This window comes from Xenopus laevis, chromosome 4L (genome assembly GCF_017654675.1).
Source record: "Xenopus laevis strain J_2021 chromosome 4L, Xenopus_laevis_v10.1, whole genome shotgun sequence".
Lineage (NCBI taxonomy): Eukaryota > Metazoa > Chordata > Amphibia > Anura > Pipidae > Xenopus > Xenopus laevis.
The window spans coordinates 127981055-128125233 of NC_054377.1; the positions used below are offsets into that span (position 1 = coordinate 127981055).

Sequence of the window (144179 nt, forward strand, 5' to 3'; positions counted from 1 at the left end):
TGCCTATTGTAAGCAGGTCCAGATTGAGAATTAAAATAGGCCCTGGCATTTCAGGTACACAGAGGGCCAAACAGCCCACATAGAGGCCCAAACAGCAGCCACCAGCCCACTAAATACTAACTTTCTATGGCACCTTATAGCAGCCCCTCTGGCATTTGCCAGAACCCACAGATTGCCAGTCCGGGCCTGATTGTAAGTGCCAGTTGTACCAGATCCTGTAGGATAAAATGGCACCATGTGCAAAAACATGAAAGGGTGTCGCTGGGCAGTTAGAATAAGACTATAAAAGTATACGTTTAATTTACACTCATACTACATACATCACCAATATATCATCACATTCTGTCTGAAAATATGTTGCTATTACAGGTAGGGTTGCCACCTGGCCAGTAAAAATGTTGCACGATTGCAATGTTAAGTATAGGGAAAAACCATAAAAACATATGATGGCCGGCATTTTTTTCTAGAAAAGGTGGCAACCCTAGTTACAGGGGGTCTTTTTTCGGATAAGACAGCACCGAGACAAGGCATTTTTTCTTAAAAAGCCTTTATTTAGGGGGCATTTTCTCAGACAGAAATAAAGCACAGCAACGTTTCAGGCTTACAATAGCCATTCCTCTTTCCTCAGCCCTAGTTACATGTGTAAATGTGCCTATTGCCTGATTTAAACTGGAGTGAATAAAGACTATTATTTTACTTTATTTTGTAGTATGAGCTGCCTGCTGTCCAATTTTGAGTATTTAATTTTGAATTTCTGCAGCAGAAGAAGCTCATTGGTTGTATAATGGGGCACACAAGGGAAAAACCCCCAAAGGCAGGTCATGGCACACACAATGGGAGAGCAGCACTTCTGGATATGTGGATTTAGTCAGGATTTAGCAACTTTGACGTGTGAGGGTATTTACCTCATAGAGGAGGTAGTTAGCAAGAATGCCTCCAAAAAAGGACTCATTACTCATGTTCTGTGTAACATTTGCTTTATTCTAATAGAGTACTCAAGATTTAATAAAGGAAAAGCCGCTGGAAAGCAACAGGCTACCGCTGGTTTGTCTCTCAGCTGCGAGACACTCCTAGCGTGTAATGACATCAGTGACTTGCGTGTTTAGGGCATATACAGTATTTCCCAATACCACTATCGTTACACGATTGGTCAGTCGAAAGGGCGGGCTATACAGCTAACCAATGGCGTGGCAGATCCATGAGAGGCCTTGGCTAGGCAGCAGCCGGAAGCGCTCACTCTGCCAGGTGACATTGTAGTGATAGCTACTGGAAGATCAAGAAGCAGGGCTGACTGTTGCCATTCACGTTCGTTCGCGCTACAGGTGAGTGGACTTGACAGATATCGCTCACTTACACACGTGCCTGTGCCTCAATATTAAAGCACATGTGTTCTGTATGCATACATACGAGATGTACGAGCAGCTCTGCTTTGAATGCTGGGAATTGTAGTCCTGCAACAATCCTGTTGAAAGTTTTTCTTCTCTAGCCTATGGACTTTTGGTTTGAATTCATGTCATTCTATTATGAGAGCAGCTTGATGCTTTTCTAATACACAGATGGGGGAGTGGGTATTTATTGCAGGGATAGCCCAGGAGCATCAGTCCTGTGGCCAATGATAACTCTTACTATGGTGTAAAAACGTCTTCATTTTTCTATAAATGCTCTCAGTTAGGATTTAGTATATGCGGATGGGATCTGTTATCCAGAAACTCATCGTTGGGAAAGCTACTAAGTATCAGAATACCATTTCCCAAAGAGCCCTGTTTAAGCAAATAATTCTTATTTTTTTGACGGATTCCTTTTCCTCTGCTATAATAAAACAGCACCATGTCCCCGGTGATACTAAGCTGTATTAACCCACGTTGGTGGCAAAACAGTCCTATTGGTGTGTTTTTTTTTTTTTTTTTAGTAGCCTTATAAACTTTTGATCTAAATTAGGGACTGATCCCATGTCTAGAAAACCTCAGGTCCCAGGCAGATAATGGATCTAAGAATACATTGTAATGACTCTTGTACTTTAAACTCAACAAGTGATGACAGTTTCTACTATAATAACACCGTCTGTTTTCTTTTTTTTTTTTCTTTTTTTATTGCCTTCTTTGCAGATTAGAAAACTCCCCGTCCAGAATGGATACCATCGTGCGCCGCTGTCCCTTTCTTGCCCGTGTTTCCCAGACTTTTCTGCAGAAAGCGGGCAAATCTTTAGTCACCTATGCTCAGAACTGCCCCGTGATGATGGGCACCAAGCCTTCGTCATGTGCTCAGCTGAGCACCTCGGCTGTTCATCAGCAAGAGACAAAGGAGACGTCTGATTCCAAGAGTAAGTAAATTAGTGACGAGCAGGAATTACTCAGTTCATTTACTTCGCCCTTTGCCGATGTCCCTTTTAAAGGGCAACTACAGCCCCAAGAAAAAATTTTGTGTGTGTTCAGTAAGTGCTCAGGGCTGGTGTAGCTACTATATATATATCAACTATTATACACTGTATTGCTTAAGCAGCTGGGTACTCAAATCCCACCATCCTCAGCAGGTTGGTAGTGTCAAACTGTATATATGTATATTTTGCTTTAGATAATGCCACTTGTACATGCAGCACTATACACTGCAACAATACATTCATAGAGTAGATGGAGTTTAATGCAAATCAAAATAAATAAGTACAAGTGTGTGTGTGTATGTATGTGTATATATATATATATATATATATATATATATATATATATATATATATATATATATATATATATTTGCATGAAGAATTGCAACACTCACAGGATTTGTTTTATATGCAAGCAATAAGTATTTATTACACTCAATCTTTCGATCTGCCACAGGGATCTATATATATATATATATATATGCACTAGTACAGTTATTTTCATGATAAAGTACTGCATGTTCAAGAGACAGGGTGAAGGAAGTCCCTGCCCTTTAGAGCTTACAATCTAAGTAGGAGATGTCTCTTGTTACTCCTTTTCGGTTCTCCTAGAAGCATATTCATTATTTACTGCCCTAAAGCCAGTATTCAATATATATTGCAAATGCCCTGAAGAGGTATGACAATGAGAATTGAATTCCAGGATTAGGTGCATGAATTAGAAACCAGGGAAATGTTCTGTTTTTTTAACCCACTTTCACTGTGTTATCATGAACTTAATATGTTGCCGTCGTCCTTATCAATCGTACTGGGGATGCCAGTCCCTTTGTACACAACTTTCTTTCATTCCTAAGTTATACATTCTCTATCTTCACAACTTGACCTCTCACATTTAGGAATGAGTCCTCTAGGGGAGACAGTTTTCAGGCCTAAGGTACAGATAATAATCATTAGCACACTCAACAAGAGAAACATTTAAAATGTGATGTAAATGGGCCAGAGCCAGGTTTCTATAAAAGGGTGGTTCAACTTTTAGTGTCTTATAGAATGGCTAATTCTAAGTAACTTTTCAATTGGTTGTCATAATTAATTTTTTATAATTTTTTTTATTTATTTACCTACCTGACTCTTTCCAGTTTTTAAATGTGGGGTCACTGACCTCCATCTAAAATGAATGCTCTGTAAGGATACAAATTTATAGTTATTGCTACTTTTTATTACTCATCTTTGTATTCAGGCCCTCTCTTATTCAAATCAATTCATGGTTGCTAGGGTAATTTGGACCCTAGCATCCAGATTTCTGAAATTGCAAACTGGAGAGCTGCTGAATTAAAAGGTAAATAACTCAAGAAACAACAAATAATTACAAATGAAAGCCAATTGCAAATTGTATCAGACTATCACTCTCTACATCATACTAAAAGTTAATTTAAAGGTGAACAACCCCTTTTAAGGTCTTGCATTTTGTGTTTGGTTCTAAAGTAGGATTTGCTGGACTTGTTCTGGCTTCTCCCAGGTATAGGATCCATTATCCGGAAACCCATTATCCAGAAAGCTCCGAATTACGGGATGGCTTTCTACCATAGATTCTATTATGATCAAATCATTAATTTTTTTTAAAAAAATTATTCCTTTTTCTCTATAATAGTAAAACAGTACCTTGTACTTTATCCACTTCTGTTGGGTTTATTTAAATTTAATTTTTAGCAGGCTTAGGGTATGGAGATCCGAATTACGGAAAGATCCTTATCCGGAATAGCCCAGCTCTCAGGCATTCTTGATAACTGGTCCCATATCTGTATTATGTCTGATTCAAGCCTTAACAACTTCATTTTGTTTTATTCAGAATTATATGCTTATAATTGTATAATGAATGATCTGGGAAGACTCGTTCTATGAGGCGTCTGCCTCTGTTTGATTTAGTTGCAACTTGGCAGCTTTTGTGTTAGTTTTAATAGGGCGCTATCGTTTCAGATTTAAATGTGAGATTCAGAAGGGAATGTACTGTAATGTAAAATATAATCCCTTGTTTTGTCTGTGTCAGGGAAGAGTAACAAGTACTGCCAAAAATCAGGATGACTATAAACGAGTAGAAAGGGTGGAGGATCCAGTGGCCTATAAAGTTATGTTTCATACAGTTTGGAGCCAGAATTTTACACACAAGTACAGGGCCCAACTGGAAAATTGAGGTTTCTTATATTGGCCTACCAAATATATAAATTATGTTTTGTGATTATTCATTCCATACGTAAGGCAACACAACATATAAAACTATTCTTTTATTTTACTCAGTGCTCCCAGAGTTATTGGTCCTAACAACATTGGTCGGTTAATTATCCCATTGACATGTATGTCCCCCACCGTAGATATTTTTAAGTGTTTTTGCCTGTGAATAAGTGTAGGTTGTGCACGAATCACTACACTAAGGGGCAGATTTATCAAGGGTCGAATTTCGAATAAAAAAAAAAAAAACGCAGAAATTCGAATAAAAAAAGACCAACTGAAATCTATTACGAATCGAAGTAACAGCGCATTCAATCGAATTTGATTCAAAGTTTTTTCTGATAGTCCACCAATTGACTCCAAATAGGTTCTAGGATGTCCCCCATAGGCTAAAACAGCAATTCAGCAGGTTTTAAATGGTGAAATGGTCGAAGTCGAATTTTTAAACTTTAAAGTACATGATAAATTTCGAATTTTCAAATTTTTATTCAAATTAAATCTGGACTACTCCCTAGTCGAAGTACACAACAAAAATAGCTCTAAATTTTCACTTCGACCCTTGATAAATCTGCCCCTAAGAGTCCCGTTTAGTAACATTTTTAGTCATTTTAGTGGATTTTAGAGTTTTTAAATCTCCCTAAAATCATGATGCTTTAAATGGCTCATGGTGGTTAGGGGCTCTGCATCATGGGACTGGCATAGAGCAGTCCTGTGTGACTGATCAGCCCATGGGATTGTGTAATAGATTGTAAGCTCTTCAGGCCAGCGACCCCATTTAAACTGTGTACTGAAATGTCTAGCACTTAAATATTCTGAGGAGCATAAGTACTGTACAGGTAGAGCTAATGGCCCCCCACCGTCCCCATTAGAGCAGTACATTCTATTTTTTGGGTGCAGCAGTACCCTCAGCAGCTCATCGTGACCGTTCAGATTCTGAATTGGAAACCACATCTCTGTGAGATGAGACAGAGGTTTCCAGCACTGTTATCACAAAGTCATTTGCATTTAAAGGGAATGTCACCCTCAAAAGTACATTTTTGCCTAATAAAATAAATCATAATTCTAAACAACGTTGCAATACACAGTCATTAAATTTTTTCTATGGTTTTTAAGTTATTTGTATATGTATTTGCTATTGAAAGCAGAGTTGGTCCCTTTCTATTCTCAGCCCTGGAGGCTTAGACTGTTGATACAAGGCAGCTGATGAACAGACCTGTCTGTGCTGGGGAACCAAGACTTTTGCAACATTGTTTAAAAAGAAACAGAAGTTAAACAAATGCTACTTCCAATAGCAACTGTTTTTATAACTGTATATTGGAAAGCTGCTTAGAATTATGTTGTTTTGCATTAGGCATATTTTTATTTTGGGGGTTGACTTGCCCTTTAAACATGATTTCTGGCAAAGAACACGCAGTCTACTTTTATTTCTCCCATTCAAAACATCTTTTGTCTTGTCATGTGCCTTACGGGTACTGGCTGCTTCTCTAACATTTCCTCTTGAGATGCTTTTGTGAATAACATATAAACGACATTCCATAACTAAATAAGTTTTATTAGGTCTCCCATTTAACCCGACACAGCTGAGTATTTCTTGTCACGTACTGTGAGAGAGGTGAAGGGAGTTTTTCCAATTGTGCCTGTGACTCTTGTGAAACTAGAGCAAAGGGAAAAATCCCAGGAGTGATTGTGCTCAGCAAGGTGTGTCTGGTATCAACATAATCCTCATTTACAGTCCGAATAGCATGAAAATCTCTCTTTCCATTCCAAATGACCCTTATTCACTGTATACTGCACTGCATGAGTTTTGCAACAATGTAGTCATTTGGGTTTCTTAAAATTAAAAAAAAAAAAACCCTTCTTTTTGATATAATCTAAAACCTTTAAACTGTCACTTTATTACACACTCACATTTGTTTGTGAAAATGAACGACATGCGTCATCAATTAACCCATTGCTGATGCCTTTATTTCTGCCATTATTTTTACGCCGGCTCAAAAAGGGAAAGGTATACTATATACCAGTTAGAACTCCATCAAATGTGAAAAATATGCCCCTATAAATTTACTTAGTATTGGGATATTCACTTATCTGTAGTTTCCCAATGCAATTAATACACATGAACAATTTTACATGTATAAGAATGAATATTTGCACAACATGACAGCATATTTGTACTCGATTTATGACCCTCGTAGTACAGGTATGGGACCTGTTATCTAGAATGCTCGGTACCTGGGGTTTTCCGGGTTATAGATCTTTCTGTAATTTGGATCTTCATACCTTCAGTCTACTAGAAAATCATGTTCTACTTCCAATAAGGATTCATTATTTATTAGTTTGGCTCAAGTACAAGTTACTGTTTTATTATAACAGAGAAAAAGGAAATCATTTTTAAAAATCTGGATTATTTGATTATAATTGAGTCTATGGGAGATGTTCATTCCGTAATACTGAACTTTCTGGATAGAGGGTTTCCAGATAAGGGATCCCATACCTGTAGTAAAAGTTAGTGGCAGATTTATTAAAGGAAATTGAAAGCTACGTAGGCATTTTATTGCCAGTAGATTAGCTGCAATAGTGTAAGATAGAATCCTCTATTTATTCTGTAGAATGTTTTACCATACCTGCGAAAAAAAGCTCTACAAACTCTCTGTTTGTTTAGGATAGCAGCTGCAGTATTAGCTTAGTGTGACATCACATCCTGCCTGAGTCTCTCCCTGCTCACTTATAGCTCTGGGCCTAGATTACAGCAGAGAAGTGAGGGGGGAAGAGGAGCAAACTGAGCATGCTCACGCCCAGGGCAAGGAGGTTTAAGATGAAGGCAGGAAGTCTGATACAGAAGCCCATGTGTACACAATAGAAGGAAAGAAATGCAGTGTTTCATTTGACAGAGGACTCAGAGTAGCATTACTTTGAGGGTTTACTGGTATATTTAGGTGGACCTTTCTGCTAAGGCTTAATTCGTTTTAACCTTTCCTTCTCCTTTAAGGATTGAGTTGTTTTGTCCATGACAATTTGAGTTTTTGAGTTGTGTTTTTTGGTCAAAACTCACATTTTCAGGTTAAAAAAAAACCCCTAAATTTTTCCAGATTTATTACACCCTGACCCTGGAAATAGTTTTAATACACCTTCTAAAACCTGCCCTAGAAGTCAATGGCAGAGGTCCCTTGAGCCATTTGTAGATGTTAACAGCCTTCATGATCGAGTTTTTTTCAGAGGGTTTTGGACAAAAACACAAATGATTCGAGCGAATCGAGGTTTTTTCTCTGAAAATTTGAGTTTTCGCGTGTCGCAACTGGAACTCACAGAATCAAGTTTTTTCCATTCGAGTTTTTTCTAAAATAAGATACTATTCGAGTTGTGAGTTCATTCAAGGTATAAAAAAACATCTTAACATTAGACCTTTGATCAATAACCCTCTTCATATCTAATTTCTATATTTAAATTCCTCCAGGACCACTCAACGGGACCGAGGCTCAGGGAGGCGTTACTGGATCCCAAGTGCCAGCGGATCACCCAGACGTGGCTAGTGGGCAGAGTGCATCAAAATGCCCTTTTCTGGCGGCCCAGATGACTCAAGAATACAGCGGCGTCATACGCAAGGCCAGCGCTGAAACGCAGGAGGATGTAAAGAAGATGCAAACCATGAGAAAAGGTAAGTTGCCCTGATTTCATGCTCTTGTTATCCCTGAGAATATTTAATATAATGGCGGTCAGAATCTCTGCCTCGGATTACTTTCGACATCTTTCATAAGACATAATGTATTAACGATGTTCTAAGTTTCTAAGCTGGTAACTAATTGTACATCTCGTTAATACTTGTAGTAAGTGCAGTGACATACTACAGGATCAGTGCTCTATACACATACTATGAGGCATCAGGCAGGCCATGGCTACAACAGAGTAGCTCTATTGGCTAGTATCTCTGTCCTGTCATAAGACTTTGCTGTTCCCTTATTGACTAGTGAGTGTTGTTGAGGAAAATGCTTCTTGAAATATTCTGCAACAAGTGTTAATCCATACTTATTTGGCTGCAGTATAGCTGAAGTCATAGGGCTACAATACAGTATTCATTTAAATGGATACTGTTATGGGAAAAAATGTTTTGTTTTGTTTTCAAAATGCATCAGTTAATAGTGCTGCTCCAGCAGAATTCTGCACTGAAATCCATTTTACAAACCGCAAATAAATTTTTTTATATTTAATTTTGAAATCTGACATGGAGCTAGACATATTGACCGTTTCCCAGCTGCCCCCAGTCATGTGACTTGTGCTCTGATAAACTTCAGTCACTCTTTACTGCAGAACTGAAAGTTGGAGTGATATAACCCCCTCCCCCCCCCAGAAGCCTGGTAAGGGAACCATATAGCAGCTCCCTAACATAAGATAACAGCTGCCTGGTAGATCTAAGAACAGCACTCAATAGTAAAACCCAGGTCCCACTGAGACACATTCAGTTACATTGAGAAGGAGAAACAACAGCCTGTCAGAAAGCAGTTCCATCCTGGCTCTTTCTGAAAGCACATGACCAGACAAAATGACCTGAGATGTCGCCTACACACCAGTATTACAACTAACAAAAATACACTTGTTGGGTTAGGAATTAAAATTTATATGGTAGTGAATTATTTTCAGTGTAATATAGAAATAAAAACGACATCATAAAAATCACGAAAATCTTCCTCCTGAAAAATGGTGTATTTGAGCTTGTCTGCACTGTATACTTGTGTTCATAAGGACAGACTTTAGGTAAGAAGAGGAAGAAGCCAGTGGGAAAGTTGCATATCAGGTTATACCCAATGTCATAATTAAAGCTTGGGGTTAATTAGGATAATTGTTGCAGAAAAGCTTATTGCCACACAGGCTTATCAGATTGCATTTTCCTAACTTCCCTATAGCACAACCACAGCCCTGCATGGAGAAATAAACATGAGATGGCTATATATGGAAATTTCAGTGTTTTCAAATAATTTTACACAGCATTTCAGATGCCTACAAGGATGTAAATCCGCTGGAAATCAAGAAATATAACCATTTTTGCAAGTGTTGCTCTATATATTATCTTTATTGATGTATATGATCTAATATCTTAATATTACAGTACAAAGATAACAGATGTTATTTCCTTTCTCACATATGCATGCTAGATTTGCATGGGCTGCTCACCAAAGATTCTGGAGCAGCAAAAACTACCCTGGAGAAATTGCAAGAGAGCATGCTTCATCAGAGACCTGCTGTAGTTTCCCACCTTCTCCAAGATAATATGCCCAAGGGTAAGTGTTTGTATAGCCACTGAAAGGGGCGTCACATGAAATAATGCTAACTCTTTAAAGGAGAAACCACCAGGCTATATACAAATACACCTGCATGTTTGTCAAGGTCAATGAAGAAGTCGATCTTAGCCTGATATGGCCACCCATGTTCTGGGCCTAATTGGGCTTTGATGGTTTGGTCCCTAAGCCAATGATTGGAAAGACCTAGGTAGATGCACTGGGAGAGGTCTGCATCAGCATGCTGGTGTGGTCCTGCTACAACTGAATTTTCTTACCCACCCAATACATATCTGGGTGCTCTTTGGCCATATAAACATTGAGCATGGGCTTTGGGAGGCCACCATATGTGGACCAGTAAGCTGCCAACTTGGTCCAGAGGGGCCAGTTTGGCAGCTTTTATTAGCTTGTGTGAGGCCACAAACCCTGTGTTTTCTCCAGGTGTATCAGTAGTGATTCTCTCAAACCTTACCTAACCTTCCAAAGCATCTCACAAGAGAATTCCAGCTTGCTAGTGATGTGCGGGCCGGCCCAATACCTGCGGGTCGGGCAGGTTGGGGCCGACCTCGCACTCTTCTTTGCGGGTGGTGGGCGTCAAATGCTTCCGGCTTCTTCTTTTATAGAAGCTGCTCCTGCCTGTCACGCCCCTTTTGTGACGTCATTGGCGGGGCGGGTGGGGTATGTCTATAAAAGGAACCCGGATGGCGGACGGGAACAGGTCGGGGAAATCCCGACCCACGCATCACTACAGCTTGCACCTTACCTAAAGAAGAGAAGTGTCAAATTTCACCTTGAGAAAATCCGCTAATGTTATTGATCTGTAGTGATTTTTTTTTCCTTCCAACAGCTTTACCAAATTCATAATTTTTTTGGCTCCTGCTGAATCTGAACCCCCAGTTTTACATATTCTTAGTTGAGAAAAAGTACCAAAAAAATGGTTGTGAACAAAAGATATGTCCCGCTCTGTTGTCCTAAACATTTTAGTACAATAAATATTTTAAAAGAAAAACTGTGGGATAACGTGTGATATAGTAACTGAGCACTTAGTCCACATGACTTTAAAAGCTCAGATCCAGTTGGCTGAACACTTAGGGGCTGATTTATAAAAGTGTGAAATTAGAGCCCATCACAGAAAGACCCGATCCACTTCTAACAAGAGGGTAAAACTTATGTTTCTATTTCGAATTTCGAATATACTCAAAATTCGATTGGGAGGTTATTTTGTAAATAAAATTGAATATCTAAAACTCGAACAATCTAAAAAACTAAAAACTCAAATTGAATTAGAGTAAACTCGAATCGAATGTCAGTAAAGCTATTAATATCTGTAAATGGGTCACTGGACCTCTCCCATTGACTTATACATGAATTCGGCAGGTTTTAGGTGGCGAATAGTGTAATTCAAATTGTTCCAAGGGTCAAGGTTTGATAAATCTCGGTATTCAAATTAAAATTCAAATCCAGTCTGGATTATTCCCAATTCAAATTTGAGAGTTTTGACCAAATAACAAATTTAGGGGGGAAATGCCCCTAACTTTTTACTTACCCCTCAAGGATCAAATATTCAAGGATCGCAGTTCACGGCAGCCATCTTCCGGGTCTTCGGTAATCTTAGATGGGAAGTGGCACATAGTTGGAGCAATTTCCCGGTTTGCGACAACTGTGCATGCGCCAAAATGGACGGAAATTGCTGAAGTGCCGCAAGAAGACACGAAGACCCGTAAAATGGCTGCCGTGCACTCCAATCCCTGAATCTCCACCGATGGGTAAGTAAAAAGTTAGGGGCATTTCCCCTGGGGGACAGCTAGGGAGTAGGGAGGGGGGTTTATGTAGGGTAGGGTTTTTTTTAGTTAAGGGTTGAATTCTCCTTTAAAGTCACATGACGGGGCAACTGAATGGAACATATTTTTTGGTATTTTTCCTAACTCAAATGTAAATCGACAGAATCCAAACAAAAAATCACATTGATGATTCTGTGCACATAATCCAGTTCCTGTCTTCATGTATCATGTTGCTAAGGAGCTAGCTCCTTCCATCTGGAGAAATAAGAATCTAACAAGAGGGGAAAACTTATGTTTCTAAACATAAACATTCTTTCTGCTGCTGAACCCAATGGCTGGAACATTCCAGTAATACCAAATCCTAGTGCCTGCGCAAGAGTCTCTTATCTGTTAATAAATAATGTGAGATTTGGGCAAAAGTGTATTTGGCAGGACACTGTGTAGGTCACTGTGCATCTTTGGCTTGTGTTCACTTCTATGTCATCAGAGTGCAATAAATATTTGATGAACCTTCTTGATTAACCCTTCCCTCCCCCCACCTCCAGCTGTACAGACTTTCAAGTACGACACGTTTTTCGAAAAGAAAATCGAAGAGAAGAAAAACGACCATACATACAGAGTCTTCAAAACTGTCAACCGGCGCGCGGAAGTGTTCCCCATGGCCGACGATTATTCAGACACTTTAATAAGCAAGAAAACCGTCTCAGTCTGGTGCAGCAATGATTACCTGGGAATGAGTCGCCATCCAAAGGTGGCGGGAGCAGTGATGTAAGTATTTAGGGACCGGTTATAACAGGTGAATAGAGTCCTGCCATGAAACCTCTCTGTACAGCACACAGCATTATATCTCTCTCTGAGCTGAGGTGGATTTTAAAGGGGTGGTTAATCTTTAAGTTAACGTTTAGTTTGTTGTAGAATGGCCAGTTCTAAGCAACTTTTCAATTGGTCTTCATTATTTATTGTTTATAGTTTTTGAATGATTTGCCTTCTTCTTCTGACTCTTTCCAGCTTTGAAATGGGGGTCACTGACCCCATCTAAAAAACAAATGCTCTGCAAGGCTACACACGTATTGTTATTGCTACTTTTTATTTCCTCATCTTTATATTCAGGCCTCTCCTATTCATATTCCAGTCTCTTATTAAAATCAATGCATGGTTGCTAGGGTAATGTGGACCCAAGTAACCAGATTGCTGAAACTGCAAACTGGAGAGCTGCTGAATAAAAAGCTAAATAACTCAAAAACCACAAATAATAAAAAATGAAAACCAATGGCAAATTGTCTCAGAATACGACTCCCTACATCAAAAGTAACTTTTAAGTTAATTTAAAGATGAACAACCCCTTTAAGGGTAAATAAAAACGGGTGCTGTACGATGTTGATTTATTCTGCTTTCTTTTCCCGCATGGCTTGGTTAGTTTAAAACGAAAAAATTCAAACTGCTCACGCACACCCAGTAGAATACTAACCCTGGTGCTCGGGGAAAAGGGCTTCGGCAAACCCACAACAATATGAAGAAAAGAATTCACCGGCACACAGGTATTGCTGGCAGGGTGAAAGCCCTTGCTTTAAAGTTTAATAGTGCGACATGCAACGTTTCGGGGACAACCCCTTTATCAAGCATGCATGCTTGATAAAGGGGTTGTCCCCGAAACGTTGCATGTCGCACTATTAAACTTTAAAGCAAGGGCTTTCACCCTGCCAGCAATACCTGTGTGCCGGTGAATTCTTTTCTTCATTTAGTTTAAAACGAATACACGGCTGATCACAGGAATGCAGGCCCAATATATATCCTAACAAGTTAATAATCATCCATGCCTGAATTCAATGTGTTTTTTACAGCCAAGGTCACATAGTCCCGGTATCTGAATTCTCATGGTTGCTGTGTAATTCAGGGTCATTTGTTTTCAGGTCATTGCCTCTTCTCACAGAGACACTCGTGCTCCTGAGTATATTTCTCGGTATATCTGTGTATCATTAATCCCTTATCTTCTGCCATCACGCGGGACATTTCTTTAGGGGTTTTAAGTAGAATCAATCCCTTCATTAAGCATATTTTTATGCCTTCTTATTTTTAATCTGCCCTCTTGTCCTGACTCTGGCTCTTCTGTTGCATTGTGCTTTGTAAGAAGGGCCAAAGCTTAGCACCCACAGGTAATGGAAGGCAAAGACTGTGTTTTAGACCAATGCGGGGCAGATTCAGGACCCTTTCCTGTGTATGTGTTTGTGCATTGACAGCAATGGAATCAATCCGTTACTGTTCACTCAACAGGATTACTTCAGCGCACTGCCCAGTTTTTTTTAAATGCAATGGTGCTTCTTTCCTCTTAAGGTGGCCATACACGGGCCGATAAAAGCTGCCGACAGACTGAGTCGGCAGCTTATTGGCCCGTGTATGGGGGCCCCCGACGGGCTTCCCTGATCGAGATCTGGCCGAAAGTCGGCCAGATGTCGATCGGATGGGGTTAAAAAATCTGTTCGTTGATGCGGTCCCGCGATCCGACCGCCCATTTGCGAACGCTAGGATCCGATCGTGGGGCCCTCAAGGTGGGCATATCGGAGGGAAATCTGCTCGTTTGGCGACATCGCCAAACGAGCGGATCTATCCATGTATGGCCACCTTTAGACTTCACCGCACTTAATAAAGGGCGTTTGAGGCCTGAAACATGTTGTGTGTTTTGTAGCTGCTAATAAACTACATTGTTGCAGATCTTCTGCCTTGGATTGCTCTCCTCACTTTACTAGTTATATGCAATCCGTTACTGTACAGGGTGGGTTTCAACCAGCAAAAGCACTGATGCCTCTTAGGGCAGAGACACACAGTCAGATACGGGGCGACAAATCTCCTCTTCTTCAGGGTGACTAATCTCCTCGAACTGCCTTCCCACCGGCTAGAATGTAAATCACCTGCGAGATGGCATTCTGAGTGCTTCATTTTCTGAAGTTGCCTCACGAGGAAACTTCGGTCGACGTCGAAAAACAAATCGCTCCGAGTGCCGCGGAGGGCTGTGACGTCGGGCGGGTCTATGATGCGGTGATCGCTGATTGCCTGGTCACCACGTCAATTATAGGAAACCGTGCACGGTTTTCCTCATTTGGAAAATCAGGCAGGCAGTTTTGACCCGGGCAGCCCTTCAAAAAACCGGGCTGTCCGGGTCAAAACTGGGCAGATGGCAACCCTAATAGCAGCAATGATCCAGGACTTCAAACTCATCCCAGGGGGTCACCATCTTGGAAAGTGTCTGCGACACTCACATGCTCAGTGGGCTCTGAGCAGCTGTTGAGAAGCTGAGTTTAGGGTTTGTCGCAAAAAATTAGATTGGCCTGTAATATAAGCTGATGTTACAGGGATGATTATTAGATTCTGATGCTAATTGAACTAGTTTCTGTGCTGCCATGTAGTAATTATCTGTATTAATTACTAATCAGCCTTATATTGTGACATTTCTATTCTATGTGTACTGTATATTGTGAGTGGGTCCCTAAGCTCAGTAAGTGACAGCAGCACAGAGCATGTGCAATGAATCAGCAGAAAAGAAGATGGGGAGCTACTGGGGTATCTTTGGAGAGACAAATCTTTACTGCTAAAGGACTGTGGTTGCCTTGGGCTGGTACAGAAGCCCAAAACATAATGTACAACATTTCTAGCCTACTTCTTGTGAGGCCTTAGTTCTCCTTTAAGACTAAAACTGAAAAAACACTCCACTATTTTAAAAAATATGATACCAAAAGGGTTACGGGCAATGGCTACGATAAAGGTACAGTGATATAACTACGGTTATACAATGACCCAGATCTAGTTCTTTCTTGAGACGCTTGTACAACACACAGACAATAAGAATACAGGCAGTAATCCTACCCACGATCACCTTTCGTAACAGGCCTTTGCTTCATAACCGTTTGCAATGTTTTTGTTGCAACACATTCTCATATTTCATTTCTCCTGAAACACAATCCGGTTTCCTTCGGGTGAATCTCGCAACTGGGAGAAATTCAGCTGCAGTTCTTATTTTACAGAAGCTCATTCTGCAGCCGTGCAACACAGGGGGGGTCTGAAGGCTGCTCTAGTTTCACCAGCTGGGTGTGGAGTCATGGTGAGCAATCATCCAAGAGCTCTAAGTTATATGAAAAGAAATGGATCAGGAACATAAGGGTTTCACAAATAAAGCTTTACTCTTTCCCAGACGGCCTAGTTTCTGGTGACCTCGTTTCAGTTGCCGTCTATTCACTTTTTTCCCCCCAAACACATGAGCCTTGAGCTAAGATAATGCAAATAAAAAGCCTCGATCAGACCAGAAAGCCTTCTGTAAGAGGATTATAATTGTTTTACCTGCTAAAACCCTTTGCAAGCCAATTAGCAAGATGCTGTTTAATTAACCTTTTACTTGCCTTCCAATGAAGGGAACAACACATTGAGAGATGCCTTGCCCATGCCCCCATAGTGTAACATTAATGCTGCAATGCTTAACCCTTCTCATTAACTCTGTAAATATTATGTTTCAAAGTAAAACTTATATCCTTTGAAAAGGTTGTTTTAACACATTTCCAGGATTGTATGTACTTTTTTCCCAGTCCCATGAAAAACGTAAAGGGGGTATACTACTGTGTATATATAAATATATATATTTTTTCCCTTTAAATAGATGCCCTAAAACCTTTTTATAAATGGGGCCATTATTTGGTGAAAAGTTTTTCTATAACAATAGAATAGAATGGTGCAAAAAAGCCAATATAAGCCCTACCACAAAATGTTGGGGTTCAATAATAAGAACAATATTAATGAAGGGGAGAGGATATACTCACAGTTCACAACAGTCTATGGGTGCATGTGTATGGAGCAACAACAAGAGTTGTGAGTTGCCTCACAAGGAAAAAGTTAGCCAAAAAGTTAAAAGTTCAAAAGAATGTATTAGGACATTACAAAATGAGGGCCTAGCGTGTTTCGTGCCTGTTGGGGCACTTACTCACAGCCTATGAGTAAGTGCCCCAACAGACACCAAAACACGTTAGGCCCTCATTTTGTAGTGTCCTAATAAATGATTTTGAACTACTTTTTGGCTGACTTTTTGGAGGAAACTCACAACTCTTAACAAGTTTTTGTATCTCAACTGGTTTGGTATTACATTTAATTTGTTATAAAGAAGAGAACACTAACACTACTTTCCTTTTTTGCAGGGAAACCCTAAAACAGCACGGGGCGGGGGCTGGCGGCACCAGGAATATCTCTGGAACCAGTAAATTTCATGTTGATTTAGAGCATGAGCTGGCAGACCTTCATGGCAAAGATGCCGCCTTATTGTTTTCTTCCTGCTTTGTAGCCAATGACGCCACACTTTTCACTCTGGCCAAAATGTTGCCTGGTAAGGAATGTAATTCCAGATCATTACAATAGTGCAGGGATGTTATGTTCGGTACAAGGGCCTGAGAAAGAGCTGTAGAAGATGTTGCAGATCTTCTACCCTGGATTGCTCTCTTCACTTTTCTATTTATTTGTCTGTAGAAGAAAAGGCAATGGGTGTAATTCAGGAGCAACATGTGAAATTCACTTAATACAGCATTCAAAACAACAGAATATTTTTATACATGTTGAATGGCTGAGTTATATTGTCATTGTTTGAGGCAGGGCAGCCAATAGCAACAGCAGAAATAGACGAGTCAGAGAAGAGAAAAAATTGAAGAGGAACAAATCAGTAGTTGATGAATACGGGAAAATCGCAAGAGGAAGTTGCAGTAATAGCAGTTATAATTAATTAGGGATGTATTTTCTATTTTGTTTTACCTGGTGCTTCCCAGATTTCAATAATGATTGCAGCCCCACCTAGGATGCTGGGTGGATACTCTGTAATAGCTGGAGAGCCACGGATGGGAAACTCCTGGTTTTACTGGATTCCAGTCTGCTAGCATAGCAACAATACCCTTCAACACCCCTTTATAATGTGCAATTATCTGGCAACCTGGGCAGCATTGTCTGTGGTTCACTACACATTTCACAGGGGATTATATCTTCTATGAACCACATCATATTCTTTGTAACTCACTCCTGCTAAAGCATTGCCCATCTAACAATACATGCCTGCAGCAGCTGTTACACACAACACACTATGAATCAGCTGCTGATGACAACCTTTAGGGGTAAAACAAAGACTTCTAGTTTACTCTTTATCATCATTATGGCTCACATGTTTTGTAAATATAGCATTAAAAACACCATGGATTGCATAGATAAAATGAATTGTAGTGTAAAAATAAAAACTGGGTAAATAGGCTGTGCAAAATAAAAAATATTTTCAATATAGTTAGTTATCTAGCCAAAAATGTAACGTATAAAGGCTGGAGTGACTGGATGTCTAACATAATAGCCAGAACACTACTTCCTGCTTTTCAGCTCTCTTGGTTTCCACTGCCATAACTGTTGAATCTGAGCTGAATGCTGAGGATCAGTTGCAACAGTTATGTCCCATGTGACCCCCCCTTCAAGTCGCTGACTAACTCAGAGTTAGAGAGCTGAAAAGTAGGAAGTTGTATTCTGTTCTTTTATGTTAGACATCCAGTCACTCCAGGGCAGAGACACACGTGGAAATTCAGGGGATTACTCGCCCGGGAGCAAATCTTAGGGCGACTAATCTCCCTGAACTGCCTTCCCACTGGCTAGAGTCTAAATCACTGGAGGGATGGCACTCTTTTCCGAAGTCGCCTCAGGAGGAAACTTCGGACGACTTCGGAAAACAAATCGCTCTGTCACATTCTGCCGGTGATTTAGGTTCTAGCCAGCGGGAAGGCAGTTCGGGGAGATTAGTCGCCCGAAGAAGAGCCGATTTGTGGTTGGCTGGGTAATTTCCCGAATCTCCACGTGTGTCTCTGCCCTAAGAAGACAAACCTTGCTGAAATCCTTACTACATATACATCACGTAGGCTTGGTTTGTATTACTAAAAGCTAAAAGAATTACTAAAGCTCTGGGTGGTTCCCAGAATTCAGACCTCGCATGTTAATATAGTATGCAATTATGCAGCAATTCAATATTTCGGAACACATCACCTTAGTATACAATTCGCCTTCCGTGGGAGCACGTTCTAGGATGCTCAGGGTGGATAATTTGGCTATGAGATCATGTAAAGTTAGCTTGGCACCGAATCATGCCACATCATTTTAGCAGGCCAATCCTGCATTTTGGTGTAAAAAGGAGCAGAGAGTAAATAAGGTGTAGCTAATGTCGTGGTGCATCAGGACACTGAAAAAAAGTTTTTGCTAGTTTGTTTTTGTGCTAGTTCCAAATGTGATTTCTCTGTAACATTGTGTAATGCTGTTAGGCTAAATCACATCTGAGGCTACAGTAACTTTTGCTGAGCGAATGACTTGTTCTGTGAGACACTGGGAAAGAATGTAGGAGCAGGAGAGACGATATGTACATAAAAATAATATTAAAACCTGCATCTGGTTTTCTTTCTAACTCAGGATGTGAGATCTACTCTGACGCTGGTAACCACGCCTCCATGATCCAAGGCATCCGAAACAGCCGAGTGCCCAAATATGTATTCCGTCACAACGATGTCGGCCATCTTCGTGAGCTCCTCAAGAACTCTGACCCGTCCACCCCTAAGATTGTGGCTTTTGAAACTGTCCATTCCATGGATGGTAAGCTGCTAGTGTGTGTGTGTGTGGGGGGGGGGGGGGGGGTGTGATAACAGGCCCAGAGTTTGCTCCAGGTCTAGTCAACCAGTCAGTCAGCCAGTTTGTTTACTAGTCTGCTGTCCAAAAGCAAACTGATCTGATTGTCTGATTGGGCACTGTGGTTACTAGACCTTGAACAACTGTGCACGCTATTACCTTTCCCCATTAAAAAGTGCTTACTTATGTATATGTATATGTTTTTGTTCCATGCATTTAGAGTAGTAATGTCCAATTATCATCCTGTTAGCTGTTGTTGGATTATGTCCCTCAACTTGCATACTGGGAGATGTAGTCACCTGCAGCTTTAGGACCATATGTAAGACTGTCTTTAGCAGTGATGGGGCTTAAAGGAGAACTAAAGCTTAACTAAAAAAGTAGTATAGAAATGTTGTACATTATGTTTTGTGCTTCTGTACCAGCCCAAGGCAGCAACAGCCCTTTAGCAGTAAAGATCTGTGTCTCCAAAGATGCCCCAGTAGTTCCCCATCTTCTTTTCTGCTGATTCACTGCACATGCTCTGTGCTGCTGTCACTTACTGAGCTTAGGGATCCACTCACAATATACAGTACACATAGAATAGAAATGTCACAATATAAGGCTGATTAGTAATTAATACAGATAATTACTACATGACAGAACAGAACCAGTGCAATTAGCATCGGAATTTAATAATCAGCCCCTTGTATTACAGTCCAACCTAATTTTCTGCTTGATAATTTGCGACGACCCCTAAGCTTAGCTTCTCAACAGCTGCTCAGAGCCCACTGAGCATGTGAGTGTCACAGACACTTTCCAAGATGGTTTGAAATCCTGGATCATTGCTGCTTGTGAGAAGCTGAAACTTTAGGCTGGTGCAATCAGTTTAGTATACAGTATAACATATGGCATTTTTAGCCATATTCATTTTTAGGATTTAGTTTTCCTTTAAGTCAAAATGCTGGCCGCATTATTTGTATTTCAGCCTGGTGGAAAGCAGGTTAATGGTCTTTATCTTGTAGCATCAGTGTTACTGTAACAGCTTTATAAATACAGAAGCTCACTTTTTTTTATTTCATATTAAAGGGCCTCTGCACAGGTTCCTCTCCCTAATCACACTAAACAGAAGGAGGCATAAACTCTGCTAGTAAGCATAGGCTCCATTCACAGTGATCACACCCCAACAGCACCAAGCAGCATTGCTGCCAGAAATGCACAGCTAAGCTGTAAGTTGGTTGCACCACCACTTCTCTGGAGGCAGTTATGTCCAGAAGCATGTGCATGGGATGCCCAGAACAAGGAGAATTGAGTTTGTGGATTTTTTTATATATTTAAAGGAGAAAAATAGATGCTGAAAGAAGAGCATTGAACAAAAGACTAATCCACAATCAAGTATCTTGGTTAGGTGCCTTTTATTCTTTAACCTGGAGTTTAATTCTATTTCCCAGCAGATCTAGGTCACTCTGTTCTGAAGCAATTACAGTAAAGTGCTTGTCCTGTGAAGCACAATTGGTCGTTGTTTGTTAAGGTTTCTCTTATTCTGTTCCACAGGCGCTGTCTGTCCTTTGGAGGAAATGTGCGATGTGGCTCATGAATACGGAGCCATAACGTTTGTTGATGAAGTGCATGCTGTGGGATTGTATGGAGCTCGGGGAGGAGGTATTGGAGATCGGGATGGAGTAATGAACAAAATGGACATTGTCTCAGGAACACTCGGTATGTGGATTTTTTGTAATATTCCTCTCTCTTCCTTTTGTATGATTACTGTCTCTAAAGGGATATTAAGGGGCAGATTTTTCAAGGGTCAAATTGAAAAATAAAATTTTCTTTATGGTCAGAACTGTCAAATTCGACTAGGGAGTTATACAAATTAGATCCAAGTTTTTTTTTTTTTTTAAATTTTAATTAGATTTTTGAGATTTGTCGTACTCTGGCCCTTTAAGAATTCGAATTTTGCTATTCGCCACCCAAAACCTGCCAAATTACTGTTTAAGTCAATGGGCGCTGCAGGGATCAATTTGGAGATGTTTGCAGCCTTCCTGACATTCTATTTTTTTTTTTTTTTTTTTTTTCAGCGAAAAAAACCTGAATCAAGTTTTTAAAATCTTAATCGAATTTGATTCAAATTCAATTCGAGTTTTCGGGTTAGTTCCATTCATCCAAGTTTAAAAAATTAGATTTTTTTTTTTAAAAAAAATTAGATTGGTCGAATTTCGAATTTATGGGAGTTTAGGGGAAAAACTCACATGAATTCGAAAATTCAACCCTTGATAAATGTTCCACTAAATGTTGCCCCAAAGTTCTAGGACTTCTATGTAAGCTCTTTCCCTGGTACACTGGATTGTTTAGTTTTACTGATATGAATGTTCCTGAGGTTTAATATCAAACTTACATGATGTTTCTTTTATTTTTATACCCCTTAAAGGCAAAGCATTTGGCTGTGTTGGCGGATACATCGCTAGTACAAGTGCCCTGATAGACACTGTTCGATCCTACGCTGCCGGCTTTATTTTCACCACCTCTTTACCCCCCATGCTTCTATCTGGAGCAATAGCATCCGTGAAAGTCCTGAAGAGTGAAGAAGGTCAAGCTCTCCGTCGCCAGCACCAGCGGAATGTTAAGCTCATGAGACAAATGCTGATGGACTCGGGGCTCCCAGTGGTCCATTGTCCCAGTCATATTATCCCCATCAGGGTAAGGTTATAATCATAATAGCAGTGCAGTTGGCTTGTGTGTTATAAGGAAATATTTTCTAACATATTAACACTGACAGTTGCAACCAGAAATAGGGTTCATTTTTTTAGTTTATAGTATTGGTGACTCCAGTTAAATGAAAATGATTTTACGGAGATTTAACGCTCAATAAAGAAGTAGGATAAATGCATTTGAACGTCTATACTAGCATAAAGCATCTATGGCCATTTACCACTGAAAGTCAAGATCCGACCCAGTTGCTCCCCGTCGTTTTTTCTGCTGATTCGCTGCACATGCTCTGGGCTGCTGTCAATTACATTACATGGCAGCACAGAAACCAGTGCAGTTTGTATCAGAATGTAATAAGCAGCCTTGTAGTTTTGGCTAAGACAGACAAACCTCCTTTTCTGCTTGTTGATTTCCAACAAACCTTAAAGGGGAACAAGCACGAAAATAAAAATGTAATATCCGCTTCATCTCACTGAAATAATACACTTTCTAAATACAATCAATTAAAAATTCTGTACCGTTTAATAAATAATCAAGTTACTCTTCAGTATCCCTCCATGCTGAGGTCTAGGTCAGGTTTTGATTGACAGGTAGGTCTAATGCGTCTTTTAGGGGGACTCCCTTTTCTAGCAGAGTAACTCAAATAACCAACTGTAGCACAAGCAAAAGGTAACAAAACAACAGACTCTGGCAAACCCTCTGCACACAGAGAAACAGGATTTCCATCAGAGCTGTTTATTTTTAGAGTGAGCACTTAGGTTAAGGGTGCAACTTCCCCCCAAAGGATGTATTAGACCTAAAACTGACTTCACCTACTGCGTGAAGACAGAATAAAGAGAGGCAGGTTGCTTCGAGGGGAAGAGTGAAGAGTAACTTGATTATTTTATAAATGATACATAATATATAATTGATTATATTTAAAAAGTTTCTTATTTCAGCAAGATGAAGCTTATATTACATTTTCATTTTCGCGATAGTTCCCCTTTAAGCTTAGCTTCTTAACAACTACACAGAGCATGTGCAATTATTATTGTTACTGGGCTGCAGCTAAAGCCCAGGAATGGTTGGGTAAGTTTAACATTTCTAGCCATATTCATTTTTAGACTTTAGTTCTCCTTTAACTACTCATCAGTTACCTTGCTCCCTATTCCTTATCTACTTGGTATAGGACCCTGCCCCATAACATCATTCATCAGTTTCCTCTTGCTGACTTGAACAACCATGCAAAAACCAAGACATGTTTAGTTAGATTTGTTTTTTTTTGTTCTTTTCCAGGTTTCTAATGCTGCTAAAAATACTGAGATTTGCGATAAATTGATGAGAGATTATAACATCTACGTGCAAGCTATTAACTACCCCACTGTTCCACGCGGAGAGGAACTTCTGAGGATTGCACCCACACCGCACCACAATCCTCAGATGATGAGTTATTTCTTGGGTAGGTGTTCTTCAGCAGTGCTTAGCTACATATACCCTCCTTTTTTAAAGGAATTGTTTAATGTAAAAATAAAAACCAGTTGAATAGATAGGCTGTGCAAAATAAAAAATGTTTCTAAATTAGTTAGTTAGCCAAAAATGTAATGTACAAACGGAGTGACTGGATGTCTAATATAATAGCCAGAACACTACTTCCTGCTTTTCAGCTCTCTTGGTTTCCACTTGTTGGTTACCAGACCATAACCAATCAGTTACTTGAGGGGGGGGCACAGGTGTCATAACTGTTGCTTTTGAATCTGAGCTGAATGCTGGGGATCAATGGCAAACTCACTAAACCGTTATGTGCCATGTGGCCCCCCTTATAGTCACTGACTAACTCAGAGTTAGAGAGCTGAAAAGCAGGAAGTAGTGTTCTGTTCTGTTACATGTCGAGTCACTCCACCCTTTAATCATTACATTTTTGGCTAACTAACTATATTAGAAACATTTTTTATTTTGCACAGCCTATCTATTTACCCAGTTTTTATTTTTATACTGAACTGTTCATTTAAAAGTTATTCCTTAGTTGTTATTTTCATTGTTACAGATATCAGGTGGCACAGATTTATTGCAGCCTATGTCTTATATCAGCGCATGGCCAGTCCAAAAAAAAAAAAAGCGAAAACACATATGTAATGAATTCATTGAAGCAATATATTTCAGATTAGATATAGTAAATGTGTGTACATGGCATAATAAGGTGGTCCTCTGCCTTCCCCAAGCCCCCAGTAAATAACTTATGTGCTTTGTTCAAGTAGAGCAACCTTGTTGGATATGACAGGCATGGTGGGTGGAGCAGAGTCCTACTTAGTTATATAGTTACATAGTTACATTGTTAAATCTGGTTGAAAAAAGACAAAGTCCATCAAGTCCACCCCTCCAAATGAAAACCCAGCATCCATACACACACCCCTCCCTACTTTCACATAAATTGTATATACCCATATCTATACTAACTATAGTGTTAGTATCACAATAGCCTTTGATATTATGTCCTGATTGGCTGGAGGACTAAAATTAAAGGGGTTGTTCACCTTTGAATTAACTTTTAGTATGATGTAGAGATATTCTGAGACAATTTGCAATTGGTTTTTATTTTTTATTATTTGCGCTTTTTGAGTTAGTTAGCTTTTTATTCAGCAGCTCTCCAGTTTGCAATTTCAGAAATCTGGTTGCTAGGGTCCAAATTACCCTAGCCACCATGCATTGATTTGAATAAGGGAGTGGAATATAAATAGGAGAGGCCTGAATAGAAAGATGAGTTACAAAAAGTAGTAATAACAATAAATGTGTAGCTTTACAAAGCCGTTGTTTTTAGATGGGGTCAGTGGCCCCCCTCATTTGAAAGCTGGGAAGAGTCCAAAGAAGAAGGCAAATAATTCAAAAACTATTAAAAAATGAAAACCAAAGTTGTTTAGAATTGGCTTTCTATAACATACTAAAAGTTCACTTAAAGGTGACATACCCTAGCCTTTTAAGACTTTTCCCTAGCCGAATGTCGCCTGCAAGATCATTTTGGTGATGGAATCTGTTTAGCTTGCTGGGGCTGGAGGAAGGCAGTGGGGCACATTTGCAAGAAGCAATCAGGGCAGGTTTATATAGGCCTGGGAATGTTTGAAATAGACACACAGGGCTGCCATCAGGGGGGAGAGTTATACCGGGCCCGGAGGGTAAGGGGGGCCCGGCCACGCCACAGTTACTTGATTAGCTGGCCCCCCTGCTTTCTGAGAGCTGCCGACTTTGGAAGGGAGGACGGGAGTACAGGGGGAGGCAGCTTCTGTCCATTCCTTTCCCTTATTGGTCACAGAGTTTAAGTCCCGGTTGAATTGGATACTGTAGCTGATGTTTGAACTTACCTTCCAGCTCATCCAATCGCCATGTTGCCCTATACACGTGCGTTTTGCCCTGCTTTCCCCTGCCCTTCATTTTCCTGCATTCCACAGTGCAAGATGAAACACAGCCTAGTCATCCAAGCACCGAGCACAGCTGCAATGAATCCTGGCATGTTCCCCTGTTGTTCAGTGCTTGGATGAGCCTCTTGTCAGTACAGGCCCATAAGAAAGACTTGACTGTGTTTTGTGCAGCTTACCCCTGTGGTGGAACACTGGAAAATTAAGCACAGGGGAACTGAGGGCAAAATGCACTTGTGTAAGGGCCCTGGAACAATGCAAGTCTAGCAATATGTAACTGCACCACAGTGCCATCTACTGGTGAATTGCAAACATTTACCATGCTCACAGGGTTTCTATGCAGAATTGCTCAGAATCCAAAATGATTACATCAAATACAAAAACATATATAGGTAATGGATGATATAGTGCCAAAAGAATGGACGGCACTCCATTTGAGGAGGAAACAAGTTTTGTTGCAGGCTCATACAGGGATCAAAAGGCTTTTGATCCCTGCATGAGCCTGCAATAAAACTTGTTTCCTCCTCGAATGAAGTGCCGTCCATTCTTTTGGCATTAAATGAACTTTGGCGGTGGGGACGCACCTTACGAGGAGAGATTGGAGCAGCCAGAGGGAGGGTAAGCTTGGAGCGGTCTTTTTGGTGCGATAGAGGAGTTGGTAATGGATGATACCCTTAATTAAAAACTTCCAATTTATCCACTTGATTAAAACCGAGGTCTGATTTGATCAGTATAACTTAGTAAACTATTTCAATAGGAGAAAGGAAAGAACCCCTCTTCTATACAATATAATATTGATATAATTAATCAGAAGCACTAATTGATTGAGCTCTAAGTAGAAATTAAATGAATTGACTCAATAGCACAGGCACTTTAATTGAAGGTTGATTATTGACTGGTGGTATTTTACAGTTGACAATTTATTTGTCTTAGCTCCGGTGGTTGTTATTTTTGGAAGTATAAAGATAATTGAATCTGGAAGACCATTTGTAGTATTTGATAGAATAGGGGTTCTTTCCTTTCTCCTATTGAAATTGTTTATCAAATACTTCTCTGACACTTCCATAGTTATTAGTTTCACCATTGATCAAAGGCTTGAAAAATCCATTACAGTCCCATAATGTGCAATCTTCTGGAGAAGAATCAGTAGAATAAAAACAAATATTTAAAATCCAGAACAAAACATCTATTTACCAGGAAATAGGATTGTGGTCATAGGACTGTTTTCAGCCAGCAAATCCATTTCTCCTCATTTACTAATAACAGCTTAATTCTGTCTCCACCCTGACAGAAGTTTGCAACAACATCTGCAACTTGAAATTTCAGTTATTGCACAGCATGGTTCTTCTCGAGGAAGTGACCAGAAACTGGTTGATCTACCTTTCTAGTATTGATAGGATTCTGTCTCTTACACTTGGAGAAGTCTCTTTTATGCATGGACACTTAAAGGACATGTACAGCCTACATTTTCCTACCTTGTATATAAGTTGGGCATATGTTCCCCCACCCAAGCCACATGATTAGTACTGCATATACCCCCTCCATTTGCCAACGCCATCACATTTTCCTAAAACAAGTAGCAGCTTTCACCCGGCGGCCATTTTCCCTCTGTCACATCATCAGTAACATTGACATCTGCAAACAGGACATATATGCTGTAAACTTCATGAAATGCAGAATGCAGGTTTACACAGGCACAACATACTCAGATAAAAAGTTCTGCTGGGATTGAGCACTGTCATGGTTAAGCTGAGCTCAGGAGAGGTGGTTAGGAGAAAAAATAGGATCAGACAGCTAGAGTTTCTATGGGAACCAGCAATGCTATCTCTTCATTGGCTGTTAGACTGGATGGCATGTTTAGTGATCTGAGTTGAGAAGAACTGAGCATGCCCATTAGCCAATAGCCAAAGTAAATTCCTGAGGGAGGGGGCAGAGTGGGTTAGAGGAGGAGGATGAATTCTAAGTGATTAAGGGGATGCTACAGCCTTACTGAAAACCTTTTAAAGGGGTTGTTCACCTTTGAGATAACTTTTAGTATGATGTAGAGAGTGATATGCTGAGATAATTTGCCATTTGATTTAATTTTTTATTATTGAAGGTTTTTGAGTTATTTGGCTTTTTATTCAGCATCTCTTCGATGCATTTTAAGCAATCTGGTAACTAGGGTCCAAATTACCCTAACAACCAAGCATTGATTTGAATAAGGGACTAGAATAGGAATAGGAGAGTTCTGAATAAAAGTATCAGTAATAAAATGTAGCAATTACAATACATTTGTAGCCTTACAGAGCATTCGCTTTTTAGAAGGAGTCATTGGGGCTCATTTATCAACAATGGGCAAATTTGCCCTTGGGCAGTTACCTATAGCAACCAATCAGTGATTAGCTTTTTGAAGCAAGCTGCAAGTAGGACAATGAATGCAGCTATCTGATTGGTTGCTATGGGTTACTGCCCATGGGCAAATTTGCCCAGTGTTGATAAATGACCCTCAGTGACTCCCATTTGAAAGCTGCAGAGAGTCTGAAGGCAAAGGCAAATAAATATAAAACTATAAAAAATAAATAATGAGAACCAATTGAAATGTTGCTTAGAATTGGTTGTTCTATAAGATAATAAAAATTACCTTAAAGGTGAACCACCCCAACAAGAGTGGCAGTTATTTAAAGATTTCAAAGAGGCTGTTCACTGATTCAATCATATACACATCCTATTGTATAAATTACTTATGTATTAGAACATGTAAAATAGCAGTCGATTTTTATTGGGATACACTTACTAGGGTGATGTATCACATGACAATTGGAGAAGTAGTTTCATCCCAGAGAGGGAAAAGTCCCATTTTTTTCTGGGATGCAACAGCCCTGGTATACCATAATGTCTCATGATTATCTCTGCTACTTCTGCTATATTTGTCTCCAAATATTAATAGAGATATGTTAGTTAAATTGTTTGCTTCTGAAAATGAAGAGTGACCATAGTGACATTATTTTGCTGTTCTGTAATACAGACAAGCTGCTGATCACCTGGAAGAGTGCGAATCTGGAGCTGAAACCCCATTCTACGGCCGAGTGTAACTTCTGCAGGCAGCCTTTGCACTTTGAGGTGATGAGCGAACGAGAGAAATCCTATTTCACCGGCTTGAGTAAACTGATATCCGCAAGAGCTTGACACTTCACCCGTCCTTATAACGAAAGAAATTCTACATTTATATAGAGATAGAGATGTAATAATGTATTGTGCCCAAACAAGTATACACTTTTATGTCACACTGGATATCTTGTCCAATAACTGTAATTGTGTTTTACATTATAAATATTGTATTAGAGGGAAATTATCTTTGGTTAATGAATTAAAAAGATTTGTCTTGCAAACCATGAAAACTCTGCTGTCATTCTTCTCTCGTCTTGGTTTCAGACTGGTGTAAATGCAGTGAACAACTGGAAACATAAGTTAAGGCCCCCATACACGGGCTGATACAAGGTGACAACAAACCGAGTTGGCAGCTTATTGGCCCATGTGTGGGGCCCTCCGACGGGCTTCCCCCGATTGATATCTGTCAGAAAGTCAGCCAGATGTCGATCGGGCAGGGTATAAAATCCTGTCGGATTGCGGCCGCATCTGTTCGTTAATGTGGTCCCGCGATCTGACCACCCATGTTGCCTCCATTCTGATCCGATCATTGGGCCCTAGGACCCACGATTGATCAGTCCAATATAGCCCTCCTCAATGTGGGCATATCGGGGAGAGATCCTTTGTATGGCCACCTTAACTCATCATCATTTATAGTGCCAACAAGATAAGCAGTGCTTTATAACAACAGGGAATACATGGTGGATAACAAACAAGGGTTACAGAGTACAAAAGGATTAGAGGGCCCTACAAATTAGAGTTTACAAAGTAAAGGTTAGGGTACAATTGAGACATTAGGATTTTAGAAACAATTTGTGATTTTTGATACAGCAATGATTGATTAATTAAGGTTCATTGAATAAGCCTCTTTAAACAGATGGGACTTTAAGGAGCGCTTGAAAGTTTGGAAAGAAGGAAAAAGTCTGACAGCTGGAGGCAGAGAGTTCCAGAGAAAAGCAGAAGCCCGAGAGAAGTCTTGTAGACAAGAATGGGCAGAAGTGATGAGAGGAGAAGCGAGGCGAAGATCAGAAGCAGAACGAATGTTGCGTAAAGTAGTGTATTTGGAGATCAGAAATAAAATATAGGGAGGGGCTTCATTATTAAGGGCCTTGAAAGTGAGTGTTTAGTAATTTGAAATTGATTCTAGATGAAATTGTGAGCCAGTGAAGGGACGTGCATATGGGAGCAGCTGATGTTGAGCGGCGAGATAGATGAATGAGTCTAGCGGCTGCATTTAGAACAGATTGGAGTTGTGAAAGGTGACCTGCTAGGAGTAGGTTGCAGTAATCCAGGCGGGAGATGATGAGAGACTGAATCAGTGGTTTCATTGATTCTGAACGGAGATATGGTCGTATTCGGGCAATGTTGCGCAGTTAAATGCGACAAGATTTTGCAAGTGCTTGAATGTGTGGTGTGAAAGACAGATGTGAGTCTAGGATAACTCCTAGGCAGCGTGCCTGTGTGGTGGAATGAAAGGTGGTGTTGTTTACTGTGAGTGATATCTGAGGGACAGGGGAAGATCTTGGAGGAAATATAATGAGTTCTGTTTTTGAAAGGTTCAGTTTCAGGTGGCGCTGTGACATCCAGGAGGAGACAGCAGAGAGACAGTCTGTGACTTGGGAAAGGACAGAATTAGAAAGATTGGGAGTAGACAAGTAGAGTTGGGTGTCATCAGCATAAAGGTGGTACTGAAGTCCAAACGACTGAATAAGTTTTCCTAGCGAAGTTGTATAGAGCGAGAACAGCAGAGGGCCTAGAACAGAGCCTTGAGGAACTCCAACAGAGAGAGGGAACATAGTAGAAGTAGAGTTACAGAAGGCAACTTTAAAGGAACGGTCAGACAGATAAGATGTAAACCATGAAAGAGCAGTGTCACGAATGCCAGCTGAGTGTAGAATGTCTAGGAAGAGTGTGTGGTCAACTGTGTCAAACTCATACATTTTTGGTATTTGTCTGCTGGCTAGACAATCCCAGGCGATATTTGTGCCACGGTCATTCAGTCCATTGATCAAACATGTAATTCCACACAAAATTGGAGTGCTCACCTCAGACACTTTTCCTTTCGGATCAGGTGCTTCTAGCAGTATTCGATCACGCCTGCCACGGATCCAAACTGATTATAGAAATCCAATATACTGCAGCACACTGTAATTTGTGTAAATATAAAGATGTGCTTTATTGGCTCAAATACAAGCAGACATGTGGCAACGTTTTCGGGCCTACACAGGAATCTGCAATTTTTGCATATACCGAGGCAGATGCGATTCGCATTCTCGGATTGGAACAGAGTGATAACTCCTTCCTAACTGAACCTACTGGGAACAACATAGCACGAGAGTTGGAGAAAGAAAACAAGAGACTAACTGGTCTTAATCTCCATTCTATCACACTTAAAGAATATTACAAGGCACAACGGATACCACGTGGCCTAAGGGTTAATTTACGACCGACTATATTCTCTGAGAACACTGACTTCATTAAAAGGTATGAACAAATAGTCAATAAGTGCTCCTTAGATATACTGCTATTGAATATTGAATATATACAGCAAGCCATTCCTGGGGTGCAACAGCGCATTACTTCACTAGAACAACAACTAAAAGACGCGACACGACCAGATGAGGCAGGAGAAATCCTTACCAGTATAAGAGATACAACAGCAAAGCATCGTAGAGCAGTGGAGGAGCGCAAAAGATTCAAGTTCCAGAGAGATACGGAGGACTACCGAACCGGCAATATCTACCAGTGGAACCAGGCGGGAGTGAGTGCTGGAACGCATCGCAGTGGAACGCATCGCAACATACGCTGGGACACATCACGTGAGCGTGAGCGACAAGGAGATCTGCAGACACGCTGGTTACCGACGAAGAAAGCACCCCGCCAACGGTCACCGGATAATCGCACGGAGGGAAGCACTTCAGAAGGTTCGGGTTCTTTTTTAGATTACAGTCCCCCGGATACATCCAGCCGAAGACGCGCAGAGGCCACAGGAGGAACCGATCGCAACAAGGATCGAATATACATCAGGGAGTCGAATCAATCTACAGAACGGAGGCAACAACCCAACAGACAGGCACGGAAGAAACATCAGACACGTTAGTATATAACATTTCTGATATTATGTTGACACCATTACAAATGTCTGTGCTACAAAAGGGTCTCTCTTTCAGCCCCACTAGTGCCTGTGATACATTCTCCCTTGATATTGACTTACAAAGGTTTTTTAGAAATATAAGGCTAAAAAGACACTTTTCAAAAATTCCTTCAGCCCCTCATGTTTCATACAGCAATGGTGGATTGGGACATTCACAGCTCACTATTAAAACAGTGGGCTTACGTAACAGAAGTAATTTTGTACCACCTAATACAGATAATGTTATTGAAGCTTATATTAAATTGGTAAGCAGGGATGTAGACATTCTAAAGCAGAAGATCAAACGTAATCCAATGATGGGGGTTAAACCTAATTTAACCTATAAAGAGAACAAATGTATAAAAGATTTAATACAAAATGACAAATTGATTGTGAAACCTGCGGACAAAGGAGGCGCCCTGGTGGTAATGAATAGACAATACTATTTGAAAGAGATCGATACACAACTATCTGATGCTAATGTATATAAAAAAATGGAAGCTGATCCGTTGATATCCATTCAACAGTGTATTATGGATACAGTATATACAGCTGCAGAGGAAGGGGTAATAGCCGATGATTTGAAACGCTTCCTTATTAAAGATGACCCGATTACACCGGTGTTTTACACCTTACCAAAAATACACAAAAATATGCAGAAACCACCAGGTCGCCCTATTGTCGCAGGTACGGATTCAGTGTTGTCCCCTCTGGCTGTCTACTTAGACAAAGTGTTGCAACCATTAGTGCAAAATACAAGATCATATGTTAAAGACACTACCCATTTACTCACATTGTTGAAAGATATCGTATTACCTTCACATGATATATTACTAGTCAGTTTTGACGTTACGAGTTTGTATACATCGATAACACATAACTTGGGTTTGAAAGCAGTGGAACACTTCCTAGATACAACAAATTATACCACCAGACAAAAAGTCTTTTTGCTCTCATTATTAGAAATAGTGTTACACCAAAACTATTTCCTATTTGGGGACACTTTCTATATACAACAGAGGGGTACGGCGATGGGGAGTAATGTGGCCCCCACGTATGCCAACCTTTTTTTGTCGTTTATAGAGGACATGATTGTTTACGAAAATCAACTGTGGAAATCACATTGCCTACTATATTTACGATATATCGATGACCTGCTGCTAATTTGGGATGGGTCACAAGAAAGTTTGTCCCTCTTCCACAACTTCTTAAATCAGATTGATAGCAATGTGAAATTCACAGTTGAATCGAACAATACAACAATAAACTTTCTTGATGTGAGTATTACTAGAGTGGGTGAAACACTTAAGACCAGTCTATTTAGGAAAAAGACGGATAAGAACAATCTTCTACACTTTGAAAGTTTTCACCCAGAACCCCTAAAAAATTCTCTTCCAATATCTCAACTGGCAAGAGTTAAACGTATAACAAGCGATCCTAAAGAATGTGATGAACAAATGGAAAATATGCTAGTACGTTTTAATCAGAGGGGGTATGGTAGGGACACCTTAGAGAAAAGTATAAAAAAAGTACAAAATAAAACCAGAGATAGTCTTTTGTCTAAGGTGCCCGATAAAAAGAAAGATGACAATAAAATGGTGTTTGTAAGCAACTACAGTACAGCCAGCAGACAAGTGGGACAAATTATACAAAGTCATTGGCACTTGTTACAATCCTGTTTACCGGATGTACCCGAATTCCAGATACGACCAATGATGGCTTATAAAAGAGCCAGAAATTTAAAAGATAGACTAATTAAGGCGGACATAGGGGGCTCGAAGAAGGAACGTACACGCTTCCTTAATAAACCTAAATTCGGGACTTTCCCATGTTTACACTGCATACAATGCAATTCGGTGATTAAAGGGGAAAATTTCCATCACCCACATTCTGGAAAGAAATATTCAATTAAACAATACTACACCTGTGATTCAACCTTTGTAATTTATTTACTCAAGTGTCCGTGTGGTTTGCTTTATGTGGGGGAAACAACACAAAAGATCAAAGATAGAATATCCAAACATAAATCAACCATACGAAAGGGATTAACCACATTGCCTGTCCCCGCACATTTTAAACAGGCAGGGCACTCAGTGAGTCAACTGAGGTTTCAGGTGATTGATTCGGCCGAGCAACCCAGGAGAGGAGGGAATAGATTAAAGTTATTGCATAAACTTGAAATGCAATGGATCCATAGATTAGATACGGTCTGGCCCAGGGGCCTAAATAAAGATTATACTCCAGCTATGTTTATATACCAGTAGGGGAACAGACATTGTGAAATAGATCTTACTGTTATTGATTGAGATTATACAAATATATTGAGAACTGTCAATTGAAATAAAACATATGTATGCCTTTTTTCTCAAGGTTATTGAATAAAGAATAAGATATCAGAACATTCTGAGTGCTGAAACCACCTTCTGCACAAAGTAAGCAATCACAAAATGAAACACAGAACACAATGTGCATGTAAGGTAAAGTTCAAGTGTCTCAGATTCTCTGAATGTAATGATATTGTTTTTAAACTTTATTTCTCTTTTTAAAGCAATTGCTTTTTATCACTGAATATGGTTACAATTTTACAGGGACACTGATGAAAAGAAACTTTTTAACCCTTTCTGGACATTATCACAAATATGGACACTATGAGGTTTTTTGATATATTGAAAATGTGATTTTAAGTGGATTTAATTGTATTATATATTTATTGTGACCATTGTTATACAATTAGGGATCACTAATGAACACGAATGTTTCCGCCTACTTTTTTCAAGGTTCCCCCACCCATTTTTACCCTATTTAACACGAAACAGTATGTGATTTCACAGGCTTGAGAAAGGGTCCTGCGAGGCCCGAAACGTTGCCACATGTCTGCTTGTATTTGAGCCAATAAAGCACATCTTTATATTTACACAAATTACAGTGTGCTGCAGTATATTGGATTTCCATTGATCAAACATGTTTGAAATTTTTAGCTGCTGATGCCCCATCACCCAGTGCATGTAACATTGACAGATGAGAAATTGAAGAAAGGCTTAAAGCTGGTGATACTGTGCATGGCCTCTTTTATGCTCCTTTGGCCCATGAGACGATTGATTAGCCACAGTATGGCCGCCTTTAGTGGGCCTGACTACACGGTAAATTGTAATGACTTATTGAGATGTTCAGCTGTCAAACCTCATGTACATGTATAAAGCTTGTACCTTAGAAATGATATAGGTTAATAACTATAACCATGATTACAAATTAGTCAGATAAAAAAGAATTACAGCCACCTGAAAGACATGCTTGATAAAGGGGCGTATCCCCTTTATATTTTAACACGGTGTGATAAATTGGCTCCATAAACGTGTGAGGGACAGAGCTGTCAACTTTTCAATAACACTAAAAAAAGAAAATTCAAAAGGATTCCGGAGGTTCAGTCCTGTAGCCGTTTCTTTTCCGTTCTCCAACCGGTATAAATCTTACAAATCCAAATACTGTGAAACAGCGCTTCTCAAGGAAGCTCAGGAGAAGAAAAATGAAAAAAACGTTCCAAAATATAGTGTAGTATGTTTTAATCTATTCACCACCTCTCTGTGTGAACACTCCATGATATTCAATCTCACGTGAAACCCACTCCTTCATTCAGCAGACCAAGGCCACACTCTTCCTTAGCTTTTAGTGATCCAACACCGAGGGAAGATGGGTACTTGTATCCAGATTCCGCTCCGGATTTGCTAGGAAAAATGCGCTTCATATAGTGTAAAAAACTTAAATATCGAATAGGTATAAAATTACACTCACATAAAATAAAGTAAGACTGGTGCTTATTGGTCTTTCTAGGTTCTATTGTGGTTACCCAGTTTGCTTATCTCTCTCCTCACAGCTGGTTTCTTCCCGGGCGCACCCTGGCTGACGTCACTAAGCCTCGCCTTACAATATATTTTGGAACATTTTTTAATTTTTCTTATCCTGAGCTTCCCTGAGAAGCACTGTTTCATAGTGTTTGGGTTTGTAAAACTTTTCAATAATGCTGGCCCGGGGGAACTTGTGGGGTGAATGTTCCCAGGTTTGTGATGTCACACACTAGAAGTGACATCACCCATGCGCAGAGCCCCTCCTCAAGCCGCAGAAACCACTCCCCTGACGTCACCGAAGTAGTCTGCCTGCTATCATGTGAAATCACCAGAAATCAGGGGAATGTGTGTAAGTGACGGGAGACCAGGGGACACAGCATAAAATCTGGTATCAGTGATGTGTACGGAACGCATTTTAGCAAATCCTCTGAGGAAATTCCTGTCCTGTATGCAATCTCGTATGCTAGAGGAATGCAACATCGCCTGCTTTTCAACTCACCTCTCCCTCAAAGCAGACGTCACAACCCTTGCCTCCCTCCTCAGCGGTCAGCTCCTGCTCCTCCCTCCTCAGCCATCCGACATGGGTCCTGTGTCCTCACTCCTCAGCCATCCGACATGGGTCCTGGGTCCTCGCTCCTCCATCCTCAGCCATCCGTCCTGGGTGGCTTTTTGGGTGAGGTTTTTTTTTTAACTTCCTTTTTTTTATGTGGTCATTTAGCGGAGGGAGAAGTGCAGAGAGTTGAAAAGGGAAAGCGGAAGGCTGAGTGCTGAGGAAAGAGGGTGGAGGGCTGAGCAGGGAGGGCGGAAGACTGAGGACAGAAGGCGGAGGAAAGAGGGCGGAGGGCTGAGGAGGAAGTTCGTATGGCTGACAGCTGAGAAAGAAGGGTAGAGGACAGAGGTGTGACTGCAGCATTTGAGGATGAGTGACAGTAAAAACACCCGATGCGGCATTCCTAAGCCATAGGAGATCGCATGGAGGACAGGGATTTTCCCAGAGGATGTCCTAAAATGCGTTCCGTAGACGTGGCGTTGGGCTCCCCACCAAAAAAAATATCGACTGAGGGGATGGCGTAACAGTTCCATTCCCCATGCCCTCCACCTGACCCAAAGACGGGTCAGGGGAGTATGATGCAGCAGACCCCGTGGGCCAGGCCTCTGCTGTATAGGTATTCACACCAGTGACTGTCGATAAAATAGGGGGCGTTGGCAGCTCTGGAGTGAGTTGTACCTGAGGGAGTCACTCATACCTCCCAACATTTTGGAAGTAAAAAGAGGGACAAAATGTTTTTTTCCGCATGTAGTGTAGCAATTTTTTGACCACACCCCTTTCTGTGGCCACACACCCTAATTACCATGTTTGTTTTACAAAATTTGGCAGGTTATGAAAGTTTGAAAATATTTCTCCTTATCTAAACTGTGTTTTTGTGTCTCAAAATTGTTACAAAGTATCTTATTTGCACCTGTTAGTTGTTCTGGGCTCTCTGCTAAAAGCCAATTAAGTGAGAAACTTTGTTTCTTTTTCTGGCTGTTCAGTGCAGAGAAAAGAGGGACTTTCCAGTACAAATGAGGGACTGCGGGTTGAGCTGTCAAAAGAGGGACTGTCGGTTCGAAAAAGGGACAGTTGGGAGGTATGCACTGAAAACTGCTGCAGGAATAGATCCATGTGTTGTTCTATGGTAAAGACTGAGAGATACTATTTATTTACTGCAATGGGAGGGTAATATATACACAGTAGCTGGGAGTGAGAGCAAATGGCTGATAATGGAAGCCAGTAATTCAGGGACAAACTGCAGCTACACTCAGCACCATGGCACACAAGTTTGCTCTGGCAGGAGGCGGGACTTGGGCTGCTATTGCTCAGTTCTCAGGTCACTCACATCTTATGACCACTTCCTGTGGAAGAATGAAAGAACACGCCCAGCCATCAGTTCAGCCTGTGACACGGATCTCTCTGCAGTTCTGATAGAGATACATTTGTAAGAGGTAAAATAAGCAGTAAATGATTTTCCCTGTGTATTAATTGTAGGGGGAGGAGAATGGCACAACATGCCCCCTACTTCTCTCCCCCTTTTCCCCTACTTCCTTGTTTGCATCTCCCGGTCTGTTTTGTTTTCTCTTTTCTGTCCCCATTTCCTACAGCTGATTCTGATTTGTTTTGACACAAGGCAATTTGTCTGTCACTACCTTGTGATAAAGGATAGAGGCAATCAGAATTCCCCCGGGTGCCTGTGTTCTCAGGTTAAGAAGTGACAAAACACCAGTTAGTCTCATTGTTTGTTACAATATTGATGATTTATCTTGTGCAGACCTGATTATATATGACTTTTTTTCTAATTCACAGACAGCACCAGGATGCAAGCGGCTACTCAAATTCCTATGAAGCACAGTTAGGCCAGACAGCTCTGCGTTACTCCTTCTGGGTGAGTTAACCCCCCCCCTTTGATCCACTCTAAGGGTCAGGGCACACGCTGAGATTCAGGGAAATTAGTCGCCCGGCAACAAATCTCCTCTTCTTCGGGGCGACTAATCTCGCCGAACTGCCTCCCGCCGGCTAGAATGTAAATCGCCAGTGGGATGGCACTTGGAGCTCTTCATTTTCAGAAGTCGCCCAAAGTTTGCTTGTGAGGCGACTTTGGAAAACAAATCTCTCCGAGTGCCATAACGCCGGCGATTTACATTCTAGCTCAGCGTGTGTCCTGACCCTAATACAAAAGAGGTAACATATGGATGGGGGCGACCAGGGCCGCCATCAGAGGGGGACGGGGGGACAAGTGTCCTGGGCCTGGGCATGAAGAGGGGCCCGGCACTGCTGCAGTTTTGAAAGAGCCGGGCCCGCCTTGCGAACGACGAAGCCTGTGTCCATTTCCGAAGTCCCGAACAGCCAAAATGCGGAAGTGCCGAAAAGCCAAAGGACCCAAAGCCAGGAAAACAAATGAAGCCAAACTCCTGAAGCAGCAAAAAGACCCGAAGCTACGAAAACAGCCGAAATTTAAGTCCTGAATCGGCGAAAAGACCCAAAGTCACGAAAGGCCATCAATATATTATTTTATTATTCTATAGGCCCCTGGCACCACTGTTTTTATAAAAAAATATTTTTTGGGGCCCCAATTTTTTTTAACTTGTAAGCGGGGCCCTGGCACCAATGTTGTTTTAAAAAATATTTTTTGGGGCCCCAATTTTTTTTAACTTGTAAGGGGGGCCCTGGCGCCAATGTTTGGGGGCCCAATTTTTTTAACTTGTAAGGGGGGCCCTGACGCCAATGTTTTTTTTTTAACTTATAAGGGGGCCCTGATCATCAATAGCTTGTTATAACTTGTATGCGGGGGGGGGGTTACTTTTTAGCACTGATGTCTGTGTGGTCTTTTAACTGTGATGTGGAGTGGGTGGGGCCCAGGGTGCCCGAAAATTTTGTTGTACGGGGCCCCGTGATTTCTAATGGCGGCCCTGGGGACGACACTGGAGCTGGGACCCTCAATGTATCATGAAAGTTTTCCTGTACATGGCTGAAAGATTTTAGAGAAGCAAGGTACAAAATATTGTAACAATCTGTAATAGCTGCACAGCCTAGCAGTTAAAAGGATTGTTCACTTTTGAATAAACTTTTAGTATGTTGTAGAGAGTGATATTCTGAGACAATTTACAATTAGTTTTCATTTTTTATTATTTATGGTTTTTGAGTTATTTATCTTTTTATTCAGCAGCTCTCCAGTTTGTAATTTCAGCAATCTGGTTGCTAGGGTCCAAATTACCCTAGCAACCATGCATTGATTTGAATTAAGAGAATGGAGTATGAATAGGAGTGGGTCTGAATAGAAAGATGAGTGATAAAAAGTAGTAATAACAATACATTTGTAGCCTTACAGAGCATTTGTTTTTAGATGGGTCAGTGACCCCCATTTGAGAGCTGGAAAGAGTCAGAAGAAGAAGGCAAATAATTCAACAACTATAAAAAAAAATCAAGACCAACTGAAAAGTTGCCTAGAATTGGCTGTTCTATAACATAATAAAAGTTAACGTAAAGGTGAACCATCCCTTAAGGAATATCCAACTGCTACCGAACTATAACAACCTGCAGGGAGTACCTGGGAATTGTATTTTAGACAACACTTATTATTTCTGCTGCTGAGCTATAGGCAAAGACTATTCCGTCCTCAAAATAATCAAGCTCTTACCTTGTGTCAGGATCATAATGTTAAAAGTTACTGTTGTTTCAGTGCCTGGGCCCTGTTTTGGGCATAGATCTTAAAGGACCAGTCAGTGCTGAGAGAGATCCTGCCTCTCTGCAAGGGACATGGATGGAACTGGAACTCTGGGAAAAGTCAGCAGCCGAGACCATCAGCAACATGGCACTGGGGCTCCTTTTAAACCTGTGCAGACTCAACACGCACCAGAAAAAGGTATAGAGTAGTAAACTGAAAGCTGCAGATTCTGCCTACACTGTTCTATAAGTTGATTTTATCACTAACTTCCCTTTAATTTGTTTGCATGTTTAAAAATGTAGCCAACAGGATTGTCCGTCGTCACGTGCTGCAGAGAAGCAAAGCAGACATTCCTCCTATAGACCCCGAGGTTCTCAAGGACTTGGAAATCCATACGCAAGATGTGGCTCTCAAAGTAGATCAGATGATGAAAAGCCTTAATGGAACTATCCAGAATGTAAGTTGAATATTCCGTTAAAGGAGACGTAAACCCTAAAAATTAATATGGCTAAAACTCCCATATTTTATATAATGAACTTGTTTCACCAGCCTAAAGTTTCAGCTTGTCAATAGCAGCAATGATCCAGGACTTCACACTTGTCACAGGGGGTCACCATCTTGGAAAGTGTCTGTGACACTCACATGCTCAGTGGGCTCTGAGCAGCTGTTGAGAAGCTAAGCTTAGGGGTCGTCACTAATTATCCAGCAGAAAATTAGGTTGGTCTGTCATATAAGCTGATGCTACAGGGCTGACTATTAAATTCTGATGCTAATTGCACTGGTTTCTGTGCTGCCATGTAGTAATTATCTGTATTAATTACTAATCAGCCTTATATTGTGACATTTCTATCCTATGTGTACTGTATAATGTGAGTGGGTCCCTAAGCTCAGTAAGTGACAGCAGCACAGAGCATGTACAGTGAATCAGCAGAAAAAAAGATGGGGAGCTACAGGGGCATCTTTGGAGACACAGATCTTGGTTACTAAAGGGCTGTGGTTGCCTTGGGCTGGTATAAAAGCTCAAAACATAATATACAACATTTCTAGCTACTTCTTTAGTTAAGCTTTAGTTCTCCTTTAATATTTGATTAAAGGGAAAATCATTATTTATAACTGTTTCTATTTAAATATGCACAAAGAAGTTGTTTCCCAGCAATCATACCATTGTGTGACTTATCTTCCTCTTTCTAGTACAGATTATTTCATAAAGATTATTTTCATAAAGCCTCTATATGGAATGGCAATACTATAACAGGGTGGGTTGATTAATTAAGTCTATAGGAAACACTTTTGCTCACACTATTTGGAAGGGTCTACTCCTAAGTGTAAAATGCTTGTAAGTAGACATAGAATGTTCTATGCATTCAGTATTCTCTGAGCATCATCAATCTGTCACTCCCAATGGCTTATGTGTAAACATAGGTACAAAACTGTAGAAGTGCAGTGGACAATAGCAACCAATCACCCCTTTGCTTACATTTTTTAACTTGTAGTAGACTGTTCAAAACTAATTGCATGTGCATTATGAATGGTACATAACCAAGGAGCCAATTAAAGGGCACATATCACATAAACAATATTTTCCCACCCAAGCATAGAGGAATGAAAAGCACCCTAGAGAGCACTCTACACCCTGTATAGGCAGAAAGCTTCTGATGTTAGGGGCCATATTGGGGTGCATGCATACGTATAATGAGCAAGTGCCCAGCCCATTATCCATAGGATTGGTTGAATCATCCTCTGATCCTAGGAATGTGGGCAGGGCCACCTTTAGAAATCATGGGGCCCCGTACAACAAAATTTTTGGGCCCCCTGTGCCCTGCCCATCCCAGCCCCCAAGCCCCACCCCATATCCCGCCCACTCCACATCACAGTTAAAAGACCACACAAACATCAGCGCTAAAAAAGGTAACCCCCCCACACAAGTTATAAAAAGCTATTGGGGACCAGGGCCCCAAAAAACAAAAAACATTGGCGTCCATAAAAGTTTTTTTTTTTTAAAAAACATTGGTGCCAGGGCCCCCCTTACAAGTAAAAAAAAAATTGGGGCCCCAGAGAACATTTTTTAAAAAAACATGGTGGCAGGGGACTATAGAGTATTACAAGAATACATTGGTGGCCAGGGGATTAAACAAAATAAAAAAATTCGTGGCTTCAGGACTTTAACTTCGGTTCCTTTCGTGACTTCGGGTCTGTTCGCCGCTTCAGGACTTCAATTTCGGCTGTTTTCATGACTTCGGGTCTTTTTGCGCTTCGGGACTTTGGCTTCGGCTATTTTTGTGGATTTGGGTATTTTTCGCCGCTTCGGGACTTCGTAACTTTCGGCACTTCCCGCATTTCGGCTGTTCGGGACTTTGGAAGGAGGCGGCACGGCTTCGGCACTATCAAGGGGGCCTGGCTCTTTCGAAAAGTTCAGCACTGCCGGGCCCCCTTTCAGGCCTGGTATACTTGTACCCCCTGTGCCCCCCTGATGGCGGCCCTGAATGTGGGTGCTCTAACATGGCCTGGGGGGTGGGCAGAATGCTTGCTATGATGCTTTTCTTTAAAAAACAAATACTAATGTTTTCCCATTTGGAGTCCAGCTCTGGTGAGGAAAAAACATTTTAATGTTATTAGATACCCTTTTACCTGCCTATTATGTATATGGAGTGTGGGAGGAAACTGGAGTATCCTGAGGAAACCAACACAGACACAAGGTGATTATATAGACTCGTTGCAAAAAAATACTTCCATTCCAACACGTTCTCTCCAGGATCGTATTAAAATCTTCATTTATACATTAAAAGCTGTCCGCATTGGCTCAGTGCAATAAAAACAACTACTGATGCGTTTCATGCCCCATTTCTTGGCTCTTCCAAGAGGAGGAATGAGGCATGAAACGCGTCAGTAGTTGTTTATTGCACTGAGCCAATGCGGGCAGCTTTTAATGTATTTATATATATATATAAAAGAAATGAAGATTTTAATGCGATCCTGGACAGAACGTGTTGGAATGGAAGTCTTTTTGTGTAAAAGTGACTGCTGCCAGAAGGTGGGACTAAGAAACACGTGATTGTCTGGGTCGAAATTGGTGAGCTCCGTACTCGTAAGGAGAAGTTTTGAAGTCTCTGCAGGTAGAGCAGTGGCACTTGGATTCCTTCATTGCAAAGTAAGAAAGAAAGCTATGATTGGTCGATATGTGATTACCCTTCTGTGTAAATGTTTTATATATTCCATGAAGAGGTGTAGTTCACCTAAAGCTTATGTTTGCATCAACAGATGACGGCACTGAGTGTTGGATACATTCAGACCTACAGAGATTCAGTGGACAGCCTTGGAGAATCCGTTGATATGAGCATCAAGGTAACGACCCCAACTGAGATCAATTTCACACTTCATATACTTTTAAAGGGGTGATTCACCTTTCAGTTGACTTTTTTAGTATGTTGTAGAATGGCTAATTCGAAGGAACCTTTCAATTGACATTAATTTTTTATTGTTTTTTTAATTATTTGCCATTTTCTTTTGACTCTCTAACTTTCTAATGGGGGTCACCGACCCCATCTAAAAAACCAATGCTCTATAAGGCTGCAAATGTATTGTTACTGCTACTTTTTATTACATGTTCTTATTTATGCCCTCCCCTATTCATATTCCAGTTCCTATTCAAATCAATGCATGGTTGGTAGGGTAATTTGGAGCCTAGCAACCAGATTGCTGAAACAACAAACTAGAGAGCTGCTGAATAAAAAGCTATAAATAACTCAAAAAAACACAAACTGAAAAGGTTTCTATATTTGAAACATAAAGAATTTCATGTCATAACAAATAAAAACTTTTTTGAAACTCCTCCCCCCCACAAATAATAACAAATAAAAACCAACTGCAAATTGTCTCAGAATATCCATCTATACATCATACTGAAAGTTAACTCAAAGGTGAACAACCCCTTTATTAGGTTATATTTTTAGTGACTTTTTAGTCTTTTTCTTCAGCCTCTTTTCAGCTTTCAAATGGGGGTCAGTGACCCCAGCAGCCAAAAAAAAGATTGCTCTGTGATACAACTGTATTGTTGCAGTCACTTTTTATTGGTGATCATTCTATTTATGCTCTCTCCTATTCATCTCTCATTCAAACCACTTCCGGGTTGCTAGGGTAGACTAGACAGCTACTGAAATTCACTCATTTTAAAAACATAAAAAATGGACACCTACTGCAAATTCTCAGAATTTTGATCTCTAGATCTTAAAAGTTAATTTAAAGGTCATCTCCCCTTTAAAATATCTGTTCTATGTATGTAATATCTCCATCTGCCTAGGCACACACTGGTGCAGATGAGGGTGCTGGGTGGGAAAGGAATTGAACAGAGGGAAATGCAGTCATGTCAGCCAATACACTGTATGCTCCTTTCTCAGGTCTAATTTTATCTATCATGGTTAAAGGGGAACTCCACAAAAACGGAACTTGAGCTTTTTGAAAAGTGAACATAATTTCAAGCAACTTTGCAATATACATCAATTAAAAAATATGCAGACTTTTCATGATTTTTAAAGGAGATAGAAACCCCCTGGGCGCAAAAATCCCTCCCCTGTGTTGCCCCCCCCTTCTCCCCCCTGGCCTACCTGTCCCCCGGGCAAATGCCCCTAACTTGTTACTCACCTCTCTGCGCAGGTCCTGTCCACGGAGCTCACAGGCGCCATCTTCTCCCAAGCGGTCTTCTTCCTGGATTAATCGGCATCTTCTGGCGCATGCGCAGTAGGAGCATTTACCGGTACGGATCTACTGCGCATGCGCCGAATGTCACAAAGAAAACTTCGTGACTTTTGGCGCATGCGCAGTAGATCCGTACCAGTAAATGCTCCTACTGTGCATGCACCAAAAACGCCGATCAAAGCAGGAAGAAGATGGCGCCTGTGAGCTCCGTGGACAGGCCTGCGCAGAGGGGTGAGTAACAAGTTAGGGGCATTTGCCCGGCGGGACAGGTAGGCCAGGGGGGAGGAGGGAGGGGGGGCAACACAGGGGAGGGGGTAGGGTTTTTGCGCCCAGGGAATTTCCTTCTCCTTTAATGGTTTCTGACAGTCCCCTAAGCCAAGCCCCCTGCTCTCCTTCTGATTAGTGATGGTTGAATTTATTCGCGAAAACGCAGCTGGCATAAAACAAATGGACGCCGGAGTCAGTTTTTTGAACGCCAGCGCATTTTCGCCGTCGAATGTGCGCCGGTGTCCAAAAAATGGGCGCTGGAGTCAAAAACGAGATGCCGGCGCAGTTTCGCTATAAATTTGCAAATTTTACGGCGAAGCAAATCGCCCCAAATTCGCCCATGAATACTTCTGATCTTTCTGATTACTTTGCTGAGCTGGCTACTGTTACTTTGTATCAACAGCCATCTGTCCTCAGCCTGCATTCTCCAAACCCCACAATTCCCTGCACACGGGATTTCAATAAGAAACGGATCATCGCAATGCATTGTGGGTTATGTAGTTCCTGCATGCTGCCTGTAAGCTGTGGAGAAGTTGTTGCAATTTGTAACATTAGTGTTTTAGTCCCTCCTTCCCTGCCAGGATTTCAAATGATGTAGAAAGAGAAGAACTGTTAAACAGCTGGATTTCAGTGTTGGGCCCTTAAGGTGGTGGGTCCCAGTGGACACCAGACTCCCCAGTCTGATACTGTATATCTCTGAGTACAAACTGATATTGTGAATGTGTTTCTGTCTCTAGGGTATGTACACACTGATGGCTCGATGTGAAGAACTGGACCGATCCATGCAGCCCATCCATGCACTTGCTAAACAAATCCTGGAAATTAAATGCACTTTGGAGATTTTCGAATCCCTATGTAAATAACGTGTCAATAAGTACCTTGTTTTATTATATTTTTTTAACGACCATTAAATCATTGCTGCAAATGTGGAGATCCTGTGGTTCCGTAATAATGTCACATTTGTCCATCCCTTTCATTCCTGCTGCAGCCAGTTGTACTGTTAGAAAGAGAACTGGAGCACCATTTGAGATGGGGGTGAAGGGCATAAGGGAACAGTAAGTGGTTTAAAGTAATGAAAATAACGTACAGTTGCCCTGCACTGGTACAACTGTTGTGTTTGCTTCAGAAACTCTACTATAGTTTATATAAATAAGCTGCTGTGTAGCCATGGGGGCAGCCATTCAAGCTGGAAAAGGAGAAAAGGTACAGGATACACAGCAGATTACAGATAAGCGCTGTAGTATACAATGGGATTCTTCAGTACTTATCTGTTATCTACTGTGTATCCTGTGCGTGAATGGCTGCACAGCAGCTTGTTTATATAAACTATAGTAGTCTTTCTGAAGCAAACACAGCAGTTTTACCAGTGTAGGGCAACACTACATTATATTGTCATTCCCTTAAAGGAGAAGGAAAGCCATATGCCGTACCCTTTCTGAATAGCTCTCATACTGATGCCTTAGATCGCTATGGTTTCAGGTCCCCTATGTATATGCAAAAGTAGTAAATCGAGCGTCTTCTTTAGAGCTTGCTTTGCAGAACGCAGCCGCCATCTTGCTAAAGTAATGTACACTTCTTTTTCCTCCTTATTGCTGCTGCGCATGCGCAAAAAAATCACTACCTTTGACCCCAGATGCATGTCATAGATGACGTAGCGCTCAAGTGAAAACTCTCTCCGCTCGCCTTGCAGAATAAGCAACTGCAAAGTAAGCGAATGCAAAGGATCGCTCACTCGTCTCCACAGAGACGCAATGCTTGCAGCTGATTGGCTGGGGGGCATGTTCCAAGGGGTCAACAATGACGCATGCCTAGCTCCATTTACAAACTCGTTATCGTTGAAGGGAGGAAAGCATGCGCAGTACTATAGAATTTAGCCTAATGAGATTGAAGGCTGCCTCGGGCACTCTGTAGGAAGCGCAATGAAAAATCAGTGACGTCACTGTAGTCCTTTACTCACATTCTCAGTAGTGCAAGTTCCCTACTGCTAGACACCAGGGTCAAAGGATTAACTCTGCTCTGTAAGTGTTTGGTATAACAGCCTTATCATACAGCTTTTTCATTTTTAGCTTTCGTTGTCCTTTAACACACATTCATTTTTTGGTGTTACTGTTGCTTTAAGTCCATGCTGGGAAAACCAATTAAAGCCAGACTTCCCAATGAGGCAGCTAAGCAAGAGGCAGGAGGAGTAGAGATTTTATGAGTTGACCAGCACTAACGGTCTATCTATCTCTCTATATATTTCTCTCTCGATCTCTCTATCTATCTATATATATCTCTCTATATATTTCTCTCTTGCTCTCTCTCTATGGGGCAAATTCACTAACCTGCAGAGTTGCACTAGCACAGCCATCGGCAGGCGAAATTTCGCCAGGGTGCCGCTAATTTACTAAAATCCGAAGTTGTGCTCAGGGAGGCGAAAGGTAGCAAAGTTGCGCTAGCATTAATTCGTCAAGCAAAGTGAAGTTACGCTAGGGATGCCTAATTTGCAAACGGCGCCAAGTTAAATTACAATGGACATATATGTAGCAGCAAATACATTACACAAGCCTGGGAAACCTTCATAAAATAAAATAGACTTGTTATTTTGCCCTATACATGTGCCCACTGTATAGTTTAGGTGCCATATGTTAGGAAATGTAGGGGGGAAGGAGGGTACCATCAAAAAAATTTATGATCTTTTTCAGCCTATCACCCTTAAAAAAGTAATAGACGCCAGCGTTTTTTGGGACTTGTCAACTTTTTTTGAAGCAATCCCTATCTACTCTATTGCACTTCGCCTGGTCTGAGGTGGCGAAGGCAAGTCTGGCGAAAGAGGTAACGTTCAGTAAAATATGCAGTTAGTGAATTAGCGTAGGTACGTCCCTTCGCCATAGCACAACTTCGCCTGGCGTAAGGGTGCGAAGTAGTGTTAGAGTAGGTCCACTTCGCTAGCGAATTTACTCCAGCGCCCGTTAGTAAATCGGCAAAGTAACTAAATGACGTCACACTGGCGAACTTGTGCTAGCGTTAGCCGCTTTGCACTTTAGTAAATTTGCCCCTATATATCTCTCTCTCTCTTTTTTTGTTTTTTTTCTCTCTGGCTATCTATATCTCTCTCTATGTCTATCTGTGTCTGTCATTAAGCAGAGTGCTTGACTTCCAGTTATGATCTCCCACATAGAAATGATACATCAGAACATTGCAGAATAAAAGTTCAGCACTTTATTTGTAAGAGAAATAAAATATATTGAAACACCAGTACAAAGAATAAGGAAAGGAAACAACCACTCTACATGATTGGCACATGGTACAGTCCATCTTTTCACACATTACAAGAGGCATTTAGTTAGTGAGCTGCGAGTAGCTTTGTACATAGTAACAGCACAAGCTCTACAGCAGTTTCTTTATGCACAGAGTCAGGCGGAATGTCACGAAATAAGGAAACGGAGCAATGAACAAGCAAAACCATTAAGAAAAGGTTTGGGGAAATTTGTTTGTCTCTGCGACGATAAGGAGAGTGGATTATAGTTTCAGGCTGGGAAGAGGCCCATAGAGTGTTTATTTATAAAAGCAAGCTCAGAAAACGTGTAGAACGGTGGATTTCTCTTATGTCAGGGTTTCACCTTTGGTTACCTAAAGGAATAAAAAAAAAAAAAGGTAGGTAAAGTCTCAACTACATACTGCATATCATATAAAGTAGGATAAGCAAATTATAACTGAACACAGACTTACAACATAATTCACACATTAAAGGGGCCAATGTACATAAATGTTCAGCAGATCAATAAACAGCAAAATGGAGGAGACCGTTTTCTGTCCTCCATGCTCATCAGTCAGTGTCCCACTGGGCTCCCTATACCTCTGGGGTCTCCCACAGTCACAGAGTGTGATTCCTCTATAGATACATCCCTGTATAATGTAAGGGACATTGGGACTGACACTAACGTAGTAAACAGTTGAATCCGTTCCCTTAAAGGGGGTGGTTCACCTTTCAGTTAACTTTTAGTATGTTATAGAATGATCAATTCTAAGCAACTTTTCAATTGGTCTTCATTATCTTATTATTATTTTTATAGTTTTTAATTGTCTTCTTTACTCTTTCCAACTTTGACATGGGGGTCACTGACCCCATCTAAATAACAAATGCTCTGTAAGGCTACAATGTTATTATTGCTACTTTTTATTACTCAGACCCTCTCCTATTCATATTCCAGTCTCTTATTCAAATGCATGGTTGCTAGGGTAATTTGGAGAGCTGCTGAATAAAAAGCTAAACAAATAGAAAAGAACAAATAATTGACAATGAAAACCAATTGCAAATGCTCTCAGAATATCACTATCTACCTACTAAAAGTGAATTTAAAGGTGAATAACCCATTTAAGTTTACATATACTGGCTGCCCATAGCTTTAATGCCGATATTGGTTGTTGTGAGTCAAATTTGAAATGATCGGTCATAAGGAAAACTCTGTTCTGTCACTGACCCCCAACAGCTCTTAGAATGAATCATCAGCCAATCAGAAATTAGATGTGGCAACAATCCTCATGTGATCTGTAAAGCTTAGAATGAATCATCAGCCAATCAGAAATTAGATGTGGCAACAATCCTCATGTGATCTGTAAAGCATGATGATGATTTGATTGGTTGGTCGTGGGACCTTCCTTCTTGATACAAGTTTGGGCTGAACTACACGGGAGAATTAGTAGGATGGTGTTGGATCAGCAGAACGTGGGGGTCACATGGGTCGAAATATAACTGAACGGATACAAAAATCTGATGTGTATAAGATCTGACAGTGTCTAAGCACTGGTTGAAATTCACTGATTGTCGGATGTAGATGAACAAACACACTACATCATCCAACTTTATCTGGTCCAACTTAACATTACATATATCAACAGCCATTTGTCCTCCAACCCCCATCAAATTTTGGTTTGGAAGATGGAGTTCCCCTTTAAATGGCATGTAAAGTCTAAAATAGAATAAGGCTAGAAATGCTGTATTTTGTATACTAAATATAAACATGAACTTACTGCACCACAAGCCTAATCAAACAAATAATTTATGCTTTCAAAGTTGGCTACAGGGGGTCACCATCTTGCAACTTTGTTAAACATCTTTGCAAGACTAAGACTGTGCACATGCTCAGTGTGGTCTGGGCTGCTTAGGGATCGTCATAAACAAAGCTGCTTGAGTTCTGCATGGCTGGGAAGTAAGGCGGGGGCTCCCCCTGCTGTTCATAAGTATGATTGTTTCCCTGCTCAGCAGTTAGGGACCATCTGACAATTCCTATTCACAGCAGTAAATGAAGGGAGAATTTCACTGCATATAGTCAGGTTTCTTATAAAAACGGTACACATTTTTTAATTAAAGTATATCGGAGATATGTTTCTTTTTCATTAAAGAAAGAAAAAATTAGATTTTATTTTTTTGCCTTTACATGCCCTTTAAGAAGTTTGATAAATATACGCCCATGTTCCAAAGCTTGTGGTATAAATATCAATGACAAATCTGCCTAGGAATATCCCATACAAATGAACAGAAAGCTGTGAAATTTCCCTGTGGTGAAACTCCATTTCACACTTTGATAAATATGATCCTTAGAGGCAGTCTTATCAAAGTGTTAGATTAGAGCTCACAACAGAGAAACTCACCCACTTTCTGTTCCATTCTATGGGATTTTGTAGATGCCTATTAAAGAACCAGTAAACCAGTAACATAATTTTTTTAAAAAAAATATTTCTACTTAACGAGAAAAAAAACAAAAAAAAAAAAACACTAAGGCAGTTTTAACTTTCAATTGGCAAAGTCTTTATTAAGAAATTACTTCTCTATATCTCTCCTCTACAGAAACGGTGACAGGTTGATGATCGATTTCTCCTCCCTGACTCCTATAGAAGGCAGGGAGGAGAAATCGAGCGCCGCTTGATGGATCGTCGCCCTATCGCCGTTTCTGAAGAGGAGCACAAGCAGAGAATCGGTGAGTTATTTCTTAATAAAGACTTTGCCAATTGAAAGTTAAAACAGCCTTGGAGTAGAAACATATTTTATTTATTTTTTTTTAAAAAAATGATGTTACTGGTCTTTTAATTTAGAGTTCACCATTTCATCAATAAGCTTCTCACAATCCTATAAGAACGAATAGAAAGTGGATGAGTTGAGTAGCCCGGGGGCCTTGTTAATTATTCTTAACAGGAAGATGGCTTCTGAAAATATCCACGGAAGAGTAAAAGGGGCTAGGGAAGGCGAACACAAGCACGAACACAGCAGAGAACACACGCAAGTTTATGCAACCCACGTAAGCACGTAACAACACCACGGCTGAAGGCTTCAGTGTCTGCGCATGCACATGACTAGTGTCGAGACTAGATCCCCATGCAATAAGGACCAAGCCCCACGCTCCTACTGGAAAACTAGAAGTATGAACAGGACAGAAGGACCCATGCCAAGCAAATAGCACACTTTAGGTGGGGAAGACTTAGCGATGCATCTGGTGTGAAGAAACACATTGTTGTAGGTTTTAGATTTCAAGTTATAACCGACTACAGGTTTCTGTGCGTTTCCTCCTGTTAATTTAGAAGTCAAATTCTTCTTATTCTTTAACACTAACATGGTCTGATATACAAGAGACCCAGCAATATATATCCGAGTGTTGTGGCTTTGCCTGGCCTTCTTTTGCTTCGTTTTCTTATTTCTCTCAACACTTTTAAAAAAACTGTAACACCAAAAAGTGAAAATCAGTTATCCAGAAACCCATTATCCAGAAATCTCCGACTTATGGAAAGGCCATCTCCATAGGCTGCATTTTATCCAAATTTTTAAAAATGATTATCCGTTTCTCTGTAATAATAAAACAGAAGCTTGTACTTGATCCCAAATAAGATATAATGAATCCTTATTGGAAGCAGAACCAGCCTATTGGGTTTATTTTATGTTCATATATTTTTCTAGTAGGCTTAAGGTATGGAGATCCAAATTATGGAAAGATCCGTTATCCGAGGTCCCGAGCATTCTGGATAACAGCTCCCATACCTGTACTAGTAAAACTGGTGTGCGTGCGTCAAAAAAACTCTACAACAGTTTATATAAATAAGCTGTATCTGTTATCGACTGTGTATTCTGTGCTTGAATGGCTGCCCCCATGGCTACACAGCAGCTTATTTATATAAACAATAGTTGTTTTTCTGAAGCAAACACACCAGTTTTACCAGTGCAGGGCAACGATATATTATATAGTCATTCTTTTAAAACATTTTAATTTTTTGGTGTTACTGTTCCTTTAAAGGAGAATTCATCCTGTAATAAAACCCCCCCCCCCCTAACCTGGGTAGACCCCCTCCCTCCAGCCTACCTGCCCCCCCGGGCAAATGCCCCTAATTTTTACTCACCCCTCCATGCAGATTCTGGCCTCTGAGTTCACTGGCGACATCTTTTTTCTGTCTTTTTCGGATGTTTCGCGCATGTCCAGTCGGACTAAATTTCTGGTCCCAAACCACTGCACATGCGGTGAAAAAATTTTCTGAAATTTTCCTACATTTCGGCGCATGCGCAGTTGTTCGGAACCGGAAACTTACTCCAACTGCGCATGCACTGAAAATGCCGTCAAGACACGAAGATTACAGGACAAGAAGAAGATGGCAGCCGTGAACGACGAGGCCAGAATCTGCATGGAGGGGTGAGTAAAAAACTAGGGGCATTTTCCCGGGGGGGGGGGCAGGTAGGCTGGGGGGGGAATAAGGGTCTACCCAGGGTAGGGGGGAGAGTTTTTTTGTACGGGTTGATTTCTCCTTTAAAGGGGTGGTCCACCTTTAAAGTAACTTTCATTATGTTATAAAACAACTAATTCTAAGCAACCTTTCAATTGTTTTTTTTTTTTATTTATTTTTTATAGTTATTTGTTTTTTTCTTCTGATTCTTTGCAGCTTTCAAATGGGAGTCGCTGTCCCCTTCTAAAAAAACAAATGCTCTGTAAGGCTACAAATGTATTGTTATTGGTACTTTTTATTACTGATCCTTCTATTTACTCTCCTATTCATATTCCAGTCTCTTATTCAAATCAATGCATGGTTGCTAGGGTAATTTGGGCCCTCGTTACCAGATTGCTTAAAATGCAAATTGAAGCTAAAAAGCTAAATAACTCAAAAACCTTCAATAATAAAAAATTAAAAACAATTGCAAATTGTCTCAGAATATCACTCTCTACATCATACTAAAGTTATCTCAAAGGTGAACAACCCCTTTAAGGCCTCGCCATGCTGCAAGAGAAACATTTGTTTCCTGTCCCGTTTTAGGGCATATAGAGAATAATAATTTTCCTTCGTTGAATAATTAGATCCAATTTAAGATAAACATTTAGTTCTGCTGTTAATGTCCAGTTAATCTGTGCCAGGAGGATCCCAACACAATACAGCTTGCCCATTGCTGGTGTAATTCCAATGAGACATGGACATTATCCCAACCAAACTGCCCACAGCATGTCCTAGTGTCCTGTTTTTCAATGCTCAAACATTACTTTGATAGACTATAGTGGAGCTCTGATGGTTTCCCGGGTGAAACAAAGAACATTTGGTTTTACTCAGCACAGGAATTATTCTGATATAGGCGCCATTCCAGAGGAGAAGCATTAGGGAAGCGAGAAAGAAAGGAAGAACAAAGTGAGATCCTAATGATTGATCAACTATTTAACTGCAATGAGAAACTCAAGATTGATTATGTCTTAATAATAATCAAATAAAGGTTTGAGTGTTTATATACATGGTGATCGATTTGCCTTCTGTTTAACAATGTAAAAGGACTGGATCCCCTTAAAGGGATACTGCCATGGGAAAATAATTTTTTTTCATAATGAATCAATTAATAGTGCTGCTCCAGCAGAATTCTGCACTGAAATCCATTTCTCAAAAGAGCAAACAGATTTTTTTTATATTCAAGTTTGAAATCTGACATGGGGCTAGACATATTGTCAATTTCCCAGCTGCCCCAAGTCATGTGACTTGTGCTCTGATAAACTTCAATCACTCTTTGCTGCTGTACTTCAAGTTGGAGTGATATCACCCCCCTCCCTTCCCCCCCCCCCAGCAGCCAAAAAAAAGAACAATGGGAAGGTAACCAGATAGCAGCTCCCTAACACAAGATAAAAGCTGCCTGGTAGATCTAAAAACAACACTCAATAGTAAAAACCCATGTCTCACTGAGACACATTCAGTTACATTGAGAAGGAAAAACAGCAGCCTGCCAGAAAGCATTTCTCTCCTAAAGTGCAGGCACAAGTCACATGACTTGGGGCAGCTGGGAAATTGACAAAATGTCTAGCCCCATGTCAGATTTCAAAATTGAATTTAAAAAAATTTGTTTGCTCTTTTGAGAAATGGATTTCAGTGCAGAATTCTGCTGGAGTAGCACTATTAACTGATGTGTTTTGAAAAAAACATGTTTTCCGATGACAGTATCCCTTTAAATAGTAGAATTAAGAATGTGCAGTCCAGAGCGCTTTTGCACTTTACTTTTTTTAAAGGGCCACTATACCCTTATTTCCATGTGTTAAAGGTGGTGTTCACCTTCCAAACATTTTTTTCAGTTAAATTGTTTTCAGATTGTTCAACAGAAATAAAGACTATTACACTTCCCCACAAAATTGAAGTGTAAAGTTGAATGTTCCTGTCTCTGGTGTTTGAGTCTGACAGCTCAGTAATTCAGGCGCAGACTCTAGACTGTTACAATTTTGCAACATTTAGTTGATCCATTTCTCAGCAGCATCTCTGGAGTATTAGCAACTATTGTATCAATTTTAACAGCTGCCTGTAAATAGGGATGGGTGAATTTGACCCTTATCCACAACCGGACCTACTGACCATCAAGAATCAGGAAGTGCTGTCATTGTAAACCGGAAGTGACATCAAGGGAAATAGGCATGATCCGAAAAAAAGGGAGTAAATACAGGAAGTGCTGTCTTTGTGAACCGGAAGCAACATAATCGGAAGTAGACGTGATCAGAAAAAAGGAGTAAAAATCACTATTGAGAAGACCCGCGGCCCTGACCCGTGTCTATACTCCCACCCAGAACTTCTAACCGCATCCCGCAGGGTACCGCAGGTTTTTGCGGGTAACCCGCAGGTACCCGACCAGCTGCAGGACTCTAATTCAGGGACTCAGCAGAGACAAAGATAACAAGTGTATCAACTAAATGTAGCAATTTAGAACAGATTACAAGGTCGGCGACCCCCTCCCATAGCTGCTTTAGAAGGTGAAAAATGAAACGTTACACTTCATAATGTAATGTTATTGCTACTTTGTGACTCGTCTTTCTATTCTGGCCTCTCCTTTTCATAATCCAGTCTGTTATTCAAATTAATGCATAGTTGCTAGGTTATTTCAGACCCTAGCAACAGGTGGCTGAAACTGGAGAGCTGCTGAATAAAAAGCAAAATAACTCAAAAATGATAAAAAATGAAATGAAAATGACAAGTTATAAAAAATGAAAACCAATTGCAAATTGTCTCTGAATATCATTCTCTACATCATACTAAAAGTTAATTCAAAGGTGAACAACCCCTTTAAATTGAAATATTAAGAGTTACATTTATCTTTTTCTTCATTTTTGCTATAATAGCCTAGGTTTTTTTGAAGGTATTACTGACTCGCCTTGCAGGTTCTGCCTTGCCTAAACAGCCACTGTCTGGCTGGAGAAATTAAACTGTAATCAACTATTGCTCTGCGCTGGTAAAACAGGGTGTTTGCTTTAGAAAGACGATTATAGTTGATATAAACAAGCTGCTGTGTAGCCAAGGGGGCAGCCATTCAAGCACAGGATAGACAGTAGATAACAGATAAGTACTACTATAATTTATATAAACAAGCTGCTGTGTAGACATGGGGGCAGCCATTCAAGCTGGAAAAAAGAAGAAAAGGCGCATGTTACATAGCAGATAACAGTTAAGCTCTGTAGAATACAATGGTGTTTTATCTGTTATCTACTATGTGACCTGTGTCTTTTCTCCTTGTTTCCAGCTTGACTGGCTGCCTCCATGGCTACACAGCAGCTTGTTTATATAAACTATAATAGTCTTTCTGAAGCAAACACACAGCTTTTACCAGTCCAGGGCAACACTACGTTATATTTTAATTTATTTTAGACACTTATTTTTTGGCGTTACGGTTCCTTTAAAGGAACTAATGGGCAATATTTTCCCTTTAGAGTGATATCTCATAAGAAGTTTATTTCAATCAATGATAATGGCAGCGGTGGCTGAACCGCCCACAATTTGCTGTCAGCGACATCCCACTGAAACAAACAGGAAGTGATATGGGACATCATGGACAGGAGAACTCACATAAAGGGTGATCCCTGGAAGTTCCTATAATGTTATGTCTGCAAGAAGAGTATCAGTATGCCCCATGTGCCATTAAAGGAATGGTTTACCTGTAAGTTAACTTTTAGTATGTAAAAGAGTGTCCTTTTCCTAGTAACTTTGCAATTGGTCTTCATGACTTGTCTGTTATTTTCTCTGTGATAATACAATTTCATTGTTATGGTTACTTTTTACTACTTATCTTCCTGTTCAGTCCCTCGCCTATACTCATTCCAGCCTATAATTCAAACCACTGGTTGCTAGGGAAAATAAGATCCTGGCAACCAGAGCACTGCTGAAATAACAAACTGGAATGCTGACAAACAAAAAGGGTAGTAAGTTGAAAAAAACAGAAACTGAAGAGAAGTTGCAAATAGGGTTGCCACCTTTTCTGAAAGATAATACCGGCCGGTGGGAGGCGGACACAAAAGGGGGTGGTCTGTGTTGCAAGAAGGGGCGGAGCCACACAGCGTGACGCAAAAGAGGGTGGAGCAACATTGCACAATGATGTCCAGAAAACTGAAAAAAAGGTAAGTTATGAGCAAATTGGGGACGGGCCAAGGGCTTTTTTTCAAGGGTATTCCAAATTACCGGCAACTACATTGGCAGTAAATTTGTAATACCGGCCCCGGCAGGTGTTTTACCGGCAAGGACGGTAAAATCCCGGCCGGATGGCAACCCTAGTTGCAAACAGTCTTAGAATATCAGTCTATATCATACTAAAAGTTAAAGGCAAACGGTCCTTTTAATAATTATATATGTATAAATATATATATGAAGAAGAACCTCCCCCAACCACCAAAATACATCAAAATGCAGAACATGACATACCCTTGCTTCTATATACTCAATTCTTCTTTCTAATGCGGTCAGCTTTTCGTTTAGTGTTGCCAGTCGTGAGCGACAGGACATATCTTGAAGAAAGCAGAGTATACATTTACCACAGACATTTTTAATACAATGATATACACGTTTCCATTAAAGGAATTGTTCAGTGTAAAAATAAAAACTGGGTAAATAGATAGGCTGTGCAAAATAAAAAATGTTTCTAATATACTTAGTTAGACAAAAATGTAATGTATAAAGGCTGGAGTGATTTGATGTATAACAAGTCAGTCAGGACACTACTTCCTGCTTTTCAACTCTCTTGGTTTACACTGACTGGTTACCCTGGCTACCAGGCAGTAACCAATCAGAGACTTGAGGGGGGGGGGCACATGGGTCATATCTGTTGCTTTTGAATCTGAGCTGAATGCTGAGGATCAATTACAAACTCACTGAACAGAAATGTACCATGTGGCCCCCCTTCAAGTCGCTGACTAACTCAGAGTTATAGAGCTGAAAAGCAGGAAGTTGGATTCTGGCTGTTTTATTAGACATCTGTTCACTCCAGCCTTTATACATTACATTTTTCCCTTACTAACTATATTAGAAACATTTTTTATTTTGCACAGCCTATCTATTTACCCAGTTTTTATTTTTACACTGAACTGCAGTGCAGAATAAGCTGGCATCGTCTTTAAAGGGGTGGTTCATCTTAAAGTTAATTTTTAGTATGTTATAAAATGGCTAATTGTAAGCAACTTTTCAATTGGTCTTTTTTTTTTTTATAGTTTTTGAATCATTTGCCTTCTTCTTCTGACATTCTCCAGCGTTCAAATGGGGGTCAATAACCCCATCTAAAAACAAATGCTCTGTAAGGCTCCAAATTTATAGTTATTTCTTCTATTTATTACTCGACTTTCTATTCAGGCCTCTCCTATTACTATTCCAGTCTCTCATTCAAACCAATGCATGGTTGCTAGGGTAATTTGTACCCTAGCAACCAGATTGCTGAAATTGCAAACTGGAGAGCTGCTGAATAAAAATCGAAATAACTCAAAAAGCCCCACATAATACAAAATGAAAATCAATTGTAAGCGGTCTCAGAATATCACTCTCTACATCATACTAAAAGTTCATTTATAGGTGAACAACCCCTTTAATCCATTGTCTACCATGCACCCCCAAATCCTTCAGGACAGATTCGGCCGAATACCGAACCGAATCCTAATTTGCATATGCAAATTAGGGGTGGGAAGGAGAAAACATTTTTTAGTTCCTTGTTTTGTGACAAAAAGTTATGTGATTTCCCTCCCTGCCCCTAGGCAGAAGGATTCGGCCGAATCCTGCTGAAAAAGGCCGAATCCCAAATTCGGTGCATCCCTAATAGTGAATAATGTACCCCATATTGTAAAATATGAGGATACTATAAGTCCTTGAGTAGGTGACTTCTAATATCTTCATATATATTCAACAGGGGATACATTACTTATTATAATACACTAGGGATGCACCGAATCCGCTATTTTGGATTTGGCTGAAACCCCCGAATCCTTCAAAAAAGATTTGCCTGAATACCGAACTGAATCCGAACCCTATGCAAATTAGGGGTGGGAAGGGGAAAAGATTTACTTCCTTGTTTTCTGACAAAAAGTCACACAATTTTCCCATCACCCCTAATTTGCATATGCAAATTCGGATTCGGTTTGGCTGGGCAGAAGGATTCGGCAGAATCAGAATCCTGCTGAAAAAGGCCGAATCGAATCCTGGATTCGGTGCATCCCTAAAATACACACGTTTCAGTGAGTCATGTAACAGAACGACATAACTGAGCACGGATTATAACCAATGACATCACTAAGCACCATTTAAACAGATATATAGTGAATAAAGTACCCCCTCTTGTAAAATATAAGGCTATTATAAGTTAACGAGGAGTTTCATGACCATATAAAAACATGAGGCCGAAGGCCAAGTGTTTTTATACAGGTCATGGAACTCCGAGGTAAATTCTAATATCCTCATATTTTACAACTGGGGGTACTTTATTTATTATAATACACAAATTTCAGTGAGTCATGTGACAGAAATGACATCAGAACTCACCGTTTATAACGGATGACATCAGAACTCACTGTTTATAAGGATATAATTTACAGGATATTCATGGCTTTTGTGTATTATAAGGATATTGTTGGCCCTTGTGTATAATGTATTATACGTTTTTATGTAGTATACAGGCTGCCTTTATTTCTGTATTCAAGTAGAACATATAAATATTGTTATCTATGGCACAGTATCATGGAGTAGTAAGTTATGGTTACACAAACACACAGTGTATCATGAGCAGGGCCGCCATCAGGGGGGGACAGGGGGGACAAGCGTACCGGGCCCGGGCATGAAGGGGGGCCCGGCAGCGCTGCATTTTTTTGAAGATCCGGGCCCCCCTTACGAGCGCCCGAGCCGTACGTCTTGCCTCTTCAGTGCCGAATGCGGAAGTGCCGAAAAGCCGAAGCCGATGCGACGAAAAGACCCGAAGTCACGGAAAAAGCCGAAGTCCCGAAGTCACGAAGCGCCGAAAAGACCCGAAGTCACGAAAACAGCCGAAGCCGAAGTCCTGAAGCAGCGCAAAGACCCGAAGTCACGAAAACAGCCGAAGCCGAAGTCCTGAAGCGGTGAAAAGACCCGAAGTCACGAAAGGAGGCGAAGTTGAAGTACTGAAGCCATGAGTTCAATTCTACTGAACACCAGTTTGTGTTTTTTTTTTTTTTAATCCCCTGGCCACCAATGTATTATTTTAATATTCTATAGGCCCCTGCCACCAATCTTTTTTTTAAAACTTTTGTTTTTGGGGCCCCAATTTTTTTTTTAACTCGTAAGGGGCCCCTTGCCACCATTGTTTTTTTTTGGGTTTTTTTTTTTTAAAAAAAATTAATTTTCTTTTTGGTGGCCCCAAATTTTTTTAACTTGTAAGGGGGCCCCTGCCACCAGTTTTTTTTTTTTTTTCAAAAAAAAATTAATTTTTTTTCAAAATTTTTTTTTGGGGCCCCAATTTGTTTTTAACTTAGAAGGGGGCCCCTGCCACCAATGTTTGTTTATTTTTTAGTTTTTTTTACATTTTTTTTTGTTGGGGCCCCAAGTTTTTTTTAACAGGGGGCCCCTGCCACCAATGTTTTTAAAAAAAAAAAAATTTTAATTTTTTTTTTTTTGGGGCCCCAATTTTTTTTATAAGGGGGCCCTGACCATCAATAGCTTTTTACAACTTGTGTGGGGGGGGGTTACTTTTTTAGCGCTGATGTCTGTGTGGTCTTTTAACTGCGATGTGGGCGGGATATGGGGCGGAGCTTGGTAGTCAGTGTGGGCGGGGCCCAGGGGGCCCCAAAAATTTTGTTGTACGGGCCCCGTGATTTCTAATGGCGGCCCTGATCATGAGCAGTTGACACCATGTCCCAAGGCAACTGGGATAATAAGGAAAGCCTGTGAGTCACTCGGGGCCCTACAGCTGTGGGGATTGACAAGGTCCAGCAATCATAAAGAGGCTGCTGGGAGTTGTAGTTAATAACAGAATCAGGCATCCTATAAAGAGGCGCTGCCCATTGCACAGGCATTTAGTGCCCAGCCCTACGCAGGTTCCCCAGCGGGATATACAGCGCCGCCCCCTCTCTCTCACCAAATGAGTTCAGGAAGTCAGCGATTTTCTTGATGCTGCTGGTGATCACCTCGATGTACTCCCGGTTGGCCCAATCCTGGTGAATCTCCCTTTGCACAGGATCATCCTGACTGGCCATTTTAGCCCTCGTTCTCACTACCTAAAACCACAGCCAAAGCGGAAAAAAAAAGCGTCCCCTACTGCGCAGGTCAGACCGGAAGCGCTCTCAGCATTCAACCGTGACCGCCATTTTTAAAGAGGACAAAACATTAATATCGAAGGTAAGGGTCAAGAATATAAATGAGTTGTGAAAAAAACTAAATCGATAGTGTTTGTTGATCCAAATAACACCTGTCGCCATATTCTCGTGTTTATTTAAGACAGACATTAGTATTTCCCAATCTGCCGACATAAATATGTCCGCCATTGCTTCGATGCTTTCGACTGCGCATGCGCACCAGTCTTTGCGGAACTGACGTGCGGAACGATGACGGGTGTGTGAAAACAGGTAAGGGCAGGTGCGGGGGGTTATGACTGTGAAGCTGCTGGATTATAAAACACCTTTCGGTACCAGCCATTGGGGTTTTCGGTTGAACGCAGATTTAAAGCTTTCCGCAAGAGACATGACGTAGGCTGGAGGTAGCGGTGATGTAATATGACACCTGCTCGCTGCTTGGAATGGAATCAGACATTGGCTGCTGCGGGTACTATTGATAATCACTTCTATAATCACTATAAGAGATGATGAATGGGAGCCAGAATAGGTGGGCATTGAGATGACAGAATAGTTTCTTTCTGGCAGAAATACTAATTATATTCATAGTCTAATTAAAGGGGTTGTTAAGATAACTTTTAGTATGATGTAGAGAGGGATATGCTGAGATAATTTGCCATTTGTTTTCATTTTTTACTATTGAATGTTTTTGAGTTATTTAGCTTTTTATTCAGCAGCTCTAAAGTTTGCAACTTCAACAATCTGGTTGCTGGGGTTGACATTACCCTAGCAACCAGGCATTGATTTGAAGAAGAGCCTGGAATATGAATAGGAGAGGGACTGAATAGAAAGAGGAGTAATACAAAGTAACAATAACGTTACATTTGTAGCCTTAAGATGGACATAGATGCAAAGATCCGATGGTTCGAATCCTCGAAGAATCAGACTTCCCCATCGCCCATCCTGCCACTAACCATTCAGATCAAATAAAGTAGTAAAAGAACAGATCAGCCGATGTTCTGCCCCTGACAGCAGCGCCGATTCTTACCTAAGGGCGGCCTGAGGCGGCTCCTGCAATGCCGCCCCCCCTCGCTGACTTACCTGTCGGGAGGCAGGAACACTAATGCGGAGAGCGCATTGCGCTCTCTCGCATTAGTAAAGCCGAATTTCCGGTTTAAAAACTGGAAATCCGGCTCTTAAAGGTACCAGGAGCGGCTTTTTTGCCGCCCCTGGAAACCTCTCCGGCGTTGCCGCCTGAGGCGAGTGTCTCAGACCACCTCATTGGCGACGCGCCCCTGCCTGACAGCAATCGTACGAAAGTTATGTCTGACAAAAGCTGGTGACAGTCTCCCACTGAGAATCAGTCTTGAATGGGTTCTTGACTGCTAGCAGCTCTGACTGATGCAAATATATATATATATTATATGTGTGTGTATTAGACTTACACTCATTTACTAGTATAGCTGCAAATTTGGCAAAGTTCATTTCCCCACAGCAGCCGATTCGTTATTTGTTTTCATTTTTTGATAACTGCAAGAGACCCATCAAAGCTAATTTTTTATTGGTTGCCATGTGTTCTTGCAGCTTTGTTGTATCATTTTTTTTGTTATGTGGATTGTTCTCTTAGTGTTTTGAGTCAACACAAATATTTACTGAAATATTGGTACAGCATTGTTGTGCTGATTATTGTCTTACTTTAGTGTTTTTTAAAGGGATGGTTCACCTTCAAGTTAACTTTTAGTATATTATAGAAGGACAATTCTAAACAACTTCTCAATTGGTCTTCTTTATTTTTAATTGTTTTTTTTTGCCTTTTTCTGACTTTTTCCAGCTTTCAAATGGAGGTCACTGACACAATCTAAAAACAAATGCTCTGTAAGGCTAAAAATTCATTGTTAGTTCTACTTTTTATGACTGCTCTTTCTATTCAGTCCCTCTCCTGTTCATATTCCAATCTCTTATTCAGATCAATGCATGGTTTCCAGGGTCATTTGTACCCTAGCAACCAGACTGCTGACATTTTAAACTGGAGAGCTGCTGAATAAAAAGCTAAATAACTCAAAAACTATAAAAAATGAAAACCAATTGCAAATCGTCTCAGAATATCACTCTACATCATACTAAAAGGTGATTTAAAGGTGAACAACCCCTTTAAAGGAAAGCGATACACCCCCCCCTTTTTGACGTGAGGTCATTCAGTTGGGTTAATGTAGAAAAGGTGCATAAACACTATCTTGAAGTGCTAAACATTTTTTTACAGAGACTTGCCTGATTCCACAGGCTGAAAGGAAACCATGATAGTCTGTTTCTGTGCTTTCAGTGACCAGTTCCCCACATAGGCTCAGAGAGCAGTGCAGCCCCACCCCAAGTGTTGGATTGTGGGACTTGAAGTCAATCTGCTTTCCAGAGAATCTGTTTATGACCCAGTATGGAAAGCAGGGAGACTTCCATGGAACAAGGTAAGGGAGGGGCTGCATTACCCACTGGGGGTCATTTATACACTGGGCAAATTTGCACCTGGGCAGTAACCCATGGCAACCAATCAGATGATTGCTTTCAATGCTTGACTGCAGCTGGCTTAAAAAAGCTAATTACTGATTGGTTGCCATTGATCTCTGCCCAGGGGCAAATTTGCCCTGTGTTTATAAATGAGCCCCATTGAGTCTGGGTGTAAAACTAGTTCCCTGTGTGCACCCTGTTTCTTTTCAATGTGTGGAATCTATGTGTGTAAAAAATTATATAGTTCATTATATAGTTCATATAGTGTTTATGCACCACCTATTCTACATAAGCTGAATGTGCTCATGTCCCTTCACTTTAACATGGTTGTTCACCTTTGCGTTAACTTTTAGCATGATGTAGAGAGTGATATTCTAAGATAACTTGCAATTGGTTTTCATTTTTTTTTTTTATTGATATTTTGGTTTTTGAGTTATTTAGCTTTTTATTCAGCGGCTCTCCAGTTTGTAATTTCAGCACTCTGTTTGCTAGTGTCTAAATTACCCTAGCAACCATGCATTGATTTGAAGGGAAGACTGGAATAGGAGAAACCTGAACAGAAAGAGGAGTACTAAAAAGTAGCAATAACAATAATTGTGTAGCTTTACAGACCATTTGCTTTTTAGATGGGGTCAGTGACCCCCAATTGCAGCTGGAAAGAGTCTGAAGAAGAAGACTAATAATAAAAAAAACTATAAAAATAAATAATGAATATCTATTGAAAAGTTGCTTAGCATTGGCAATTTTATAACACACTAAAAGTTAATTTAGAGGTGATCCACCCATTTAAGGGGAATGGAAATAGAAGGTAAATTAGGCTAAATAGTCAATATCCCAAATAACTGTGCCTGTGCTGCATTACCCACTGTATATTCACATCTGTCCTAAAGTGACCATAATAAACAGTTAACCGCTGTGTGCATTTCCGACTGAGTGATTTAACCAGCTGTACAAATAGCTGAGCAGCAGTGACTTCTTCATCTGCAGATGCCCTACCCAGCCCCTGGGAAGTAGAGATGCAATTAATCCATTATTTTTATATTCAGCTGCATCTTCCACCCATATGAGTTTCAAATAGAAAATATGTGCCCAGATGGTTGGAAGAAACATATGTGATATCACAGTTAATTATTTATATGTTTAAATGTACGTTTACCTACTGTATAAATGCTGTTGGCTATTGTGCCTTTTTGGATAGGCGGCTCATTATTCTTGTTTCTTTTCTTCTTCTTTTTTTATGCGGACCTGGTGATGTTGTACTTCAACTGTGTTTGGCGTTACCCTCTCAGACACTTCCAGGATGCAAGTATTTAAACGAATGTTTATGAGTTAGCCACCCAACAGGCTACACTCCAGCTTGCAGAACAAGAATACGGCTGTGTGAGTTTACATTCATCACCCCAACTAAACAAAATGTTTATCTGTTGGTTATTCATTTCTCATTAAAGGGATGGTTCGCCTTTAAAGGAGAAGGAAACCCTTTTGCTAAAAACCCTGTACCCCACACCCCACGTAGACCCCCCCTCCCTCCTCCCCCAGGCTAACTACCCCCCCCCCGGGAAATGCTTCATACTCCATATTTACCCCTCGGCACAGATTCTTCCAGTGAATTTCCACGCGTCTGTCTTCCGCGTCCTCTGTAAGCTGACTGGGAGATCGGTATATCTGCGCATGCGCAGTTGGAGCAGTTTGCCGGTTTGTGACAACTGAGCATGCGTGGAATTACACGGTAATTGCTAATCTCCCAGTCAGTTTACCGAGGACACGGAAGATGGATGCGTGGAACTTCGCTGGAAGAATCTGCGCCAAGGGGTAAGTATGGAGTATGGGGCATTTCCCCGGGGGGGGGGGGGTTGTTAGCCTGGGGGAAGGAGGGAGGGGGGTCTACCTGGGGTGGGGGGTGCGGGGTTTTTTGCAAAAGGGTTTTGTTCGCCTTTAACTTTTCATCAAGTGGACTCGCAGTGATCACTTTTTGCTTCCATACATAGGACCAAACACAATGTTTTTCAACAGTCCATTGTCCATTTGAGGTATTCAGGGGGTTAATTGTTTGTTATTGAGTTGCTGACGTATAATTGTTTTTTCCCTCCACAGTTTACTATTCGGCAGGAGAAGAGGGAATACAAAAAGCGGAATCCAAAGATTCAGGAGAGCGTTTGTAAGCGGCCGTTTCTAAGATGTTTTCTGATCTGGATTATGACTACGAAGAGGACAAACTGTGAGTGGAATTGGTTAAAATAACATTACAGGTATGGGATCCGTTATCCAGAAAGCTCCGAATTAAGGAAAGGTCGTCTCCCATAGACTCCATTTTATCCAAATAATCCAAATTTTTAAAAATGATTCCCTTTTTCTCTGTAATAATAAAACAGTAACTTGTACTTGATCCCAACTAAGATATAATTAATCCTTATTGGAAGCAAAACCAGCCTATTGGGTTTATTTAATGTTTACATGATTTTCTATTAGACTTAAGGTATGAAGATCCAAATTACAGAAATATCCATTATCTGGAAAACCCCAGGTCCCGAGAATTCTGAATAACCGGTCCCATACCTGTACTAACTGAGTGAAACCTTTTGTTCTATGTGTCCTATTATAAGAGCGACACTTGTGTGGTCATTAGTATGTTTTGTGCAGACTACACAATGACTCCCTTTTTATATAAGGCAATACCAGGGATCCCCAATCTTTTTCATCCATGAGCAACATACACATGTAAAATGCCAAATAAGCATTGCTGCCTGGATGATAGTCAAGTGGTGTTTCTGTGCCACATTCATTTACTGAGCCCTCAAGCCATTTGTAATAACGAATCCTGTGTATAATATGTATATGTATAATATGCATTTGTTATGTAGTACAGGTATGGGACTATTTATCTGGAAACCCTATATCCAGAAAGCTCCAGATTACAGGAAGGCCATCTCACATACTGTAGAGTTCAAGCAAATAATGTTTTTTTAAGCTTTCCTTTTTCTCTGCAATAATAAAACAGTACCTTTCATTTGATCCTAAGTAAACCTTTAAAATAAGTGAATGTAAAACAGAGGGTGCTATTCTAAGCACTTTTGCAATGTACATTCATTATTTTTTTTTTTTTCAATTCCAAGATATTAAAGGATAAATGTAGTGTTAGCATGAATTCATTTTGTTACAGCAGCACCACCTGCTGGTCATTTTCTGACCATTCTGAGCACCAAGTAGTCAATGAAGTTGTCAGGAGAAAGAAAGAGGCTGCTCTAATGTTCTTCTGCTTAGGAAAGAGTTGAGAAAGATTTCTATTTTTTTTTCCTAAGCAGAAGAACATCAGAGCAGCCTCTTTCTTTCTCCTGACAACTTCCTTGACTATTTGGTGGTCGGAAAATGACCAGCAGGTGGCGCTGTTGTAACAAAATTCATTCAGGTTAACGATACATATATCCTTTAATATCTTGGCATTAAAAAAATAATGAATGTACATTGCAAACACTGGGTAATGTCTCTTTCCTAGGGATGGGCGAATTTGACCCGTTTCGTTTCGCCAAAAACTCGCCGCCGGGCGTAATGTCGCTGACGCCCATTAAACTCTATGTGCGTCAAAAATTTGTTGTCGCGCGACAATTTTTTTGACGTGCGTCTTTTTATTTTGACGCACAACATCATACAAGTCTATGGGCATCATTTTTTCTGCGAAACAAGGCGAAAAAATTCGCCCATCCCTACTCTTTCCCACAGTTCATTTCACCTCACACTTTGCAATTAACAGGACTAACTCAATTTCCCAGCAATATCTGATCCAAATCATATGGTATGGGATCCGTTATCCAGAAACCTTTATCCAGAAAGCTCCGAATTATGGAAAGGGCGTCTCCCATAGACTCCATATTATCCAAATAATACAAATTTTTAAAAATGATTTCCTTTTTATTTGTAATAATAAAACAGTAGATTGTACTTGATCCCAACTAAGATATAATTAATCCTTATTGGAAGCAGAACCAGCCTGTTGGGTTCATTTAATGTTTAAATGATTTTCTAGTGGACCTAAAGTATGACGATCCAAATTACAGAAAGAGCCAGGTCCCAAAGCATTCTGGATAACAGGTCCCATACCTGTATACCAAATGATGTCTGCCATGAGAAATCTAAGGTTTTTATGGGCCTGCCGTGTGATTTTCCCTTTTCACTCACCTGAGAACACCCTGCACCAGTACACGTTCAAGGGCCACTAACACAAAAAAAAAACACAACCCATTTAACCCTAAGACACACTTTGTTGGAACTTTTCCATCATTTGTTTTTAAACCATGACTTTTTTTCATTTAAAAAAAAATATATATTTTCACTTTATAGGATTTTCTGGATCAAGCTTTGCGTTTTCTAAATCTCAACTGAATAACGGCAATGGCCCTAAGACGAGATGGGTGGGTGTGCAATGGAACACGAATGTTCAAAGTAGGGGATCGTTTCCATAAACGCAATTCAATAAAATGGGGATGGAGAAGAGAAGAGGAGATTTGTCGCTGGGCGACTAATCTCCCCGAATCTGAGCGTCTGTCTTTAGTATGTAAGATCTAAAAAATTAAAGAGGCCATATCGATTATCAAGATATTTGTCCTACCATAATAACCCTTTAAGAGCACCGATTGCCATCCCTCCGGCGATTTACATTCTAGCCAGTGGGAGGCAGTTCGTGAGGAGATTAGTAACCCCGAAGATGAGGAGATTTGTCGCTGGGAGACTAATCTCCCCGGATCTGAGCGTCTGTCTCTGCCCTTAGTGAGTAAGATCTAAAAATTTAAAGAAGCCATATAGATTATCAAGATATTGGTCCTACCATAATAACCCTTTAGGCTGACTTGCTGAAAGGTGCTCTGCACCTAAAGGGGTGGTTCACCTTTAAGCTACCTTTTAGTATGTAATAGAATAGCCATTTCTAAGCAACTTTTCATTTGATCTTCATTATTTATTTTTTTATAGCTTTTAATTCTTTGCCTTCTTCTTCTGACTCTTTTCAACTCTCAGGGGGTCACTGACCCCCTGAGAGTTTTACAAATCCTCTCTAAAGCTACACATTTACTGTTACTGCTAGTTTTTGCTACTGCTAGTTTTCTTTTCAGGGCCCCTTCTATTCATATCCCAGTCTCTTATTAAAATGAATGCATGGTTGCAAGGGTAATTTAGACTGTAGCAACCAGATTGCTGAAATTCCAAACTGGACAGCTGCTGAATAAAACGCTAAATAACTACAAGTTATAAAAAAACAAATAGCAAATGGTCTCAGAATATCACTCTCTATACCATATTAAAAGTTAACTCAAAGGTGAACATCCCCTTTAACTTGTTTTTGTTCAATTTTACACTGTATTCCTTTCTTCATTTCAGTGGGATCCCAACAGTCCCTGGGACAGTAACCCTCAAAAAGGACTCTCAGAATGTGATTGGGATCAGCATAGGCGGTGGAGCCCAGCACTGCCCCTGCTTGTATATAGTGCAGGTTCGTACAGCTTTAAGTATGCCTTTTCTTAATTCTAATTCATTATAACATATGTTTTCTTAGTGCATCCATTTAAAAGATGAATAAAGGTAGCCATACAAGGGTCTATAAAAGCCAGTATTCAGTCCCTTTGAACTAAAGGATTACTTGCCTCTGTATGGGGGCCCTCCATTGGGCGTGCCAGACCATTATGTGGCCGAAAATCAGTCAGATATTGATCAGACAGATTTAAAAAAAAAAAAAAGCCCTTGGGAGTTATAGAATGTTGACACTCAAGGGAACTTTAGTGCCAATGATAATAAATCTGTTGCCAGTGGTTTTTCATGCATTATAAAGTAGTACAAATATTAGTCTGTGGCATTGTCCTTTGGCACACTATGGAAGAGATTTATGGTGATAAGTGGTACTACAAAAATGTTACCACTACATGTTACATTAGATGAAACACAATTTAGTAAGTGCTTGCAAGTGTGCAGTTTCACTTAAAAGTGAGTAAATCGCAGGGTGCAAAAGTGGAACCTGAACCTCCATCTGCCACTTACTAGGTGTAACATACAGAGCTTCCTTTGTGCATAATGCCTATTCGTGCTGTTTTGGTTTTTTTCACTCATCTAGTCAAGTACAATGATGTTGTCATGCACCTATAGCTTAACCTCCACACCCAGGCACAAATTTTGCACCCACATTTCTTTATTGCCTTATGATCTTATGCAGGATTTTGTGCAGCAGTTAGGCTGTTATTCTGAAAGAAATGTGGCAAAATGCTTTTATGAGGCCCTGATTCCCTATTTACACATGTCTTTAATGTTTTTAACTTTCTAAACTCATCTCACAGGTATTTGACAACACCCCAGCTGCCTTAGATGGCACCATCGCAGCAGGAGATGAAATAACTGGTGTGAATTCCAAATCTGTTAAAGGCAAAACCAAAGTAGAAGTGGCAAAGATGATTCAGAATGTAAAGGTGAGATCTGGCTTGCTTTTTGCAAGTGCTTAGTGCCCATATCCATACACGCACCGATATTATCATACAAAACTAATTTTCGGACGATATTCAGTACGTATATGGCGGGAGATGAGCCAACCTATATTGTCAGAAGGCCCCCCCGAACATTGTCCATTGTTAGTGCTGAATTGATTGATACAGATAGAATTGTTTTTATCTGACGATTCAGCTCTACACATGTGTATTGAAATGAACATTCTTTCCTGGAAGGATCGTGATTGTTACGTCTATGGCCACCTTAACATTCAAGGCTTGATCTTCAAACTGTTAAAAGAAACTTTCTCTCCTCTGCAAGGAAGCTCTGGAACAAGTCCAAAGCAATGTCACTGACCTTTAGTAACGCAGCCAAAATCCTTCTCAAAATGTTTGTCATGAGTTGAATATTTATCTGTCAGCATCCCACAAGGAATCCACTGAGCTTAAGCAGTTTTTGTTAAATTGGCAGTGACCTGCCCCAATGCCTCTAATTGTTGTTAAAGATGATTTAACCAAGGATTAACATCCCAATATGCAAGTGAGTTTCCCAGAAGTGTTGAACTCTGTCAGTTATGGCATTTTTCCCCCCGCTGATGAAAAGCAACCTTAGCACATGATGTCCAAACAGCCTTAATCCAATGGAGAATCTCTGGCACTATTTCATTATTGAGATGCACAAGAACACAAGAATCGCTCAACAAATGTCAACAGTCAGGAGCAAATGTGCTAAAAACAGTGTACCTACTTAGTACAAACTGTGTATTTGCTGTGGTGTAGTATTGGAAGGTGTGCAGCAATAAGTGTTAGCTCTGTTTGCCAATTGGTTATATTCTGTTATTATTCTCAGTTCATGAAACCAGTAAAATCTGAAATCTGCCTGCTGATTGGTTGTAGTGGGTTACAGGTTTTTAAATTTTACATTTCATGTTTTGTTGACTGGTACACCTTTTAATTAGAAACGGCAATCTAGGATAATCATCTATTAACTCTGTTATTTTTAGGGAGAAGTGATTATTCACTACAACAAGTTACAAGCTGATCCCAAGCAAGGGAAGTCTCTGGATATTGGTAAAAAGATATACTTCTTATGCTCCCTCTATTATTTCCCCCTGAGATCTGCGTGTTACTTATCTTTGTGTCTTTTTAGTCCTAAAGAAGGTAAAGCACCGGCTGGTGGAAAACATGAGCTCGGGCGCGGCAGATGCACTGGGTTTGAGTCGGGCCATCCTGTGTAATGGTAAATTCTGTTTTCTGTAGCAGTGCATTGTCACTTTGATCCAATGTGCCTTAAAACATTATCAGACATCTGCCCTTTCTTGACTTACTGGGGCCAAAGTGATTGCTTTCTCCAGTAGATCTTTTCCACAGTTGAATGTATACTGACTGAATACAGTTCATTATTCATTTTTTTTTCTCTTTAGATGGTTTAGTCAAAAAACTGGAAGAACTTGAAAAAACTGGGGAATTTTATAGAGGTAAGATGATTGCTGGCACGCCAAGAACCTGTTTATCCAGTGCAATGCCATGTGTATTCTGTGTTAGGCAAGTGTCACATGTCTGCTATTGCCTGGGGGGACACTACTAACTGGGACTTGCTCTTCTTGTACATCTCTAGTATTAAATGCTGCAAGAGTTGGGCTCTAGTCTTGGGGGTAGGAGGCAAGACTGTGGAGTTGTTACATAAATACTTTGACTCCCAACTCCTTATTTTATGGTACCTCCGACTCCAACTTCCTCTGTTTTTAAAGGAGAAATCATCCCGTAGTTTAATAACCCCCCCCCCCCAGCCTACCTGCCCCCTGAGCAAATGCCACTAACTAGGGTTTTTTTGGAAACCGGTTGAATTCTCCTTTAATGGCATTTTCTGGTTGAATTCAATTCTGACTTCCAGACAGCTGCCTGGTTGCTAGGGTAATTTAGCCTTAGCACACATTTAAATTCCAAACCTAAGAGGTGTAAAGCAAAGAGAACAAATGCTAGTATCCACATCTTACTAAAATCAGTTTTTAGATGGATTGGCCCTTTATACCCAGCAGGAAAACTGCTCATCTGACACTACCCTTGAACTGCATAGACATCTGTGTTGCTTAGGTCTTTTAGTTTGCATACCTCTCTGTACATTGTTAAATAAGTTATACAATGCATCCAGTTTTGTCACTGCACCTTTAATGAAACCTGAGTGATTTCTGTTTTTGACATTGAACGGTATCCATTTATCCACAAGGTATGATGGAGCACACCAAGCGCCTCTTAAGAGCCTTTTTTGAGCTTTCTCAGACACACAGAGGTAATATTTTATTTGACTTATTTGGGGGGAGGGGGGAATGAATGACTTTTTTTAAATGTCAAATGGTTTTATGTAAAAAAAAAACAAAACAAAAAAACTAAAGTATGCTGTTTGCAGAAAATTAAAATCAGTTCTCAAAACTCTACATTTACACTGGTAACAAACTATTGCCTGACAATTGTTCTCCACCAGCAAACCATTAAAATATCTGCTATGTTTTCTGGATAATCCCACCCCAAACACTTGAGTGTGCATTTTGGTGGTGAAAACTGCTCTGTGTGCCTGCGTTGGTGCTGAAGCTGTGGCTTCTGGGTGCAGGGGTAGGCTGATCTGATTGGGAAGGTTTGATTTTTAACCGACCGACCCGTCGAAGCCCCTTGGCGTATCGTAATTCGATCGTTCGGCCATACGAAATACCCCAGATATAGCCATGCCGTTAGTGGCATATCAGGGAAAGATCCGCTCGTTTGGCGATGACGCCAAACGAGCGGATCTTTGAGTCTATGGCCAGCTTTAGGCCCTGGTCTCACAGAGCTTTGGCTCCGCTTCTCTCTGCTATTTTTCCACAGCTCTGTTTAGGTGCACTGACTGGCACAGCTTCTGCCTGAGTGCAGGTAGAGAGAAGCAGAGCAAACCCTGTGTTTGGCCAGGGCCTTAAGAGAAGAGCCAAACATCTTTTGAAGGATCTACAGCATTCAGTAGCGGAGACTAAAATAAAAGTACATCAACTGGCACATCTTCTGCCTGAGTGCAGCTACACAGAGAAGCGGAAGAGAGTGGATCCACTTTTCTTCGCCTTCCTAAAAACGCAGCCAGAGAGAAGCAGAGCAAACCTTGTGTGTGGCCAGGGCCTTAAGAGAAGAGCCAAACATCTTTTGAAGGATCTACAGCATTCAGTAGCGGAAACATATCAAGAACAGAAATTTTAAGGCTAATACATCGAAACACATGCAACATAAATAATAAAAATCAGTTGCTTAGAAAAGGTCTGTGTACAACTCAAAAGTAATAACTTCCATGTAATTGTTTTGTTGGCTTTGTGATCCGTTATTTCTCAATGCTCAGCTCTGCGCACATCTAACATTATCTGAAATCTCTTTGCTGCAGCTTTTGGGGATGTGTTCTCTGTCATTGGAGTGAGGGAACCGCAGCCAGCTGCAAGTGAGGCTTTCGTCAAGTTTGCAGATGCACATCGTAGCATTGAAAAGTTTGGGATTGGCCTTCTAAAGACCATTAAACCGGTATGAGCCGTGATTAGCTGGACACATGCTGCTATTCGCCTGCTCTAATAAATGACATTCCAAACAGTGTCAGTCTATGGAAGAATTTGTATCATGCAAAGCTACAGACTGCTCTGTGCAGAAGGGCATTACATTATACCGGCAGCTCTGAGTTTTCTGTCTCTCCCAACAGATGCTGAACGACTTAAACACTTACCTTAATAAAGCAATTCCTGACACCAGGCTCACCATCCGGAAATACCTTGATGTAAAATTTGAATATCTGGTAAGTCAGAAGGGTGGCACTTCTCTATTGCACATGAGTGATTTGTAGTAGGGATGCACCGAATCCACTATTTTGGATTCGGCCGAACCCCCGAAGCCTTTGCGAAAGACTCGGCAGAATACCGAACCGAAACCTAATTAGAGGTGGGAAGGGGAACATTTTTTTACTTCCTTGTTTTGTTACAAAAAGACACGCAATTTTCCTCCCGCCCCTAATTTGCATACAGATTCGCTTCGGCTTGGCAGAAGGATTCGACTGAATCCTGCTGAAAAAGGACAAATCCCGAACCGAATCCTGGATTTGGTGCATCCCTAATTTGTAGCCAATTGACTTGCTTGACCATCCTCCTGTTTGTCTACAGAGACAAACAGGACAAACAGCTTATCGCCTTAAATAAAAAAAAAGTTGTAAAAAAACAAAAAGTTAGTAGGAGTCTATGCAGTGCTTTACCACTTCTTTTATCAGTGCCAGTCACAAAGCCAAGCAAAGCATTATGTTACCATTATGTTACTATTATGTTGATATGGCAATACTTATTTACAGACTGTCGCCTCTTGTGTATTTTTTTCTTTATCTTTTTGAATTTGAGTGATATTTTCTTAGGCTTTTATGCTGGTGTATCTATTCAGACCTGGGATTAGTCAGAAGATAATAAGGAGGATGGAACAGTGTATTTAAATTATATACATTTTTTTTTTTTAATTTCAGTCATACTGCTTAAAGGTGAAGGAAATGGATGATGAAGAATACAGCAGCATTGTAAGTATTGGTTACAGTTAACTATATTTTCTTTTGAGGGCACATGTTTTTCAGGCTGGTATGACACTAGCCTAAAGCACGGTCCGATAAAAGTTGCCGGCAGCTTATTGGCCAGTGTATGGGGCCCTCCAACGGGCTTTCCTGATTGTTTATGGCCATCAGGCAGGCTTATATTTCCCTTTTGGATTGAGGACCGTATTGGTTCATTGATGCGGCCCTCAATCCTACCCCCTGCATTCCTGGCCTAGGGACCATGGTTGGATCAGCCCGATATCACCCACTCAAGGTAGGCATATCCACTTTTTGGCAACCTCTCAGAACGAGCGGATCTGCCCATGCATGGCCACCTTTAGGCATGGCATCCTGAACATAACTAAAGTCACCATAACTTCCTAACCTTAAGTGTATTCCTCCCTAAACCTCGGTCTGTAATGTAACTCGTTTCTTTTTCTACAGGCCTTGGGAGAACCATTGTATCGTGTTGGTACTGGGAACTATGAATATCGGTTAATCCTGAGGTGCCGGCAAGAAGCACGTACGCGCTTTGCAAAGATGAGGAAAGATGTCCTAGAGAAGATTGAACTGCTTGACCAAAAGCATGGTGAGTGTATAGAAGAGCCCAACTACTACTATAAAGACCAGTAATGTAAAACCTACAGCCGGAGCCATTTGGCTGAAGGTCGCCAGTGCTGGACTGGATCCTGACGATGGAAAACTCTCAGACATCAAAATGTCCACCTTTTTCTCTTGGGACATGACCAACTCTTACCATAGATTTAGGGACAGGTTTTAATATAGGCAGATTTTATGTGACCAAAGAAGTAGTTGACATTGAAAATTGTATTAAAGGTTTTAATTGAAAAGAGGATTTTACCTTTAAATTAAGATTACCAGATGACTTAATGACCCAGAAAATAAGATGGTTTCTTAGCTGCACTTATTGCCAGGTGATTACATTGTAATTAATTTTAAGAATTGACTCACACTGATTTCATTCTTTACAGTGCAAGATATTGTGTTCCAGCTGCAACGGTTTGTTTCAACCATGTCCAAGTACAATGACCAGTGCTATGCAGTACTCAAAGAAGCGGACATCTTCCCGATTGAGGTGGACTTAGCCAAAACAACTCTGGCCTGTGGTCAAGGAGAAACCTTTACAGACGGAACAGACGAGGAGGAAGAAGATCAGACTGAGAAGAGAAAGGAGGAAGAGAATGGGGAGAAACTGATTGATGATGCATAGACATTTGTTTTGTCATTGGAAAATGAAGGAGACTTGATATCAAGTTTATATTATTTGTTTTTATTGTTCTGCCTTTTGCAAGTGCAGTGGTAAAGCATTCACTGAATATTAAGTGATGATCTGCGGAGGTGTAGGGCACGACCCCTAAACTGGAGCGGAGTCATCCGTATGAGAAGGAATCTTCTGTAATGAAGTCGTTTCAGTTAATGCTTGAAAAGATCCTGCACATTGTGCCTGCTTTTGCAGTATACTCACTTCCAACTTTCATCATTCACTTTATTTCTCTTTGAATTAAGGCTTCATTTCCACAGTCGATAAGTTTTAGAGTTGCTTCTTCTTGAGCAAACTGTTACATGGTTAAGACTTATTTCCTATATGAACTGTTCCCTCTGCATCACTGGTTCAGTTATATGGAAGAGGGGTCCCATAAAGTTGTGCAGATCTAATTTAGCTCAAACATTCCTTACATCACGCAGACGTTTGTCCTGTGTTACTGCTTTTGTATGTTCCTGGGCCTTTTATGCACCCATGAGGCCTGTGCTGTGGTTGTGTTTTGTTGCATTGCAGTTTATTCAATTGCGAGGTATATAATAATTAGTCCAAGTCATCCTTTGGCTCTGTCCCCACGTGGGTTGTGAGCAGCACTGAACACGGGGTACTTGATGTATCCCCCCAACACCCCCCGTATTAAGCTAGTCATACATCTTTAGATGTGCCTGTTTGCTGGTGTTGCCTAATGAGTGGATCTTCCCCTAATTTGTCTGCCAATGCTCTGGGTAAAGTTGGTATGATCTGATTATTTGGCCTCCTTATACTGGTGATATAGGGAGAACTATTATAATACTATCCTTTCCCAAAAGGATTTGTGACCTGCCAGATATTGGTTGTACAGGGTGTCCTATACATTGGATATTAAATTACTAACTTGGTCTGGAGAGTAAAGATTGTTTACGACAATCTTAAAGGGGGTTGTTCACCTTTGAGTTAACTTTTAGTATGATGTAGAGAGTGATATTCTGAGACAATTTGCATTTGGTTTTCATTTTTTATTATTTATGGTTTAGGAGTTATTTTGATTTTTATTCAGCAGCTCTCCAGTTTGCTATTTCAGCAATCTGATTTCTAGGGTCCATAATACTCTAGCAACCAAAGGGTTGGACTGGGGGGCCCAACGGGACTACTGTCCAGGGCCCCCCTCCGGACCCCCTGATCCCACTACTGTGGCACACATGCACGAACGTTACTGCATGGCACCGTATATTTTTTTATTTTTTAGTAGGACCAGTAAATCGGGAGAGGGGGTCTGGCTGGCGGGACGAATAATTCCACCGGCACACAGGTCTTTAGTTGCAAGCAGGGATAACCCTTGCTGTATTTTTATTTGCGTGATGCAACGTTTCGGGGTGATCTCCTTTGTCAAGCATCTGGCCGGCGGGCCCATGAGAGCCGGGGCCCAACAGGTTTTTTCCCGGTGTCCCGCTGGGCCAGTCCGATCCTGAGCAACCACTGATTTCAATATGAGACTAGAATATGAATAGTAGAGGACCTGTAAAAATAAATACATTTATAGCCTTACAGAACATTTGTTTTTTTTAGATGGGGTCAGTGACCCCCATTTGAAAGTTGGAAAGACTCAAAAGAAAAAGGAAGAAAATTCAAAAAGTATAAAAAAAAATAAAATTATAAAGACGAATTGAAAAGTTGCTTAGAATTAGCCATTCTACAACAAACTAAAAGTTATCGTAAAGTCTCCATCATTGTCTCCATCATAAAGTCTCCATCATTTAAGTCTCCATCATTGTGGATTAATTGAACCAGTTGTGGAGAAACACTGGAAAGTCCTGCATGGTGATCAGAGCTCAGTGCTTGTGGGTACAGCTGCTATTTTTGAAGGAATGAAGACAGGTGCCTGCAACAGAACCATATAGATGTTTTATTTCTGATGAGTTTATTCTGCTACAGTCCGGCACTGATTGTTATATCGATTTTTATTCTGCTACTAGTGTGCCTGTGGGATGCACTGAATCCAGGATTTGGTTCGGGATTCAGCCTTTTTCAGTACGATTTAGATTCGGCCAAATCTTTCTGCCTGGCCGAACCAAATCCTAATTTGCAAATGTTTTCCACTTCCCACCCTTAATTTGCATATTCGGATTCGGTTCAGTATTCAGCCAAATCTTTTGCGTAGGATTCGGGGGGTTTTGCCGAATCCAAAATAGTGGATTCAGGGCATCCCTAGATACAAGGTGCCATAAAGCAGCAGCGCCTGACCAAAGGGACAAAATAATTGTCTGCACCTGATCTAATTACCCAGATTATTTGTGTGTATTTATTGAAAAAAATAACTATTTAAAATGGGATGTACAAAGTTCAAAATCTTGTAGGATGTTGTAAAGATGTATAGAAGGGTGCGACTGTATATGTATAGCAAATGGTATATTCATGGCTCAGAGTTGGCAAGAGCAAAAGGACATTGTACATTCTCTGCTAATCTAATCTAGAAATAGCAGGCTGCACACTTGTACTGATAATAGCATTCATCTCATTTCTGATCATGGGGCTCTTACAGCCCCCCACTTTTATCCAATGAAACGTTTCATTCGCCTGGATTAAGTATGCAGCTTTGGGGTGCTTGGTGGTGGGGAGGGAGGTATTGAAACGATTATGCTTACTCCACGCTATCTTTGTTTTATTCAGAAGGAAAATAAAAGTTGACAGGCTCTGATTTATTACAGAGGATTTGGCAATGGGAAAAAAAATTATTTTCTGGTGTCTCCAAAGCAAAACCTTTAAATTAAATAAATATGATGTAGAGAGTGTTATTCTGAGACAATTTGCAGTTGCTTTTCTTTTTTTATTATTTGTGATTTTGGAGTTATTTAGCCTTTTTATTCAGCACCTCTCCTGGTTGCCAGGGCTGGATTTCCGTTTTTACTGCCCCTAGACCGCCTAGGTCCTAGCCCCCTCGTTCCCACGCCCCCTTCGGTCGCATGCGCTGGCCACCAGGCCCTAGTGCCTGCCGGCGAACTTGCGCAAATCCAACCCCCACGAGCGTGCGAGCGCGTGCGGTTCACAATACATCTCTAGATGCAGCTGGGTGGCATGCAGCCCCTCAAATTTGCAACCCTAGGCCTGGCCCTTTGTGGCCTTGCCACAAATCTGGGCCTGCTGGTTGCAGTTTCAGCAATCTGGTTGCCAGGGTCCAAATAACCTTAGCAACCATGCATTGATTTGAATAAGAGACAGGAATATGAATAGGAGAGGATCTGAATAGAAAGATGAGTAATAATAATAAAGAAGCATAAATACTGTTTTATAGATGGGGTCAGTGACCCCCATTTGAAAGCTTGAAAGAGTTGGAAGAAGAAGGCAAATAGTAAAAAGACCAGGCAAAAACTGAAGACCAATTGCAAAGTTGCTTAGTACTAGCCATTCTATAACATACTAAAAGTTAACTGAAAGGTGAACCACACCTTCTCCTGTAAATGAAAGGACTAATTACACTAATAATGGATATTCTACATGTTAAATGTAATCTTATAGATCAGAAAAGGTTTTCTTTGAAGCTGGAGTCTCTGTTTTGTATTATAATGTGTTTGCCATCGGCTTTGCTGTGTTCAGCCTTCATTTATATGTACTTGCCTGGCCAGTAATGTCATTATGTTTTGAGCTTCTGTACCAGCCCAAGGCAATCACAATCCTTTAGCAGTAAAGATCTGTGTCTCCAAAGATGCCCCAGTAGCTCCCCATTTTCTTTTCTGCTGATTCACTGCACATGCTCTGTGCTGCTGTCACTTACTGAGCTTAGGGACCCACTCAAAATATACAGTAAATATAGAATATAAATATACACAATATAAGGCTGATTAGTAATTAATACAGATAATTACTACATGGCAGCACAGAAACCAGTGCAATTAGCATCAGAATTTAATAATCAGCCCTGTAGCATCAGCTTATATTACAGACCAACCTCATTTTCTGCTGGATAATTAGTGACGACCCCTAAGCTTAGCTTCTCAACAGCTGCTCAGAGCCCACTGAGCATGTGAGTGTCACAGACACTTTCCAAGATGGTGACCCCCTGTGACAAGTTTGAGGTCCTGGATCATTGCTGCTATTGACAAGCTGAAACTTTAGGCTTGCATTTTTAGCCCCATTCATTTTTAGGGTTTAGTTCTCCTTTAAAAGTTCAATTTTATATATAAAAAAAAAATCACAAATGTTTCATGATTTTAGCATTCTGAGTTTAGTAAATAACCCCCTACATGGTTTCAGGTCAGAGCCCTTTCTCAAGTGTGCAGAGGATTATGGAATTAAATACCCTCCTCCTCCATTCCAGGAACCTCCCCCAATGACCTTATTATAGTAAAAAATGAGGTAAAAAATGGGTAATGACAAATCTAAAGTAGAAAGATGTACAATATACAAATCAGGTCAGATATATTAATGTTCATTCATAGTTCATCCATATGTGAACATTGTGAGCATCCAAGTGCAAAAAAGTCTTTAGAGTCTTATGAAGTCCATATCAGGGATACTGCCTCTCCTCCTAACCCTGGTAACTTGATACAAATCATAAGTACTGCAAATATAAACCCTACTTAAAAGGATGAACGAGAACCATGTAGATACCAATAGCAATAATATTATCTGAGAATATTATTATATAGCACCAGCTCAAAGTAAATGGAGCTCCTGTAACAATAATACTTATTCATTTAATTACCTTACTTGCACGGCAGGAGTTCAGTGAAATTCAATTAGGCCAGCTGGTTCGTTAGTACCTGAGAAAAAGAAGAAAAATGTCAGAAATGATCGATCTTACTGAAATTATTTTATATATAATTATTTTATATACAAAAGCAGCAAATTACAATAACGGAGAGTTACAAGAAACATTTAAAACTGTTATGGTCATTCATACCTTTAGGTTTGGTAGCACTTGCAGTTTGAAATTACTGCCTCTGAAGTTGTTTATTCCATCCTTCTATTATCCTCAGTATAGGCAACACAAATCCAAATTAATTCAAGTACAGGTATGGGATCTGTTATCTGGAAACCCATTATCCAGAAAGCTCAGAATTCCAGAGAGGCCATATTCCATAGATTCCATTTTATCCAAATAATCCAAATTTTTAAAAATGATTTCTTTTTTCTCTGTAATAATAAAACAGTAGCTTGTACTTGATCCCAACTAAGATACAATTAATTTTTATCAGAAGCAGAACCAGCCTATTGGGTTTATTTAATTTTACATTATTTACATGGCAAAATGCGAAATTTTGCAGCGACTCCATGGCTGGCTAAAAAAATTTGCTCATCACTAGTATGGAGAGATGGTTCCTATAGTAACAGTGGATAATAGTCTCTGGGAAGGGGCTGTGACTGTGGGATAGCAGGTATAGTAGGGAGAGATGGTGTCTATAGTAACAGTGGGATAATAGTCTCTGGGAAGGGAGTGTGACTGTGGGATAGCAGGTATAGTAGGGAGAGATGGTGCCTATAGTAACAGTGGATAATAGTCTATGGGAAGGGACTGTGACTGTGGGATAGCAGGTATAGTAGGGAGAGATGGTGTCTATAGTAACAGTGGGATAATAGTCTCTGGGAAGGGAGTGTGACTGTGGGATAGCAGGTATAGTAGGGAGAGATGGTGCCTATAGTAACAGTGGATAATAGTCTATGGGAAGGGAGTGTGACTGTGGGATAGCGGGTATAGTAGGGAGAGATGGTGCCTATAGTAACAGTGGATAATAGTCTATGGGAAGGGAGTGTGACTGTGGGATAGCAGGTATAGTAGGGAGAGATGGTGCCTATAGTAACAGTGGATAATAGTCTCTGGGAAGGGAGTGTGACTGTGGGATAGCAGGTATAGTAGGGAGAGATGGTGCCTATAGTAACAGTGGATAATAGTCTATGGGAAGGGACTGTGACTGTGGGATAGCAGGTATAGTAGGGAGAGATGGTGTCTATAGTAACAGTGGGATAATAGTCTATGGGAAGGGAGTGTGACTGTGGGATAGCAGGTATAGTAGGGAGAGATGGTGTCTATAGTAACAGTGGGATAATAGTCTATGGGAAGGGAGTGTGACTGTGGGATAGCAGGTATAGTAGGGAGAGATGGTGCCTATAGTAACAGTGGGATAATAGTCTCTGGGAAGGGAGTGTGACTGTGGGATACAGGTATAGTAGGGAGAGATGGTGCCTATGGTAACAGTGGGATAATAGCCTCTGGGAAGGGAGTGTGACTGTGGTATAGCAGGTATAGTAGGGAGAGATAATGTCTATAGTAACAGTGGATAATAGTCTCTGGAAAGGCAGTGTGGCTGTGGGATAGCAGGTATAGTAGGGAGAGATGGTGCCTATAGTACAGGTATGGGATCTGTTATCCAGAAAGCTCAAAATGTCCTTCTCCCAACTTTACATGAATCCTCATTGGAGGCAAAACTAGCCTATTGGGTTTATTTAGAGGGCTATTTACTAAAACTAAAATAATCTCAAATAATCTAACTTTTTTTATTAAAACAAAGTCAACAACTGATGCTCTGAAAACTCCCCTTTATCAAATTATCCAGAACAGATCAGGAGGTCAAGAAACAACTTCAGGGATATCTGCCATTGACTTTAACCATGACCTCGACAGGTTTGAGATGGAGTATTTTCAGATTCAGATTTGTATCAGCTTTGGGGAATAATAAATCTCGAAAAAATTTGCCACACAAATTTCAAGTTTTCTCTTGGAAACCTAGACCGGATCAATTTGAGGTTTAATAATCGGGGTCATTAATGTTTAAATTAGTTTCTAGTAGACTTAAGGTATGAAGGCCCAAATTACAGAAATATCTGTTATCCGGAAAACCCAAGGTCCAGAGCACTCTGGATAACTTGATAAATATGCCCCATAATATGATATAGGGATCCCCCTGATAGATTTTATTAGCAATTTTCATTCCTTTTCGATAAAAGATTACATGGTGGTTTCAGAACAACTACCCACGCGGTATTTCTTTTTGGGAATACATATATATTAGCTAGAAGATTCTTTATTCTTCATTCTGTATCTGTCTTTCTGTCTTTCTCTTTTTATATTTTCTTCTTCCTGCTTCTTGTACATTCAGAGCTGGAAAAGTTTTCCTATTGATGTTTTGCTGTGTAGACTGTAGGGAGATACAGGAAAAACAAGTACATTAATACAAGATCTGGAATGTAAATTCTTTTCTTTTTTCTTTTATTTATGTTTTGCTTATAAAAAACTTTCAATAAACCAGAATTTAAAAAAAAATATATATATAGGGGTCCCCAACCACCGGGCCAGAGACCAATGACTGGCTGTGTACTTTGCTGAACTGGGCCCACTCTGGTCCCAGCTGCAGTCTATAATAGCTGCAAAAATTATGAAAAAGACCCTAATTACCTGCAATCCCAGCTCCCTGATGCGCCATTGCAATGACAACAGCTGTGCGAAGCCCAGGAAGCTTTCTACTGATTGCGATAAGGGCCAAAATACTGTTTGGACAGTTTCTTGGTAAGCCTAAAATGCTCCCACGCATCTACATTCCAACTCTCCCCCTCTTCTTGTCTTGCTTGAAACTGGTCCATGGTGCAAAAAAAGGTTGGGGACCGCTGATCTAATACAGCTATGGGATCTGTTATCCAGAAACCTGTTATCCAGAAAGCTCCAAATTACAGGAAAGCCATCTCCCATAGGCTCAATTTTATCCAAATAATCCAACATTTTAAAAACAATTTCATTTTTCTCTGTAGTAATAAAACATTAGCTTGTACTTGATCCCAACTAAGATATAATTAATCCTTATTGGAAGCAAAAGCAGCCTATTGGGTTTATTTAGTGGGTTATTTATCAAAGGTAAAATTTTAGAGCTTTGTGAACTTTTTTAGACCTGAAATGAACTCACAACCTGAATGTAAAAAACTCAAAACAGTGTAGTGGGGGTGAAAAACTCAAATACAGGTATGGGATCTGTTATCCGGAAACCCGTTATCCAGAAAGCTCCAAATTATGAAAAGGCCATCTCTCATGGACTCCCATTTCTCTCTGTAATAATAAATCAGAAGCTTGTACTTGATCCCAACTAAGATATAATTCATCCTTATTGGAAGCAAAACCAGCCTATTGGGTTTATTTAATATTTATATGATTTTCAAGTAGACCTAAAGTATGACAATCCAAATTACGGAAAGATCCCTTATCCGGAAAAACTCTCTCTCTTTTTAAAAAAAAAAAAAACTTGAATTTTTCAAGTTTTTTTAAACCAAAAATTCAAGTTTTGACTGAAAAATACCCTCGAAAACCCAAATTTTTCATGGGAAAAACAATTCGACCTTTAAAAATCCCCTTAATGTTTACATGGTTTTCTAACAGACGTAAAGTGTGAAGATTGAAATTACGGAAAGATCTGTTATATGGAAAACCCCAGGTCTTGAGCATTCCGGAATACAGGTCCCATACCTGTATACATGACATAAAGGCAGAATATGCTGTATTAAAAGGTAAAGGGAGTTCGTTTCCAGCTATGTTAGGGCTCTTACAGACGAGCGTTTTTACCTGCGCTCCCCTGCGTTCCGTTTTTCTGCGTTCAGCCGCAGGGGAGCGCAGGAATAGACGCATTACATTTTTTCCAATGGGGCTGTACTCACACAGGCGCGTGTAGGCACCGAACGCAGGTTGAGACGCAACATGCTGCATTTTTCCTGCGTTCGGTGCCTACACGCGCCTGTGTGAGTACAGCCACATTGGAAAAAATGTAATGCGTCTATTCCTGCGCTCCCCTGCGGCTGAACACAGAAAAACGGAACGCAGGGGAGCGCAGGTAAAAACGCTCGTCAGTAAGAGCCCTTACAGTCCAGTGGCTCAGCAGCAGGAGAGCCACAGGTCGAAAAGCCCTATATATCTGTCAATTTATACAGAATAGAAATAGAAAATAAACTCCCCCAAAAAATAAAGTGATGATATTTCCCTTATTAAATGTATTAATGCAAACCTGTGGCCTTCATCTCTGAAAAAGGAAATCTTTGGCAGCATTGCTCCAGCTGGGTATATAAATAAATGCACTTGAAACTATGAGGTGGGCTCTTTTGTCTTCCCAAGGGGATGTCCTGGAAAGTGTCCATTGATAGGGAAAGGCTGACGTGCTGCTGCTCGGGAGGGGCAAATAGTCTCTGATCCCAGGGTGGTATATAAGCTGAGCCATCAGCTCTCACCGGTGCTGCACAATTGTCTCCTGGGCTCCTGACCAGCATCACTTACAATGGATGATATTTACAAAGCAGCGGTATGTACTAAACTTCCAGCATTCCTTTTATCCTAGTCCTTTATCAGTTACAGTTGAAACCCCGGCTCATCAGCCCTTCTCTTTATGGGTTGACTCTGATCTGATGCAGAGGCTGCAATATAGATTTTCATTAGAATATTACTTTTTTTATTCCCTTTGCAGTAAGAAGAATTTAAGCTATATACATATTATATAAGTGCTTTGCTCCAGTCACTGAGCACTGACCCTATAAGCTGTCACTTGGAATCACCATTAATGGTGAAAAATGACCACTCACCTGGTTGAAACTCAATAACTATAGGGATTATATCACTTTTTTTTGTCATACTCCTCCATCTGAATTTCTGGGTATTTTCATGTACGAATTGGATTCAGATGTCAAATCAGATACTGTTGCTGTTTGACCACAGTCTATGGGAAATATTTGAGATTGCTGTACATAGATTAATATATTTGGATGTATACAATAAGAATGTGATTGTTTAGCATATATGCTTATAAATAGTGCTTAGTGGTGTAACTTGTGTCACATGACTGCCTGAAATATGTACGTTATTAAATAAAATGTCCCGCCAGGATTCCATGACTTGTATAACCTCTATGGCCATGGAATTGGAACCCCTCAGTTTCATTTCATATCCTGATATTTTACAACTGGTGTAAATTAATTTTATCTGAAACAATGTATGGAAGCAATCTCTTTCTTAGAAACAGTAGATGGCCCCTTATTTTTAATTGTGTGGATATGTGTGGAATTTACTGCAAACACTGGATTGCACAACTGGGTCTGAGGGGCCCATAAGGGCCTGGAACCATCCCGATCATGTCCCCTGACCCACCTCCTGCTCTTACATCTATTTCTGGTACAGGGGAGTGGGGCTCCAGTTATTCCAGTGACCCCAGTGCTCACATGCTCACAGGCACAGGAGGCCAATTAATCTGTAACTAGAGATGCACCAAATCCAAGATTTGGCCTTTTTAAGCAGGATTTGTATTCGGCCGAATCCTTCTGCCAGGCAGAACCGAATCCTAATTTGCATATGCTAATTAGGAACAGGGAGGGAAATCTCGTGATTTTTTGTCACAAAACAAGGAAGTAAAAAATGTTTTCCCATTCCCACCCCATTTGCATATGCATAATTTGCGGATTCGGTCCTGTTTTTGGCCGAATCTTTTGCGAAGGATTCGAGGGTTCAGCCAAATCCAAAATAGTGGATTAGGTGCATCCCTAGTAACAACATCATTTCCCTATGTAGCTGGCATTTGAGCTGACATACTACATGTTCATGGTCATATAAACAGGAGCCTGTGGAGCCCAAAGGCTGTTAAAATGCATTGAAAGGTACATCCAGCCCTTGGGTCTCCAGTTCGATACACGCGTTCCCTAGCAAAGTACCCACAACATCTATTATGCCATATTATTAGCCATTGTCAAGCAGAAAAAGTATGTATGTTTAGTATGTTTGACCATATAGAAACCACTTGTAGAGCTGGTATTTAAAGGTGATCACCCTAATGTAAATGCTGGGTTTGAAGGGGAAGTGTACATAGTGTCATACAGTGTCAGGAGATTTAGAAGGCAGTGCAGGTACTTTGACTTGACTGTGCAGTCCATATATGTATAGATAATGAGCCACATACAGTAGCACTCACACTCACTGACCTTCAGTTCTCCTATGTCCTGTGTATCAGCTGCATGTACAGCACTCCAACCCCCCTCCCCAATTCACACATACATAGTCATGTTATGGACAAGAGGATAATGTTTATTCCAATACTGTCCCCCATCCACCAACACATCCATTTATGTTGCTGCATGGGGGAAAGCTTTAATTTTGGCTGATTGAATGGAGGACAAACTATGCAAACCATGATGGTAAAATATAAATAATAATAATAATGTCTCTGTCTTTCTGTCCATCTTTTCAACCACCAGTTGGGGTAGCATTTTTGTAAAATATTTATTTGTTTTTAAGCTGACTGTGCTCTTACATACTGTACCTGCTTGTAAGGCAAGGTCACCAAATGAGTGTATCTTTTCCTGTTTTGGTAATTTACATGCTGCATGCTGGGCCAAATTGGGCTGATCCAATTGTTTGACCAGTGGGCCAATGACTGGATCATAACGGGGGCCTACAAGGACATGTCAGGAGAGGACTACATCAATGCACTCAGACAGACCTTATCTGAATTGCCTGTTAATTTTGGTTATAAAGGTCCCCATAGACGCAAAGATTTCTCTTTTGCCGAATGACCGATTTTAGCGAAGTGCGACCAATCGTTTGAAATTATCGTGCGGTTAGTGGGATTCGAACATTCGTACATCTTACGATTTTTCGGCCGACATCTGTCAGAAAATTGATCGGCCAGGTTAAAAAAATCTTTATCGGTCTCAGTGCAATCTATCTGTGTCTGCAGAGATTGTTTTCCTGCCAATATCGCCTGAAATGGTCTTTTTAGTTGATGGACACTTTTCGAGATAATCATGGTCTCACGATGATGATCGGATCTTTTAAAAATCTTTACATCTATGGCCAGCTTTACTTTGGAGATGTCAGTTGAGAAGGCAGCATAGACAAGCCAAAAGCCAGGCCCGGATTTGTTGCGGGGCCACGGGTGGCAATATTTTGTGGGTGGCATGCCGCCCAGCCTCATTGGGGAAAGCACTGGGGATCCAGGTGGTAGACTGCGCATAGGGGAGGTGGGTGCGCTCGCAAGGGGAGGGGGGGGAGGGAGTTTCACCCTCAGGCCTAGGGGCGGCCCAAATATAAATCCGGCCCTGCCAAAAGCGTCTGATTCTGTCCAGAGAGGCAAAGATGACAACCATTACAGGCATGTGTATGGCCAGCTTTATTATGACATTCTAGGTGCTCCTGGAACCCAGCCTGACGGTCAGTAAGGTTGAAGTATGGGGCTCCTTACATACATTCTTGGAACTGTGAATGGACTGATACAAGAATTTCTTCATACTGTATGTCTGTAACTTGTTAAAGCAGGCCGTGACCAAATGCTGGACTAAAGTGAAAGCTTGAACTCGAAAATATATCAGAAAATATAAGGCTTAAAAGACATCCATAGTCCATAGTCCAAAATAGCAAAGTCTAAGGTTGCCACCTGGCTGGTGTTTCATCTGCTTAGCCAGTAACTGACAAGAAAATGTTACTACTGGGTGGTACCCATATGTTAGCCACCTTCTAGTATGATCCCCATCCAGTGACTCATGAGCAGCATGATGTTCACCAAGCCCTTGGATGTTTCTCCCAGTGGCCTCAAAGTAGGTGCTTATTTTTGAATTACTGGCTTGGAGGCAAGTTTTGGATGGATAAATACCAGATGTACTGCAAGACAGAGTCTCCTGTAGGCTGCCAGTCCTCATAGGGGCTACCAAATAGCCAATCACAGCACTTAGTTTGCACCACCAAGGGAAATTTTTCATGCTTGTGTTGCTCCCCAAAACTTTTTACATCTGAATGTGGCTCACAGTTAAACAAGAATTAGAATCCCTTCTCTAGTGCAGGGGTCCCCAACCGCTGGGCCACGGACAGTCTTCAACTGGGCTGTCCAGAATTGGACGCGTCCCCCATCTTGACCCCTCCCGACCCCAACCCTTTCCCCCAGTCCACCGGTCCCTGGGCCAAAAAAGATTGAGGAGAGGGTACCCCTGCTCTTGTGTGTTAAATCGCTAAGGACCAATGTTCCTGTTTACTTACTGGATCTACTGAGCCCCACACCACCATAAGTTAATTAAGTATAATGGGGGTGCCTAATTGACATATTGTCACCAGTATATAACTCTTTGCTTTTCCTTTTAATGACCAAGTTATTAGCGGAGAAGGAAAAATGTGGGAGCTCTATAATAAAAGAAGTTAAGATGGAACATCATGGGTAATGCTAGCAGGAAGAATCTGTGGATGCAATTTTTCGGGGTTACGTAACCCCTTTGTCAAGCATGAAACCCCTTTGTCAAGCATCCTTGACAAAGGGGTTATGCCCCAAACGTTGCATCCGCAATAAACAAGCAAGGTTCTTCCTGCTAGCATGTGCTGTAGTTTCCTTCTTTTACGCTGAATTTGAGGCTGCCAATTTCTCTTCCTTCGAGCACCTGGGATTCACATTCATCCGGACAGCCAGGGTTTGCGAGGGTATTTCTTCTTTTCTCCATAGTTCTATGATAAAGTTATTAGCGGAGAAGGAGAATGTAACAGCACTAGTAGAATAGCACCTTCCTATGTGCAGATAATTACTTGTCAAGCCAGAGTGTATACAAATCCTCCAGCTATTAATACAAGTGTTATGCTGAACAATAGCCATGCAAAGCCACTGGTATTATCCAAAACAGCTGTTCCAGCCCTAAGACGTCAGCCATTTGTCCTGACAAACAGCCCAGCACACAGGAGGCAAATCCAGATTTTTTTTTTTGGGTTCATTGCAATTCCAAAAATGAGAATGACTCAGGCTACAAAAGGGTAGGCTAAAAAAAGATCCATTGTTCAGGCTGTGCTCGTCATGTCCATAATTCTTCAATCTAAATTAGATAGGACATTGATGAAGACAAATTTATTTTTTGAAATTCATATTTCAATATATTCTTTGATTTATTATAAAAAAAAAGGCATTGTACAGGCTAGCCAATAATAGGGAAAGCTGAAATCCCCCCTTTAATTTTGACTGATAGAATGGACGATAAACTATGCAAACCATTAGGGACTTTCCCAGAGCTGGTAAGGCAGAAACTGACAGCTGTTGTATCTTAGCAGTTCCATCCAGCTGGGCATCCCGTAAAGCAATTTTACCTAAACTGGTGCAAGTGGCTTTCTCTTATATAGTCTATATGTGACAATCGCCTTATTACCTGCAAAAATGGGAGCAATGTATTGAAGTGCTTTCCAGCACCCACCAACAGCCTTACGTAAAGAAAGGATGCTGGGAGTTGTAGTTGAAGTACACATGGAGGGTCACAGGCTGGACATCCCTTAAAGTGATACTGACGCAAAAAACTACTTTTCAAAATATAAATGTACATCAAAAGTTGCCTATAGGCAGGACCGCCATCAGAAATCACAGGGCCCCATACTACAAAATTTCCTGGGCCCCCTGGGCTGCGCCCACCGCAAGCCCCACCTACATGTCCGCCCCCCACCACACAGTAAAAAAACAAAAAAAATATGGCTAGGGTTCCCACATGTTAATAAAAAATAAAAAGATATTGGTGGTCAGGGCCCCCCATAAAAACATTTGTGGCCAGGGCCCCCCCATTAAAAAATATTGGTGGCTAGGACCCCACATGAGAAAAAAAATTGGTGGGCAAAATTGGTGGCCAGGGCCCCCACCCCCACATTATAAGAAAATTGGTGGCCATGGCCCCTGAAACGTCCATGCCTTCCCGAAGTCAGCAGCTCTCAGAAAGATGGGGGGCCCAGCTAATCAAGTGTGGCGTGGCAGGGCCCCCCTTACCCTCGGGGCCCCCTACAACTCTCCCCCCTGTCCCCCCCTGATGGCTGCCCTGCCTATAGGTCATGTTGACCGTTTTTTGCTGCTTTTGTAAGTAATTGCTACTTGGAGTTCCTAAACCTGACTGTCAGTTAGAGTTTCTAATGCTAACAGACAACTGCTGCACAAATAGGGCAGCCCCCTCATAGGTGAACATCGGGGTAAGAAAGGTAATCTAAAAGCAACAGGCAAACACTTTTATATCAAAATTATACATAGCATGCAAATACAATATTGTGATAGATATTACAAAAAAGGTTTCATTTCTGTTGTCAGTATCTTCTTAAGACCAGTAGAAAAATACTGTGTAAAGTTCAGTTTTTGTTTTAAAGTTCTACCCTCTGTTAACCAAACCATAATACTGGACAGTAGCCTTTAATGTATGATTCAACCTCTGTTGAATATTAATAGTGGCTGTAGTTCAACGACAAAGCCAGAGGTGAAAGATGGCTTTTAAGATCCAGGGCAATATACTGTAATCCTTCCCGCTTGTACAAATAACTCTGTACCTTCATGCCTACATAAGGCAATGCAAAAGCTCAGCTAAATTTGGTGTCCGTTTCAGTCTCGTATGACAATACCAATAATGGAGGCAGAGATAAGCGTGCAGCCGAGATAAAAGGGCCTAAGGTTAAATGCCATTGTCACTGTGTAAATGGGAACAACTGGATACATTATCTTTCTCTCCCTGTGTCTGTATCTTCACTTTATAAATAGCCTGCCAGGGCCATGGATTATGTTACTCCCAACATACACCAGGCAAATGTCTCCTAGCCCCGTACAGTGCCCACCAAGTCCCTAGCTATGCCACTGCCCGGCCGAAACAATAAAAGAGCAGCTGTTTTGTTTTTATCACTTTCAGACAGGATGTGTTTGTGTTTCATGTCGACAAGCAAGGAAATAGCATTGGTCAGTCAGCTCAGTAGAAATAATGATATTCCCATTTTCTGCTCAACAGTTTTTTTTTACAAAAAAATATAAGAAACTTCAATTAGCAGTAATTTTTTGCTTTTTATAGTTTTTGCATTATTTGCCTTCTTCTTCTGACACTTTCAAGCTTTTCAATGGAGGTCACTGACTCCATCAAAAAAAAACAGATGCTCGGTAAGGCTACAAATGTAGTGTTATTGCTTCTTTTTATTACTCATCTTTCTATTCAGGCCTCTCCTAGTCATATTCCAGTCCCATATTTAATTAATTGCATGGTTGCTAGGATAATTTGGACCCAGGCAACCAGATTGATGAAACAGCAACCAGGAGAGCTGCTGAATAAAAAAACGTAAATAACTCAAAAATCACAAATAATAAAAAATACAAACCAACTGCACATTGTCTCAGAATATCACTCCCACGCTCTACATCATATTAAAAGCTAATCAAAAGGTGAACTACCCCTACGTTTGTTCCATTTCTTTGGCTCAAGATCCAGGGAGGGGGCAGGACAGTGACATCACAGGGGCGGGTCAGTGATGTCATGGGGTGGGGCGAGACACGTCGCAGGGAGGGGGCTATGGCGTGGCAATCAGTGATTGGCTGATCACCATGTCATCAAGAAGGATCCTGCCCGGTTTTCCTTATTTGGAAAACTTTGGAAACTGTCTTGACCCGGGCAGCCCTTCTGTCTGGGTGGCAAGCCTAAATACCCCTTTAACTATTGACCTTGGTTGGTGCTCCTTTTGCATGAAAAGTGCATCAACCTTGCCTGGTTTTCGTCCAGGTTCGCCATTGCTATATCCCGTATCTAACTAGACATTCCCTGCCATAAAGTCAGACAGTCAGACTTGGCTTGTGTGCAGTAAAGGACTTTTTGAGCTTCTGACCCCCATTTAGGAGCTACCATACAACTCAGTGCTTGGCCTAGTTCTATACATAAAGTTCTTTTTCTTTTAAACTGCAACATTTCCCTTTTACATCTTTTTCCTTGAGCCACCATTTTGTGATGGTCTGTGTGTCACTCACTAACCACCTGACAGGAAATAATGCAGGTTCTCACAGTCTGAAAAAAACAACAACAAAGAACAGCTGTGTGCCTTCATTGGCTAATGTAACCTAGCAAGTTTGTGTGCCCTTGGTTTGTGTGTGAGCACAGTGTCTCAGTAGTGGGAGCTGCCTCACTTGTTTACCCCCACACCTTGAGAACAGCCAGACTGTGCTGTAGCTATATCAGATAATCTGTTGGAAACCAAAAGGATTGCCCAGTGTTCTGTCTTGCATTTAGTGTGGGGCAAGATCAATAAAACTGTTAGTCCAGCCTTATTAGTGTATTTGTGGTTTTGTCTGTCTCTACAATCATAAGAGGTGATGGTTGTGTGACATTTGAAATACATAATTAACTGGTTTTTCCTCTCTTTAAGTGGCAGTATACCTAAGGGGTGCTAAGGCCTTTCCCACGGCCAGTGCTTCTTTTAGACTGGAACTACACAATGAGTCTTCTTGAGATCTGACGCGCTGAGAGGAAGCAGATGTGAACGCTGCACGTTGTGTCTTCATCCGCAAGTCGTGTCCGGGGCCGGATTTGTGGAGAGGCCACCAAGGCCCAGGCCTAGGCGGCAGGATTTTAGGGGGCGACATGCTGCCCAACCACACCCACATTGGTTCAGAAACAGTGGGGATGCAGAGGAGATACTATCATTTTTTAAATGATGAAAATTATGAAAATTTGAGTGAATAAAAGGGAGGGGACGGGGGCAACGAACGACATTGGGCCTAGGGGTGGGCGCTTTGTAAATCCGTATTGACAAATACAAGAGGTCGTCTGCACTCAACCCATTATCAATATATTTAAGACAGAGACATTTTGTGCATACTGCTACAGAAAATGTCTTACCCTTTAAACAAAACAGGGATTGTTTGTCCATATATTGCAATATATTTAAGCTGGCCAACTACATCAAAGTCATCCCATATCTGGCCAGTCCTACACTCAATTTTCATCTGCTATGTAAATCAGCCCTGGTAGTGACACATGCATGCAGCGACAAGGTCTGACATTTATATTACTTACCTTGTATTCGACGCATCCTTCTCTTCGCATGCACTTCCTCTCAGTGCGGTGGATCTCAAGAAGACGCATTGTGTAGTTCCAGAATGCATCCACATTGAACATGATTGGATTCAATAAGGAGGGGGCCCTAACATATTGTGGAATCGATTCTTCTTCGTTCCTAATTTTTCTGAAAAACCATGATTTTGATTATTTCTTGCACCATGCAGAACAAACAGCAAAAAAAAAAAAATATTTCCCAGTTCCTGGTTCTTCAGAGAAAAGAGGCCAAGACAGTGAAGGTGGAACTGCTGCTAATTTATAAAATGTACAAAACTGTAGCTCTTTTTCACAAATAGTAGTTATCTTTTCCAGGCACATATCAGGGGCTGCTGCTGCCTGAGGCAGCAGCCCGATGCTGCCCCCCCTCCTGATCTGCGCTTCTAACTTGAAGCGTTGGAGAGGGTCGAGGAGGAGCCGCATCGCTACTTCTAGCCGAATCGCTACTACTAAAGGAGCCAAATTTCCGTTTTAAAAAACAGAAATTTGGCTCTCAACGTTATCAGAGGCGGCTTTTGGTAACTGGCCGATCCGTGCCGCCTGAGGCAAGATTCTCACCTTGCATCATGGCCAGAGCGGCCCTGATCTTTTCTTTACAGATCATGGGTCCACAACCTATTTTACCTGTGAGCAATAAAAGGAGTTGGTGAGCAACGTAAGCATGAAAATGTTCCGGGGGGATGGATCTGGTAGCCCTATGTGAATTGGCAGCCTAAAGGAGGCTCTGTTTGGCCAGAAACCAGGAATTCTAAAATAAGCACCTGCTTTGAGGCCACTAGGAGCAACATCCAAGGGTTTGAGTTGTTAGTCCTATGGCTAACAACTCAAACATGCTGTTTCAGTTGCATCATGCTAGAATCAATCAGTTATATTATGCAACAGCATAGGTGTGTTAGTTGCAGCTGCAAAAACAACTACTGACAGGTTAACTTAGAAAAAAATGATAAACAGAATTACTAAACATTCTCTACAGTTTGGGATATTTTTATAATAATATGAGTTTTATTCCTAGTATAACACTCATATCTGTAAGCCCAAGGCACACACAGCATCTCTTCTGTTTAAGTAAACTCTCCTGATTACTGGGGGGTGGAGGTACAGGGATGGGATCTGTTATCAGGAAAGCGTTAACCACAAAGCTCTGAATTACAGGAAAGGCCATCTTTCATAGACTCCATTTAAATCAAATAATTAACATTTTAAAAAAGAATAAAAAAAGTAGCAAATCCTTTTCGAAGGAAAAACAATCCTGTTGGGCAGACTCAAATGTATGGAGATCCAAATACAGAAAACCCCCTTATCTGAAAAAACCCAGGTCACTGAGCATTCTGGATAACAATTGCCATATCTGTAGTAAATGGGACGGTAGTAAGGGTTAACACCAAACAAGGATCCATTGATTCTCAATAGTAGACCATACACTGAATCAGTTTTATTTTCTTCCCAGGTTGAACAACTTACAGAAGAGCAAAAAAATGGTAAGTACTACTGAAATGATGGTTTTCTTCAGTTAACAGTTTCCATTGCCATCTTGTTGCCCATACGGGATTTGTCTTGAGCTGGTGGCTTCAGTTTTACTTTTATAATTAACTGAAACAATAGCTGAGTAATTATTGAAAAATAAATGTGGCATCTGGGAAGTCACACACATGCATTTTGTAACTTCTATGTGGCTGTCTGGCAGTTCACATACTGTAGGTTATCTTTTATACTGAGATTTTATTGCATTTCATTTAATGTTTTCATGTATTTGTATTTGTATTTATATTAAAGAGGCACTCTTTTCCTTAATACAGTATAATTATAAAATAGTAGATTCCCTTCTTGAGGTGGAAGTGTAAACCATGGAAATATTAATTGCCCCCTTATATGATATGTTCTTGCTACTCCTTTGCTTTTTAATTCATAATATTTTACTTCTTAACCATATATTATTAGGTGCTTAGTATACACATATGATTAAATTGAGTAATATATTACACTTAGCTGCGGACCGCATACATGGGCCAATATGGTCCTCTGCTCTCCAGATATTTTGTTGGGCCTTATTGATAACCAAAATGAGCATAAACAGATATTGATCAGCCAAGGCGATTGTTTTAGCCCTATACACAGGCCAATGAGCTGCAAATTCAGATAAGAAAAGCAGACCCAACAGCCAAAATCTGCCTGTGAAAGGGTATCTTTTAACCAGTTGCTGAATAACACTGACCTAGAGTGCACATTATGGCAAAGACTAAGAGTAGGAAAGTAGCATCTGCCTGATACATGTAGCGCTATGGTAAATTGAGTGCACAGTTCTCTTTCTATGAGCTTCACTCCCAATATTGTGCTCCGGATGAGACCTTAAATCTTAGGGAGTAAACCTTTGCAACGGTGTGGAGGCAGGGTGTAGTGTTACTATAACTAGATACAAGGTGCAAGAATTGGGCGCCAGTGGTTCTTATAACTTAACCAATGAACATATTTATTGAACAATTACAATCCTCAGTGGAGTGTACACAAGAGCAAAACAGGATATCCATAAAATAGTAGTTAGAGGAGAGCACTCATGGAAGCAGATACTGCTAAAACATTTTATTATTGACTACAAATCACACTACATGTTTCGGGCATGGCCCTTTCTCAACTTGACAAAAAGGCCAGCACAAGATGGACCCTGAGCGCATGGCTTCAAAGGGTTTTGTACTTTAGCAAAGTGCCATCTACTGGTCACTATTGAGAACAGCAGGGGCATAGCATAAAGCAGAGCATTGACACAAGTCCCCATTAGGACCCATTTAGGTGTCTAAAACACTAAGGATTTGCCTGCCTGCTTAACTATTTTACACATCCCTGCATATATATAAATTTATTTAAAGGGAATGAGTAGGAAACAGAAGACATTTTGGATTCAGGCAGGACCCTTTAACTATGAAGAACGGTCAGTCAAAGGGCACAGTAAGGCACAACATTCAACAGACAAGACAAATACTTATTTACATAAAGGCTTTTTCTAATGATGTATGATGGTACTTATTGTTCTCTGTTATGTCTGATTTTACAGAGTTCAGGGCAGCCTTCGACATTTTCGTGCAAGACGCTGAAGATGGCTGCATTAGCACCAAGGAACTGGGGAAGGTCATGAGAATGCTGGGGCAGAATCCCACCCCTGAGGAGTTACAGGAAATGATAGATGAAGTGGATGAAGATGGTTAGTTTTTTGGGATTTGTTTTATAAGATGTTCTTTTTGAAAATAAGTTTTGTTTTTATAAATTTTTTGGAATTGCTAGACATGTTTTATCTGCCAAATTCTTTCCTTTTGATTTTATTTTAACTGATAAATATTGAAATCCCAAGGTCAAAAGAAAATACTCATGTTGTTTGTCATCCAGTGCTATTCACATTACCTAAGTGAACCTTATGTATGGTCTGTATTCAGTATATCAGGAGACCACTATTGACATGTCTTTTTGTATATTATACATAGTGAAATTTTATGTCCTGGACAATTGTTTCCATAAACTTCTAAAAAAAAAGTTTTCATTTGTCACACACGCTCAGCCACACATACATACATATATCTGCCTTAATTAATTTTTTTTGTGAATCAATGTTTAGGTTTGTAACCAAAAATAGGGCATAGATGGGGTTCAAGGGATCTTTAAATGAGTCTATGATGAGTGAGGTGCTTGTGATTATCTGTCTGTGGATGTTGTGAAAAAGGGTCCACACAGGCCCCAATAAATTACAGTAAAAGTGTTTTCAATTAGAAGTTTCCTCAGTAGAAAATCTGCCTGTGAGTCCCGTGGACATTTTCTCTTTTTTGCAATCATTCACATGAATATTTCTTACTCCAGGGAGTGGCACGGTAGATTTTGATGAGTTCTTGGTTATGATGGTCCGGTGTATGAAAGACGACAGCAAAGGAAAATCAGAAGAAGAATTATCAGACCTTTTCCGAATGTTTGACAAGTAAGTAAACATGAGCCCTGCCTTTTTACCTCCAACTGAAACAGATATGGAAAGCAGGCTGTGAACTATGCAGATATATTATATCATTTACTGTACTTCCATCGGAAACTCAGCTGACCCTATGGGCCAAGACAAAGACAAACAAGACAAAGTTAAGATAATGGGACCCTGTACTGATGTGCCTCAATTATCCTCCTAATGCCTGTCCTGATTATAAAGTAAACTGATTCACTGATCAATCACAGTTTGAAATGTATAAATAGCACCCTAATTATGATTTTAAACTCCCAATACAGTGCGCCACTACTGGTATGGGATCAGTTATCTAGATAACCGATTATCTAGAAAGGCCGTCTCCCCTAGACTCCATTTTCTCTGTTATAATAAAATAGTACAGGTATGGGACCCGTTATCCTGGGGTTTTCTGGTTAACATATCTGTAATTTGTATCTTTATACCTTAAGTCTACTAGAAAATCATGTAAACATTAAATAAACCCAATAGACTGGTTTTGCTTCCAATAAGGATTAATTATATCTTAGTCGGGATCAAGTACAAGCTACTGTTTTATTATTACAGAGAAAAATGAAATAATCTTTTAAAATTTGGATTATTTAAATAAAATTGAGCCTATAGGAGACGGCCTTTCTGTATTTAGGAGCTTCCTGGATAACGGATCTTATACCTGTACCTTATCCCAACTAAGATTTCATTAATCCTTATTGGAGGCAAAACCAGCCTATTTGGTTTTTTAATGTTTAAATGATTTTCTAGTAGACTTAAGGTAGGATCCAAATTACAGAAAAATCAGTTATCTGGAAAACCCAGGTCCTGAGCATTCTGGATAACAGCTATGTCGGAGAAAGGGAAATTATTTTCTCATTGCTGTCGCTGATCAGGGAGTCCCTGTTGAACCTAAAGTAAAAATATAAATCACTGCCCATAGAGGATAAAGTTGATATAAATACTCTTTTTGACAGTGCCGAAATACATATGAGTTGGAGCTATCAAATTGAGCTACATTATTGCTTCCTTGTGGGGAGGCATTAAACAAATACACCAATGCAACTGCATCCATTGCAGTAATGAGCGGATTGCCTTGTTGGATATATAGAAACTGCCTTATATAATGAAAACTATAATTACAGGATATATATATCACATCATTTTTGTTAAATAGGAGACCCTACAATAATAAATATTACATAGAAGCTTTATTACATGGATTTTAATCGTTTGCAGAAATGCAGATGGCTACATTGACTTGGATGAGCTGAAAATGATGCTTGAAGCTACTGGAGAGACAATTACAGAAGATGACATTGAGGAACTGATGCGAGATGGGGATAAAAACAATGATGGCAGGATTGATTATGATGGTATGTTTATGAGATCTGTGAATCATTGTATAAATTCAGTACACAGTGCTATTGCCAGACACCTTTGCTATATTTTAGAGCTAAACTTATTATGGTCATTCGGTAAAAGACCCCAAAATAACATGTAGCACATGCCCATTGCCAGGTGGCTGCCATAAAATGCTCCGTAACAAGAGTGTAGCAATGTCCAACAGCAGAAGCCTGCCATAAAATGATCTGTCATAAAACACAAAATTGTCAGTTGGGAACATATAACCTGTAACCATCAGACCTGGATACACCAAGGTTATGACATCCCAAGGAACCCTCCCCTTTAAATCCAAGCTGTTTTCCCATGCCCTTACTGAAGGCCTTGATCAGAAACTTGCTTTTCTGTTTAGGTCCTAAGAATATACACGCCTCTTATTTTGCAGCATTGATCGCTATTTTCAGGGTCTCATTAATATTGTATCCACCAAAACTCCAATTAAACTGCTCTCTAATAAGAGCTCATGCTGAAGTTGCTGTGGTTAAAGGGGAACTACATCAAAAATGAAATATAAGCTTCCTCATATTGAAGTAAGAATCTTTCTAAATACAATCAATTAAAAATTCTGCATTGTTTGTGAAATAGTCAAGTTTATATTCAATAATCTGTTTCTCTTCATTCTGTCTTCATGCAGCAGTTGGGTGTCAGATATTCATTTACAGTTAGATCCAATATATCTTATAGGCGGGGCTCCCTTTCCTGAATTATAGCTCAGTCTAATAACTGATTCCAGTACAAACAAAATCTAACAAAATAACTGCCTTTAGCACAAATTCTGCATGTAGAGAGACATGCTATCTGGTGATTTTAATAGAGTGAGCTCTAAAGGTGATCATAATGCATCCTATATGGGCAGTATAGCACAGATGCATAAATGCACAGATGCGGCCGAGATCCGACAATTTCTAACCTGCCCGATCGAGATCTGTCCGAAATTCGGCCAGATATCAATCTGGAAAGCCCGTCGGATTGTCCCACACACGGGCCAATAAACTGCCGACTCGGTCTGTCGGCAGCTTTTATCGGCCCATGTATGGGGGCATTAATAAATCCTCTAAGCAAAAGGAGCCCCCCTTTAAGATATATTGGATCATTCATCTGACTCCCAATTTCTAAATGAAGACAGAATGAGGAGAAGGAGATGCTGAGAGGAATAGTGAAGATAAACTTGATTATTTCAGAAATGGTACAGATTTTTTAATTAATTGTATTTAGAAAGTTTCTTATTCTTATTACATTTTCATCTTCACGATAGTTCCCCTTTAAGGAGAGTTGATTTCTTCAAAACTAGCATTGTTTTATCCTAAATCCCAAACCACTTATTCACCCATATCTCTCAACCTCTACATGTGGCCTTGTTCAATATTCCTTTTTATGGGGACATGTTTCCCAACGGTGCTTGGGCCTCACTGCAGTTATAACACTTGCAGCCCCATGCAGTTACAGTCCTTTTATTGCAACCCTTTAATGAATAATTTGGGAATATTTGGCATATACATGGCAAATAGGAAACACTGAGCCAGAGATTGAACCAATCTGTGTCCATGCTTCACCAAGACAGCCAAAACCAGTAAGGCTATTGCTAGGCTAAACATATTGATGTGTTTTATTGGAGCCAAATATTTCCAGCCCATGCCAATGTAAATTGCAGTAATGAGAATTATAGTTAATAATATGTTCCAATTAAATCCATTTTATTTTACAGAATTTCTGGAATTCATGAAGGGAGTTGAATAAATGTGAGATGTTAACTTCTGCCGGAGCCATGCCCCCCCCCACCTGCATAATGAATTTGGGATTTTGTATTAAATATGAACATAAATGATAAATACAGAATACAACAGGGGTATTGTCCCCTACAGCTGTTATTAAACTACTACTTCCAGGTTAAACATTCCTGGTGTACACATATCGACTGATATAAGCCTCACTTTCTATGGAAATTCTTTGTTAACAGTAAGGGCCAATATGTCAGCCCTTATGCTTTCAAAGGGCATCCTCAGTGAGCCACCAAGGAGAAATACTTGCTCCTCCAGCAGATGATGGCTGATAGCTCACATTGTCCTGTGCACAAGAGTTATACTGTGTACATAGTATTTTGTAGACTGTTTTAAAGTATTAGAGTTGAAGTGTAATGGCTGCATAATCCTGCTAATAAAGCACTGTTATACTCTACTCATCCTCGGCTACCAAAACATAACATCCTTAGTGTACTGAAATTTGAGTTGAGCAACATCTGATGGGCCTCCAGTTTTATGACACATGGGAGGGACTTATCACTAAATAGGAGTGGTTTATGTGCATAACTGGGTATGGCTTGTTTAGTTCTGGGTGTGGCCTTGGGTAGTTGGGGTGTAGTCATATCTCCTTAATGTTCACATTTTACAAAGCAGACAGCCTTGGATCCAGGCACAATTTTAATTCAGAATAAGACTAAGTATATGTAAAAAGCCTTACTCCTGACATTAACCCATTCATGGCTGAAGAGTTCAGAAGAAGTACAATACTAAATGCAAGTGTTACAGTGGTCCGGACAAGTGCCTTCACTCCTTTGTGCTATTTTTAAACATTTTTCTAAAACCGTTTGACATTTTGTGCCCAAATAACCCAGTCCATGGCATAATTCTATTTGCTTTGTGACCTTTTGCTTTTAAATGTAAATCGGTGAAAATGTGCAAAACAACATCATTGGTGGCATCAAATGCTGTCACACTGTGTCTATTAATTTGCTAATAAACTTGTTTGAAAGTTCTGTGCACAAATTCTTCTGATTGTAGAATATATGATCATATGGGAAAGGCAACTGTCCCTTTTGTCTTTCCCTAATTGTGCATTAGTGTGAGTGTGTATTAGTCTGTGTGTGTTTGTGTGTTATTTGGATTCAGACTTGCCTTGTGTGACCTTTGCTTTTGACCCAGCTCTGGAATGAATTCCGTAGAACTTGCTTCCTTGCTGCTTGAAATCCCAATGGAATGTTCTGCTGGCCTTTCTCTCGTCTTTACTATAATCTGAATGCAGTGCTGATGATTTTGAACAGTACTTTAGGTACAAGTTTCAGGTTCTTTGAGTTACACCAATACATTGAGTACAAGTCATGACGATATATAGAGTTGACCAAAATAAGCTTTTAGCTCAAAGTTGATTGGTCCAATTGTCATCTTGGGGTCAGGAAAGAAAGTTTCCCCCTCTGAGGCAAATTGGAGAGGCTTCAGGAGGGTTTTTTCATCCGTGCTCTAGATCACAAGACTGAACTTGGTGCAAATATGTATTTTTTCAACCTTATCCACTACGTTACTATGCTCATTATTACAGCCCAAGTAATTCTGCCTAGCTATGTAGGGACTCTATGGGAGCTAGGCACCCCACGGCCCACCTATGCCAGCCCAACGCGTTTCGCCAGTTAGTCCGGCTTCACAGGGGCATAAGTTATCCCTACGAGTCCCTACGTAGATAGGCAGAATTACTTGGGCTGTATTTGGCTGTAAGGGTGGGAGAGGGCACAGGGATACCACATGATACAAGACTAAAAAAAGCAAAAAGGTATCACAGGCATGAGAATTGTCTCAGCTTTGCAAAATCCACGTGTCCACCGTTTGCAGTTTTTATTTAATTAATGTTTTTTATGGACACAGTCCAGCACTGTAGCATTATCAGCGCATTTTACTGGCAGAAATTATTAAAAGTTACATTTTGAATATTGTTACATTTTTGACACGCTGCTGACCGAACTGGTTTGCTTTGAGGTACTAGATGGAAACGTATCTTTATTGTTTCCAATAATCTATCTCCTCACCGTTTCTTTGTTGTTATATGTATACTGATGGTTCATTCTGTAATGTTGGCTGAGGCCTATACAGTGCCCTGCAAAAGTCTTCATTCCCCTTGGCATTTTTAATGTTTTGTTGCCTCACAACCTGGAATTAAAATGGATTGTTTGAGAGTTTGCACCATTTCATCTACAGAACATGCCTACAATTTTGAAGATGTTTTTTTGTGGAGCAAACAAGAAATAGGACAACATAACAAAAATCTTAAGCATGCATAACTGCTCACCCGAAATAAAGTCAGTACTTTGTACAGCCACCTTTTGCGGCAATTACAGCTGCAAGTCACTTTGGATAAGTCTCTATGAACTTGCCACTGGGATTTTTGCCTATTCCTCAAGGCAAAACTGCTCCAGCTCCTTCATGTTGGATGGTTTTCACTTGTGAACAGCAATCTGACTACAGATTCTCAATTGAATTGAGGTCTGGACTTTGACTAGGCCATTCCAAGACATTTAAATGTTTCCCCTTAAACCACTTGAGTGTTGCAGTTTAGCAGTATGCTTCGGCTCATTATCCTGCTGCAAGGTGAACCTCCCTCTCAGTCTCAAATCACAGGCAGACTGACACAGGTTTTGCTCAAGAATATCCCTTTATTTAGCACCATCCATCTTACCCTCAACTCGGATCAGTTTCCCAGTCCCTGCTGCTGAAAAACATCCCCACAGCATAATGCTGCCACCACCATATTTCACTGTGGCAATGGTGTTCTTGGGGTGATGGGATCTGTTGGGTTTGTGCCAAACATAGCATTTTCTTTGGTGGCCAAAAAGTAAAATTTTAGTCTCATCTGACCAGCGCACCTTCCTCCATACATTTGGGGAGTTGCCCACATGCCTTTTGGCAAACTCAAAACATGCCTTCTTATTTTTAACTTAAAGTAATGGCTTCTTTTCTGGCCACTCTTCCATAAAGCCCAGCTCTATGGAGTGTACGGCTTATAGGGTTACCTTTGGTCTCTGTGCTGCCTCTCTGATTAATGCCCTCCTTGCCCGGGCTGTGAGTTTGGTTTGTGGCTCTCTCTTGGCAGGTTTGTTGTGGTACCATGTCAGAGAAGGTGTGTTTATACTGACAGATCATGTGACACATAATTTCACTAATTATCTGACTTCTGAAGGTAATTGGTTGCACCAGGATTTTTTAGGGGCTTCATGGTAAAGGGGGTGAATACATATGCACATGCCAATTTTCAGTTTTTTATTTTTTTTTCAATTCTTTTTTATATGTATTTTTCTAATTTCACTTCACCAACTTAGACAATTTTGTGCAGATCCATCACATAAAATAAGATTAGGAAACATTTAAATTACAGGTTGGAATGTAACAGAGGTAAAAAGCCAAGGGGGTGTATTTTAGCAGTTCTGACAAATAATTAAATGGCGATTGTTTACATTGACACCAAATATGACCATTTTTATCCATGTGTTTTTCTTCTCATGCCTTTCTGTTCCCTGAAACACTTCAGAAAGCCATTCAGCATTCGTAGCAAGGGCGAATTCCAGCACATACTTCCAGTGCCATGTTAAGTAAGGAGTGTATTTAGTGTTGGCATCTTTGTCTAATTACTACATTAGTAAGCCTTGCCGTCTTGTGCTTTGGTTTAACCCTCAACATTGAGTTGGTGACTTCTACATGGAGGGATTTTAGTTAAGTGCTAACACAATAGGAGTCATTTGAGCTGGAAGGCAGCAAACAAAGTGCACATTAATTACTCATTGGCCTCATTTTTGGCACTTGCATTATACCTTCCAGCCCTTAAACAATGATGATTACAGTGTCCCCTAAAAACCAATCAGCTTTTAGTTCATTTAGAATAAAAATTTTTTTTGATATTTTTGGTCACTGCTCTATGGTACACTTGCATATTACTGTATTTTACATCAAAAATAGTAGAGAAATTTCAAGGATTCTGGATCACAATAGCCAATGCTGGTCCAAAGAAGTCAAACCAGGTTCCCCCCCAGGTATAGTTCTGCTACAATCCAGTCTGCAGCCTCAGGGCTGCAGACTGGATTTCCCTATGTTAGTTGTATTATTGGTGCTTGTGGAGCTGACAGTTAGCATGTATAACTGGCACCCTGAGCAGCGTGCCCTGCTAATCCTTTCCTGTACTGTGTTTCACTTAGAATGTGTGGCATGCCCAAACATCCTACATAGTGGATTGCTAATCTCATGCCACTTATGATTTGTAACATAATAACAATAATGCTTCATGATCCAAAGATGTTTATAAGAACTAAGCTCAGAACCTGTCCTCAGATATAAATATATGTGATCTTAGAGCTGTAGGTCTCCTACACAAAATGTGTTAAGCTCACTGGATGCACGCACAGTCACATAAGCAAACACATTTAAAGGAGAACTAACCCCTAAAAATAAATATGGCTAAAACTTCCATATTTTATATACAGAACTTATTGCACCAGGCTAAAGTTTCAGCTTGTCAATAGCAGCAATGATCCAGGACATTAAACTTGTCACAGGGGGTCACCATCTTGGAAAGTGTCTGTGACACTCACATGCTCAGTGGGCTCTGAGCAGCTGTTGAGAAGCTAAGCTTAGGGGTCGTCACTAATTATCCAGCAGAAAATGAGGTTGGCCTGTAATATAAGCTGATGCTACAGGGCTGATTATTAAATTCTGATGCTAATTGCACTGGTTTCTGTGATGTCATGTAGTAATTATCTGTATTAATTACTAATCAGTCTTATATTGTGACATTTCTATTCTATGTGTACTGTATACTGTGAGTGGCTCCCTAAGCTCAGTAAGTGACAGCAGCACAGAGCATGTGCAGTGAATCAGCAGAAAAGAAGATGGGGAGCTACTGGGGCATCTTTGGAGACACAGATCTTTACTGCTAAAGGCCTGTGGTTGCCTCAGGCTGGTACAGAGGCCCAAAACATAATGTACAACATTTCTAGCTACTTCTATAGTATAACTTTCCTTGTCCTTTAAATATCTGTCTACTGTGAACAGGCCAGGTGCAAGCACACCCCGTGCACCCAAAGTGCTTGTTCTTTCACTTTCTATTTACCCAGTTTTATTTTTACACTCAACAATTCCTGTAAAGGAATGGTTCACCTTTAAGTTAACTTTTAGTATGTTATAGAATGACTAATTCTAGGCAGCTTTTTTTTTAATAGTTAAATATACTCTGTAAGGCTACAAACTTATTGTTATTGCTACTTTTTATTACTCATCTTTCTATTCAGGCCTCTCCTATTCATATTCCTGTCTCTCATTCAATAAGTGCATGGTTGCTAGGGTAATTTGGCCCCAGCAACCAACCCAGCTGAAATTGCAAACTAGAGAGCTGCTGAATAAAAAGCTAAATAACTCACAAAGATAAAAAATGAAAACCAATTTCAAATTGTTTTAACATATCACTCTCTACATCATACTAAAAGTTAATTTAAATGTGAAAACACGTCTTTGACATTTTTTCTATCAATCAGATGATGGTTTGGGATAGGGATATGTACTTGGGGCCCTCCCTAAGTCAATGGCAGCCAGGGAGGAAGTTTTCTAGGGCCAGTTTTTCCCATCTATCCTTGTTTCCCAGGGACAGGCCTGGTTTTGAGACCTTGGCCCCTGGATAATGAGGACAGATTAGAATCTTACATTAACATTGCTTGGTGATACACTTATCCTACATTTTACAGACATTTACATTTTCTCTCTTTCTTGGGGTGAGTGACCCCCATTTGAAAGCTACAAAGAATCAGAAGAAGAAGGCAAATAATTAAAAAAATATAGAAAATAAATAATGAAGACCAATTGAAAAGTTGCTTAGGATTGGCCATTCTATAACACAGACTCACACAGACTCACACAGACGCATGACCCCAAACGCAGGTGGGACGCAGCATGTTGCATTTCACCTGTGTTCAGTGAATACATGCGTCTGTGTGAGTACAGTCCCCATCACAATAATTGAGTGTGTCTATGCCTGCGATTCCCTGCGGCTGAACGGAAGAAAGCACAACACAGGGGAGCGCAGGAAAAACCGCCCGTGTGTAAGAGCCCTTACACAGGAACAGCAAGCATTTTAGCTATACTTTCCCCATTAACATGATAATCATGTATCCCATTCAGGTTGAATCATTGCAAGTCAATCTAAAAATAATTTTGTTATTTTTTCAGGCTGCTCCAATCTACACCGGTCTGAGAAGAATCTCTGGCAGCTCTTTATAAATACCTCATTACTAGGAAAATCAATTCCTTCGGGGATTTGTATCTCAGTTTTATCCAGGAGAAGCCTTTGGCTACTGCTATTCCATTGGCTTATATTAGACAAAACAACTTGATATCCTACTGTAGGCAAACATTAATTTAATGCTGATTTATACAACATGGCACTCTGTTTATTTAATCACAAGCCGCTTCTACTGCTGATAGAATAAAAAAAAAAATGCCATCAAAGCAGGATTCCTGATGCTTCTCTGTATCTGCTATAATATAGGAAGAGTTAATAGCATATGTGCTTGTCAGATTGAAGTTTGTCATTTTTTGTCTTCATTAATACGTGCGGTTCCTGTGCGTTACATGAGTCTGTGTGTGTAGGTGGCACAGAGAGAGAGGCAGTCAAGCAAGTACAAGTATCGAAGGTGTGTTTGCCAAACAGTAGATGGTAAACTCTAAAATAAATCCTTGCTTGTTTGCTAATATTCCACATTCTCATAACTTCTGCAAAGACAATAGAGATAATTTCCTCAGCTCCAGAACGCTTCTCTTGTATGAGCACATGCGCTATCTCCTGAAACAGTGACAGGAAAGCAGTGGGAATTTAATAAGCCTTGTGACAAAGGGAGTAATAATCATGAAACAAGATACAGGCAGGCAGGAATTAAGTTCATGTTAATACATCTTCCAGTCACATTTACATAGATTGGGTTCATTTTTGGCAATTGTTCCACACAGGCACAACTACAGAGGTCACATTGATTTTAAAGGAGAAGGAAACCCCCAGGGCGCTAAACCCCTCCCCCCTCCCCTGTGCTGCCCCCCCTCCCTCCTCCCCCCTGGCCTACCTGTCCCCCTGGGCAAATGCCCCTAACTTTTTACTCACCCCTCTGCGCAGGTCCTGTCCACGGAGTACGCAGTCGCCATCTTCTCCCACGCGCGTCTTCTTCCTGCTCTGATCGGCGTTTTCTGGCGCATGCGCAGTAGGAACAGGTACCGGTACGGCTCTACTGCGCATGCGCCGAATGTCACGAAGTTTTCCGATTTCACTTCGTGACATTCGGCGCATGCGCAGTAGAGCCGTACCGGTACCTGTTCCTACTGCGCATGCGCCAGAAAACGCCGATCAGAGCAGGAAGAAGACGCGCGTGGGAGAAGATGGCGACTGCGTACTCCGTGGACAGGACCTGCGCAGAGGGGTGAGTAAAAAGTTAGGGGCATTTGCCCAGGGGGACAGGTAGGCCAGGGGGGAGGAGGGAGGGGGGCAGCACAGGGGAGGGGGGGAGGGGTTTAGCGCCCTGGGGGTTTCCTTCTCCTTTAAGTAGAACTGGAACCTTCAGACTTGACTCTTATGGGCAAAATAGAAAAGACCATCAGACATTGAGGGATATTGGGACTGATAACATTGAAAATAAGGTAATGCATTGCGCGTAGCATAACATGTGCAAGTACCTTTGCTAAATTTACCTTGAAAGTCTTTTTTTGGAGGATATTAACCCACCTCAACCTAGACTTTTTTTTAGGGGGGGGGGGTGGGGTAATCTCAAATATATCTAAAATATACTTTGATTAAAAAATGTGTACCTTTTTTATAAGAAACCTGAATGTATGCAGTGAAATTCTCCCTTCATTTACTGCTGTGGATAGGAATTGTCAGATGGTCCCTAACTGCTGAGCAGGGAAACAATCATACTTATGAACAGCAGGGGGAGCTTTGTTTATGATGATCTTAGTCTTGCAAAGATGTTTAATAAAGTTACAAGATGGTGACCCCCTGTAGCCAACTTTGAAAGCATAAATTATTTATTTGATTAGGCTTGTGGTGCAGTAAGTTCATGTTTATGTTTAGTATACAAAATACAGCATTTCTAGCCTTATTCTATTTTAGACTTTTCTTGTCCTTTAAAGGAAAACTATACCCCCCAAACAATGTCGGTCTCTATAAAAAGATATTGCATAAAACAGTTCATATGTAAAACAGCTTCATGTTAATAAACCATGTTCATAATAATATAATTTTATAGTAGTATGTGCCATTGGGTAATCATAAATAGAAAATTGCCATTTCAAAAAATAAGGGCCGCCCCTGGGATCATACAATTTACTAGTCACACAAACATGCCAAACAACCTGATCCGCGACCCGCTGACCATCAAGAAACAAGAAGTGCTGTCATTGTAAACTGGAAGTGACATCATTAGAAGTAGGCGTGATCAGAAAAAAAAGAAGTAAAACAGGAAGTGCCCCCAGTATCTCACAAGGTTAGTGCAGTTTAATTCTGCAAAATGGTTTGGTTCTATACAATACACAGCAGCATGTAAGGGGCACATTAACTTAGCTCAAATGAAGGAATAGAATAAAAAATACTTTGAATTTCGAAGGTTTTTTTTGGCTACTTCGACCATCGAATTGGCTACTTCGACCTTCGACTACGACTTCGAATCTAATGCTTCGAACTAAAAATCGTTCCACTATTCGACCATTCGATAGTCGAAGTACTGTCTCTTTAAAAAAAACTTTGACCACCTACTTCGCCACCTAAAACCTACCGAGCATCAATGTTAGCCTATGGGGAAGGATTTAACTTCGAGAATCTTGGATCTTGAAACTTTGTCTACTATAAAATCATGTAAACATTAAATAAACCCAATAGGCTGGTTTTGCTTCCAAAAAGGATTAATTATATCTTAGTTTGGATCAAGTACAAGCTACTGTTTTATATTATAGAGAAAAAGGAAATCACTTTTAAAAATTTGAATTATTTGAGTATAATGACTTCTATGGGAAATGGCATTTCTGTAATTTGGAGCTTTCTGGATAATGGGTTTCCTGATAACGGGTCCCATACCTGTACTGTAAGCTATACTTAAGGAATAGTAAGGGTTGTACCCAATATTAATACAAATGCAACCCTGCACATACATTAAACTTGTAACTGGATATAAACAAGTAACAATACCTGATACTTTATGTAACAAAATAATGAAACAGTGACTTATTCATATCTGTTTTATATTATTATTTTTATTGGGTATCATTATCCTCTCTTTTATCAGGTTCTCAATTCTCTGATGGAACTTCACTGGTCACCTTTCATGTGTCTTCCTTCAGCGTAGATGTCTTCTTTTGGGCACATTAAATGATCTTCCTTAGTTTTCCCATTATATGACATTTCACTAAGAGCACAAAAATGTCAGAATAGCAATTTATAACAATTTGCATAACACTAAATTACACCTGTATATCATGTGTACACAATGGCAGATATGTTTTTGAATATATTTGAATTGCATACTTTCTTTATATTGCAATTTTTTTTTTTTTTTAATTATATGTTCTACTGTGCACATTTTATATGAGCACAACAAGTCCTTGCCCTGCAGAGCTTACAGTCAACAAGTGGTGCATGAGGTGTCACATACCTCCCAACTGTCCCTTTTTTGGAGGGACAGTCCCTCTTTTGACAGCTCAACCCGCAGGCCCTCATTTGTACTGGAAAGTCCCTCTTTTCTCTGCACTGAACAGCCAGAAAAAGAAACAACGTTTCTCACTTAATTGACTTTTAGCAGAGAGCCCAGAACAGCTAACAGGTGCAAATAAGATACTTTGTAACAATTTTGAGACACAAAAACACAGTTTAGATAAGGAGAAATATTTTCAAACTTTCATAACCTGCCAAATTTTGTAAAACGAACATGGTAATTAGGGGGTGTGGCCACAGAAAGGGGTGTGGTCAAAAAATTGCTGCGCTACGTGCGGAAAAAATTTTTTGTCCCTCTTTTTACTTCCAAAATGTTGGGAGGTATGGTGTCATAAGATTAAATGATTTGCATAAGGACATAGCATTAAACCTAAGGCCATCACTATTATATTAGCCACATAGCTGTAATTATCTGCTTAAAGTCAAAATCCAAAAATACTTCATCTCCAAGCTGTTGGGGTCCAATTCAAATTTGAAGATTTCATGGTTTGCACTAAGTTTCAGGCAAAAATTAGATTTTTTTCTGAACAAATTTTATCAAGTTTTTTCAATGATAAATAAGGTCAAATCGTGGATTCTAGTTTGGTCTGACGAGCTTTCCCCTGAAAAAGCTACGTTTTTTTCTGAGTTTTTTTGCACTAAAACCCCGAAACCATAGAAAATCAGTACGGACATCAGCGCAGACACTGGGACTTTCCCCATTGACTTCGAGACCTAGAGATCTTTTAGATTTTGGATTCGGTGTTTTTAATAATTCTCAAAAAATTCGTAGGTTTTTTTTGCTCCAAAAACTACAAATTATTCGAGGTTCGGATATTCGGAGCTTGATAAATAACCCCCTAAATGTTCTAAGCACTTGTGTATGGTATGAACTGTTTTGTCCATGTTAATATGTACAATCATGTTTCAAAGGCTTGGTACCCAATAGAAAGAATGCTTAGGGTATATATATTTCTGCTGCACCATCTTTTTGACAAATCTCCCCATTGTGAAGACAATCTGAGCATTTACATGGCGGTGAAAAAGCTGTGTCACATTTGAGACAGTGGTAATTTGCTGGTTCTCCACATAAACCTTAGTAATATATCCATGTGAGATTTCTATCATATGTGTATTTCATGCTAAACAGGTTTTACATATTCTTTTTAGAGCTTTCTTAATCTCCTTGTTCCTAAGACTGTAAATGATAGGGTTTAATATAGGAGTGATCACAGTGTAAAAAACAGAAACTATTTTGTCTTCTGACAATTGATAGTCGCTTGTTGGTCGAAAGTAATTAAAAAGGAGAGTTCCATAGAAGATAAAGACCACTGTGAGGTGGGATGTACATGTGGAAAGTGTTTTAATCCTACTAACTCTGACCTGATTGTTTAGCACAGTGGTAAATATACTGATGTAGGGAAAAAAAGTTATTATGAAACAACTTGATCCAAGGGATCCTCCGAAAATAAAAATGATTAAGGTGTTGATGAAGGTGTCAGTACAAGAAATCTGGAACAGCTTAGACAAATCACAAAAAAAACTGTGTATAGTTTTTGAATCACAAAAAGTCAACCTCAGTGTGAAAAGTGTATGCAGCAATGAATATAACAAGCCCATAAGCCAAACACCCAAGGCTAACTGAACACAAGCTTTCCAAGTCATTCTTTGCATGTAGTGTAGGGGATAGCACACAGCAACATACCGGTCGTAGGACATCACAGCCAGTAAGACAACTTCAGATGTAGCAAAAGAAATAAAGAAATAGATTTGGGTAATACAAGCTGAGAGGGAAATCATGCTGTTACTAGTGTTTAAGTCAGAAAGCATCCTTGGAGTGGTGATTGAGGAAGAACAAATGTCCAGCAAAGCTAGATTTCCAAGGAAGAAGTACATAGGGGAATGCAGACATGAATCCATGGTGATGATAAAAAGAATGAGAAGGTTCCCAATGAGTGTAGTTACGTACAAGAGGAAAAAGACCATGAAGAGAATAAGCTGATTACTCTGATCATCAGACAAACCGGTGAGAAACAGTTCCAAAATCACTGTTTGGTTTTCTATTGTATACATTCAGCAGCACTACAGAATGGAAACAGAATGTAAAAATGTTCAGCAGCAACACCTGGAAAAGTTTGAGATTTTCAAATAAATGCATATATGAGAGAAAAAATATACTTGTGTTAGATTGTATACACAGGTGCTGCTGTGCCCAAACTCTTAAGGTAATATCAAGTACCACTAGTACTGGAGTAATATATACGGTACTCACTTTAGATCAGTGATCCCCAACCAGTAGCTTGTGAGTAACATGTTGCTCCCCAACCCCTTGGATGTTGCTCTCAGTGTCCTCAAAGCAGGTTCTTATTTTTGAATTCCAAAATTGGAAGCAAGTTTTAATTGCATAAAAACTACGTATAGTGCCCAATAGAGGCTCCTGTAGGCTGCAGGTCCACATAGGGGCTACCAAATAGCCGATCACAGCCCTTATTTGGCACCCCAAGGGATTTTTTCATGCTTGTGTTGCTCCCCAACTTTACATTTGAATGTGGTAAAAAAGGTTGGGGACCCCTGCTTTAGATAAAAGGCTCTATTTATCTCAGTATTTCTAATATCCAACTCCGAATTCCAGAATGGACCTTGATTATGAAGAAAATAGGGCCGGGCAAAACTCTGAAAACTTCTGAGCTTTCCCCGAAAAACTCAGAATTGTTCGAAGTTTTCCACAAACACGAAGATTTTTTCGGAGTTTTCTGATTTTTTTGCTCCGAATCCTCGAAATCATTGGATATCAGTACGGACATCATCGCAGACACTGGGACCTTCCCCATTGACTTATACAGGCCTCCGAGAGCTTTTAGATGCCGGGGTTTCGAATTCTGAGTTTTTCGACCATTGGACTTTTAATCTAGAATAATTCATATTTTTTTTTGCTCCAAAAACTACAAATTATTCGGGGTTCAGATATTCGGAGCTTGATAAATAACCCCCTAAATTATCACATATCATTCATACAAATGCTATAAAGAGCATCTACCAATAAAACTGAAATAATTTATAATTTTTTAAATATGAAGGATATTAAATAAAAGAAGGAAAATAGAGTAAAGAACAGGGTGACATGCCAAAGTACCAGGGGGTCACCTCGTGGACCACTTGACCCATCTGAGCATAATTCTCATCATCGGTAGGAGGCCCAGTCTGACAATGGCACAGCATTTCTAAATCATCCATATGTGATATTTTAGACTTGACCATGAACTTCCCTTAGATGGAAATACTCAATACAGGTCGTACTGCAACAATTACAAGTGTGTTGGGGCTTTAAGGCTTCTCCCACAGTATAAAATGTTTTCAGACCCCCTTAATTAATAATAAGGCTACAAAATGAGTATCAAAAGTAATAAGCATCGAACTCGAAAGATTTTAGAATGAGTCACAGTGTAGGAAACTCTGACCTAGAAGCATACAGCAGAGCAATAATTATTTCTAAGAATTAACGGTATTCTCTAAGAAGAGGTTCCAGTTTAATTGGTTAAATAGAACTTTTTGTGCCAGAAATCAATATTTGGGGGGTTATTTATCAAGCTATGAATATCCGAACCTCCGAATAATTTGTAGTTTTTGTAACAAAAAAACAAAACAAAAAACGCATTTTTCCAGATTTATTAAAGTCTGATGGTCTAAAAACTTGAAAACTCTAAAATCTGAAACCCCCGGCATCTAAGAGCTCTCGAGGTCCAGTATAAGTCAATGGGGAAGGTCCTAGTGTCTGCGCTGATGTCCGTACCGATATCCGATGATTTTGTGGTTTCGGCGCAGAAAAATCTGAAAAATCGTAAAAACAATTAAGAGTTTTCGGGGAAAGCTCCGAAGTTTTTGAGCTTTTTTCTTCATAAATAAGGTCCATTCAGGAATTCAGAGTTGCTTGGAGTTGGATATTAGAAATACTGAGATAAATTCGGACTTTGATAAATAACCCCCTTGATGTTGAGTGAAGTCAACTAATTTGTATCTCCAACTTTTTGAATGGAGAGGTTCTGGTCAAATTCAATCATGACATCATTTAAACTTTCATACAATTGTATGTATTGCAAGTGTAAACATGGTTTATCTGTACCTGGTACATTATCTGGATTTCAAGCCAGTATGTATTAGGATCTTGATCTTCTCTGTGTATGTTATGCATGTGTTGCTGAGCGATTCTGATTGAAAGGAAACCTGTGCAAAATGTCTGCAGGCCAGAAGTCACAAAACCTACATAGTGTGACTGGCTGTGTAGTGTTCCACTGTCGAGGAGTTGGGAGTACGTTATTTTTAGTAGATAAATTCTACCAACAAGCGTTGCTGAGTCTCCCCTAAAGTGCCGGTGTACCCACTGCTGAAGTCATAACCAAAGATTGATGTGAACTTAATTTGCATGAAGTATTCTGTTACAATTGGTTTTTTGGGGGGGGGGGGGGGTTTAAAATAAGATTAGCAGCAAAATTTAGAAAAAAGGACGTTTAAGTGTTGGGGGCAGTGGCAATGATCCAGAGATTCCAAAACCCCATATTCACAGAAGGACAATAATACTATTTCAGAATACCTTCAAGCTATGTTTGTTCTCTGAATGCTTACAGCATACTCTACAGTTTTAGTTTTTTTGAAAATTGGTACAAATTATCGATTTGTTCTTACCCTTGTTAAATACATACACCACGTCTCACTGTTTCTGAAGAACTTCCTACACTCTTCATTCATTTTATCCATTAAATATCCTACCTACTAATGTCTTGGGATTAATTAGTCCTCTAAAACATTTGTAATTACTAACCTTATCAAGACAATATGCAATATTAGGCTTAGTATATTTATGCACATATTTAAACATTTCTGGGTAAATGTTAGAGGTTCATAAGCTCTAGGTTAAAAAGTGGTGCTCCCAAATACCTTAGTACCCAACAACCACCAATTCTCTAATTTGATCTCCACTATTAAAAGGCATGTAAAGTCTAAAATAGAATAAGGCTAGAAATGCTGTATTTTGTATACTAAATATAAACATGAACTTACTGCACCACAAGCCTAATCAAACAAATAATTTATGCTTTCAAAGTTGGCTACAGGGGGTCACCATCTTGTAACTTTGTTAAACATCTTTGCAAGACTAAGACTGTGCACATGCTCAGTGTGGTCTGGGCTGCTTAGGGATCGTCATAAACAAAGCTGCTTGAGTTCTGCATGGCTGGGAAGTAAGATGGGGGCTCCCCCTGCTGTTCATAAGTATGATTGTTTCCCTGCTCAGCAGTTAGGGACCATCTGACAATTCCTATCCACAGCAGTAAATGAAGGGAGAATTTCACTGCATACAGTCAGGATTCTTATAAAAACGGTACACATTTTTTAATTAAAGTATATTGGAGATACTTTTTTTTCATTAAAGAAAGTAAAAATGGGATTTTTTGCCTTTGCATGCCCTTTAAGTAAGAATATATAACACTCATCCCTTGCATTTGGAATAATGAATCAGCCCTCCAGTCTACAGATTAATTTTCTTCTATGTTGAAAGATCAAATTATTTGTGCCCTAGAGTCCCTACTGGTCCTATATTGGTCCAGATGTGCAAGGTAAGTTATGGGTAGGGGAGTGGTAGAGTTTGATGTCTACATGCCACCCTGCATGAATACTGTGATTTTAAACACTCCACTGTGTTCCTAGAACAACTGGTTGTGGGACACTTTTTTCAAGTGTGAAAAAATATGTCTCAAAAAATATGCAAAATTTTTATTTTTTAACATTATCTGCATGTCCTACAGTGTCTTTAAGTGAGTATTCCTTAACTGATTTACGTATAACAATGTACTGCTTATTGTATAAAAAAATGTGTGTATCTGAATTCACCTGAGAGATCAATGTGCATATGGAACACAAAGCATATACACGGGTCACTTAATTTATTTTTGGGGGGTAAATTTTACTTTTACTTACATAAATTTCAATATAGTATAAAGCAGAAAACTCAGTAACACAAACTTTAGGAAGTATCTTTTACATAGAATTATGTACTACAGTATGTATTCTCATTAAAAAAAAATTCTTCAGGGCACATTCCCTAACCAGTGAAAATTCGCCGGCGACGGCTTTACAGCCATCACAACACTTCGCAGGCCTAAATTTGCTAGGACAACGCTAATTCACTAAAATGCGAAGTTGCATCCAGAACGCCGAATGCTGGCGTTACTTCGGCAATCAAATCAACGTTGCGCTAGCGTTGGCTAATTTGCATACTGCGGGAAGTAAAAGTTGAATGGACTAATATGTTGCAGCAAATACATTACATTACACAAGTCCAGGGAATCTTAATAAAGAAAATAGAGTTGTTATAATGCCCTACACATGAGCCCACTGTATAGTTTATGTTCCATATGTAAGAAAATGTAGGGGGGAACCCCGTTACCCAAAAATTTTTTTACGGACCTTTGCAGGCTATCAGAAAAAAAGGAAAAAGACGCCAGCGTTTTTTGGGACTTAGAACGTTTTTCCACTAAAAATTGGGGAAATCCTATGTACTCCATTGCACTTCGCCTGGTCTGAACTGGCGAAGGCAAGTCTGGCGAAAAAGGTAACGTGCAATAAAATCGTCATCTTGGTGAATTTGTGGAGTTACGTCCATTCGCTAGAGCAAAAATTCGCCTGGCGATAGAGTGCAAATTATCCGTAGTGTATGTCTCTTTCACTGGCAAAGTAATGCCTGCGCCCATTAGAAAATCAGCAAAGTGCGTTAGCTATTTCGCCCTTTAGTAAATCTGCCACTTCTAATAGTCCATCTTAAAACCATCCTCTCATGCTGCTCCTTATTGCTGGTACTCTATTCTTTCCTCCACCACCTCTTATGATCTAATAGCCTAGCCACTAGTAAGACTGCACTTATTATACTTGTGACACCTTTCCACCTTCTGTGGCCTTATTCACACAAGCAGTTATAGCAGGGATCCCCAACCTTTTATACCCGTGAGCCACATTCATATGTAAAAAGAGTTGGAGAGCAATGCAAGCATGAAAAATGTTCCTGGGAGTGCAAAATAAGGGCTGTGATTGCCCATTTGGGAGCCTCTATGTGGACTGCCAGCCTACAGGAGGCTCTGTGTGGCCGTACATCTGGGTTTATGTAACCAAAACTTGTCTTCAACTAGCAATTCAAAATAAAGCACCTGCTTTGAGGCCACTGGGAGCAGTGTAGGACTGGCCCACCAGGAAAACTCCCGGTGGGCCCAGGTATCAGTGGGCCCTCCTGCTTCTATACATTTGGCCTATTTCATGGCCATTCCTTATTTCTATGAGAAGAAAGAGGCTAAATAGATGGAATAGTAGATTATAGTATGTAAAGAAAAGAAACTAAGGGAATAAAGGTTGAGTGAGGAAAGGAAGAAAATAATACTGAGAGTGGTCCCCTGGTCTAAAGTTCTTTAGTGGGCCCCTGGTGTCCCAGTCCAACACTGACTGGGAGCACCATCCAATGGGCTGGTGAGCAACAGAGAATTAAGAACTTTTTTACAGCAACACACTCACAGGTGTTCTTCAGCAAAAAGAAACAGTCAGTTTTGGTGGTTGCAGCTAAGCAGTCTCTCGCTTCCTTGAAAAGACTAGCAACTCTGAGTTCTTGACAGCAACCATTGTAGGCCAGATATAGAAACATAGCACATTATGATAAATTGCACTGCCATTTTACACTTTGTACATAGACTTCCATTACTAAAATAGAGCCTGACTCCCATCCTATTAACAACATTGGCAACAACAGAAGACTGGATATTATGGTTAATTCAAGTACTTGACTTAAATAATTGTGTTATTATCATAACAGTGGTGATTGCTGTTCAGTTGACAAAAACAAGCTTCATTCTCAATAAAGAAGAAATCAGAAAAATCAGAAACATTATGTAACATTTGTTCTGAACCAACTAGGGGGGCCAATATTTAAAGCCACTACTTTTTTTTGGGTTGGACTTTTTGACTTCAAAAATCTGAATAATTTGTGGGGAAAAAGTGCAACATTTTTCAGGATTTATTATGCAACAATTACAAAAACAACACTACTCCAACTTTAACCTGTCAAAATCATGTAAAAGTCGATGGCTGATGAGCCTTTTACAACTGGAAGACCTTTCTTTCATTCATGGTTTTAGAGGTTTCCGCGTATTTCTGAAGCTGGGTTTTATGCAACAATACAAAAACGTTGCAGTTTTCACAACTTTTTCAGTTTGGATTTTTATAATACATTTCATGACATCCATGGTTTTAGAGAAAGTGAGTTTAGTCATGGTTTTAAAACATCTAAAACCACTAAAGTTCAACCTTTAAATAGGCCTCCAAGAGTCAACCATAAAGACTATAAATTGCTTTCACATTCTTTAGGCAGAACATTCCTGTGAAAATTAAACTTTTAAGTGAAAAGTTTCATGTAAGTTTCTTCTTATTGCAGACATAAGATCTTTGTTCCTTAGACTATATATTAAGGGGTTCAGTAAAGGGTTGATTACAGAGTAAATTACAGACACTATCCTGTTTAAAAGAAACAAGTAATTTGTAGTGGGAATAAAATAAATAAAAATGATGGATGCATAGAAAATGGAAACGACTGTGATGTGTGATGTACAGGTGGAGAAAGCTTTACGTTTTCCATATTTGCCTTTGATTCTGAGGACAGTGCTGATGATATAGACATATGGAAGAAAAGTAATAGCAAAGGCTATGAGTCCTAGAATTCCTCCAACAGCAAAACTCACAACAAAATTAATGAAGGTGTCAGTGCAAGACAGCTGGAACAAGTGGGGCAGGTCACAAAAGAAATTATGAATGATGGTGGATTTACAGAATGTCAGCCTCAGTGAAAACAGTGTGTGCAGCAATGAGTAAAGTAGCCCCACAATCCAAACAACTGATATCATCTGAGTACAAACCTTCCTGGACATGATTTGAATATAATGCAGAGGGTGACAGACAGCAACATATCTGTCATAAGACATGGCTGCCAGCAAGAAAAGCTCTGCACTGGCAAAATAAATGAAGAAAAACACTTGAGTGATACAGGCAGGGTAGGATATTGTTGTGCTCTTAGAGATGAAGTCAGAGAGCATTCTTGGTGCAGTGACTGATGAATATGACATGTCTAGAAAGGCCAAGTTTCCAAGAAAGAAATACATGGGGGTGTGTAGCTGAGCATCAGTAAGGAACAGGCAAATGATCAGGAGGTTTATCAATAAAATCATTAGATAGATTAGCAAGAAAACCAGAAACAGAAAGTACTTAATATGAGGATGGCTTGACAGTGCAGTGAGAGTAAACTCAGATACATCAGTTATGTTTTGCATTGCTTCCTATTTTTGGTGAACCTGTCCTGCATCCTCTGAGATTAATATATATTGTGCAGTATTTATATATATACATATATATATAAAAGAACTGGAGCAGAAAATATTGAAATCATCATAGATAAGCCATTCACACAAAGCTCTTTGAATGTCAAGCCCTGCTTTTATAGTCACCCAATGTCCCAACAGATAATGTACTTCTGTGACTTGAGCACAAAGAGCTACAACAAAAGCCTAAATAAAACGTCTCTGGATGTTAATTACAAAAACTGATTTGACATCAAGAGACTTTATCATTAATACTTGGAGCGAACTGTAAAATAGTGGGCATGTCTCTGGGTAACCCAATTAAACAGAAACTACAAACAATGATAAAGTGATTGGTGCTGAACTTAAAACAGCAACCTTGTGAGATCACATTAGTAATGTAAAATAAAATTAAAAAATTGGGGTCCTCTTCTGTGTCCAGCTTGAAGGTCAGTTAGGGTGAAATTTGGGGTGAAAACGTTTTCTTGTAACCATGACTGAATGGTTTGATGAACCAATGTATTCCTATATATGGAACATTGTTATGATCTAAAGGGGGTCCTGGACAAAGGTTGAACCTTCAAAGGGGAGACTGGAACTCATAAAGTCCAACAACCAATGCTCTGGTCCCAAAAGTGCATGCAGCTTAGTGCAAGTTAAATTACCATAAACAAAATTTTTTACTACTAACATCACTAGGTGCAGGGGGCAGTGGCCCAAGGAGCTCTGTATATTACACCTGCCATTGACCAGATATAATATACAGTGTTCCCTGCATCACTACTGTTAGGCAGGTTCCACTTAGGCAGATAGATTGAACTTTATAGCCATGTCTTTTTTCAACCTCATGTTACTGTATTACTATGAATTATGCACACTTGAGGGGTGAGTTGATATTTGCGTCTACCACTGCTTCTTTTAATTGTAAATTAAATTAAAAATATTTATTATTGAGGGAGTGGGAGGCAGTGATGGTATTTTTTGTAGTACCATTTTGACCTCGTGTAAGACAAAACTCAGTAAAGGAAAACCTTTAGTAATAGTCAGGCAATTTATTCTTACATAATACAACATAACAGTTTTGTCTGGGTAAGCTGTTGGAGTAACACACAGAATGTCAGCCAAGGACTTACCAAAGACACACCTCTTGGTCCAGGCATTATATAGCTTTCAGAAAGCTTTTACAATAAGTGTGACAAATACCATTCATAGTCTGTCTCCTCCTTGTACAATTAATGTCCAAATGATTTACTTAGTCTTACATGTTATCAAAGGAATGTTGTAACATACTGTGCCTAGCTCCAACGGTCCACAGCCTCGCAATCAGCTATCGGCTAACCAAGGCCATTGTGGTATTTCCAGTAATCTGAGCAGCACTTCAGCAGTAAGGGGCCCCCATCAGACAGACTGGCGTTATGCTAACACTCTGGAATTTAAGTAACAGAGTGATGATCTTTTGTTTGTATGGCCTAGTATAAGCTATATGAGTGACCATTGTCCACAGTAGACCATTAGTTCTTAAAGTCCATCCTGCCTTGGGCCCTATAGCGTTATGGCGTCATAGAGGGTGGGGGTGACAACTATCAACCCTCTGACACTAGCCATTCGTCCGTCTTAGGAATTGGACTGTTCCAGATATTTTTATATTTACAGCAGATATGGGAAGCAAGTGACTATGTGGAACAGACTGTAATAAGGGAAGCAGTAATAGGCACCAGAGGTGGATGGTATGTAGGTGAGGGTAAAAAAGTGACAATGTGTATTATAAGGAACACAAGGGGTTATTTATTAAAGTCTGAATTTATCTCAATATTTTCTGAAAAAAACTCAGACCAAATCCACACAGGTTTTTTTGCCTTATTTATGAATACACTTTCCAGAAAATCTTACGAATCTTTCAGAATTTCCACCGAAAACTCAGATTTTTTTCAGATTTTTGCTGGAAAACCCCAAAATCTTCAGGTTTTTGCACGAAACCCAACGCAGATCAAAAAATCTTTGGGACTTCTCCCATTGACTTAAGTGCATCCTCGACAGGTCTCAGATGCAGGATTTTCAGATTCAGACTTTTTCCATCCTTGGGGTACTATAAATCCCGAAAAATTTGTGATTTTTTTTCCACTAAAAATAGTTGAAATTTTACTTACCGTAATTTCTCTTTCCTTCTCAGTCCAATTGTCAGCACACAAATGGGGATTCCAGTCCCCTCCACATCTGTAGGACAGCAGGAACAATAAAGTTTTAACCCTATAAGAACCCCACCCCTTCCTCCTCCCTTCATGTTCTTTCAAAGTAATCACACAACAACTGAATGCATAGTAATTTAATAGGGAGGGTATAATTTCTTTGTGCTGAGAATTGGACTGAGAAGGAAAGAGAGATTACGGTAAGTAAAATTTCAACTTTCCTTAACGTCCAATTGCAGCACACAAATGGGACATAGAAAGAAAAGGGTGGGCTTCAAGAATTCCTTGTCATCTTCTGTAGAATGGTTCTCCCAAAAGCTGCCTCCTGGGAAGCCTGAATGTCTAGTCTATAATGTTTAGAAAAGGTGTGAAGATTCGACCATGAAGCTGCTCTGCAAATTTGATCCATTGGAACCAGAAATTTTTCTGCCCAGGAGGTGGCCATGGCACGAGTCGAATGCGCTCTGACAAATATAGGAGGAGAACGATTATCTGCAATGTAACATGTCTGGATAGTATCCTTGATCTATCTGGCCAGAGATAGTTTTGAAGCTGCCTTTCCTTTGTTTTTCCCAAAAAAAGAAATAAACACATTTTCAGATTTTCTAAACTCCTGTCTTCTTCTCATGTATTCTTTGAGAATTCTACCCACATCGAGAGAATGTAATTGCATATCTTCAGGAGTATCAGGATCTGGGAGAAAAGTAGGAAGGCAAATCTCTTGATTTATATTAGACCAGGATGCTACCTTTGGTCTGAAGTGTGGAGCTGTTCTTACAACACATAATCCCGGAAAAACCTAATATAAGGTTCTTTCACTGATAAAGCTTGAAGCTCACTAACTATCTTGGCTGATATAATTGCCGTGAGAAACAAAGCCTTGAAGGATAAATGCTTAATATCTGATTTATCCAGGGGTTCAAATGGAGTTCCACACAATCCTTCCAAAACCACATTCAAGTCCCACTGTGGTATAGGTTGTATTACGGTCGGTCTCAGCTTTATTGCTGCTTTAATAAATCTTTTAATGAGAGGATTCTCTGAAAGCTTTATTCCCAAAAAAGCCAACAATGCAGATACTTGAACCTTGAGAGTATTGGGTTTAAGATCTTTCCCAAGACCTCTTTGAAGAAATTCTAAAATGTGGTTTATATTGTTTTCGGATGCACCCAAATCTTGGGAACTACACCATCTTTTATAGGCTTTTATAATTCTGGAATATACTTTTGAGGTAGAGGGCTTTCTTGATTGAAGCAGAGTATTCAACACCTCCTTTGATACTCCCAATCCTTTTAATAGGGACCCATCAACCTCCAAGCTGTCAGTCTCCATCGCTGGAGATCCAGGTGAAACTGACGACCTTGTTCCAGAAGGTCCTTCGTTAATGGGAGAACCCAGTATTCCTCTTGACACATCGCCATCAGGCCCGAGAACCAACTCCTTTTCGGCCAAAAGGGTATTATGGCTATCACAGAGACCTGTTCCCGTCTGATCTTCTTTAGAACCCTGCCGATCAGGGGAATGGGAGAGAAGATATATGCCAGACTGAAGTTCCACTGTATGGAAAATGCGTCGAGGACCCAAGGGTTGTCTTCCTTGTATAGGGAGCAAAACTTGTTGGTCTTCGCATTGTGGCGAGTTGCCATCAAATCTACCACCGGTGTACCCCATCTGAGTATGATCTTCTGATACACTTTCTGGTTCAATGACCATTCTCCTGGACACACTTTGCCCCTGCTCAAACTGTCTGCCAGACAATTGTTCTCCCCTCTTATGTGGATCGCTTTGAGGTCTTGTAGGTTGTTCTCGGCCCAGTTGAGAATCTTCAAAGATTCTGGTAGAAGTATTCTGGATCTTGTGCCTCCCTGTTTGTTCAGGTAAGCCACCACTGAACTGTTGTCTGATTGAATCATGACTGCTTGCCCTTTGATCTCTGACTGGAACGCCTTCAAGGCTAGGAACACAGCCCTTAGCTCTTTGAAATTCGAAGAAAGAGACTTTTCCACATAATCCCAAGTCCCCTGGACCCTCAGAGAGCCCAAATGAGCACCCCAGCCGAAATTTGAGGCATCTGTTGTGACCAGGAGCCAACTTTGTTCTCTTATCGATTTTCCTAATCTTAGCCTGTTGCTGTGGAGCCACCAACCCAATGCTTCTGACACATTCACTGGAATGACTACCACTGAGTCCAGTGTATCTATGTTCCGATCCCATATGGACAGTATCTCCTGTTGAAGAAATCGCATGTGAAGACGAGCCCAAGGGACTGCTTCTATGGATGCCGTCATAAGACCCAATACTTTCATCATCTGACGAAGAGATACTGGGACACGTGTTTGTAATCTTGAGATCTGAGCCTGAAGAGCTAGAATCCTCTGTTCCGTCAGACTTACATTCATTCGATATGTGTCTAAGACAAAGCCCAGGAATTGTTTTTGTCTTGGAGGGTTGAGGGAAGATTTCTCGTAATTTACTATCCAACCGAGCGCTTCCAGAACCTCGAGAATCCTCTTGAGATGCCTTGATAGTAGAGACTCTGTTCTGGCCTTTATAAGCCAATCGTCCAAATAAGGAACAATGTGAATCCCCTCTTCCCTTAGACCTGCTACATCCGCTACCACCACCTTCGTGAATACGCGGGGGGCTGACGTTATTCCAAATGGAAGAGCGCAGAATTGAAAATGTCGAAGCTGCTTGTCGAGAAAAACTGCCACTCTTAAATATTTTCTGTGTTCGGGAAAAATTGGAAGGTGTAGGTACGCGTCTCTTAAGTCTAGAGTCGCCAAAAAATCTCCCTCCTTCTGATCTGGAATTTTCATTTGCGTAATGACAAATTCTTGAGGTGGTTTTCTTATAAGTTCTATTTTGTAGCCTTCCTTTATAAGATGAAGAACCCAAGGATCGGTGACAAAACTCTTCCATTGGAGATAGAAAAATTCTAGTCTTCCTCCCACCTCCAAACTTCTGGCGTCATGAATAGAATCTATTTCCTCCTGAAGCACCTCTGGTTCTTTCTCTTGTACCTCTTGATATTTCTTGTCCTCTAAATGAATGAGGTCTATCTTTCTCTTTTTCCCTCTCAGTAAACCTGGATTGCCGAGTTCTTGGCGGAGATCTTTTCTGTTTTCAAAAAAAGAAACTTCTACCTCTTCCGGTTTTATCTTGAGGTAAAGATTTTCCCTTTTCATCCGAAAGTTTTTCCATCAAAGTATCTAATTTAGAGCCAAATAGGTGTCCAGGCTCAAAATCCATGTTACAAAAATTTATCTTTGATGTAGAATCCGCCCTCCATGGTTTTAACCATATGGCCCGTCTAGCGGTCGTGGCCAAAGCCATATTCCTGGAGGCAAGCTTCAGAGCTTCGATGGACGAATCGCATAGAAATTCTACTGCAGCTTTAATCATTTTCATATCCTTTAACAGTTGTTCCCTAGGTGTTTTCCTCCAATTGGACCACCCAGTTTCTGAGGGCCCTGGAAACCTCTGATGCAGCGATAAGTGGCTTGCATTGATTTGATGATGTGGAATAAATGCGCCTAAGGGAACATTCAGCCTTGCGGTCCATGACATCCTTTAAACCAGACCCATCTTCTACTGGAATGGTTGTTCTTTTAGACAAACGTCCAACCGCAACATCAACCTTTGGAGGTAACCTTGGCTTCATCACTGATAGGAAACAATGTTTTAAATCTCTTATTAATTACCGGGGGTTTATCCGGATTTTTCCATTCAAATTCTATCAAATCTTTAATTACTGGATGTACTGGAAACACTTTCTGCCTCTTCTGGGGCCATCCCTTTTCTGTTTCCACAGGCAATGTACTTCCCTCCTGATCTTCAATTGCTGCTCTCACAGCTTTAATCAATTTTGATACTGAATCCGGCTGAAAAACTGACATCTCTATTTCCTCGTCAGATGATGAATAAATTTCATCAATTACTGTAAACTCTTCTCCTTCCAAGGATCTCGGAGACTTCTCCACATCTCCTGAATCTCTCTGTGAAATAGATTGTTTTATCTCAAAAAAAGATTGTTGAAGATAATCTTTAAGCCAAAGCACTGCGTATCTTCACAGCGCTATATAAATAAATGATGATTATGATGATGATGATGCCATAGAAACTTCAGACTGTTGTGGCACATTATCAGCCTTGGCTAAACACTCCTCACAACGTCCTCTTCCATAATCATCTGGTAATGGCACTTCACATTCACGGCAAACCAAATGTTTGGTCTTAGATTTCCTCTTGCCTGCAGCAGTTTCATGACTAGACATTTGCAATATATTAATACAGGAATAACAATCCTTGCATTCCAATATAGAGGATAGAGAGACAATATAGAGAGATAGAGACATAGAGCCATACCTTTAGGCTATTACCCCAGGCACCGCAGCTTTGAACCCAGTTTTCACCTCAGTGACAGGGAACAATCCAACTGAAAAAACGCTGGCTTCTTTTAATTTTCGCGCTGAACGAGCGCAGAAATGCCCTAATGCGCGCCAGCGTGATGACGTCAGACGTACGCACCAGCGTGTTTACGCCAGACTGCAGTTGGAACGCAGAAGTACCGGATCAACCGGTGTAATAGAATCTGTGGCTCAAACGGGGTTCCCGGCACGGTATTCCTTACCCCCTTGCTAGGACCACCAGCCCTGCTGGCTCCCTGCCTGTCTCCAGCCCTCTTGGAGCTGAAAAAAATAACAAAAAAACGATCTTCCTGCCTGCCATCCTACCAAAGGTAGGACAGAAAAAAACATGATGGGAGGAGGAAGGGGTGGGGTTCTTATAGGGTTAAAACTTTATTGTTCCTGCTGTCCTACAGATGAGGAGGGGACTGGAATCCCCATTTGTGTGCTGCAATTGGATGTTAAGGAATATAAAGATTTTTTCAGGATTTTGGCATTCGAAGTTTAGTAAATAACCCCCCAAGTGTTATCACAGCATATTATTCACTCAAGCTGCTTGTGCTTGAAATAAAAGCCAGAAAGTAACAGATATTGAAATATAGTTCATATAACGGCCCATTTACGCATGACGTATGAATGCAAGAGCTCTAAAGTAAACAAAATAGTGCCCCCAAGGACACATCCATTGAGCATTTTGTCTATAGCATTTGCTGTGATCTGCATCTTGCACTGGTGCAAAATTCAAAGTGCATTGCTCTTGAACATAAATTTACTCACAGGTAAGTAGATGCTCCCTAGCACCTGCTGTCCTTTGGGGCTGCCTAGTTTGCACCTCTGAATGATGAGCAAGGTAGTGAGTGTCCTCCACCTTGTGACTACACCTAGTTCCAGTCCTGACTGAGTGTTCACTAACCTACAAGTCACAGAAGAACTAAAGTTAGTCCAAGTCACTGTCAAATGGACACATAGGGGCCCATTTACTTAGCTCGAGTGAAGGAATAGAGGAAAAAAACTTTGAATGTTTTTTTTGGCTACTTCGACCATCGAATGGGCTACTTTGATCTTTGACTACGACTTTGACTCAAACGATTCGAACTAAAAATCGTTTGACTATTCGACCATTCGATAGTCGAAGTACTGTCTCTTTAAAAAAAAACTTTGACCCCCTAGTTCGCCACCTAAAACCTACCAAAGATTCCAATAGGCTTTGCTATCTTTTTTTGTTCGAAGAAAAATCGTTCGATCGATGGATTAAAATCCTTCGAAACAAACAATTCGAAGGATTTAATCGTTCGATCGAACGAATTGTGGTAAATCCTTCGACTTCGATATTCGAAGTCGAAGGATTTCAATTCGGCAGTCGAATATCGAGGGTTAATTAACCCTCGATATTCGACCTTAAGTAAATTTGCCCCATACTGTAACCAACCACCATTGTGTGTGAAACATCAATTTAGAAACCAGCTTGTAGAAGCAGACGAGGAGACATGAAAAACAATATCTTCTTAACCTTTCCACACTGGTAGTTCTTTGATGCAAGAACAATAGCCTCTGTTTTGACACATTAGGGGGGTTATTTATCAAAGTCAGAATTTATCTCAATATTTTCTGCTACAAACTCTGATCAAATCCGCACTTATTTATTATTACATTGTCCCGAAAATTTGCTTTGTGGGAAAAAATCCGATTTCATCAGATTTTCACGTTTTTTTTGGAATTTTCACTCGAAAACTTTGGGGTATTGCACGAAACCCAGCGCATATCAAAAATCGTTGGGACTTCTCCCGTTGACTTATATGCAACCTCGTCAGGTCTGAGATACCGGTATTTCCGATTCAGACTCTTCCATCCTCAGGGTGTAATAAATTCCGAAAAAATTTGTGATTTTTTAAAAGTCTTATTTTATTAAAAAAATTCACACATTTTTCGTGATTTTTGCATTCTGAGTTTAGTAAATAACCCCCTAGGTATAATTGCTGCAGATGCAATTTGAAGTGAGGCTGCGATTATGTGCCAGAATTATTAGAACTCTGCATTATTCATATTGAACTTTGCACACTAACTTATGTTCATAAAAGGCACAACTTTTGCCCAATGGCAACAAATAAGATGCTGGTTTTTAAAGAGGTGACCAGTAAATGCTACCTGCAGACTGGTTGCTATAGGCAACTAGATTCATGGCAAATGTTGCACCTTTTCATATATATGCCCCATTGGATCTACAGTACTGACACTAATGGGGGGATCTCATATAAGTCACTAATGGAAAAATCATTTTCAATGCGTTTACAATGCAAATAAATGGTGTAATTGCGAACAATTTTGCCTTTGCAAACATTTTGCAAACCCTTTTCTCCGCACAAACAACAGTAGAAAAGTGAATGTGAATTGTATAGTTTGTGATATCGCACAGTTTTTGTAATAAAACTTCTTAATGGAAAAGTTGTTATGTTTGCTCCAAATGTTTATGCCACCTTCACGCACGTCTTAAAAGTGTGCAATGCCCAATTAAGATTTGCAATGCAATAAAAGCCATGTGCAAATTTGTATTCTTATTTGTACACAAATGTGTTCTCTTAGCAAATTGTATTACCTTTCCCCCTAAAGACTTTAAGGGGCACATTAACTAAGCTCGAGTGAAGGATTCGAAGTAAAAAAAACTGTGAAATTTTTTTTTTGGGTACTTCGACCACCGTATCCTTTACACATGTTATAAACAAAACGGATACAATTATTGAACAGTATTTTATAAACAAGTATACACAATAGCCATTTAGAACAGATTTCATCGAACAATGTTATCATGTACCACTGGGGTAAGTAGCAAGGGTGCTTCCCTGCTTGTTGAACCTAAAGGAAGGAAGACCCATCTACACAAAGTCAAGTTTGGGGATGCAGGTATGAGCACTGGCCTAGCCACACACCAGTAAATAGTCCAACTAGAAAACAGAAAGCCAATACCTTATTTTGCAGCAAACGGGCTGATCCCAAATTTATTCCATGGTGCTGTAGACACTTTACACAAGATCAAACATTTTGGGACCATCACTGAGGAAGGGCCATGTGGTCCCGAAATGTTTGATCTTCTGTAAATGTCTACAGCACCATGGAATAAATTTGGGATCACCCCGTTTGCTGCAAAAGGTGTTTGTGGCCTGTTGAGTTTCTGGGGCTTTCATTCGCCTCTAATGCCAACAGACTATACCTCATTGTGGAATCTGGTGTGAAACTTCTTAAGTGCAGAAATGAGATCTTTGTTCCTCAAACTATAGATTAAGGGATTTAGGAAAGGGTTAATTACAGAGTAAATTACTGATAACAAGCTGTTTAATACAAATAGGTAACTAGTGGTGGGAACAAAGTAAATTAAAATGATAGAGCCATAGAAAATTGAGACCACTGTGATGTGTGATGTACAGGTGGAAAAAGCCTTATGTTTTCCATCACTATTATTGATTTTAAGGACAGTGCTGATGATTTGGATATATGGAAGAAATGTTATAATAAATGCCACCATTCCAAGTCCTCCACCAGCAACAAATGACACCATAAAATTAATAAAGGTGTCAGTGCAAGATAGGCGTAATAGATTGGGTAGGTCACAAAAGAAGTTATTAATGATGGTTGAATCACAGAACATCAACCTCAATGAACAGAGCATGTGCGCCAATGAATAAAGAAGCCCAAGAATCCAAACAACTGATATCATCTGAGTACAAACCTTCCAAGACATGATTTGAATATAATGCAGAGGGTGACAGACAGCAACATATCTGTCGTAAGACATGGCTGCCAGCAAGAAAATCTCTGTACAGGCAAAATAAATGAAGAAAAACATTTGAGTGATACAGGCAGGGTAGGATATTGTTGTGCTCTTAGAGATGAAGTCCGAGATCATTCTTGGTGCAGTGACTGATGAATATGACATGTCTAGAAAGGCCAAGTTCCCAAGAAAGAAATACATGGGGGTGTGTAGCTGAGCATCAGTAAGGAACAGGTAAAGGATTAGGAGGTTTATCAATAAAGTCATTAGATAGATTAGGATGAAAACCATAAATAGAAAGTACTTAATATGGGGATGGTGTGACAGTGCAGTGAGAGTAAACTCAGATACTTTAGATATGTTTTCCATTGTTTTTCAGTCAAAGGTTATTTGGAGAAGCATGAATCCATGTCATGCAAGTTGTCCTCATACCAATGATCTTTACAGACATCCTTCTCTTGATTATTCAAAATGATGTTATCTTTTTATTTATATTCTTTCTATGTCCCAACAGATAATTAACATCTGTTGCTTCTGAGCATTAGATTCTACTGTAAAGTCTCTTGGTATTAATTACACTTTGGAAAGCTGATTTGACAAATTACTTTACAAGTAACGTTCAGTTTTCCAGTAAGAAGACTCTCTACTTTGCTGTTTGGTTTTAAATTCATATACAACAGGTCAACAACATAAAAATTAAAACCTGTTATAGATTACAGTATTACAAGTATATGCACCCCTCCCTGGAGAGAGAGAATGGGTGTACCAGACTGGTATTGATGTCACACAATTAGTCCTTCAAGATATATTTGTTATTCAGAGCTTTATATTTACAGACTGATGTTCTTATTCCGGGGTTATGGCATTAGCACAGAAGGCCATCCAATGTGAGGGATTCTTCACTATACTAAGCTTATGCACTTGTGTCTCTTTGCTGGTAGAACAGAACAGAACAGAACATAGGTACTAACTTTCTACATTGTTTGGTAGAATTCCAAACATCTCTTCTAAATAGCAATAGTTATGTTTCAAACCTAGATATATTACACAAAGGATCCAACCTTCCTGTAGCTACTCCTTATTCAGATGGTCCCCCTTCACCAACTTCACTTGAGGTCTTTAAACCTAGAGCTCTTTGTTCACTGGAAACTTGCTTACCCCAGGCGTCCACCCTTCTCCTCTGTTGTATCCCAGTATCCCTACAGCTGTCAGTACCCTCCATCTGGATCTGGTTCATTTTGGGTTCTGTTAACTACTACATTATGTAGAATTCTCCAGTGTTGGACAAGCCCTGTAGGCTTTGCCTCAGTAGTTGCAGATGTATAATAGATAGAGGAAGGATTTATACCCATTAGGCCTCAAGTATGTGAAGGAAAGAAGATGGTACCAGGTCCTTCAGGCAAAGCAAAGAGACTTCAACCTTTTTGGATAGCAACATCAAATTTTTTGGTTATAATTATTTATTAATTTGACAAAAAATCATGAATTCAAATATATTCAAATTTGGGATTTTTTACATTTATCAATAGAAACAAAATTCAAATAAAAAGATACGGCAAACTAAAATGGTCTATGCATATTCAACATTCAAGAAATGTATGTTTTTTTTTAAATAAAGGTTGAATTCTTTAAAAGAATGAAATAATGTGAGACAGATTTTCGCTATGCATTAACTCAATCCCTCTTTTACTATTTCAAGTTTTTTGTATGAATGCTAGATGTAGAAACCAGTAGAAATGTTTATTAAAACTTTGAAAGATTAGTATAGATAAAAAAGTGTATAAAAAGCAAAGGTTTGGACATCTTTGTTGTTATTTTAAAATTAGGAAGCTAATGAAATTGTAGCCGGGCAAAGTATGAAGGAACAATTATCTAGTGGTTGAAGATGGGTTAAAAAAAGGCCAAAGCCCATCAAGTTGAACCCCTCCAAATGATCAATACACACAGGGAGGCTGATTTACTAATTTTCTTTTATTGGTAATGTTTTCAAAAGTTTTTTTGATGAACAAAAATAGGCAAAAACTTGATTAATTCAAGATAAAAATTAAATTATTATTTTGATTCATTTTTTAAAAATTTACTGAAAAAAACCCCCTTGTAAATCAAAATAATAAAGGAAGGAGAACTCTAGCAGAATCTCTGCAAAACTTTTATTCCAGGTTGTAGTTACACAACATGTTTCGGGTAGATACCCTTTATCAAGTGTACTAAAAAAAACACCCAATCACATTATCAAACAGCCTGAGTTTTGACTATACACCTCCCATTGACTTTAACTGAAGTTGATTACATTTTTTAATCCTAATTTTTTAGATTTTGTTTTGTTTAATGAATCTCAAAACTTCAAGTTCTGATTTGGAGTTAATCTTTAATGTGAAAAATCCCACAGTGTTAGAAACCCCCTGTAGGCAGTGGAGCAAGAGATAAATGGAGCACCAAAGGAGCTGATTATTCGTCTGTTAAAAAATAGAAATTTATTGAAGAATCATTAAAAGTGTTAAAGGCAGCCTACAATATGTTCTGGGCATGACCAGTAAGGGGCCGATTCACTAACTTCGAGTGAAGGATTCGAAGGTAAAAAACTTTGAATTTCGAAGTTTTTTTTGGGCTACTTGGACCATCGAATGGGCTACTTCGACCTTCAACTACGACTACGACTTCGAATCTAAGGATTCGTAGTAAAAATCGTTCGACTATTCGACCATTCGATAGTCGAAGTACTGTCTCTTTAAAAAAAACTTCGACCCCCTAGTTCGCCACCTAAAAGCTACCGAAGTCAATGTTAGCCTATGGGGAAGGTCCCCATAGGCTTGGCTAACTTTTTTCGATTCGAAGGATTTTATCGTTCGATCGAAGGAATTATCGATCGTTCGATCGAACTATCTGCGCTAAATCCTTCGACTTCGATATTCGAAGTCGAAGGATTTTAATTCCTAGTCGAATATCGAGGTTTAATTAACCCTCGATATTTGACCCTTAGTGAATCGGCCCCTAAGTGCTCTCATGCTTATTAATTGCTGGCCTGTAGGCAGTGGAAAGTTCCTGTTGGTCCAGAGATATCTGCTGGTACTTGCCACTCACATCGACATTATATCTTCAAATAATGAGAATTCACAAACATGAAAAAATCAAAACAGTTATGAGAGTGCAAATGCATAATTTTTTTCCAGTAACGAGCAATAACTAGCAAGCTTTTTTTAAAATCAGTAATCAAAAATAGAATTAATCATGGGAAAAAAAAAGAAGAATTGTGACTGAGATGAGATCATGATTATTACATCAGTAACTGTTCTAGAGAATTAAGAAGGGTAACACAGCAAGCTTTCATGTATGATGCCTGGTAAATCCATCATGTGATAGCTACTAGATATCAGCTAGATATTTATTTTACTCATTGGCCCATAGGATCCATAGCCACACAGATAACCTATGTTATTTCCCAATCCTGTCTTCTAGAATATAACACTGAAATTAACCTTATCACTAGCTAGGGGCGCATTTACTTGAATATTGAGGGTTAATTAACCCTTGATATTCGACCGTCGAAGTAAAATCCTTCGACTTCGAATATCGAAGTCGAAGGATTTACCGCATTTCCTACGATTGAAGGAAAAATCGTTCAAACGTTTCGAAGGATTTTAATCCATCGATCGAACAATTTTCCTTCGATCAGAAAATTGTTAGGAAGCCTATGGGGACCTTCCCCATAGGCTAACATTGGCCTCGGTAGGTTTTAGGTGGCGAAGTAGGGGGTCGAAGTTCTTTTTAAAGAGACAGTACTTTGACTATCGAATAGTCGAATAGTCTAACGATTTTTAGTTCGAAACGTTCGATTCGAAGTCGAAGGTCGAAGTAGCTAATTCGATGGTCGAAGTAGCCAAAAAACATTTGAAATTCGAAGTTTTTTTTTATTCTATTCCTTCACTCGAGCTAAGTAAATGTGCCCCTAGGTCTAACCATTCTTCTTTAGCTTTAACCTTGAATTTAGCTGCACTTTGTGCTAGAGAACCTCATTGGAGGTTATATGAAACCCACTTATATAGCTCAGTAGCTTTAAAACAAACAGAGTCCACAATGAAAGAATATTTTCAGCTAAGTGAAGGTTTGGCATAGTCTTTTCCAATTTCGGGCCAGATTCAATTCAGTGAGAAAATGTTATCTCATGGTTTATCATATGAAAACACATGAACAGGATTCAGTTATAGGAGAAAAAACTTTTCTCCTAATTCAGTTCCATTTTCTTTCTCCTAATTCAGCTCCATAGACCAATAGAGTTTTCATGTGATAAACCGAGATGTTTTCTTTAATTGAATTGCATCTTAAATTGAATCTCGCCCATGAGTTTTCTCATAATAAACTATTTTCTCTCTGAATTGAATCTGGCCCTTTGTGAGAAGCTTCTGTTCATTATATAGCTCTAACTACTGTTAATGATTTCCCATTAAACCCAAATATGTAAATAGGCCTGTTACCTTTTTGAGGTATTCTGATACATTTACAAGGCAGAGATTTTCAGAATTATTTACTTTCATCCCCATCAGGTGTAAAAGATTACAGATATATGCAGCATCATTGTTCTTAGTGTTAAAGTCATTGAAATGTTAAAGCATCATTGAAACAAAACTAATTTTGACATCGTTATACAAACATTTCTCTGATACTTCAAAATGTTTTTTCAACGTCAGTACTTTACATAAAAGCCAGTGAGATGAGTTGTTTAATGTTGGAACAGTCTGAGTGATGCAATGTACAGAATAATGGTGCTGAATTAATGTCACGGCATGGGGCACATTTATAGAAAGCGATCTGATTTTATTATTTGGAGTAAAATGCTATTATGTTTTTCATTGATCTCACTTTCCTAAAGAAATGTACAGACTGGCTCCATTAAATCAGCCTATTAGTGTTTTGAATTAAGATCTTAAAGTTTAGGTAATCTTTTGTTACAATATCCATTAGTGTGAGTTTTGGTTTCTGTGCTGGTGGCTCACTTAAAACTCTGCAGACAAAGGCCCATTCATCTAAAGATGTTAGGGCTCATTACTGTGTAAATGCACAAGATTTGGAAAAAGCACTGTTTATACTCACAATGTAATGTTAATGAAAACTCCAAGTCCCAAACAGTGGCACAAAGTGACTGATTCTGATATATAAAAAACTGGAAGATATAGGAAGATAAGGGGCCGATTCACTAACTTTGAGTGAAGGATTCGAATTAAAAAAACTTCGAATTTCGAAGTGTTTTTTGGGCTACTTCGACCATCGAATGGGCTACTTCGACCTTCGACTACGACTACGACTACGAATCGAACGATTCGAACTAAAAATCGTTCGACTATTTGACCATTCGATAGTCGAAGTACTGTCTCTTTAAAAAAAACTTCGACCCCCTAGTTCGGCAGCTAAAAGCTACCGAACTCAATGTTAGCCTATGGGGAAGGTCCCCATAGGATTGCCTAAGTTTTTTTGATCGAAGGATATTCCTTTGATCGTTGGATTAAAATCCTTCGAATCGTTCGATTCGAAGGATTTAATCTTTCGATCGAAGGAATAATCCTTCGATCGTTCGATCGTAGGATTTGCGCTAAATCCTTTGACTTCGATATTCGAAGTCGAAGGATTTTAGTTCCTAGTCGAATATCGAGGGTTAATTAACCCTCGATATTCGACCCTTCATACCTCTGCCCCTTAATCTCAGTGAATACTAAGAAAAAGTCAATCCCAAACCCTACTAATAATGTCATCTGAATGCAATATACAGACAGCAGCATATGTGTCATAGGACATTGCTATAAATAAGAACACCTCAGACCATGGACATACATACCTGATTTTTACAGGACAAGGTATTGTAGTGTCCATGTTGATGAAGTCTGAGCTTATCCTTGGTGCAGGATGTGATAATAAGCCTACAATGGTCCAATTTCCAAAAGTTAAACACATTGGTTTGTGATGTTGAACAGGTGAGACTAGGAAAAGGATTAGGATTATCAAAAATAAGAACCATTTTTTTTGTAATTGCAGAATTATCATAATAAAAATATTAAGATAAAGTTTTATCTATCGAAGTCAAAGGATTTCTTACCGAATTTGGCAATGGAACGATCAAAGTAAAATTGTTCAATCGTACGATTTCAGCGTTCGATCGAAGGATTTTCCTTCGACCTCTAAAGACTTAGAAAACTGCTCTAGAAGGTCCCCATAGGCTAACATAGCACTTCGGCAGGTTTAATTTGGCGAAGTATTGAAGTCAAAGTTTTTTTAAAGAGACAGTACTTCGATTATCGAATGGTCGAATATTCGAACGATTTTTACTTTGAATCAAAGTCATAGTAAATTCGAAGTCATAGTATCCTATTCGATGGTCGAAGTATCCAAAAAATTACTTTGAATTTCGAATTTTTTTACTTCGAAAATTCCCTTAAATTCACTTCGACCCTTGATAAAGCTGCCCCTTAGCATTCCATGTTTTTATTGTTAAAATGAAAAATGTTTTGTACATGGGGAGGCTTATTTAGCAAAATTCTAATTTTAACTTAATAGCCTTATTTATCAAATTTCATATTTATGTAACTTTAGAGTTTTTTTCTACTTAGAATAAACTCTGTATTTAAAAAAAACATGAACAATAACTTATTCATTAAAAAAATCTGAATATAAAAACCTTGAATGAATAAAACCGTGGCAACAAACTGGAATATCTCAAATTTGTGTTTTCAGTGAATTTACAAGCTCACAAAAAACTTGAAAAATGTAATAAATAGTTTGCACTTTGGCTAGGGCATCTACATGATCTTCAGCTTTTAGATGCTGAGGTTTTACATTCAGGTTTTTTTTGCTTAATAAATATTAAAAATTAATGTTTTTTCATAAACATAAACCCCCCTTTTCAAAATTCAAATAAACTTGAAAATTTACAAAACTTGAATGTATGCTTATTTATGAATAAAATTTGAATAAAAACATGAAAAAAACAAATGCAACAAACTAGTATTCTTTCATCATTTTCAATGGGCCTACCAACTCTCAAAAACATTTTGCACATAACAACTCAAGCGTTGATACATTTTTTTAAAAACTCGAATTGAATTTGGACTATTCCCTAGTCAAATGACACTAAAATAAATTCGAAAATTTGACTTTTTAAATTTGAATTAAAAATTCAAATTTTGATTTTAACCCTTTATAAATATGGCCCAAAATATTTATCTGTGGTGGGGCGGAAATAAGTAAATATATGGACAGCATAAATTGTAAAGACAACTGACAAATGGGATGTACAAATGGAGAAAGCCTTATTGTTCCCTTGTTTGGTCTTATTCTTTTGTACAGTGTGAAAAATGTAGACATTAGGGGATAAAGGTAACTCCAAGAGCGCTGAATACCAAAACTCCTCCAAACATCAGTATGACAAGGATGTTAGTTACTGTTTCTGTGCATGACAGCTGGAGCAACTGGGGAAGGTCACACAATAAATTGTTGATAACATTTTGCCTGAAGAAAGACAATCTCAGCACACAAAGGATCTGAACTAAGAAATACAAAAAAACACATAAACAGACTAAGGAGGCAAGCTGAGCACAGATGTTTTTGGCATTAAATGAATGTAATGCAGAGGATGGAAATGGCAATATATCTATCATAAGACATGACAGCCAACAAAAACAGTTCAGAAAAGATAGAAAAAAAGTAATAAAATATTTGTCTTATATAGTTCACAATGGCGATGTTCTGCTTCTTCGTCAAGAAGTCTAAATAAAGTTTGGGCAAGGTGACCTGGAACATATATCAATTGAAGCAAGGTTTGCAAGAAAGAAGCACATAGATGTATGGAGATGTGAATCTGAGAAGATGAGGAGAAAAATCAGTTTCCAGTCAATGTCATCAGGTAGAAGAAAAGAAGTAGCAAGAAGACACTATGCTGAGCACTTGGCAGATCTGAAAGGCCAAGGTTTACTTCCATAATACTGGTACACAAATTCAGCAGCTGTAGGCAAGAAAAAACTGAATATGATATAATTTGATACTAATGGCTACAGTAAAGATCTAATAAAGTGAAATAACAGAAATAACAGATTTGGTGTTTTTTAAAGACAGATGCCTGGCACAAAAATCATCCAGGACAACGACATTTAGATTTTCTTTTAATTCCCAGAAGTTTTGTTTGCGGGAAAAAGAAACGAATAAAAATTTTTGGATTTTCCACCCGAAAACACCGTTTGTTCAGATGTTTGCACGAAAACCCCAAAATCTTCGGGGTTAATGCACGAAACCCAGCACAGATCAAAAAATATTTGGGACTTCTCCCATTGACTTATATACAACCTCGACAGGTCCGGATTTTCAGATTCTGACTCTTCCCATCCTCTGGGTAAAATAAATCCTGAAAAATCGACTAAAAATTCGATTTTATACAGAAAAAACACAAATTGTTAGTTTTTTTGGCATTTGGAGCTTAGTAAATAACCCCCTGGTTCAGCATCGCTATAGTAGTAATGATCCAGACCTTTATATTTTGTTACAGGAGTTTCCCATCTTGGAAGGAGTGTCAGTGACATGCGCATGCTCTGTGTGCCTTAAGCAGTTGTTGAGAAGCCAAACGTAAGGGTCGTCACTAAATATGAAGCAGAAAATGAGGTTTGCCTGTCATATAAGCTGATGCTGCAGGACTGATTATTCAATTCTGATGTTAATTGTTCTGGTTTCTGAGCTGCCATGTAAAAATAATCGAAATCATTTACTAATCAGCCTTATATTGTGACATTTATATGATATCTATATTCAGCATATTGTGTGTCGGTCCCTAATCTCAGTAACCGACAGCCGCACAGACCATGAGCAATGAAAAGAAGATGGGGAGCTACAGGGGCATCTTTGGAGGCACAGATCTTTATTGCTAAAGGGATGTGGTTGCCTTGGGTTGGTATAGAAACCCAAAACATACTATACAAAATGTCTACCCTGTCCCTGTCCCAATTTATGCATGTGTATTATGTAGAGTTTGTAGGTGGGAGATGAATAGACAACAGATAAAAAATACCTTCCAGTATCAACAGATAGAAAACACTCTGAATTAAAGGGGTCGCTTTAAAGATCTTACCTGCACTGCTTGTAAAGTTGTTGTACCGTGTTAGCCAGTCACAGAAAAAAAATAACAAAAAGTTGGTGATACCTTTATTGGCTAACTAAGATAATTATAGCAAGCTTTCAGAACATTTTAGTTCCTTTTTCAAGCTGAATATAACGATGTTGTGGTGTTCTCTGATATGTATACAATATTTAGCTCATAGATCAAATGACCAACAAAAAGGAATGTTCATCTCTGTGTGAGGTGTTAACAAAGTCATATACACTGAGAAATGCAAGGGACAGTCAAGATAATGTGGATCAAAATGGCTGAATATAAAGTAGGGTTAAATTAATGGAGTGTGAAATAAAAGGAATTCAATATGAACCCACACAGACTTTGTTACACTGGGATCTACTCTCGACACATGGCCCCCATCAGGAGATCTAACTTGATAACACGCAGTGAATTTTTTGACCACGCCCATTTTTGTGGCCACACTCCCTAATTACTATGTTCATTTTACAAAATTTGGCAGGTTATGAAAGTTTGAGCACACTCCCTTCCCCTCTGTGCTTGCTTCTCTCAGCTCTCCCTGCTCTCAGCACTCCCTCCCTTCCCATCCGTTTCCGTGCCTGCAGCCCGTCCTCCCTTCCCCTCTGTGCCTGCAGCCCGGCCTCTCTCCCATGTCCTTCCCTCCCATGTCCTCCCCCTCCGTGCCTGCAGCCCGGCCTCTCTCCCTTCATGCTGTTCTTGTCTCCCCGTCCTCCCTCCCTTCCATCCTGCTATGCTGTTCTTGTCTCCCCGCCATCTCTTTCTCCCTCCCTTCCTTCGTGCTGTTCTTGTGTCCCTGCCCTCCCTCCGTGCTGTGTTGCTCTTGTCTCCCGCCTTCCCTTCCTCCCCTTCATGCCACTCTGTCTCCCCACCCTCCCTCCCCTTTGGGCCACTCGTCTCCCCGCCCTTCCTCCCCTTCATGTCAATCTCGTCTCCCCGCCCTTACTCCCTACTGCCGCTCTTATCTCTCTGCCCTCCCTCCCCTTCGTGGTGCTCTTATCTTCCCTCCCTCCCCTTTGTGCCACTCTTGTCTCCCTGCACTTCCTCTCTCCCCTTCGTGCCACTCTGCTCTTCAGTCAAGCCAGACTGCCTGCCTTCCCTCAATCACTGCCAATGCCAGGCCCCAGATCACGGCCTAGCAGGAACATTACCACAATCTACTGGTAGACCGCGATCAACGTCCTGGGCACCTCAACCACGGTCACTACAGCTGCTTTTCTTCTAATGTGGTGTACTGAATACAATGCACCAGATGCCAAACAGGAGGGATGTATACAGGAGAAACTGGTCAATGTCTGAAAAAGAGAAATGCACACCACCGCTTCACCATAACCAACTGGACACACCAGTAAGAAACCATTTCAACAGCCCTCACCACTCCATCAATGATTTAAGAATCTTGGTTCTTAAGGGGAATTTTGAAACAGAAAACAACTCTTCTTCAACTCTCTGGAGAATGGACTGAAACTGGGCCTTGGATTTATGGCTAATTATGTGGATTAAGAACTGCCTGCACCAAGTCGGAAACACAGGTGTTGGGACATCAGACTGCTCATGGAATTCCTTTTAATTCACACTCCATTAATTTAGCCATAATTTATATTCAGCCAATTTGATCCACATTATCTTGTACCTTAACTGGTTGTCCCTTGCAAGTCCCCCTGTATATGACTTTGTTAAAACCTCACACAGAGATGGACATTATTTTTGATGGTCATTTGATCTATGAGCTGAGTGTTGTGTATATACCAGAGAACACTTCAGTATATTCAGCTTGAAAAAGTAATTAAAATGTTCTGAAAGCTTGCTATGATTATCTTAGTTAGCCAATAACGGTATCACCTTTATACCACATTTGTTATTTTTTTGCCCTGTTTTGCTTGGAAATACACGATAGGTGATTTTTAATCTGTTATTTGCTTGGTATAGTATTATAGACCAGATATAGATCATGCCATAGATTGCAAGAACACACAAAGTAAAGTTTATTTGTCTATAGGATCCATTTGATGGACGGTTTTTATTCTTATGCAGTATGTTTATCAGTCAGTGTTCTTATATAACGTTCATCGTATTTGCTTTATAATAGTTACCTTAGATATGACTGTGAGCCAGCTGGGTCTATATGTGATGCGCAGAGAGTGTAATATATCTTATCATCCTCATCCCATAGGGAAATAAAAGTCCCAGAACTTAAGAGCCAATTGGTTCATTAAACACTGAGCTTAATTAAAGAAAGTCAATAACAGCTAAATTCAAAATGAGAAGATTCTTGGATTCCTAATTATCTCTAGTTGTCTTACAGAACTATCATTTTTTTATGGAGGTAAAAAAATATTTAGAGTTGTATAATTGTATAAGGAAAAGGCTGACATAAGTGATTACAAGTTGTAACAAAAGAAGCAGATGGCCCTATCTGTAAGAATTTATAATACACGCCACTTAAATTACAGGCATAATTTACCTCTGTTTGAATTTTATAAAAGGTACAGTTAAACAGGCATGAATCAGTAAACCAGCACTGCAGTTAATAAATATGCTCTACAAAAAGCACATTTTGCGCATTATTTTCATTTGCTTATATTCATTTTTGGAAAAAAAGGCAGCATTTTGATGTCGTCACCATCTGCATCTAATAAATGTTAACACAGGTCAGAGAGAGTTCTTTCCATTTTTCCTTATAAGAAACACCTTATTATGGGTCAATGGACAGGATATAGGCCACAAGCAAGATGATTTGCAGGGAACGTTCTGGTAACTATATTGTCATTTCACATCAACTGGGTTTTATAATGGAATTTTGGGGGGGATTAAGTTCAATGTTTTTTTTACTGTAAGGAATCCTATATTGCTTGATGTGCTCAGTGGGAGATGGATAGTTCCTATTGGCCCAGGGGTGTCAGGTGGTACTCCCTAGTATATACATAGTAAGCAGGGTTCTAGGCCTGTTTGGATTCAAGTCGGGGGGCTGGTACTGGGGGTCTCAGGCAAAAGGCAGGGATGTAAAACATCTCTGGATTGCGCCCTGGATGACACATTCCACCTATACCACATCCCATTCTGCACAAACCACCAACCCCCTGCTTTGACCCTACCTGGGGTGTATAAATGCTTTGAACCTCCAAAAAATCTGGGAGGATAGCAAAGGGCTGAAAGTACAAATAAGTTAAGAGAACACCTGTCAGATTAGGAACAGATAGGCACAGGGTAATGGATATTTCCTATGAGGGTTGGATGACTTTTTAGCAAGTGAGGGAATACAGGGTTATGGAAGATAGCTCATAGTACAAGTTGATCCAGGGACTAGTCCAATTACCATTTTGGAGTCAGGAAGGAATTTTTCCCCCTCTGAGGCAAATTGGAGAGGCTTCAGATAGAGTTTTTTTTGCCTTCCTCTGGATCAACTGGCAGTTAGGCAGGTTCGGAAAAGTTAAAAGGTTAAACATGATGGGCGTGTGTCTTTTTTCAACCTTATTTACTATAAACGTCTATAAGCTGAACATCTGCCCTGGTACAACACATAAGGAGACTTACTTAGGGGATTTACTTATTTATTTGTGCCAGTATCTATAAATGGTGCCAGTCTATATGTACTACACTGCATGAAACACCTCTCAGAAAAAAATGCATTTAGCTGCTGGGTTTAATAAGCCTTGGCACCCAACTTATTGTGACAAATTGAAATAGAGAGTGGCTCTCTCTTTGGAAACCCCTTCTTCAGCAATACAGAAGAGGACCTGCTGAGACAAAAAGAGAGAGAGAAAGAGATTGTGGTGTAAATTATGCTGTGCCCCGGAGGCCTTAACATAGTGTAAAACAATTCCAGAAGGATGGGAAAGCATTGAAAAAGCAATAAAAGGGCAATTTACAAATTTTTTCATTTGCATTTTTTCAATACACAATAGTGAATATAAAAAAATTGTAGGACAGCTTGCTTATAATGTGGAAACAACTATAATTGGAAAACTAATTTTCATTTTGTAGAATCACATTATTCACTTCATTTGTAAAAAATTTACTTTTTGGCAGGAATTTTGAAAATATGCCCCCATTGGCTTCAATAGCATCTTGTCTGGTTTTCATTTTTTTTTTTCATTAGAATTTAAATACATTTTAAAAATGAGTTTGGAGAACTCCAACTAAAAAAATGTAATTCACATTTTTTTGCCTTGATTTTCTTGAATTATGGCAAAAACTAAAATTCACGTTTTAATAAATGTAATCCAAAGTGTTGAGGCATCTAAAAATATACTAGAGGATATGTACTTATATACTTAAAGGGATACTGTCACGGGAAAACATGTTTTTTCTAAAATGCACCAATAGTAGTTCTGCAATGAAGTGCGTTTTTTAAAATAGCAAACAGATTTTTTATATTTAAAGGGATACTGTCATGGGGAAGTTTATCAGAGCACAAGTCACATGACCAGGGGCAGCTGGGAAATTGACAAAATGTCTAGCCCCATGTCAGATTTCAAAATTAAATATAAAAAAATCTGTTTGCTCTTTTGAGAAATGGATTTCAGTGCAGAATTCTGCTAGAGTAGCTCTATTAACTGATGCGTTTTAAAACGCAATAGTTTGCAAAATATTGTTATTTTAACAATGAGGAAAACAATTCTAGTAATACAACTAATGATGCATGGTTCACACATGAGGAAATTCAAAAGAGACTAGAACATGTAAAGAATAACAAAGGTCCGGGGCCAGATGGTATTCATCCCAGGGTACTTAGCGAGCTTAGCTCTGTGATTGCCAAACCTCTTTACTTAATTTTTCAGGATTCATTGAGGTCTGGCATAGTGCAGAGAGACTGGCGAATTTCTAATGTGGCGCCTCTATTCAAAAAATGATCCCGTTCTCAGCCTCAAAACTATAGGCCAGTTAGTCTGACGTCGATGGTAGGAAAGCTTTTCGAAGGGTTAATAAAGGATAAGATACTGGACTTCATAGCAAATCATAATACTTTGAGTGTGTGCCAGCATGGTTTTATGTGTAATAGATCTTGCCAGACTAATTTAATTTCTTTTTATGAGAAGGTAAGCAGGGACCTCGATTCTGGGATGGCAGTGGATGTGATTTACTTAGACTTTGCTAAAGTATTTGATACAGTGCCACACAAAAGGTTACTGGTTAAATTAAGGAATGTTGGCCTGGAACATAGTATTTGTACCTGGATAGAGAACTGGCTAAAAGACAGACTACAAAGAGTGGTGGTAAATGGAACATTTCCTAATTGGACCAGT

At 39.9% G+C, this 144179-nt stretch overlaps 6 protein-coding genes across 13 annotated transcripts; 4 read left to right on the top strand and 2 right to left on the bottom strand.

The window, feature by feature from the left end:
• The first annotated feature begins 1253 nt into the window (after positions 1-1253).
• Positions 1254-28758, top strand: alas1.L (uncharacterized protein MGC68700). Its single transcript, NM_001089777.1, is given in 11 exon segments — positions 1254-1322; positions 2106-2320; positions 8055-8255; positions 9748-9873; positions 12197-12419; positions 16826-17010; positions 19104-19283; positions 20847-21011; positions 21721-21989; positions 23274-23436; positions 28392-28758. Coding segments are annotated over 10 exon segments (1866 nt in total). The 5' UTR covers positions 1254-1322; positions 2106-2127; the 3' UTR covers positions 28553-28758.
• Positions 28759-37311: 8553 nt separating this feature from the next.
• On the top strand, positions 37312-45577 carry borcs6.L (BLOC-1 related complex subunit 6 L homeolog). 2 transcript variants are annotated; one of them, XM_041590790.1, is made up of 7 exons: positions 37395-37471; positions 37628-37748; positions 37830-37908; positions 39703-39885; positions 39990-40144; positions 42946-43029; positions 45384-45577. In XM_041590790.1, exons 4-7 carry the CDS (start codon positions 39780-39782, stop codon positions 45507-45509), a joined length of 471 nt encoding a protein of 156 aa, XP_041446724.1. In that variant the 5' UTR covers positions 37395-37471; positions 37628-37748; positions 37830-37908; positions 39703-39779; the 3' UTR covers positions 45510-45577. The 2 variants fall into 2 exon arrangements, with proteins under 2 accessions (XP_018114490.1, XP_041446724.1); XM_018259001.2 differs by lacking the exon at positions 37628-37748 and having other exon boundaries at positions 37312-37471.
• Positions 45578-47824: 2247 nt separating this feature from the next.
• brk1.L (BRICK1, SCAR/WAVE actin-nucleating complex subunit L homeolog) lies at positions 47825-60612 on the bottom strand. The gene is given in 3 exon segments (NM_001171693.1): positions 47825-48258; positions 56806-56888; positions 60467-60612. Coding segments are annotated over 3 exon segments (228 nt in total). The 5' UTR covers positions 60585-60612; the 3' UTR covers positions 47825-48231.
• On the top strand, positions 60583-78427 carry pick1.L (protein interacting with PRKCA 1 L homeolog). 7 transcript variants are annotated; one of them, XM_018256957.2, is made up of 15 exons: positions 60583-60726; positions 60826-60953; positions 64448-64538; positions 65253-65376; positions 68526-68637; positions 69473-69601; positions 70621-70687; positions 70767-70856; positions 71041-71094; positions 71844-71906; positions 73014-73147; positions 73320-73412; positions 74121-74171; positions 74628-74772; positions 75176-78427. In XM_018256957.2, exons 4-15 carry the CDS (start codon positions 65336-65338, stop codon positions 75412-75414), a joined length of 1218 nt encoding a protein of 405 aa, XP_018112446.1. In that variant the 5' UTR covers positions 60583-60726; positions 60826-60953; positions 64448-64538; positions 65253-65335; the 3' UTR covers positions 75415-78427.
• Positions 78428-84651: 6224 nt separating this feature from the next.
• Positions 84652-101357, top strand: tnnc1.L (troponin C1, slow skeletal and cardiac type L homeolog). The gene is given in 6 exon segments (NM_001090295.1): positions 84652-84710; positions 94691-94721; positions 96290-96436; positions 97084-97198; positions 98441-98577; positions 100311-101357. Coding segments are annotated over 6 exon segments (486 nt in total). The 5' UTR covers positions 84652-84686; the 3' UTR covers positions 100343-101357.
• A 9854-nt stretch (positions 101358-111211) lies between these two features.
• LOC108713572 (olfactory receptor 1019) lies at positions 111212-112147 on the bottom strand. The gene has a single exon (XM_018257128.2). The coding sequence runs from the start codon at positions 112145-112147 to the stop codon at positions 111212-111214; it is 936 nt and encodes a 311-aa protein (XP_018112617.1).
• Between the last annotated feature and the right edge of the window lie 32032 nt (positions 112148-144179).

What these genes read in the sequence shown, in the direction of transcription:
- borcs6.L (XM_018259001.2), top strand. Translation starts at nt 39,780, where the DNA reads ATGGATGGAACTGGAACTCTGGGAAAAGTCAGCAGCCGAGACCATCAG. An exon ending in TCAACACGCACCAGAAAAAG is followed by an intron (nt 39,886 to 39,989) that starts GTATAGAGTAGT and finishes TTAAAAATGTAG; the next exon opens with CCAACAGGATTGTCCGTCGT. An exon ending in TTAATGGAACTATCCAGAAT is followed by an intron (nt 40,145 to 42,945) that starts GTAAGTTGAATA and finishes TTGCATCAACAG; the next exon opens with ATGACGGCACTGAGTGTTGG.
- pick1.L (XM_041589446.1), top strand. Translation starts at nt 67,858, where the DNA reads ATGAGGAGATTTGTCGCTGGGAGACTAATCTCCCCGGATCTGAGCGTC. An exon ending in AGATGATTCAGAATGTAAAG is followed by an intron (nt 69,602 to 70,620) that starts GTGAGATCTGGC and finishes TGTTATTTTTAG; the next exon opens with GGAGAAGTGATTATTCACTA. An exon ending in AGGGAAGTCTCTGGATATTG is followed by an intron (nt 70,688 to 70,766) that starts GTAAAAAGATAT and finishes GTGTCTTTTTAG; the next exon opens with TCCTAAAGAAGGTAAAGCAC.
- LOC108713572 (XM_018257128.2), bottom strand. Translation starts at nt 112,147, where the DNA reads ATGTATACAATAGAAAACCAAACAGTGATTTTGGAACTGTTTCTCACC.